General features: G+C 42.0%; 1 protein-coding gene across 1 annotated transcript; it reads right to left on the bottom strand.

The window, feature by feature from the left end:
• Positions 1 to 23,246: 23,246 nt before the first annotated feature.
• Positions 23,247 to 136,944, bottom strand: COL3A1 (collagen type III alpha 1 chain). Its single transcript, XM_086955350.1, has 51 exons — positions 136,733 to 136,944; positions 107,125 to 107,324; positions 104,771 to 104,833; positions 103,422 to 103,526; positions 98,704 to 98,778; positions 91,730 to 91,783; positions 89,826 to 89,879; positions 87,991 to 88,044; positions 84,823 to 84,876; positions 84,256 to 84,309; positions 83,150 to 83,203; positions 82,538 to 82,582; positions 82,038 to 82,091; positions 79,886 to 79,930; positions 78,084 to 78,137; positions 77,322 to 77,420; positions 77,183 to 77,227; positions 76,330 to 76,428; positions 72,067 to 72,120; positions 71,868 to 71,975; positions 70,880 to 70,933; positions 70,656 to 70,754; positions 67,318 to 67,371; positions 66,240 to 66,338; positions 65,837 to 65,890; positions 65,679 to 65,732; positions 61,637 to 61,690; positions 61,501 to 61,554; positions 60,550 to 60,594; positions 59,677 to 59,775; positions 59,381 to 59,488; positions 55,892 to 55,945; positions 49,076 to 49,129; positions 48,941 to 48,994; positions 47,220 to 47,273; positions 46,001 to 46,108; positions 45,782 to 45,835; positions 43,978 to 44,031; positions 39,504 to 39,665; positions 39,258 to 39,365; positions 37,564 to 37,671; positions 36,781 to 36,834; positions 36,565 to 36,672; positions 34,561 to 34,614; positions 34,368 to 34,475; positions 32,283 to 32,336; positions 30,833 to 30,940; positions 29,310 to 29,604; positions 28,808 to 28,995; positions 26,492 to 26,734; positions 23,247 to 24,358 (listed from the first exon to the last, which is right to left on the bottom strand). Exons 1-51 carry the CDS (start codon positions 136,809 to 136,811, stop codon positions 24,212 to 24,214), a joined length of 4,392 nt encoding a protein of 1,463 aa, XP_086811476.1. The 5' UTR covers positions 136,812 to 136,944; the 3' UTR covers positions 23,247 to 24,211.
• Between the last annotated feature and the right edge of the window lie 7,235 nt (positions 136,945 to 144,179).

Below are 144,179 nucleotides of genomic sequence, written 5' to 3'. Positions count from 1 at the left end.
CCATCGTGGAAAATAATTGCTACTGTTACAAATAATTGAGAAGCCACAACATTTTTAATTAAAGTTGTCAATCTAGTTCCATCAGGTCTACATCGTTGAAACATTAAAATTACGTACTGTCCATTACTTTGTATAAATAATGTTGATAGCATTGCACAGTTACATTGGGTACAAACCATGTTTTGATCAGCTGCTCTAACTAGATTATTAAAAGACACTGATTTGCAGTCTGGTAAAGTCAAATATATAAATCTTTCGGTATCTACTGTTGTACTACTTGAAAAGGAACAATTATCGCAGACATGTTGCCATTTATAAGAAAGGCCAAAAATATTTTCAACATCTATACCTTCCTCTTGCAATACAACAAACATGACAATTAGAAATTCCTGACAATCTTGCTGAATATCCTGAGAAAATTGAGTTATACCAGAAGATATGTCTAAATCATTTCGAATATCAGAAACACTTTGTATATTCTGCTACATTTCAACAAATCTTTCAACAAAAACTTTGATCCCGATTTTCAACAATCTATTCTTGCAAACTTTGGAGAAAAAAAACAACATTAACCACTACATTAGCATAGCAGTTGACACCAGAACTGTTCTCAAACTGAAATCCAACAATATCTTCAACAGAATCCTCTTTGTTTGTGCTTACAATTACTGGTTCATCTAGTTTTCTTCTTTTTTGCTACAGCCTTGCTACAATTTTTCTCATTTCTTCTTTTTTGGACTACTACACGCTTTTCAAACAGAGGATATTGAGGTAAATTTGGAGCATAGTCTCTTCTTAACCTATTATATTACTTTATACAATTTAGATCTGCACTAATCTTTGTCTCATCAAAATCAATCAAGTACAATCCAGATAAAGTTCTGACTCGAGATAAAGCAACATATGCCATACCTTCCTTGAAGACAGAACTTCCAATATTCATCAAAGCACTATCTACACTTAAACCTTGAGATTTATGAATAGTTACTGCATATGACAAAGAAACAGGAAACTGGAAACCCAGTTGGAGCAGTAACAACACAAGACAGTGATGACTCTGTTCTTTTCTGCAGATAAGTTGCAATTGATTTAATCTGAAAACTTTTCCCAGTTCCGGCTTCTCCACTCACATACAGTTGGACAGGTTCAAATGACATACATGAGCACTCTTTTTTATCATGACGAAAACCATGCTCAATCTGTTCTGTGACTTCATCATATATTTTTTTCTGCTCCACGTTTAGTTGATTTTCCAAATCTTCTAAATTAACTACATCCTCCCGAGCTTGTTCCATGGCTTTTTCCACCTCTTCCATGGCAGTGGCAGCTTCATTTTGGATAAATGGTTCTCCTAGTGGATCCTGACTCAACGAAGCAGAACTCTGACTGTCTTGAGAACTGTCTCCAGCAATCTCTGCTGCAATGATAGCTTCTTGCTGTATTTCATCATTCAAAAGGGGGTGGTGATGGACGGAGCATCTGAATCAATCAAACACTCACACCCAGTCAAAAGATCTGAGTTTAATCCATCACCGTTCTTTAGCCTACTCTGCCACCCCAGTTCAGACATGGCTATATGCAAATCAGTCTGACCCTGCGCCTCATGGGAACAGTCCAGCCCGAACTGTCAAGCCATGTCTTCCCTGGACCGGAAACAAGCTTCCGAGGACCGCTTTCTGGCATTCCAGCCGTCTTCAGCCCGGCTTGCTTGAATCCAGTGGCAAAGTGAGCAAGGGACTCACGTCTGAGCATACCCTGCCACACTTACGACGGCCAAAAGTGGTACAAAAGGGGGTGGTGATGGACGGAGCATCTGAATCAATCAAACACTCACACCCAGTCAAAAGATCTGGGTTTAATCCATCACCGTTCTTTAGCCCTCTCTGCCACCCCAGTTCAGACATGGCTATATGCAAATCAGTCTGACCCTGTGCCTCATGGGAACAGTCCAGCCCGAACAGCCAAGCCATGTCTTCCCTACCCTATTTAACATCTACATGACCCCACTTGCCAGGCTTATCAGATCTTATGGGATGGAGATAGTTTCCTATGCGGACGACACCCAGATCCTTGTCTCTCTCTCACAGGCTAGCGTTCCGACTGCCTCCAATTTTAGATCTTGTATGAAGGCAGTTGGTCAATGGATGATCCTAAACTCGCTTAAATTAAATGGAGAGAAGACGGAGGTGATGGTGTTCGGAGGGAAAGAGGACGTATGGTCATCCTGCTGGTGGCCAGACTCATTAGGAGCCTGTCCCAGCCCCACCTCCTCCGCAAAAAATTTGGGGGTTATGATTGACCCTGCCCTAGATATGGGTAAGCAGGTCAGCCGAACCATCTCCACCTGCTGGGGCATTATCCATGTCTTGAGGAGGATTAGGCATTACTTATCCTTACAGGCAAGGAAACAGCTTGCTGTTGCCCTTATCGGCTCCAGAATGGACTACTGTAATGCGCTGTATGCGGGCATGAATAAGAGCCTACTGCAGCGCCTACAGGTAGTTCAGAATGCCACTGCAAGGTTTGTTTTGGATCTTCCCAGGCGCACCTCAGCCACAGCGGCCAGAAAGCTGCTACATTGGCTTCCTGTCGAGGCTCGCATTCACTTTAAGGCCCTATGCATGACATACAGGGCTTTGGCCAAAAACAGTCCCACTGGTGTAGGATCTATCTTGTCCCGCTACACTCCCGATAGGGATCTGCGGTCCTCTGGCAGACTCCTGCTATCTGCCCCCCGTTTCAAGAGAGTGAAATGGGGTGGCAGGGCCTTCTCCACTCTGGCGCCCAAGTGGTGGAATGCTCTCTCTCTGGAAATAAGATCCCTACCTACTCTTCGGGCATTCAAAAGGGCTTTAAAAACACACCTTTTTGTGCAAGCGTATCTGCAGTGATGTTGCGATTTCTCTTTTGATCTGTTTTGTTAGGCGCCTTGATGCCTTCGGGTTATTGTTTGCGCGGTATAAATTTTATTCATTCATTCATTCCCTGGACCGGAAACAAGCTTCCGAGTTCCGGTTTCTGGCATTCCAGCCGTCTTCAGCCCGGCTTGCTTGAATCCAGTGGCAAAGTGAGCAAGGGACTCACGTCTGAGCATACCCTGCCACACTTATGACAGCCAACCGCCTGCCTTATTTGTCTATTTATTGTGCTATATTTCTAAATATTGTTCAGAATAGCATCTAGTCCAGGTATACAACATTGGGTTTTAAATGAACTACAGCTGATCCCCTGAATACGGTGCACCTCAAGGCACATGTGTATTTAGCGAGTATTTGTCTACTTCCGGGCGCTGCACCAGCATAGCATAAGAGAGCTCTTTTAGCTGCCATTTGTTAGACAACTGACTGTCACACGAGATGGCAGCACATCTAGACTGTCACCGGTGAACCGGACAACAGATACCCCCAGGGAATGTTTGTGAGGGGATGGATGTACGTTTACTGCGACACCAACTAAAGCAACTCCCTCTCCAGAAATCCAACATCAGTCAGAAACAGATACTCTGTTAACAGACAAAACAAGATTATTTTGATCAATGCACCATGAGAGACTTTAAGGGCAGTAAAAATAAACCCTACGCCATACATGAGCCGACTGCACTAGTGACAATGGAGAGGTGTACATTTGGGGTGATTACAAGACCTCTGAGCTTTACTAATAGCACCAGACAACCCTGGTGTTAGTTTGGCTATGCTGTGAAAAATGTAGAACAAAAACAGACTCTGAAAGTGCGTGCCCTTACAGTTTTTAAAGAGGTCTAACAAGCGAGGATCACTTGCGCCTTTTAATTCAGCACACACTTCAGCTGCAGTAAATGAGCATGGAAAGCAATGCGCCATGTTGCCAAGCTGCTTGAAGCAGGGTGCTTCTGCAAGGGGCTGTAGGTCACTCAGAAACTTAGAGCCACTGCTTTCTCCTAGACTGTGACCATAGTGGCGATAGAGCGCACACAGCACTCTAAAATGTAGGGGTGCATTATACTCATGGTTTAAACGCATTTATCTATATTTCTATTGTGTGCAGTGTATTACGTTTATCAAATCCATATATTCAACATCATGAATATATAATCATAATGTATATCTTAAAGTAGGGTTTGTATGTATTAGAGACACTATCATTTCTGTATTCATAATGTGCAGACTGACATTATATTCATAATAATGTAACAGCGTGTTTTTAAGTTGCCTGCTCAGTAAGCCCAGAGCTGCAGGTTGTTGATAGTTTCACTGCCCTCGGTAGCTAAAATAAATAATTAAATGAATTGTTTTTGTAAACAGGAACAGTATGCTCTCATCCCATTGCAGGTATAAAGAATTCAACATAATTGTTTTTTAGCCAGGAGATAACTGGAATGTCTTTGAAAAGTCTGAGAAGCGGGAAGGGAGGATATCTTCCGTGCCTGACCTATCTACAATCCAAGGTCACTGGAAGAAATTAAGAATTATTTAAAAGAAGCCATGGAAATTTACCACAACCTTTAGAAGTGAAAGGATTCGGCATGTATAGAAAAATCAGACTTCTAGATTTTCGGAGGAGAAGGAGCACCTTAAGAGCGAGCTCCATAGCTTTACAGTATTTTGACCCATTTGACATGAGTACTTCTAAGAACGTCTACACGTGCTGACACCTTTGAGAAATAAGATAGGGGAACTAGCCAGAAACACCATCAATGAAAGTAGTGTAGGGAAAGCTAATTTATGCTTTCCTTCCTAATGAGAAAGGACTTGGATACTGCCTCCATCTTGGGTTGTGTGCTAATCTTGGACTTTATTACTCTGTGTCTTCTATGACGAATCAATGATATGAATAGATTTGCCTCTGTATTAATTTTTCTGTATCTATATTCACTGATACTCCATTGTGTGTATAGTCAGCTATTTTTGACAATTTAATAAAACCCATACACTAGAATTCGGAGTCTTGGAAAGTCATCCTGTGCCCTGGGCCCCCCCAACTTTTTGCTGACTTGAACTGGTGGTACCTGACTCTGACTGACCCTGGGCTCTGTTTAGCCAGGCCCAGTGCCAGTGCCAAGCTAAAAGGAACACATTAGAATACAGTTAAGACACCCAACATACACTAGGGTACACTATGGTATGGTGGGGTACACCTGTAATTGGCATGACCTACCCCATAAGCCCCTAGTATGTAATAGGGCAGGGGCAGGGGATTGAAACTACCTAGAAGTCTCCAGTTTCCTGGGGCAGGGTTGTTTAGAGGCCAGCAGATTTTCTGCACTAGCATGTGTGCAGTGCTGAAGCCTGAGGTCACTTTAAAAGCATTCATGTTGGCCAGGACAGCTTTTAAACCTTAAATTGTGCCCAAACTAGACTTTGGGGGTAGGGCCCTTAAAAATGAAACACTTACCATGTTTTTGCATATTAGGGACCCCCAGGGTCACCCCTAGGTATCCCAGGGGTGGGGTGTCAGTTATCTATAAGGAGCACCCTTATAAGTGAGTTTTTATATGCCTGGGTAAAGTGAAATTTTACATGTCACTCCCAATATTGTGTTAAAGAGCCATTCGACTTTGATGCTAGAAGAATTGGGTAAGGATAATCTGAATGATTTCTGCAGATTCAGAACCCATGAAGTCTATCCTAGTTGCACAGGGGGTGGGGGTCCTGTAGAAATTAGGGAAATACTTATTAAGTATGGTTTTATAAGCCCTGGTTCCTGAAAAGTGGCCCAAGTCATTTTCCCCATTGCAAACCCCATGGCCCATAGGTTAACATGGTAGGAAGTGATTAATTAATAAATATTGATAGGAGAGGACTAGCTGGACCATATTTATATTGTTGAATTTCTCCTAAAGTGTACATGCAAGAAGTTATGAGACTTTCTTGTTTGTAAGCCCAAATTCAACCTTTCAGTGGTCTGCCCTGATTGGTCAGAGTTAAGTGGATTAACCAGGCTGCTGGGAGGGCAGTGTGCTGGTCTATAGGACTGCCAGGCCAGGAGGTGGCGTCGCAAACTATGCTCTTCAAAGGCAGTGGGGAGGCCTGGGTTACAGTCCACTCTGACAGTCTTGACCCAGAGTCAGGGCTAGGCTTAAGGGGTATTTTTTGCAAACTAACAGAAAAATTCATTAATAAGCAACTCACTGCATTCTTGGAGGCTAAACACATCTGGCACCCTAACCAAGCGGGTTTCAGGGATCAGCACTCGACGGAGTCAGCCCTAATCTTCACCTTCGAAACACTAAGAGCCGCAATGGACCAGAGAAAGAATGCAGTACTGGTACTCCTAGACCTGTCCGCGCGTTCGATACGGTCTCCCACGCAATCTTGGTGGACCGTCTAGCCGCGGCAGGAATAGCCGGAAATGTGCTGGGCTGGTTGAAAAGCTTTCTTGCAAATAGGCGACAAGTGGTCACCCTAGGTCATTTTAGGTCAGAAGAAAAGCGACTCAGCTCAGGAGTGCCGCAGGGCTCCTGGCTGAGCCCGACACTCTTCAATATATATATGGCCCCTCTGATTGCTCTCATATCATCCTTATAATACCATCTCGTACGCGGATGATACGCAGCTCATCCTGGTAATGGAGGATGATACCTGTGAGGCTGAAATGAAGCTTAAAAAATGCCTCAAAGCCACGTTCCAATGGATGAACATGAACCACCTCAAATGCAACTCTGGGAAAACTGAGATCTTACCATTTGGAAAAGGGAATATGTTCAACCCCACGTTATGGTGGCCAGAGGACGCCATCGACCCTCCAAACACTGCTCTTTCAGTCCGAAACTTAGGGATCAGATTTGATTCCTCTCTGAACTTTACACAACAAGCAGTGGCCATAGCAGGAACCTGCTTTGGCATCAGAAAGGGGCTCAGAAAATTCTTCGACCTTATACCATTCCAGGCACGAAAAATGGTTGCAGTAGCACTTATAACATCACGCCTCGACTACTGCAACAGCCTATATGCAGGGACAAATAGGACGGTCTGCCATAAACTGCAAATGGTGCAACATTCAGCGACAAGACTGGTGCTGGGATGGAACAGGAGGACGTCAGCCACAGCAGCAATGGAAATCTTACATTGGCTGCCAATCCACAAACGAGTTCTTTTTAAAATCCTCCTAATCACCTTTAGGGCCTTCCATGGAAACGGACCTAGCTACATTCAGAGTATGTTACTACACTACACTCCTTCACGTTGTCTGAGATCCCAAAAAGCCAACCTCCTCACCAGCCCCAAATTCAGACTGAAAACGAGAGGAGGAAAGGCCTTGGCAGTTTTGGGCTCCAAAGCTTGGAACATACTCCCGCCAACCCTCCGGCAAATTACTGCAGAAACAGCCTTCAGAAAGACCCTCAAAACTTGGATATACAGCCTATCCGATACCCACTGCAAAAGCCCAATCTGAATATGATGACCTCTATTTTAACATCAACAAGCCCCGCTGCCCACTGCCTTTTCCTCTCTAAAGCGCCAAGATGCTCCTTGGAGTGAAGCCCGCGCTATACAAGAGTCTCTTACATTACATTAAAGGCATGGGCCAGGTCAGCGGAGGAGAACCCAAGGGGGTGGGAAGATGTTCCCCCCAACCTCACCTGAGAGAGGGGTGAGGATGAGACCTTTCCCATTGTGACTCGTGTTAGCCAGGTCAAGGTGGTGGTAGGAGTGTGGAAGGGTCCCTTACTCAGGTAACACTTCTGTCCCTTGCAGAGAGACAGCTTCAGGCTCAATTAGAGTTGATAGCCTTGGAGAATGAGAAATTTGAATTGGTTAAGAGAAAATGGGATAGGGACAGTGGCGGTTTCTGGCTAAGGGCGTCGGGGCTCCGCCCCCTTTACTTTCACCCCCAGTCAGCCACAATCCATTCTCTTCGAATTTGGTTTAAAAATGTGCACACACTGCTTGCAGCTTGCCAGTCACTGAAAGCTTCCTGAATGTGCTGGCGCTGCCTGTGGGCAGGGCCACAACCTAATGTATTTGCCGGTCGGTGGATCCCACAGCCCTGAGGGTTGTGAGGTCATCGGCTCGGCAAATACATTGCCTAAACGACCAGTCTCCACCCCCTGAAGACGTGCGTGCAAAATTAGCCCCGGGCGTTTTATTCTTAAGCCCTGTAACTCTGGAGCTGCACGTCAGTCAGGGAGTGGAGGGAGGGTCACCCCACCCCTTCCCAACTCGTCACAGGGGACTGCCCTGTGACGAGTTGGGAAAGGGTTTGTCAGGCGGGAAGCAGAGACATCGAGTCTGCGCAGTCATCCGTACTTCTGAAGACCACTGCAGACTCGAGTTTTCTGCTTCCTGCGGGGCTGTTGTTGATGGCAGGAGTGTGAGGTAATGCCATTATTAGAGCTCCGGGTGGTCCCTGTGTTGAGCACTGGCCGGCAACTAGATCGCCCAGGCTGTGTGTGCAAACAGAGTTTTGAGCCTCCCCCACCCCCATTTTTCTATCACCTGCTGCCCTCGAGATAATTTGGGACGTGTCACGTAAATAATAATTTCCTGCACTTTAAAACTCAAGCCGGCAAATGACTGCAGTATTTTCACAGAGCCTGTCTGTTTTGTTTCTTTAGCACTCCCATGGGTCAAGGATGAGTGCCCTGTACTCCTGTCCCTCTGAAAATCATTTATTAAAAGTTCTGGAAAGTGATTTAAATAGACAAATAAATAAACGTTCAAAGGCACCCCACGCAGCCCATTTGAGAAGGAAATCACAGCATTTCACAGGAGTTAGTGCAAAATGAAAGGAACACTTGTGTTTCTGTTAGGTTTATCTGTCGCCCATGCAGACCTCAGACGTAAGACTCCAAATACACAAACAGTCATCATTTGTCTTTAAGTTCCACTTCATAATATGCAGTCCTTTAAATGGACAAAGAGAAGTGCCAGTACTCACCAAATTGATTGGGGTGAGCTTGGAAGAGGTGTGTCTGTGGATCGTGGCTTCAAGGCAGCCTTGAACACTGTCAGCATTTTCTTCTTCAATGTAAAGTGCCCCAGTGCCCTTGGCCATGTTTTTGTCATAGCTGCAAGGTGTAATTGGTGTTTGTTGTAATTAAAAACAGAGTGTACTTAGCCCGAGGGCATTAACATGAGAAGCAGAAGTTTCGCAAAAGCTGACTTTTTTTTATGGCACATGGAGATTTAAGTGATTTGCCCTGGATCACAGGATGTTGAGTCCACGCTGGGATTTCACCTGTGCCCAAAAAACAAAGTATGCGTTCATGTACAACTTGTGCTTCTCATGTAAAGCACTTTAATGCCCTCCTGCCAGGTTTGCGCTATATATAACTGCAAAAATAGACCAATGTGCCCTGCACACACAAGCCAAACTTGTCCGAAGGGCGTTAGGCGCTCTGACAGACAATGGCGAGTGTATTCCAACCTGCAACCTTTCCCTATAACTGAATAACTGAAAGCGTGACAGTTCCAAAGTGGAGAGCTCTAGCTGTCAAGCCACACGTGTCTTCCTGTCCTGTCGCACTGTCAGGGTGTGAGCAGGGCCGGTCTGTAGCGTGGGCGTGCTGGGCCCATGCCCATGGCGCCGGTATTCCAAGGGACGCACTGAGCTGTGCGCATTAAGGCAAACCAGCCGCAGAACTCCTGTCATCTTGCAACCGCCTTGTTCATGTCCCTGCCTCTGTCTGACTTGCCAGGTAAGAGTTGTTTTAATCCTTTATGATTAGACTTTTGGGCAATGTTTTAACACCCCATTGCCCCTTTCTTCGCGCTCCTTTCACCATCTCACCCCTGCTGACACACACACCAACAGACCCATCACCGTGAGGCAGTTAAGCTATCTGTGATTTAGGTGAGCTGGGGAGGTCCCGAGGCGTTTGGATCCCCTGCTGCCTGATTTCAGTCTCTATCAGCAAGGGCGCCAAATTTCTCTCCGCCTAAGGTGCTATCTTAACAAATGCCGGCTCTGAGTGTATGGCTGCAGTCGCAACCTAGGGCCGGGATACACCTCATTAACCGTCATTAACCTCGTAGAGCTCCCTCTAAACCTTCTCTGGATACCCTGCATTGGCTGCCTATCAACAAGAGGATAGTATTCAAGGCACTCCTCTGGTGCCACAGGATCATTCATCACAAAGCCCCTCTCTACATGTCTGATTTAGCCTCGCTCTATGAACCCAACAGATCCCTACGTTCCAAGGGAACAGGTCTGCTTAAAACAACGCTCCCAAAAAAGGCCAGATTGGGAGGCAGGTCCTTTCGTACTCTTGCAGCCAAGAAGTGGAATACCCTCCCCATGAACATCAGACAGGATTAAAATGAGGCATCCTTTAGAAGACTATTAAAAACTTATCTTTTTACTCTTTAACTGCTTTTTTTTGGCTCCACCTTTTTTAATACTCTCTCTCCACAGCGCGGGGACACGCCGGGAGGCGTCACCAGGCGCTTTACAAACCCCTATAATAATAATAATAATAATGCACCCATAACCCAGACACTGACCACAGCATGCCACTGGGAGTACCTGTACTCTCTTAACACAAGGAGAAGACCCGGTACTCAATGGGAGAACACTGAGAAGTGCTGGTACTCCGTACCTGTGAGTACCGTCCCATTTAAAGCACTGATAATATGGTTGTATGTACAGAGCACCCTTGGTGGAAATCCCAGCTGATAGAGGTTGCAGATTAGAGCTGCTTTGTAATGTCAATATTTGTCTAATTAGTTGATGTCTAAAGGTGCCTATTGGTTTCAGCTTTTTATTATTAACAAGTAGAATTTCCATACTGTTTTTTTACAATGGGCACATGCAGTGAACCGTTATTAAACCCATATGCCACAGGTGGGTCAGGAGAACCCATTTGTAACTTGTCAATTGGATTTTCCACAAGGGCTTTAACAGGAACTTTTTCAAAAGCATTAACATAGTTAGTTTTTTTCAGTATTTAGAAAAGGGACTGGGTTGTAATGGACCCGCTACAGTGGCATAGAATTGATTGTCACTCAGATTTTCTAATAGAAATCCTCTGACAAATGAAGGCATGTTTATTTATGTTTTTTTCATCGCTGGCTTCAAAATAGAAGTTTGCTCAAGACTGATTTGCCTTGTTTTATGATTAGAACATTTATGGCTGAACGAATAACATTGAAGTGGTGGCGCAGACACATCATCTGCATGGGCGAAGCAGCTCTGCTTAATAAAAGTATCAATGAATGAATACGATCCGCATCTATTTTTCGTTAGGCCATATTTTTGATTGCTGGTCCCTTCTTGCCATTATATTGAATCCTGTCAACACAGAGAGAGCAGTGGAGTGTAGTGTGTTTAGGAAATTAAAAGCGCCCCAGAGCCATCACTAAATTGCACATGTATAACACATTTTGTGCTATTTTGCAAGAAATTAAAAGTGTTTGGTTGTTATTAATCCACATTAAATTTGCAGTAACCCAGATTCACACCCCCTAAGAAAAGAGCAAATGTTTAAAATATTATCACGCTGCTTAAGTTTTAAACATGGATGAAAAATGGAACCCATAACGGCATAAAGTTGGTGCCTTCGCTGTGCATAAATTTGTTTTCAAAATCCAGGCACAGATCAAAAGTGACCTACTACTGAAAGCTCACTGCCTTCTTTGCTTGTCCCAGAATGCTCTAGTGCAGGTGCGTTTGCCAGGGGCTGTTACTGCCAGTGCAATCCACAGGTGAGACGTTCCATTACTTATTTCCCCATACACCTTTTCTCCTACAATTACAGTGGTCAGGCTCTTTGGCAGGTCATTATAGTCCTATTCAGTGGGAAACACCAGCTCTCTTGCCTTGGTACCATTAAGTTGCCCTTATATCTGCTCAGAGCTATGGAACAGCGCGGCATTGCTAAGTAAATAATTAGAAATGTGGTTTGTGCGCCTGTCACATCAAGGAAGCTGCATCGCATTATCAGCTCAATTGAACCCCCATGTTGTTCATTATGTGCCCACAACAAGGCTCTGAAAGTTTGTTTCCCTGACATGTGGTGTGAAGGTGTATAAAGTAATGAAGCATGTTGTTTGCTTCCGGCAGTCACTACACACTGCACGCATTGGAACTGATCTCCTTCGTGTGGGAAATTTCTGTAATCTCACTTTTGTTTTCTTACTGAGACCTAGAAGAGCAAAAAACAGTAATTCATTTGAAACACACATAGGTGTTGGTGCCCAAAATGGTACTAAGGAGGCCACCACCCACTTTTAAGCCCTGGTGTGGCCCACATTCAAATGGATTTGTTTCAAGTCTCAATCAAATGTGACAGCCTTATGAACGCAGTTTCATCAGCAATAACCTCTTAGTCCACAAAGGCATGTGGCCATCCATCAAGACATAAAATAAATCAGAAGAAAACCTGCCACCTGCAAGGCTATCTCTGCAGAACAAGAATCCAATGCAATATCAAACTATACATCAGGGTTATGTCAATGAGATTATGAGAAAGATTTCTGATGCTACTTTTCTGATTGATCCCATGTTGGGTTATTGCCTGAGGTGCTAGGGGGTTTGATGCCAAATGCTGCTGTCTCAGCTGGAGATTTCTGTTTTATCAGCCTGTCGTCTGCTTTCTCTGCCGAACTGATACAGGATAAAACTATGAAGGAAAATTGAATATGAATTGTATTAACGTGTTATGATTTCCTTCAACAATGTGTGTAAGAAAGGACTAGGAGGTAACAACTGAGAACTGCACACAATTAGTAAGGTTTTTTTTTTTTAACATAGAGCAGGGTATTCCCACCTTAATCGGCTATATTCAAGGGCACTGGAATTATGCAACGGGGAGGGCTAAATAATGCGGCTGAGTTGACTAAACTATCTGCCAAGAAAAGGCAAATTATGTGGCTTAATGTGGCACATTTTCTGATGGTATTACTTCATACTGTTGTCAGTTTTTTAACATGTTAACACTGGGCAGAGGTTTGACCACATTAGTACCTGATTACACATAAATAGAGCAATAATCAGCTGAAGGGTGACCAGCCAACCTTTGTGTGAATGGCTCTCAAGTGTGGCGAGCTGTTTTGCTACGTTTTTAGTAGTGTGGAAGCGTTCCAAGTATATACTTTTGTGCACTAAATAATAACGAATAATAATATTTTGATGTTACTATAGATTCTGAGTTTTGTTTTGCATTACCTCGACATGTTGATTTACTAGTGAGTTTTGTTGTACAGTACTTACTATGCTTGTGAATCTTATAGAAACATAATGGAGCCTGAAACAGTACATCCTGATACTGTGACCAGCTGCTCTGTGGTGGTGTGATGTGTCTTAGGATGTTACACGTCGCCTTGAGCTCTGATGTTGTGATGGGTTGCAGTGAGCTATGATGCGATGCAGTAGGGTGCCTTGAGTTGTGATATTGTATTGAGCTGTGATGTGTTCATATGCTTTGGTGAGTGCTATGTTCTGTCTTGTTGTGCTACATGGTGTCTAGTGATTATTTTTGTATAGATTTGAGAATTGCCAAACATTTCTTCTTGCAACCTCGAAATTTCTAGCAGAAAACTATAACTAGTGTGAAGCTTAAGAAGCTGTAAAGCTGAGCTTTCGCATGTAAATCAGGACTTTGTGACTATGTTGTGTATAAGTGTATGTCTGATATGTAAACTCACTGATCACAGATGTCACTGCCTTATTGATGGCCCTGCATTTGCCACCGGCCAGACACAGGATCCAGTTTAAGACCTGCTGTATTCGCACTAAGGTCTTGAATGGCATGGCTACTTGCTTTGTAGATAGGAAAGTCAAGAAATACATCCCTAATCAGATTGGTAAAGAAAAGTAAAGGAGGCTGTAACTTATCGGTACAAGTCTCTGTCCTATGGAACTCTCTCCCAGATCACTTATACCACATAGGTAATTTTATTCGGTTTAGGAAACACTTAAAAACAGTGCTCTTCAAACAAGGATTTCACTGTTTACCATCTTCTTTAGCTCCAAAATGCTATATTTGGATCCCCCTTTTTTCAACAATTTGCAGTAAATATGTGGTGTAAAATCCACCATTTTAATCCATTTTTTTCAAAATTTTCTTGCGGGGGGAGAACCCCCCCCGCACCCTCCTTTTGGGGTTCGGGCTCGCTCGCTTCGCTTGCTCGCTTATTGCATTAGTGCACACTATTTATCGCCCCACCACTTTAAAAATCCACCAGCCGCCACTGGATAGGGAGGAGGAGAAAAGGAATGGTGGCAGCAAAAGTGAAGCAGATCCCGAGATGTCCAGGGGTGGTAGATTTGAACCTAAACTTCCCAAAGGCATGGTATCCAAGTACACTGAGGGGGATGACATTGGCAAGTGGCTAGCAGCTTTTGAGAGGGCCCTTAAAATGAGTAGGGTCCACTGTAGATATTGGGTGCACTCCTGTGGGAGTTGATTCCAGTAGCTGGGAGGGATAGGCTCCTGACCCTGAAGGGAGAGGATGCAGAATCATACAAGCAGATGAAAGCATGCTTAGTCAAGAGATTTGGTCTAACTCCAGAACAGTACAGGGTGAAGTTTAGAGGCATGCAAAAATTGAGTTCATAGTCTTGGGTAGACTTTGTGGACGTTTCAGCAAAGGCACTGGAAGGCTGGATTGTTGGTAAGAAAGTTGACATATATGAGGGATTATATAATTTGTTTTTGAAAGAACACATTTTGACTCATTGTGCAGAAGAGAAGTCACGCCAATATCTAGTGGACTCTAAGCTGACAGACCCCAGAGAGCTGGGGGAATCAGCTGATGAGTGGGTGAGAACCCGGGTTTCCATTCAGCACCAGGGGGGGTGACCAGAAGAAAGGAGGACAGGCCCCTCCCCAGGGGAAAGCCCAGGGAAATTAAGGTCAAAAACCTAAGGAGTCCTCCAAAGACCCACAAAAACCTGCACAAGGAGGGGGGACCCGAGCCAACCTAAATTCAAAGGGGGGGGGGGCGTTCCAGGGAAAGCCTGGAAGGTTCTTTGATCCCTCAAATGTGGGTAAGTGCTTTGACTGTAACCAGCGGGGCATAAGCAGGGAGATGCTCTCTGCGCCAAGAAGCTCCCAGCCTAAGGGGCCATCCACAGGGATTGCGAGTGTCAGTGTAGGGGTGGAGGGAGGTGTGCAGAACAGGCAGGTGGTAGAAGCAACCTTAGTGTCCCTGGGTGGGGTGAGTATTGCCACCCTTGCTGCCTTACCTCCAAACGTGGACAAGTACAGGCAGAGGCCTAAAGTGAATGGGACTGAAGTCGAGGCTATCAGAGACACTGGGGCTAGTGTAACTATGGTCCTGGATGAATTGGTGCCTCCAGAGAGGTTGTTACCTGGTGAGTTTCATCCGGTGACATATGCAGACAGCACTACCAAACTCCATCCCATGGCTGTGGTGGATTTGGAATGGGGAGGTGTGACAGGCCCTATGAAGGTAGCTGTGTCAAAGGTGCTCCCAGTCCAGTGTTTACAGGGCAATGACCTTGAAGCCTCTGTGTGGTCAGAGGTGGCAAGAGGACTCCATATGAAAATATTGGAGCTCCCTGAGTGGGTATGTGCTGTGACTAGGTCACAGACTAGCTGGACACTTGGACCCTGGAACAAAGGGCCAAGCATTCCAGGACAAGAGCACTGGGCCTGGTGAGCCAGCACAGGGAACTCCAGAGGTGCAGGAAGAATATAACCCTGATGGGGAGGATCTGGCCTCTAAGGAAGGGGCTCCATCACTGCCAGAGCTGTCAGATTTGGCAGAACTGACAGGAGCAGGTGGACCCTCCAGAGAGGAGTTCAATCAGGGACATCGTGACCGTCCTACCCTTGAGAGCTTGAGGCGGATTGCTTCTAAGCAAGAGGGAGGGGATGACAGTTGGTTTCCCAAACTCTACTGGGAAGATGGACTACTTTATACTGAGGCCAGAAACTTCAAGGAGGGGGCCACCAGGAGATTGGTGGTACCCCAGAAGTACAGAGAGTTCATCCTGACTTTGGATCATGATATCCTCTTGCAAGACATTTTTGGATGGACAAAGACATGGAACCTATTGGTGAACCATTTCTACTGGCCCAATATGTATGAAAAACTAAAGGAGTTTTGCAGCTGCTGTGTCACCTGCCAGGTCAGTGGCAAGGCAGGGGGCAAGACAAAGGCTCCCCTAATACCACTGCCAGTGGTTGGGGTTCCTTTTAAAATGGTGGGGATGGACATTGTTGGTCCCCTGGACCCACCTACTGCATCAGGGAATAGGTATATCTTAGTGGTAGTTGGACATGCTACTAGATACCCTGAAGCCATACCTCCTAGAACCATTGATGCACCTGCAGTGGCTAGAGCACTGCTTGGTGTGTTCACCAGAGTGGGTTTTCCAAAAAAAGTGGTATAAGATGGGGGCCTGTCCAGCTATCTGACTGCTATGTGGGATGAGTGTGGTGTCAACTACAAGTTCACCACCCCCTATCACCCACAAGGAAATGGTATTGTTGAGAGATTCAACAAAAGCCTGAAGGGCATGATAAATGGGGTGTCAGAGAAACTCAGGAGGAGATGGGATGTTCTCCTCCCATGCTTACTGTTTGCCTACAGGAAGGTGCCACAGAAAGAGGTTGGTTTCAGTCCTTTTGAGTTGGTGTTTGGACACCCTGTGAGGGGGCCATTGAGCCTGCTAAGAGAGTCTTTAGAGAAGCCTCTTAAAGAAGCTAAGGACAATGTGCTTGATTATGTGCTAGGCCTGAGATCTAGAATGACAGAGTACATGTACAAGGCAAACGGGAAACTTGAGGCCAGCCAGGAGCTAATGAAGCACAGGTATGATCAAAAGGCTACTATGCCTAAGTATACTCTAGGACAGCTGGTGTGGGTGTTGGAGCCTGTGGCTCCCAGGGACCTCCATGACAAGTGGAGTGGACCCTATCCAATCTTAGAAAAGAAATGAGAGGTTACCTATTTGGTTGTCCTTGGCACCCCCCAGGAACTCTCACAGGGTCCTGCATGTGAATAGATTGAAACCCCACCATGACAGGGCAGACATGACCATGTTACTGGTCACTGATGAGGGTGTAGAAGAGGAAACTGAGCCTGTGCCCGACCTCCTCTCCACTAATGTGCAAGATGGGTCAGTGGAGGGAGTTGTACTCTCTCCCAAATTGAGAGACTAGCAGCACAGATACTGTAAGCAGGTGCGGGAGCAGTTTGCTGGCCTGTTCTCTTTGACCCCTGGCATCACTGAGTGGCGTGTGCACCACATTGACACTGGTGACAGCCTACCTGTCAAAAATAAACTGTTCAGGTTGTCTGACCATGTCAGAGCCAGCATTAACACTGAGGTTGCTAAGATGCTGGAGCTGGGGGTAATTAAACCTTCTGAAAGTCCATGGGCCAGTCCAGTGGTACTGGTACCAAAACCTAACCCTCAGGGGGGACCCAAGGAGTTAAGGTTCTGTGTGGACTACAGAGGTTTGAATGCAGTCACAAAGACGAACGCTCACCCTATACCTAGAGCTGATGAACTCATCGATAGGTTAGGGGCTGCTAAGTACCTGAGTACTTTTGACTTCGAGATACTGGTAGTTTGCCCTCAATGATGGAGCAAAGGAGAGGTCAGCATTCTCCACACCAAAGGGACATTATCAGTTCAAGGCAATGCCCTTTGGATGATTAAAGAATGCACCTGCCACCTTCCAAAGGTTGGTGAACAGGGTCTTGTCTGGGTTGGAACAGTTCAGTGCAGCTTACCTGGATGGTATAGCTGGATACAGTTGTACCTGGGGGGATCACTTAAACCACCTAAGGGAAGTGCTTCAGGCCATGCAGCAGGCAGGCCTGACTATTAAGGCAAGCAAGTGCCATATAGGACAGAGTTCGGTAGTGTACCTGGGCTACCTGGTAGGTGGGGGCCATGTACAGCCTCTCCAAGCTAAAATCCAAACTATTTTGGATTGGACAGCTCCTGTTACCAAAACTCAGGTCAGGGCATTCCTTGGACTGACAGGGTACCATAGAAGGTTTGTTCAAAATTATGGGACCATTGTGGGGCCCCTAACAGAACTGACTTCTAAAAAGAGGTCCAAAAAGGTGATTTGGACCCCAGAGTGTCAGAAGGCTTTTGACACTCTGAAAGCTGCTATGTGTTCAGCACCAGTGTTACTGGCCCCTGACTGCACAAAATAATGTGTAGTTCAGACTGATGCCTAAGAGCAAGGGATTGGGGTAGTTTTGTCACAGCTAAATGATGGGAGGCTTGACAAGCCAGTTGTATTTATTAGCAGGAGGCTTCTTCCCAGACAGCAGAGGGTGAGTGCCATTGAGAGAGAGGCTTTTGCTGTGGTGTGGTCACTAAAAGAGTTGAGACCATATTTGTTTGGGACTCATTTTCATGTTCAAACTGACCACAGGCCTCTCAGGTGGCTCATGCAGATGAGAGGGGAGAATCCCAAGCTGTTAAGGTGGTCCATTAACCTACAGGGAATGGACTTTACAGTGGAACACAGACCTGGGGTTGCCCATGCCAATGCAGATGGACTTTCCAGGTTTTTCCACTTAGCCGACGAGGACTACTAGGGTGTAGGCTAGTAACCCATCACCTTTCGTTTGGGGAGGGGCTATATTGGAAAGTCATCCTATGCCCTGGGCACCCCCAACTTTTTGCTGACTGGAACTGGTGGTAACTGACTATGACTGACCCTGGGCTCTGTTTAACCAGGCCCAGTGCCAGTGCCAAGCTAAAAGGAACACATTAGAATACAGTTAAGACACCCAACATACACTATGGTACACTATGGTATGGTGGGGTGCCCCTGTAATTGGCATGACCTACCCCTTAAGCTCCTAGTATGTAATAGGGCAGGGGATTGAAACGACCTAGAAGTCTCCAGTATCCTGGGGCAGGGCAGTTTAGAGGCCAGCAGATTTTCTGCACTAGCATGTGTGTAGTGCTGAAGCCTGAGGTCATTTTAAAAGCATCCCTGGTGGGCAGGACAGCTTTTAAACCTTAAATTGTGCCCAAACTCGACTTTGGGGGTAGGGGCCCTTAAAAATGAAAAACGTACCATGTTTTTGCATATTAGGGACCCCAAGGGTCACCCCTTGGTATCCCCGGGGGGGGGGGGGGGGGGGGGGGGGTCAGTTATCTATAAGGAGCGCCCTTAAAAATTACTTTTTATATGCCTGGGTGAAGTGAAATTTTACATGTTACTCCCAATATTGTGTTAAAGAGCTTCACAAATTCGACTTTGATGCTAGAATTGGGTAAGGATAATCTGCATGATTTCTGCAGATTCAGAACCCTGGAAGTCTCCCCTAGTTGCACAGGGGGTGGGGGTCCTGTAGAAATTAGGGAAATACTTATTAAATATGTTTTTTTAAGCCCTGGTTCTTGAAAAGTGACCCAAGTCATTTTCCCCATTGCAAACCCCATGGCCATAGGTTAACATGGTAGGAAGTGATTGATTAATAAATATTGATAGGAGAGGACTAGCCGGACCATTCAAAGACTTCCCAGAATGGTAGTAGTAAATCCAACAATATTATATTGTTGAATTTCTCCTAAAATGTACATACAGGGGGGTACTCTACAGGATGTGGTCATAACTATGAGGAGTTGCCCTGCTCTCATTGGTCAGCAGTGAACTTGTGCTTGACCCAGAGAATTTTGAATAAGTATCTGAGAGGGCCAGTGCCCTCCTGATCTGCTGCTTGAAACTGAAGGAAGCAAGAAGTGCCCTGCTGGAGATTTTGCTGTTCAAGGAACTCTAAGGCCTGACCTATGAAGACTGCACCATCTGAAACTACAGCCCTGTGGCTTGCCTTGCTGCCAAAAGACTCAAGAGTGGGACTCCCTGCAAGCTACAGGTTAACAGGGCTCAACTGGACAGCCCCACAAAGAATTCAAAGCCTGGAGTACCAATGGATTTGTAAGGGTTTTGTTCAAGTGGAATGCGGAATTGAAGTTTCACACTTTCAAGGACCCTCTTGGAGATTCCAGAACCTTGGATTGTGTGTTGGATACTTTGGGACCCGCAAGCAGAACGCCAGGAAGGTGTTCTAACTGGACCCCGCTTGCTGAAGAAGGCGGCCAACTACAGTGGTGGGAAAATTCTTCAGAACAATTTATAAAGGTGTGTCCCTAACAGAGAAAACGAAATGACTTAAAGGGGCACTGTTGGTTTCTAAGCACTAGAAAGTGACTAATCTTTTATAAATCATATCTCTAGTTCCCTACAGTAGATTATTTTTGTTTTGGTGTCATTTAAAGGATAACATTATTACCAATTTTTTTTAATTGGTGTTGGATTTTCTTTATTTTGTGTTGTGTCTTAATTATTAACTGCAATGGTGTTTTTGAATGCTTTACATACCTGTCTTTGAAGTTAAGCCTGGCTGTTCGCAGCCACGTTGCCAAGGGTTGAGCAATGGAATCATTTTCTAAGACCTATGCTGAGTCCTATCATGTGTTTGTGGCCTTATTGCCAGTGGCAGACCTACATGTGCTCCTACCAATAACCCACTTTCCAACACGGAGTCTGTGGTCTTTAAAGCATGACTAAATTGTAAGTATAATCTTTTTCTTCCCCTCAACAACTTTCAGCAGGCAAATAAAAGACCATCATTGCTAAATTTGGAAGGTAAGGCAAGGTCCATATTTGGCTTAAGCAGTGCTATCCAGCAGTGTGCTCGGCACAGGTTGCACAAGTGTCTCTGTCAAGCCTTAGGGGCACTCCTGCAGAGCGCACAGGATACATGGGAATAGAGCAGGGAAGTGGATGATTTTACTTCACCCAGCAAGCACTTCAGTCCTCGGCTGGAGGTGGCGCAGCCTTGACATGTTGATGCAAAATAAAAAGTGATGCTGTGAATATTTGTTATTTATCCAAGAAAGTTACTTTTCTCTTGTAATGGTCTGTTCCAAATTACTTGGATTGATGTGAATAAAAGTCTGATGTCATCACGGCAATTTATGACTATGCGGTCTGCTTCTTCAGAGAAGTGACTCTGCCCTGTTTTTAAATGTTATCCATGAATAAATAGAAAACTCAGGGGGGAGGTGGGGTGGTGAGAGGCCAGAGCTCTCTAATAAAAAGAAAGTTACATTTATTAAAAATAATGCAAAAAAATACTATGTGCAGAGGAAATGGAGAGGAGGAGGGACGAGGGAGGTGGTCAACCCAGCTAACAGGAGGGGGGCAAGGGTTGGGGAGCCAAGTCAACACAGACAGCATGTGGGGCTCAGAGCAGAGTTTCAAACCAAACAGGAGCAAAGCCACACCGCCCCAAGGTGGCATCCGAAAGCAAGGGTGCAGAGGGTGGGGAGGTTAACCCCTCCAATCAGCACAGAAAGCACTGGTAGCAAGCTCATTGCTAGGGAGAAGGTGAGTCTGTGAGAGGGCTGAGCATTTGAATACAAAAGTATTATTTATTACCCAAAAAAAAGACACCATATGTTTAGAAAAGGGAGAGGAGGAGGGTGGTGGTCAACAGACAACAGGAGGAGGCAGGAGCAAAGTCAACACGACAACGGACAGCACAGAGCTTGGAACACAAGACTGAAACTTAGACAAAAACCTGAGGCAAGAGAAATAGTAGTGCTCCAACACTATACATGGGCCATGGTGAAATATTCCATATAAGAGGACCAGTCTGAATGCTGTGCACAAAGCAGCGAAAAGGCACGGCAGAGTCAATCTTTTACCTACCAAACCAAAGAAATTTTGAAAGGCTGCCAAAGGAGCCAATGAAAGTGATGAGCATGATAAATGCACCCACAAGAAGTTACCACATGTTGAGAGACAGTACAGGCGCTGCCTAGGCTCGACCTAACAACAGCAGCATCAGTCCATAAAAAAATGAGGGTAACCTGGCAAGAAGAGGCACTTTCCTGCATCAAGAGAAATTAGAGTAGATGAAGGGAGAGTAAAAGGAAAGCAGTGAACTTACACAATTTTTTGATTCTTATGAGGAGTACACAGTGATAACAGGAGCTAAACCTCCACGAAGAACTGTTGCAAGGGTTCCTTTTCTTTACTAACAACAGGAACGGAGGGACAATTGTCTCCAACTCAGTTCCCAGAGGTAAATTAATAATCAGACTCAAATCTGAGAAAACCAAAATCCCTGATTAGTAAAATCTAGCATTAACCTTACAGAAGCTTCAACACCCTGCTGATATCCACTTTCAAAGAAATATATTTTTTAATGAAACATTATGGACATATTTACTGATCTTTCATGCAAAGTTGCTGCCCTGCATTATGTGAAAGGAAGAGAGCACAAAGGCTCCATACTTACAAAGAAATGAAGCATTTTTGCTCTTTCCACGTGCCGGTGCTCTGAGTGCTGCCTAGCGGCAATGGAGTCCCCCTTGCACTATAATGCCTAGTGCTAGGGTGCCTGCATTATGGGCAGGGTTGTTTTGTGCAGGAAGGCACTCCTTCCTACACAAAACAGCCTTCAGAGGCATTTACCTCTTTCTATGTGTCATGCAGAATGCATCACAGATAAAAAGAGGAAGAAGGAGAAAAATAAACTCTCCTTTTTTATCTCAATGGGGAATGCATAGCATTTTGACACATTGCCTAGTTTACTAGCTTTAGTAAATAAGTGAATGTGCCAAAAATCCATGGGTTGATACATGAGAACCCGCGTGCTCCACTCATAGAATGCCACAGAGCTTGAAATGTAATGTAACCCAGCACAAGCTGCTGCATTGTCTTATTTTGTTTTCAAAGTCACCCAAGGTGGCGTAAATTGCCCCTTGAGTGTCTTTGTAAATATTAAAGAAGCGTTTGCATTGCCCTTGTGCCACTTTGTTGATGCAAGGGCAAGGTTTGATAAATCTGAGCCTCTGCAACTGCTGATCACATATAAATCTGTATGAGAAATGAGGAGCACTCATAATGCATGATGGAAAGCTCATCAGAGCTTCAACATACTATGTTATCTTGTACACATTTCCATTTACATATACATAGCTTGTCACAATAGATGTACTGACTGAATGGACCTCTATATGGAGATGATGGAATAACTGCTATCCCTGTCCAATTGAATTGGAAGGCTAATGGGTGGACATCAAATTATTTTGAGAAGAAAATTCTTTCTCCTAAATAACTAGTAGTTGAAGAATAGTAGATTTGTGCAAAGTTCTTCGCTGATGTGCGTGAGCTATATTGCAATCTATATTAGAGGTCACTCCGAGAGTTTCAGGACTGAGTCAATTTCTTCTAAATATCTTAATGCGAGAGAAGATGGCTGCGAGCATGGAGACTACAAGCGACCAGCATAGTGGTGGCGGCCTATGCTCTGAACACATGCGCATGCATGCAACTGAACACCACCATTAAAGAACTGGACACTGCGTTTTTAATAAAAACATTTATTATGCTTTTCCGTCTGAAATGAATCAACAACCAGACAAGAAGCTTACACAGCTGGGTGCCTAGGATTGTGACAAAAGGCACCCCCAACTGCGCGTTACACTGACATCTGTGAAGTGAGTGGAGACAGACAGACCACAGACAGATGAAGCGTCAGAAACAACCTGACTAGAAACTTCTGGACAAGCGCTGGTAATCCTTTACTGTAGTACATGTCAATACCCCTGCATTGCAGTTTCAGAAAGTGGAAATACATCAGCAATTAGCACCATCGTTTTCTTTCTTTTACGCTTCCCTATTGTAGTGGTTTCAGCAACAGAGAAGTACGGAAGCACCAACAATTATGGAATTAAAATCCATGGATAAAAAAGGACATTTGGGTGTTCGGTTCCCACATTCTGCTGTATGTAGTTGAGATTTGGACGGACACATTTTGTACTTGTACGAATTTGTTGCATATTGCAATTTTCTCTTTCATAGCGTTTCGAGTAAGCCATCAAACTTAGCCCAGTTTCTGTCCACGATGAGGTAGATTCAACAACACCATTCTTGCTTGACTTGTGAGCTTCATCCTGGTTAGGAAAGATGGGCCAAGTTTGACGTTGGGGCTCATCAATGTTTTTATTTTAAAAAAAGGAGAACATTCAATGTGCTCTGTGTCGTTTCTAAGCGTTGACATTTATTTAGCACCACCGGGGCATTTTGTTGAAAAAAACTATTGGTAAAAAAATAGAGTAAAAGACTTTGTATTGTATTTTGTGTTGTATCAAAATACCTCAAAAAATAGCCTCAAACACCTAGTTATTTTTTGTTCCTGAAATTGTTGTGAAATAAATAACTGGCGTACAATTGATGAGTCGCACGATGACAATCACAAAAGAAAATACAGGGGGCATGGATGTGATGTGAAACATAGGCTATGGTTTAAGGTAAAGCAGTGTCTTTCATTTACAAGAAGCAAACTGGGCCAACGTCCACACCAAATTCTTGCTCGGGGCCGCCAATGTCCAAGGGTGCAATGTCCACAATGGGCAACCGCATTGTCTTACGCGTTCTGTACTCAAAGACTGTTTTACCCCATTCTCCGGTGTGCCTCTGTTGAATGAAAACAAAATCATGTGTCAGTAAAATACAGTTTATTGCCACGCAATAATTATAAAAGATTTGTAGACAACATAAAAATGGGGGGACTCATTTATGAAAAGTGACGCATCGCTGCGTGAAAACAGCGATGTGTCACTTTTCACTGCGCCCTCCTTGCGACACCAATGATGCGTCATATTTACAGTATGACGCATCATGGCGCAAGGAGTTACAGATACGTCAGTATTTCTGACGTATCTGTATGGCGCAGAAGTGACGCACTACTGGAGTGTGTCACAAAAGTGACGCAACTCCAGCAATGTGTCCTTTCACATGGGGCAAGCCCCATGTGAAAGGGCCTGCATCAGTCTTATGCCTGCTGTGAGGGAGGCGTAAAAAATTGACGCATTTGTGTCCTAGTAATGGTGCAGTGAAATCTTATAGATTTCACAGCGTCACTTCTATGACCCTTTCTTGCGTCAGAAGGCCCCCCGCATACATTATACCTGGCGTAGGAATAATGTAGCGCAGGGGTTTACAAAGTGGCGCATCTACCTAGATGCGTCACTTTCTAAATATGGTGCAACAAGACACATTTTTTACTCTGCTGGTGTGTCACAAAAAGTGACGCACCGGCGGCGTAAAAGTGACGCATTGCCTCATAAATGAGGCACTGGGTATTTACGCCGTGCCATATTTGCTCCACACAGCCCCCACACTCTTACAAAATTCTTTAAGCAAATGGGGTATAAAATGCCCATAGTTCTAGTCTTGAAATTCATGAAGGACCACCTATATCTTCCCATAGAACTGTTCAGCACTAAATATGAAAAGGCTAATCTAAGTGTGGCTTTTCGCTTCATCAGTGGCTGGACGTGTAACCCGAGAGGTCTAACTAAACTTACACAAAAGAAAGTCTCATTTTCATGGGACACGCAACTCTTTTCTGAGTTCTGGTGAGAAAGGCAGGATCTCAGAAATGTGCATCACTCTGGGATATTCATCACCAGCGGAGCATTCCATCTGTTACCACCTCCCATGTGAAATACCCTCTAGCGCATACTATAGGTCATAGAATTCTAGGTCAGTAGTCATCAATAAAAGGGATGATTTCCAGCCAGGGCCCAAGTGGCATCATAGTCAATAAGAGAAAAGCCTAAGTGTTCACAAAACAAGGTCATTCAGACAGTAATAGCAAAGGTTCAGTGTTCACGAAAATAAGGTCGTACAGACAGTAGGAGCAAAACTTCAGTGTCACTCACAAAAGGTTACTCCATAAAACAAGGTAGAACTCACTCTTTTGTTTACAACCCTGCAATTTTACACTGGGTGCGTTTACCTGTCATTCCTTCCTACTAATTGAGATTTAAAAATCTAGTGAGTTTAAAACCCAACCACATGTTTAAGCATCATGCAGATATCTGAATTTAAATCCTGAGCTGCTTGTTACTTTACTATCCACTTGTTACTTCTGAATATACTTATTAAATAGTTTTACAGAAAATCTTTGACACTGAGCAATTGTATGCTCATTCATGCTACATCCTAGAGTCAAATGTTACTTCACGTTCACTGCTGCATTGCACAGCAATTAGGAGGCCACTAACACTGCACAGGCTGACTAAAGACTACAATCCTGCGAGCGGGAGTCAGGGGTGGCATGGATACATGGATGGAAGGATAGGTGTCAAGCACCTGGAATCACTAATGGTAATAGTCGTGCATGATAAACTGCCACATCATCAGCAACATTATCATATGGCTGGTGTTCACACGCAGGCGCGGCAGGAATAGGTAAGAGTGGCGGGGGATGGGGTGGGATAGGGTGGGGGAAAGGACAACGGAGTACGTAAACATTTTTTTTTTTTAAGTACATAAAACCATTTAACCTGCATTCACAGAGTTAGCAATGCGGCGAGCATAAGGTAAATGATTTTATTGTTTGTTTTACTTAATTTTACTTATTCCGTCATCTGTCAACTCCCTCCCACCCCCTGCCACCACCCCACCCTACCCTGTCCCCGCACCACCCCACCGTACTTACCTGTGCCGACCATGCCTGATCACAAACTCAGTTGAATCTCAATGAAAGAAGAAACATGCTCTTTAAAGTGTAGACAATTCGAGTGATTGAGAGTAACTTACAGTGCAGCCATCTTCAAGAACGGAATATGCAAATTTGCTGTTGCCTTCAGCCTTCAGTTCACTTTCCATTGAAGTCATAAGTTTCACTGCTTTCTTTACATTTCCGTTCTCTTGGTCCATGTAAGCAATGCTATTCTTGCAATGGTAGGTGATATTTTGCGACGCACGACTTGAAAGGATTCGAAGGAATGCAATTTGGACTTCAGAGACATCTTCTGGAAGATCAGCATCTCCATAGCTGAACTGTAGAAGAAAGGAAAAAGAGAAACCTCAGTATTGTACAGAATACCCACTTTGTGACTTAAGGTTGTTCTTCTCTAAGACCAATCACATAGCAGTAAATAGTGAAATCGGTTCCCAAGGTCTAGCACAATCAGGATGGGTGTATTTGACATGTGTAGGAATTGTTTTGGTTGATTTCAGAAATGGCTACCATTTTATCAACACATTTTTCAGATGAGATAGTTTTCTTTTTAATAGGGTGTAAAGAAGAAATGATTCATTTGGAAATTTAGAATTATGCAATATTTCATGCTAAATACACTACATTGATACTTACAATTGATCATAATTATTTGGCAGCAAAACACTACTTAAGGTGCATGCAGACTAGAACAGCTTCTCTGCTACACATCAGTATGTGGTTTTTTTTTCTCCATTATCTAAGTATGTGCACTGTTATCAGTTTGACTTTAGACATGTGTAGCTGATGACTCATGAGGATATGTAATGTATTATTGGCAAAATTAATGAAGAATACTGAAGGCTCCAACACGAATATTGTGGGAACTCTGATGGGGTTGTCCTATCAGAATTACAAGGTCCCAGGACCCAGTAAGTTTTATCCAGGAAATCCATCTGGTGAAATAAGCCAGAATCTCTCAGTGAAACTCCAAGGATGAATGAGGACTTAGCAAGGGACCTAGGACATTATTCCATTCAACTGCTAAATTATCATTCTAATTATTAGAGGAACCACTAGGTTCACATTGTAATTCCCAGTAGCTGAGCCGCTTAAAGATGTCAGAATCAGTGGCTGTTGGGGTAGCAATACTTACCAAGGCCAAATCTCTGGCACTCCTGATGAGGGTTTCAGTTATAAAACTGAATCGGAGGATTACTTGAGTAAATCATGTGGAACTTGACTACAGAAAATTTTACACAACTGATAATAGATGTGTAAAAACAGCATTTTACAAACACCGAATCATAATATGAGGGGATTGTTGCATCACAAATTTGGGTTAAAAGACTGATTGTGGGTGTTCTTGGGGAGGGCACTTTGCAAATGCAGATGAACACATGGAAACCAGAGCTTTGGGTTATTCATACACCACTTGCGGGTAGTTTCCATACATGTAAATTTGGATTTGTCAAAACTAGGATTACGTGCCTTACCTAAATGGGATTGTGGAGGGAATAGCCTAAAAAATCACATAACACAGTGGATGTGTTTTATCAACAGGAAAAATGTTTTTCACTTGGATAAATAATACATTATTTTATGTGCTACTGCTGGCAGAAATGCTCCATTTATCAATGTTATGACTTGTACAGCCCCAGGATACTTAGGACTGATGTAGATTTCATGGAGTTCTTCTAGGATCCTTAATAAATCACTATAAAGTCAGACAGCTACTCCAAATCTAGGAGTAGATAAGGTATCCGATTCTTAAGAAAAGCCTGTTATGAGTTTGATCTACACAGTATAAAGTGTGTTTTATAAATGCGATTCATATGATAAGTAAAGGATACGTTAGGTAACTATTAAATAGATGCACAGGTCTTCGAGAGTTAGACTTCTAGGACATAGGGATGCCATGGCCTACACCATCTGTGAAATTAGAATTGGGTCAGCTGGAGCATTAACTGTGCGATGGGGTACTGGAACCATATCAGATCAATTTTATATATTTGCATGTGGGTGGAGTGCAAAACTGGAGCAGGCAGAGCACGTCTTGTCTGCAGTCATCACAATTGTATGCTCTTTTGTAGCCACACATATAAAAAATTGAAGGTTATATGGGCAAAATAGCAGATCATGTGGGGCTTGTCCTAGAAAATCAATCAGAATCTTGCCTTTTTCTGACATAGAAGGTCATGAATAAATGGACTTTTGGCTGAAATACATTGCCAGCAGCTAAACCCTAAAGTAGCATGTCTTGATTGGGAAATACTTCAACACCTGTATTCAGAACTTTTTTTAATAAATAAACATATTTAAATAGTACTGTACATTGTCATTTGGAAGAATCTTTGGTCTACTCTTTGAATTACACATATCACAACCTCAAAATCTGGATTTTTAATCCATACCTGGAAGCCACCATCCATAGACTCTCCAAACCAAATATGTTTCTTGTCATTTGTTGTGCTAGTCCACCACCTCTTCTTATGAACAGTGCTTGGGTTAGCATTTACACAGGTCTCTCCAGTTTCCATGTTGCAAAATACTTTGATGGCATCCATTTTGCATCCTTGGTTCGGATCAATCCAGTAATGACCTAAGGACATAGAAATTAGCATAATACCCTCTTAATTCAAAAGGAAGCAAAGCAAACCTCAGTTTTTGTTCTATGGCCTGGAATATGGGAAGTGTCGGTTCCCTAAGTAGAGACATCAACTATGGAAAATGTTTTTACCTTTCATGAAAATAATGGTGTTACTTCTCATTGGGTCAGTGTTTCATTGAATTCATAACAATAATACAATTTCCCTAGATTAGCATGGTTTGTTCTATAGCAACATTACGATTTTGTAGCTAATTTACCAAAATCACGTGTGAATTATACAAGTATGGTACTATGCAATACTTTACCACTTTCTAATTGAGGATGGCAGAACTTCAGGTCTCTGCAGTTGCGAGCTGGGTTCTTGCGTGATCCATCAGGGCTGATTATGTTTTCGATCTGGCTGTTAATGGTTTTCAGGGAGGACATGATTTCATCAGCGCTGACTCTCTGATCTGCTGGCTGGTCACCGTACCAGGGAGCTTGGCCGGGCCCCTTTTCACCACCAAATGCTCCCAACTGCCCAGCACCACCTTCACAACAAGGACCAGGTGCGCCTGGAGGACCAGGTTGTCCTGGGGGACCAGCAGGTCCAGAAGAACCCTAAAATGTAAGCATCCACAAGTGATTCATCTTGATTTCATCTTGTATTTAAACCAACAGACTCAGATAGGATGGTTTCCAGCACAAGTTGATCAATGGATTTGGACCATAGGTTCTTTAAGATAACTTGAAAAGCAGTCACATCTTATGTAAAGCTGTGATGGAGGAGGTAGGATATGGAGCTAACATCTGAAGAGTGATTGTCAGCATACACAGACTTCTTGCTGAATCATTTAATGCAACATATGTCATATCTGATGCAAGTGGTGGTCTCCTAGTGTGACCCATGTGAGTCTTGACATACTTTGAATCACACTTTTGCAGTAAGAAGTTATGAGTGGTCCAAGTTATGTCCTCCTTCTAATGTGATGTGGCAGGCCAGACAAGCACCGGTAGCCATACATTAAAGCATGCACTTGCAACACTACTGTGTATGAAGCAAATCACCGGAAAATGTTTTGTTACATGTATGCTGTAAAGAGTATACATAAAACCAACACATTTTCAAGAAAAGAGAGTACACAGAACCACTATTGTGGAGGCCTTTGAAAAAATTCAAGGCATCATTAAGCCAGTAAGACCACTATATTTCCCCACAGAGGACACATTGGGGGAAATATTCATCACAGAACGCTGGGAAGTGTGAAGTAATAGTTATTCCATTATCTACTGCTCTAATTTAGTTTTTTTTAACAGCAATTGCTCATCATCTATGGCATTTCAAAGGATTACCTTTATATATAAACTCTGAATTTAAGAGAAAGAAGCCTGAAATTATAGTTAATTCTGAAATTGCCATTTCCCTTTACCTTGATGAATCACAATATTTAATCCCAACCTAGGTGTCACTCCCATCTGCATTAAATTATCCTTGAATGCACATTATCGTCCTAGAGTGATTGTTTATGTATGACATTGTGAGCATTTGCTAGGATTAGGGTTTCCATATCCCCAAGATAGTGGTGGGCATGGTGCCACAGTACAGAGTCAATCATCTCTATCAAAGAGTATTTTTTATAGGGAATAGGGCTTAATATGCTCAGCCTAGTAGACAATACAACCCTCTCAAATGGGAGTGTAAGCAAGTAGGACACATTTAAAGAAAAACAAGGTTCATATATTTTAAAGGCACATATTACCCCCCTGAGCCTTATAAACTTACAATAATTGCATGTTTGGCCACAAATGTTTTATCGTAAGCGCTTGCAAAGCATTTTTTTCGACTAACCTCTGAGCCAGTTTCCCCTCTGCTGCCACGAGGACCTGGAGGACCAATTGGGCCTGGGTAACCGCCATGACCATCTTTGCCTGGGGGACCAGCAGTTCCAGGAGGGCCCTATCACAATAAAAGTTGTAATGTAAGCGCAATGTAAGGAGTCACTTGATCAACATTGAACGGAATATTCATGCTCCTACAGACATTTTTGCTTAGGTCAATAAATACCTTAAAACCTATTCATAATTTGTACGAAATTTCACAGACATTGAAAATCAATCAAACGTAACAAACAAAGAGGCTCATCATTTATAAAAATTAATTGAATATTTTCGAACATATAATTCACTGAAATATAATATTTCTCAAAATACTGTAATAACAACGGAGAAATCATATGAAAATGTCAAGTTTTTCAGATGCTATCTAAAGGCAATAAAACCCTTAAATCAAACAGAACGTGAATAAATATCGCACTGTCAGTGCTACAAGATTGACACATTTTTACATGTTTTTTTCCAATTGTTGATTTTCTGCAAGCTCGAGGTTTGGTTAGTTCTGAGAGGCATGTGCATCCTCATTTTATGATAATCAAATAAATCATCATGTAGACTTAACAGATGGAACTTTGATATAAATCACACAAAGATCAAGTTCTATTATTTTCAGTGCAGATTCACAAATCAGCATAGGAAAGAAATCAGCATCGTAAGACAATTGTGTAACAGACATCCTGAGGCCACATTTTGGATTCACGTCTCTGACCCATTCTACAATGTGTTTGACACTTAAGTTTTTACATTGGCCACAGTCTGGGCCAGTGTGTCGTATCACAACAAATGCACAGTTTCAAGTGGAGGCTCAAAATGTGCTCCGACATTGAGAACAGCACATTAATAAAAAATGTGTTTTAAGCCGACGGCCTGCCTTGCAATGTGGATGTGGCAACGAGGGCTACATGTAAAGGGGGGAGGCGCAGAGATTCCTTTGCTAGCAGGTACAGTGAGACGCTCCATTCATCGACAGGGAGGTCTCAGGGCTGTCCATGGGACCTCTATTCTCCCTTTCATTGTGCAGCTACTGAGGACACACTGAGTGTGCTCTCCTTCAATGGGGAACATTCAGTGATACCCCACCACCACAACAGATCCTTTGCCTCTGCGCCTGTGTCTGTAATACAATGAAGACGCAGAGGCAAAGTGTTTCCTCATTTGCATGATACCACGTCCTCATGCAAATTAAGGAATGTCTCCTTGAAATAGTGCTGGCACATATGCAGAGCCAGGGGTAATGTGGTACAAAGTGCAAGTGTATGTGGCCCCCTTCTTTAACACCAAACTCCCCCAATGGTCTTGAGTTCTTAAAAACATAGCTTGTGCAAAGTAAATATACTACTTTTTCCAGGTACAGCATACACTTTAAACTTTACCCAGTTACAATACATTGATGCTTCTGCACTTACCCTGGGACCAGCACTTCCTGGACTTCCATTGGCACCTTGATGGCCAGAAGGTCCCTGCAAAGGACAAGAATGCAAAATACATAAACAAATAGTTTATTGCATAAGGAAAAATGCTGCCAGGCCAACAAATATGTATCAAAGGCCTTTTTTAGATACATATGCAACTATATTTATAAAGCATATTTAACTTAAGTACAAATGAATCCTGATTCTTCTCCAACCTGCTGCATCTAAATGTTGTGAAGTGATGGCTGGTTTGTAAGCATGTGTGAAGAGCTTCCAAGCATTAGCTTTATAGTCTGATGTAACATGAACTTATCTGAATGAAGTTGGACTTATTTTACGAAAACAAGCCAATTCACATAGCATAATTCATAAAGAATTAATCTACATAAGCTTTAATATGGAACACTACTTTGCTAGCCAAGCATTCCTTTTAGAAAGGTAAGTTGTTAAGAGGATGTTGACTTTCATAGTAGCCTAAACAGACATTGTGTGTGTCATGGAACATGCAAGGCAATGTTTTGAAATAAAGCAACAATGTTTTAACAATAGGTTTGTAATGTAAAGATGAATAAAATCAACAAAACAACGTAAACACTTCATATTCTTGAAGTGGAATCTAAAATCTGAAAGTCCAAATACAGATTATAGAGAAGTATCTGCATTTATAGGTCCCTTGCCAACTATTACTTCTCATAAATTGTATTTTATTTTATTTTTATGATTTTGATTGTTCAACAATAAAAAAATTAACCGAACCTAAAAGTTAGGGTTGCCAGCAATTGGGCAGTAATACTCATAAGTACCCTACTCAAAAAGTAATATATGAACAAAATGTTTTGCTCATACTTGGATTTTATATTTCACCAGATAAAGATAGATATTTAGTTTGTACCCCAAATTGCCTCACAGCAGAAATTTCTTCTTTCAGACATTGACATATATCAGAGACAGTTTAAGTAGAGATAGTGGGCCAGATGTATGAATTTCTGATTTTGCATTCCATAATAGCGACACCATAGGAAACACTATTTAGGAAATGCAAAATGATATGCACAACATTTGCTATTCCCTAATAGCAATTCCTACAGAGTAAGAATCGCTATTAGGGAAGTGCAAATAGGAAATGCCACTGCATTCCCACCTATGGGCAAAATAGGAAATGGTTTGCATTTTCTAAGTTTTGATTTCCTAATAGGAAATCGCAATTTAAGATATGCAAAACCAAGGGTACCTCTGGGCTTAAGGCCTCCAAGGAGGCACCCCAAATTTTCAAGTGCATATATAAGTGCATATATGCCCAAGGGCATGTTACATGTTACATGTACAAAACGATTTTTAAAAATGTACACATGGTTACCATCGATCTTGCTTTATACATGTGCTTTGGGAATCACAAATAGGCAATCCCTATATGTGATTACCTACATTGCAATCACAATTTCCGTTTTCAAGTGGGAAGAAATCGTAAATTGCGACAGCGATTTGGCCTTTGTACATAGAAAAAGGCCATTCAGCAGTTCTTATTGGGCCGAAATAGTGATTCAGCCAGTTAGAAATGCAAAATGGCTTTATACATCTGGCCCCAGTGTACACAATAGGTTAAAGTGTAAAAATGTGATTTATTCGGGGTTAAATATCTTCTTAAATTATATATATATGTATATATATATATATATTCCTGACCGCCAGATACGTGACGGGTGAAATACAGGTGCAGACCTCTTTCGAACTCCTTAGAATCACGGACCACCACACAGGATCAAGGTGCAAGCAGTGTGGTTAGTTCATTTAGCATAAGGAGACAAGTGTCTTTCCATGATGCGTTTCGCTCCAGGAAGGAGCTTGGTCACATATATATATATCCATGATTATAGCTATAGATATATATTTATCTATAGTAATAAATATCTTGAATATCTTCTTTTACTAATATTCAAAATTGACATTATTTTAGCTATTAACTATAAGTACCCAAAATTATAACAAACGATAATCGAGCTTCAAGTCTATTTTTCTTAAAATCCTTAGTTTTAGTCAGTCTATGATAATAATAATTCAATAAAGCTTGCCATTACTTACGGGAGAACCCGGGGAACCTGGGGTACCGGGCATTCCGCGATGGCCTTTGATACCATTTGTGCCACGTTCTCCAGCTTCACCTTTATCACCACGAGGACCTTGCACACCCTGCCAAAAGCAAACACAATTTAAAATGGCAGAACCAATGTACTGTAATACAATATGTGGCTCAGACCTTGATGGTGATACTTACGGGAGCACCACGAGCACCAGCAGGACCAGCAGGGCCAGATGGACCACCAGGTCCCTGTGGATATAAAGTAACAAGCGTAATTAAGAATGAGAATCTTCTGTTGTATATCTCATGTTTATATTGACTTGCCAAACATAGATTATAGTCATTGCCTTAGGTATATGGGAGAATGTCGCCAAAGTGAAAATCATCATAAAAATGATACTCTATGGATATAATTGCCAGGAAATGGATAGTGGAAGAAAGTATTTCCTTTATTACAGAGGTGTACATAAAAATCTTAAGAGTAACTTGATATGGTAGAATTGTGTTAGGTCTGTCGGAAGACTTCTCTGGAAGACAATAACATAAATTCTGTTCCATCAGCTGTCTCTATTTCCTGTTTTTGGGAACCTCTGTTAAAATACACTGATTTGTGAATGTTCAGATGCCAGTCTATAATAATGGGTACATGCCTTGCCTCCATACCCAAATCCTTTTTATTACATAAAATGGTAATACTATAGCTGTTTATGATTTTCAGTGAAAATGCTCAAGATGTCTATTTGCAATGGTTGGTAGAGTGCACACATTTGTTTAGCAAAATGGTTAAATGAAAATTACATGAAAAGTGGGTCCTGAAAACTGGTTTGTTCCATGTTCGCTTCATTTGTTCCCCGTGCACAGCAGATGATTAGTGCTGCACTTGTTCTGTACTTCTTGGGACAGCATACCACTGGCTCCCACAAGCATATATAATTAAGATTCCCTAAATCCACATTTTTATTACATTTTCTCTGTGTTAAGGAGATTTTGTCACCCATAGCAAATTATGTAAGATTTATTTGAAAAATCCAAAAGAGTGGCAATACGTTGCTGACCTTGCAGTGAAATTATGTCACATTCTCTGACAAAAAAGGACAGGGACATCTGAATCCACCAATGCATGATGATGTTTTATTATATCTTCGGCTACCAACTTTAGAGGACTTCCTCTGCACAACTGATGCTTTATTGCTTCTTAAAACTCATCCTGACACTGAATCTTCACATATTTCTGCATCAATTTCCTTAACTTTGGGTCAAGAGTAACACTCTTAATATCAATCTCTTAGTGAAGAATTTAGATATTTACTGGAATGTTTACTTTCACATTTTGACTACTGTCCATGCTTTGGTTCTTTCCTGATTTGGCTGCCAGAAATTGTATTATTTTCGATTTGCAGCCATCTTCTCTAGCACCCCAAAAGAGCACACTTGTTGCCAGTTGACCAGCCCATAAATGGTTGATCACCTCATACTAGTTTTGATTTATATTGGCTTCCTTTACACCACAATATTCTTCTATCTGCTAACTGTGTTCACCCATCTTTTAGTATATGTACTGTTGTAGATATATAGTGGGTCGGAAAGTATATTTTATCAAATGTTTTGTAGAAATATTAGAGGATAAGCCTTTTCAATATCTTGTATTGTAGAAAAAAAGAATAGACCTAGATATTAGAACTATCTGCTTGCATAACTTGTACAAAATATCTTTAGTGCATCATCATTCATCCTCTATTAAAAAGGAAGAATATGCTTTGATGTTTTATATTACAGGCAAAATACCAACAGTTACATTCTCTTATACAAAGCTATGAATTTGTTAATACATGATATATATGGAGAATTAATCAATTTTCCGAAGAAGCAGCATTTGGTCACAAAACATGTGCTAACTCTCTGCTTTTATGTCTACACAGTTCAAATGGATATAACAAGAGCATTTTCAGAAACCTGGTTAATTTGTTTTAAAAAGAAGAATAGTTCAATCATTGATTTTCAGACAATTAGTGGCTCTTGCTTTCAAAAATACAAATAATGTGAAATTCACTAATTTGAGGATTTCTGAATAGTCTGAGAATGCATATTCTAGTTTTGGGTCTCATCTCAGTTCCTTGGAAGAATTTAGCAGCTCTGAAATCCAATTTCTAAAGAACATAATTAAGTCTAACGAAATTACTTCATATTTTCTAGACTTACACTCTCTCCTCTCTCGCCTGACTTTCCAGCTGGGCCAACAGGACCAGGAGCTCCAGGATGTCCAGGAGAACCAGGTGCACCTGGAGAACCATTTTCACCACGATCACCCTGAGAACACAAAAATGTATTAGAAACAATGTTTACTTTGATTTAGTAATCTTTCAAACAAAACAAGTGACAAAGATTATATTGTAAAAGAGCTTTCTTTCTGCATACCTTGGGACCAGAAGACCCATCACGTCCAGGTACACCATCCGATCCAGGGTTACCCTAATTAAGATGAAAGTGTACATTTTAAAATCTATAGGCATGCCATTATACCTGGTTTACTTATAAATCACTTTGAAAGTATTCCTGCATTGAGCATAAAGTTATAGAGCGCTGGACATGATTTAACTCATTTGATGAAACCCTTAAACTACCATGATCTGGCATATAATAAAACAAGAATTTAACACAATTTGGAAGGTTAGAAATAGAGTAATAATTCAGTATAAGTATGCCAAATGAATTACTGATAATGTACATTGATGCAGTCTGTAAGAGATGAACTTCAAATTGGTGGAGAAGCAGGGAAAGGGGATGTATGGGTTGAATTATCAAATTCCTTTTTATCTCAAATAAGGACACTAGATAAACCTAACAGCTTTAGTGTTTAGACACCAAACTGCTATTGTTATGATAAAAGGCAAAAGCTTACTAAAATTAGGCATACTAAAATTAAATGTAAGTGAATATGTTACCTCAATAACTTGTACTGTACTTTTTACCAAACCCCACCATTTACTGTTTAAAGAATACGTTTTCAATGTAAAGTGAAGAAAAACAATAAACAAAAATGCTCTAAAATGTAAAGTTAAATTTGTAAAACTAAGTATATCTTCAGTTGAACACATAAGAATGCACGCTGATTGAAAATCTATTTGAAGCAATGCTGATGGAATTCGAAAGATTAAATAAATATATATCATAAAGATTATGTGTGAAACAATCACTTACATCTCTGCCAGGTTCTCCTGGGGCACCATTTATACCAGCAGGTCCTGGTGATCCAGGATTTCCACGGTCACCAGGGGAGCCATTGGTGCCAGCTTTACCATCTTCACCCTACAAAAATAAAACAGGCTCAATACTATATGATATATTAATGTAAAAGTCAGGAGGAGAGCAAGCAGTAATATGCCTACTACAAACTGAATTAATTAGCAGTGGCAAGTCTGATTAAGAATAAAATGATTTACTGATTGGGTTAAGATTGTATATGACATGTTATTCTGTGAACATCCTTCTTATTATATATATATATATATATATATATATATATATATATATATATATATATATATATATATATATATATATATATATATATATATATATATATATATATATATATATATATATATATATATATATATATATATATATATATATATTAAAAATGTTATCCTAAATGCATTATTGTCAACATCCTGTTTTATCTACTTTTGTTGTCATTATTGTTTGTTTTAAGAGTTTTCTGTTTGTTTAATCTAGTGTTTTGTCCAATGCAATGCAGACATTTAAGTAGGCTCAGCTAGTCAGTGTTGTCTCTTTTAGTGCTTACTTAAACATAATTTAAAAATAACATAGCATTTGATGTCTAATAGAGGCAGCAATAATTAGAAATTAGACATTTAAGACATTTCTACATCTAGGCATGTAGTCCTCAATTATATGGTGTCATTTTGCATTACCATAATGATACACGGTTCGTGGAGTAGTTTGAGACACAATCCAACACAAAGGGCAACACATTCAGATTTTTGCCTGAAATATATTTGATCACCATGCTGTTGTCATTTGTTTTCTGGTACTGCAAATAAATTCCACAACAGCATCCCAATGATATGTTTAAGGAAGTCAGGTTATACCACCGGAGGCTGGAAATGGGATCTTCACTTTTTGAGAAAAATATTACCCTGAAACTTATTTTATTTTTAATGCATTTTACCCTTGCTCTGTGCTGGTGCCATATGTGTGTGTTTTAGAATTCCAGATGAAAAGGAAAAGCACATTGTTGAGTGGGGTAAAAATAAAGTAGGAAAATAAAGAATATCAAAAGCAGATAGTCTCAGCAGGTAGCGCCCCATGATTTGTCCATGCTGTGTGACTACTGCTCAATCACCATAGCTCTTATATGTTGATGAAGAGACACTGGATGGCTGATATAGGTGTTGGCTAATACCCACAAGATTAATTACCAGTATCCATTAAATGCAAACATTTACCACAACCATAACCTAGAAAAGGACAAATGTTCCACCATCAAACGCATATCTTTTAACTGGAGGGGACTGGGGTGTAGTAACACAATTTACTTTGGTTATAGAGGCATGGTTATAGTTATAAAGTCTTCGGAAATAGTGAGATTCCCACTGTAGAATTCTGTGAACAATCAGTGGTGTTATTTATCGCCCCACTCTACGTCTCATTCATAGACTGCTAATGTCACTTTCAATTAATTTTTCACACATTTGTACATATGTTGTACACCCATATTGTCACCCATATTGTGTGCCTAAAACCACTGTGAAGTTTTCACTTGCACCTCATTTCAGCTCCATGTAATTTGTGTTAACTATACAATTTTATTGTTTCTGTTGCATTCTGTGAATGGTCAGTGAATCTGTGTAGAATTTCCATGAATTTACCTTCGGGCCAGGAATGCCAGGAGCACCTGCCCTGCCTTGAAGACCTGGAAGTCCAACAATGCCACGTGAACCGACTGGGCCTGAAATTCCAGAAGGACCTGGGGCACCCTGTAAAAAACATAAATGGATTTTTTTTCATCTATGTGGCATATAGCCTGTGATCATTTAATTATTTTGGTTCTATTAATACTGATAAATCTGCCAGTGTGGAAAGTAAAATAACATGTTTGCCTCCTGCCTACTCACCGATTCTCCCCTTGAACCTGGAGCTCCTCTTTCGCCTTGTGTACCTGGTTCACCCTTTGGACCACTGCCACCTGGACTGCCTGGTGGACCTGTACTGCCAGCTGGACCAGGGGGCCCATCCTTTCCTGGAGCTCCAGAAGAACCAGGTGGACCTTGATTACCCTAAATTCAAATACAAACAAAAAATGGTCCTTAGAACTAATGTGTATTCCCTTCATTACTTTTTAAAAAGTCTTGGTATCTGTTATAATTTTCTAAGAAAGGTTAACACTTTTAGTCTGCGTGATGTATCTAGGTGATGGAATGTGGTTAGGAATTATAATTTGTTTTATACAACTAACAATGATGACGGATGGAAGTCTCCTTTGGTGGGAGTTCACCCTCATCCTCTCCAGAGAACATGGCCTTGTTCAGCTGTAGGCATCACTAGGCAATAAGGCCTCTATCACAAACATTCAATTTGCCCCCATACAAACACTTAAAAGCCTATTATCTGATATGCATGTCTAACACAGTGATGCAATTCAAATCACTGACCCCACATCGGAATCCATCTTCCTCCAATCTGCATAATTAATCTCCTGCCAACCCTCAAAAAAATGTATTTAGCTTTCTGTCAGTTTTTCTTAGTCACATTCACAATCACCTTGCACAACCCTTGAGCTTCTCTACTTCTCATCTATTTGAAAACTGCAGTCTACATTTATCTCTCACTACCATGTCTGTACCATTACCTAAGCTTTCTCTCACAGAAGGAGATGGGACTCTCCTATCAACTGCTCCCTTAATATAATGATAGAATCACAACACTTACAAATCGGCCATCTGTGAACCCACATAATCTCTAAAACCTAAACACTTACCATGGTTCTAAGATTTTATGTCCTCTCTGAAATCACACACAATCATGCTTGTCTGCACTGTTAAATATTTACGGCCCCATACTACTCAGCTGTTAATCTCTCTGGTACTTGTCATTGAGTTTTATTCCTACTTTCCTATAACGCATAACAACTAATAACGTCAATATAAGGCCAATTACCTCCAACTCACCCTGTTGTACAGCTCTCTACGCTTTTCTGTTCCATTTCAACCCGGTACATCTCATTCTTTCACACCCCTGTAATCAAGCTAATTTGTTGAAAACAGTCCATAGCCATCATGCACTGTCTTTTCCTAAAAATTGAAGCCTCTAGCATTCATTTCATCAGTTATGTCCTGCTTGACATTGCTACTTAATCACTTACTTAGCTGTGTCACCTTCTCAAACTGCTTTAAATCAGCAAATAAAAAATATTTTTATGACTAAATCAAGACCAAAACAACAAGAATCCAATAAGTAGAACTTGAGATATACATTTTTAAAGAATAAACTATTTTGTAGTGCTTAAAGCACCAAACAGGGTTATCTGGTCGCACTTGATCAGGGCAAATCTAAAGGTTCTGTTCGACCATGATGGAGTGCAAGCTGGATACAGGACCCATGCAGGGCCTCTGAACAGTCCCTTGGATGGGTTGACGTTGAGGGTGATGTGTGAAGAAAGGGAAGCAAAGCATTGCTGTTGATTCCGCAGATCTGGGCGAGGCATCTGTTCTGACCTGGGCCAAGTCGAAGATGCGCTGAGAGTTAAGGTGTGATGAACATTGGGGTGATGCAGTGCCCTTGAACCACTGGGCTGTAGGCTATGCGTGCAGCCAAGAGCTATGCATTGGCACCCAGTCGCGCATAGTCATAGATGCATCAGAAACAGGGAACAATGCGTCACACAGTCAGCGATTCAGTGTCCGCGGTTTGGGCAGCAGTGGCGATGCATTGGTTTTGAAGAAAAAGCGCCAGTCCTGATCGGTTCAAGATCGTCGATGCATTGATTTTCTGGGCCACAGAACTTACTCACAAGGGCCCAGGACTGCATTGGCACCACTTGGCAGAGCAGGACTCACAGCAGCCAGAGTCAAGGTGCTGGTTGTAGTTTGAGAGTGAAGTGTTTGATGTCCCCGAGACTTCAGAAACAGGAGGTAAGCCAACAAGCCCTTGGAGATACATTAGTTCTGGGATGTAGAGATGCAAGTTCAGACCTTCTCACTCCCAAGTGAGAAACAGTAGGGAGCAGGCCAACACGCCAAAGCAGTTCGGTAAAGTGGAAAGTTCCTCCTGGTAGCATAGCAGTCCTTCTTCATCGTAGAATGTCCTCAGTTCCGGAAGTGTTCTGAGTTGGTGGTGTCAGATGTCTAGTATTTTTACCCAGTTTTGCCTTTAAAGAGGGGGAGACTTCAGAGAGAGGCTTTTGAAGTGCACAAGGTTCCTGGCCTTTCTGTCCTGGTTCCAGACTCACTACAGTGGGGTGTGCAGCTCTTTGTATGGGAACCGGCACAGCCCATTCAGGTGCAAGTGTCAGCTCCTCCCTCCCATCCTGCCCAGGATGACCCATCCGGATGTAGATTGCCCATCAGGCACACCAAAGCTCTCTTTCTGTGTGGCTGTCTAGAGCTAATGCATAAAGCCCAGCTGTCGCCCACCCCAGATTTGCCTGACCAGAGATAGGCACAGACATGAAAAGGTTAAAGTAAGAAAATGCCAAATTTCTAAAAGTGGAATTTTTAGACTTAAAATCCAACTTTACCATAAGTTGTGATTTTAAATTGTGAGTACTGAGACACGAAACTCTAAATATCTAACTTTTTCCCAACTGGAAATTACACTTATACAATGTAATAAGGCAATCCCAATAATAAACTATGGGAGAGATAAGCCTTGCAGTAGTTAAAAACGAATTTAAGAGTTTTTCACTATCTGGACATGTAAAACTTAAAAGAACATGTCCAACTTTTTAAATACACTGCATGCTGCCCTGGGGGATGTCCAGGGCCTACTTTTAAGGTGACCTATATGTATTAAAAACGGTTTGGGCCTGGCTAGGTGTTAACTTGCCAGATTGACATGGCTGTTTAAAACCACACACAAAGGCTCTGCAATGACAGGCCTGTGACAGGTTTAAAGTGCTACCTAAGTGGGCGGCACAATCAATGTTGTTCAAAACTGTACACATAGGGGCAGATTTACAAGCCCCATGCACCACATTTACGCAGCCGTTGTGTCACCTCTGTGACGCATTGGTCACCTCGTAAAATCGCAGGAACGCCTCTTAAAAGTGACGCAGTGAAATCTTGTCACTTTTACACCCATGCTACGTCAAAACCTTGCGCCTGCTTGAAGCAGGCAAGGGAGTGACGCATCATGTTAGGCATAGGGCGCCCCTGAGCATTGCTGAGCTGCACCGTGCTTGCGACATGACTCCAGCAATGCGTCGCCCTTACGCCGCAGGATGTGACACGCATCACCCTATCCTTGCGCCGCGGTGCGCTGCCTTGTAAATGTAACGCATTTGTGATGGTGCAGGGAGGGAATTGCGTGTCGCATATTTTCTGCCGCACCCCTGCTGTTTGCAGAGATACGCCAGAACTCGTAAATCTGCCCCATAGTCTCTGCAATGGATGGCCAGAGACATGTTTACGGGGCACAATCAGTGCTGCAGGCCCACTAGTTGCATTTCTGGACCTGTGCACATATAGTGCATCTTACTAGGGCCTTAAATGTAAATTAAATATGCCAATTGTGGATAAGCCAATGTTACCATGTTTTAGGGAAAGAGCACATGCACTTTACTACTGGTTATCAGTGCCCAGTAAAGTGCCCAGAGTCCTACAGGCAGCAAAAACAAAGTCAGCAAAACAGGAAGTCAGAAGCCAAAATATCAGGGGAAATCACGCTCCATCCACCAAGCCTTTTAATCAGATTGCTAAACATATACATCCAAACAGATAGTGTGGCTACATACTACGGCTGGCTTTGAGCAGCTTGACTTGTGGAAATGTTAGTGCTGTTCAATGAATGTAAATACAAAATGCAAGGCCCAACTCCTTACAAAACTGCAATTGAACACCAATTTGGTGGTTTTATTGCAGTGTTCTCTAGGCAAATATCACCCTCATGTAGACCAGAAAAGTACTAGTTTGAATGTGAGCTGTGTTTGCATAGGGTGTCAATGTGTCTCCATGAGACTCACCCACTTGTTAAGATATTCCAGGACCCTATTCACCCGCCAGGAGAGGCCAGGTAGGCCCACCACCCATTAGGGGCACGCAGAGTGTACCTCCAACTCACAGTTACATTGCTGTTCAATAATCTAACTGAATATAAAATAAGCAGGCAGTCAGAAAAATTATTACTTAGCCCTACTTCTCCTCCACCTGGTTGGAGAGAGTTTATTTACATAACCTCATAGTGCCTGAGCTCACTAACCAACCAGGTATGAGGTTCATTTTATGTAATAAGGGCCTTCATATTGTTTTTCATTTCAAAATCTGAGTTATGTACCTTTAATACAGTTGTCAGCCCCTTTCAGAAGTAGATACACTTCAACTACCCAACAAAAACATTTTTAAAGAATAATAGCAACATTTTAGATAAGCTTACATTACTTCCAGGGGGCCCAGGTAGACCACGACCACCAGGAAAACCAGCTGCACCCTGAAATAGTAAACAACCATTTATAAGTAGTGTAATAAATATCTGAAAAATACATCATGCTGTGAAAGAAGATTCAGATATTTCAAATTATTATTACATGTTTTTATCATTTGAAAAGCATGTTGTAATACCATTAGCATTATTGCTTGTTTTGTTCCCCCCTCAACAGGGCAAGTATAAATAGACTAAGTAAAAACAACTAAACTCATACTAACTCTAAAAATGTGAACACTATTACGGTGAATTGATAAATCAGCCATATTCAGTAGAGTATTAATCAACCAGATTAAAGAAGTAGGTATATCACCTGGCATTCAATTATTTGATATTGTTAGGCATCTTTTATTTAATTTGTAGTGACTCTCTATAGTAGTGCACACAAAGTATTGAATCAGGAAAATCCATTTCAAAATATGGGGAAACAGGCCCATACTAAATTCTGCTGAAGATCTGATTATGCTTGGATGAAAAAGCATTTCGGAACTCTTGCAAGGTTGAGATGGTTTGCTATTGCTCATATATAACCTTTCTGCAAATTGCTTTATAATGTATTTCAATTCTCAAAGATAATCAATTGCAGAACAGTCAGAACCTTGCTGTGTACTACCTGAACCTCAAAAGGCACTATATTGCTGCTATGGCATAGGATTGTAAATCTTTACATTTAAGGCAAATCAATAAAAATTCAATATCACTTTAAACTGCTAACTTATTTATTGTGAAATGGCACTCTTCACCGTCATCTTTTCCTTTGCTAATATTTTCTAGCAACAGAAAATAACCAGGACAACTGTAGTAAAGTTCTAGTATTTTACGTAGGTTAACTCCTGCAGATATGTGTGCTTTCTATGTATTTCAGTGGTCTAAAGTAGCACTGAGACTGAGTTTTTGTTGTCTACAATTTATACCATATTTCTCTTAACATATATTTTTAAAAATCTGTTAAAGACACCCTAAACACACACAAACATTTTAGTTGTTGAAAAATGCATACATGCCTAACTCGAACAACTAGAACATACAATGTATCAATCTAGAGAACCTATATTGCAAATCATAAAGTACCATGAAAAATGCCCTCACTTCACAATTGTGATTAGAGGCATGAACATATATAAGTATATTCAATCATTCATGAAGGGATTCCTAGTTTGAATTTTGCGATGGATAGCAAATTGCAAATGCTGTCATTAAATCAATCACATTTCAATGAACTCTATATTTTATCAATGGTCACTGAGATGTCTAAAAGGAAAGTTAGAGTCTGCAACTGATTCAATCTGTATCAATACATTCCTTTGATTCACACTCAATTGAAAAATCAATCCCTGTCATGTATTCAGTTGGAAAAATATCTATGGTCTTTTTTCAATCCAAAACCACACACAGCTGTTCTATCAATATCTTTTCCATAAATTTAGTCACTATTCTAAGACCACCTATTAGCTGCACCTTTGCCAAGGGAACATTATAATTGGATGTGAAAGGAACTACCGGAATTTTCAGTTACTGAACCTCGAAGTTAACAAATGAGTCGTTAAACACAATAAAATAAAAGGTGAGCCTGTACCACTTGAGTCTACGTAACAAGTCAGAATCTGTAATTAACATAAATTGATGGGTTCAGTGACCATGGTTTGCAGCCATTTCAATTAAGATGTTCTATATCAAACAATGCAACTATTGGGTAGCAAGCTGACACATGTAACATACTTAATCAACATGTATACTAACATATATTAATACTCACTGGTGAACCAGGGGAACCACGATCTCCCTTTGATCCTGCAGGGCCTGGTGGTCCCTATTTTGTGAATAATGACATTATGTTTTTATCAGTACATGTTCTCTGGCATGAGCAACAATAGCAATAAGAAAAGTTGTCTAAATGTACAATAATCAGACTTTGTTTTGGTAGTGCAATGCTCAATACAAGTAATGCTGGTATATGTGATCATTAGATACTTACATTTGCTCCAGGGCCACCTTGAGGACCAGCCAATCCTGGGGGACCGGGCTCACCTCGTTCGCCTCCAGGGCCTTTTTCTCCTTTGGGTCCGGATTCTCCATTTTGTCCCTATTTTTGAAGAATTACATTTTAATTTATATCTTGTTATGGCACTGTTACATTTCAAAAGTGCAGTCTTGTTAATATGTGGTTGCCTGATGCAAAATGCACTTAGGCTATTGTTGCTTGATATTTCTAAGCATTTTAAACATATGAAAAAGGAGTTGCCATATCTAGCACAGTGATTTAGATTTTATCATGTCATTTTAAATAATATTTCTGGAATGAACAGACACTTCTTAGATTATACCAAAAAATAAGTTTGGTAAGGGGATTTTTTGTACAGTGAAGAGGGCTAGGATGGCGGAAATGGCTTAGGTTTAAACTTGTTGGTCACTTTCTGCATTATAGAGAATTAGAACCTTGGAATACTTAGAACAATCAGTCGGAAGAATTTTCTAAAAGAATATATGGCACTTCTACCTAAGACGATACAAGATGTTAAGTGCCCTCTCCCTTGTTGGTTGCCCAGACTTATAACTTGGATACAGTACCTTTTACAACTGTGGCAACCCTCATAAGTAGGCACAAGTACTACTCTTCAAAACTATAAACAGAACTCCTTACTTCTCATGTAATTAGCCAAATGCATCACTCTCACCAAGGTCAATTCCTTATTTGCCTCTGCACCCCCTTTTTGTACTACAAACTTAAAATGTTCTGCTTCATTTTGTGACTTACAATGTTTATATACATTATATACTCTCACTATGTTAATCAAATTCATCTCATATGATCACCCCTTTTCCACTTTTTACTTAGCTGGGTGAGCCAGGCCTTCCTCCACCACTTTGATTTACTAAACCCATTGTTATGGATAGCACTTACTGGTTCCTGCAATGGTGAACGGTGTCCTGTTCTTTTCAGCCCTGTTTGCAAATGCTATTCTAAGTGTAGTCCATTGATATCACTGTTTACTATTGCTTCTATATTTCTTGCAAATATATAAATTCTGTCTACTTTTAGCTTTCACAGTTTGGATAAATGTATGAACAATAATGATGAAAACCACATTGAAAATAATGAATCTACTACAGTGGCTATATGGTCATAGATGTTTACTAATTATTTAGCTTGCTATTAACTAATATGCCTTCCAATACATTTAAGTTATACTTACTGGAGCTCCAGGGAAGCCTGCAGGGCCAGGAGGACCAGATTCGCCACGCTCTCCCTGCACAGGGACACAGTGTAGGAATTAGTATAAATGATTTTTGTAACCACCATGTAATACAAGGAATTTTCTGAAGATTTGAATAGTTGTTAAATATTCATACTGTTACACGGTACAAAAAGATTAACATAACTCATACTGCACTGCAAATAATCACACTGCAAAGTTTCAAATCAAATTTCTACCATAGAAAACGGTTTTGCTTATTTTTTTCCTCAACAATTTTACATTAACTCCTTTTAAATGGACAGCTTTCATTATTGTCTCCAGACACACACGAGGATACTTATACAAGTCAATGCTGCTGACTGTACATCACAGCTTGCTACATAGGGTCAAAAATATAATCATTTAAGAGGGGGAAATGGAAGGACATGATTATTAATGAAAGACTAGTCAGTATTGTGTGAAAAACAGAACATTATTCGATTCTGATTTAGTCATTTGATGTGTTACATACAATCGGACATTAATTCTGCAAAGGAAAAAGGAACATAGACCAAGATGAAGGACTTAATGGCATCAGTTTTAAGGATGTTTATTGAGTATGATGTAGTTGGAAAAGTTGCATCTTCGGAATCTTACAGACAGTGAGCTGATTGACAAAGTCTTTGAGGTCAGTAGGGAAATAATTCCAGTGTTAACTTCCTTGTTGAGGTTGGAAGACATGGTATCATTGAGGCTAGTTGGACTTATGTGAAGCACAGCAGGCATCTCACATTTCAATAATATTACAGAATGCCCCTGTGCTAATTTCCTGCTAAATGCCTCACAAAACTAGAAGTGGGTGGTGTCCTCTTGCCACTTCAAAACAGGTCCTATGTAAAATAGGATATTTTTGTTTGCTTACAAGTGTGTTAAGGTAGAGACAACCAGCAACAAATCTAGTGTTTTCTTTAACTTTTTGGTGATCCAGGTCAGTGAAACTCTCATTCAGGTGAAGTTAAGTGTGACACCAACACATGACATCATTCTTACGAAAAACAAGATACTCTTAGGTAAGCAGTGATGTGGTCTAAGTACGTATGTCAAATTTCACTGAATAAGTAAACATTCCTTTGATTCTGCTGAAGGGGCACTAATGAAATATTCCAAGACTTTCATGGAGAGTTCAGATTTAGCTATTCCAAAGGATACCCTGGAAATATGGTGGCAAACCAATTCCATCTGTGAGCAGGATCCCCGTAAAAATGGCTGAGGGGTATTGCAGGCAGATTATACTATCTGGGTATGCAATTTCGAATGGCCTATTTTTTTTAATGTACCTTACATATCTATATGCACTCTTTTTACTTTCATTGTTTTATATATTTCGCCCTTTTGACACAGATTACCTGTGTTCTATGACTGAGAATCTACTTGGAAGGGGTAAATTCTGTAGAGTACAAAGAATCTGCATAAGAACGTTTCGAAGTTTATGCTAAAATGATTGGGAAACGGTTTGAAGTAACATGCCCACAGTCTACGATGCTGTTTTATTGTTAGAAATGTTGCGTTTGGGCAAATTATAATCCAATTATAATTCAAGAGTTATGTTTTGCATCTATACATGATTAAAATGCTAAAAATATTGACTGACATTTTATTCACTTTGGTAACATTGACAATTGCTTATATTTCCACAACCTTGTCACTCACTGCTATTATGATAGGTAACAAATACTTACAGGACCCCCACGTGCGCCAAGAGGCCCAGGAGGGCCAGCGGGACCAGCATCACCCTGAAAAAAATGCATATTTTGTATTATTTTGTGCCTACAAAATATAATTAAAAGTCTTTTAAAATATCAAAAGGTGCAAACCTTATCTCCAGATGGACCACCTGGACCTGGGGGCCCAATGGCACCTGCTGGACCCTGAGATAAATAAAAAAAACAAGTTATGAGTACATCACTGCTTCAAATATATTTATGACACACCAATGTAAACAAATGCGGGTCAATAATGTGTTATCTGCAATAACTTTGTAAAAAACACAAGTTCCCACTCACACATTTTTCACTGCATTGCAAAGGTCAAATATCATTTTTGCACCACAATACAGCTTACCTTTTGTGTCTATGACTCACAAATTGCATTTCAGAAACACTACATGAGAAAACAACACTTCTCATACTTCTAAGGCATTGAGCATGTGATTTTATGTCACTGCACAGATTTAAACCTGTATTCTCAGGTTATGGTAACATACACTTTTATAGTGACTACACCATGTGATTTTATCTAACTGTACAGATTTAACTCTTCATTCCCTGGTTATGGTAACATCAGTTTTATAGACACTGCACCAGTAGCGTCTCACGTAGGACATGCTGCGGGCGATGGGGAGGGAGAGGGAAATGGTGGGGGGTAGTAAACTCAGATATACGACAGAATAGAGGAAAGTAACCTCCTCCGTTCTGTCGTATGTCCGAGTTTACTACCCACCCCACTCTGCCCCTCCCTGGCCCCGCCACCCCGCAGCCCACCCTACGCGAGCCACTGCACTGCACAAGAAGAAAGAAATGGCATAAACATACATGCTGAAGCACAAAGCGTATTTGCATGATAGGGGGATTGACAGTGACGTAGATAGATAGATAGATAGATAGATAGATAGATAGATAGATAGATAGATAGATAGATAGATAGATAGATAGATAGATAGATAGATAGATAGATTTAAATTATCAAATTACCCACTTCAGTAACAAAACAACTTAATACAACACGTTTAATTCATGACAGTGTGTAATAACATCCCATCCTCGTCGCCAAAATTGTAATAACTTGATGTCCATAAATCCAGTATATGTAACAATTTAGGTTTATTGTAGAATAAAATCAGGTCAGGTAGATAAATAGAATAAGATTGTATAATGATAGAAATAACCCCACCAGGAGCAGATGGACTTCAGCTCAGCCTCCAGATGTAACTGTTCCTGCTTTCAAGCAAATACAATTGGAACACAGATGACATCATAGAGACATGCAGAGATAGAAATGAGAAACACTAAGGAAGGACAAAGAAGAAATGAAAGCAGGATGTAACACAGTGTTTTGTGTTTAGGGGTTTAATTTACTATTTTATTAGAGGTAGCATAGAAATACACACTCCGTATCTGATATTTGTATACCAAGTCTTAAATTCACAATTATCCATTTTGTATATAACTATTTATGTATTTGCTTTCTCACTCACCTACCTGCAAAAACAACTAAGTGAAATAGTTCTGGACGAGCGCTGCCTCGAGGGGTGATTTTGCGCTAGCTGCTGGACTATTAGAGCCGCTTTTAATTGCAGACAGACGATCTAGGTCTGTCAGCTATTTTAAATTACGCTGTGTTGTGCACGAATATTTATAAAATGTACTTTGCCTACCTCTCCTATTCCCCCTACCCCGTTCCACCACAGGTGCTGCCTGATTGATGTGGAGGGTAGCGGGGGCGTTCTTGTGTGATTTCCCTCACTTCCGGGTTCGTGGGAGGAGTCTGGAGTCAGGGGTTGGCGGGATAGGCTTCTTAAGCCCATGGTATTCACGTCGCACAGTGGACGCGCGCTGCCTCGAGGGGTGATTGTGCGCTAGCTGCTGGACTATTAGAGCCGCTTTTAAGTGCAGACAGACGATCTAGGTCTGTCAGCTATTTTAAATTATGCTGTGTTGTGCACAAATATTTTAAAATTGTACTTTGCCTACCTGTCCTATTCCCCCTACCCCGTTCCACCGCAGGCGCTGCCTGATTGATGTGGAGGGTAGCAGGGGCGTTCTTGTGTGATTTTCCTCACTTCTGGGTTTGTGGGAGGAGTCTGGAGTCAGGGGTTGGCGGGCAAGGCTTCATAAGCCCATGGTATTCACGTCGCGCATTGGACGCGCGCTGCCTCGAGGGGTGATTGTGCGCTAGCTGCTGGACTATTAGAGCCGCTTTTAAGTGCAGACAGACGATCTAGGTCTGTAAGCTATTTTAAATTACGCTGTGTTGTGCACGAATATTTTAAAATTGTACTTTGCCTACCTGTCCTATTCCCCCTACCCCGTTCCACCGCAGGCGCTGCCTGATTGATGTGGAGGGTAGCGGGGGCGTTCTTGTGTGATTTCCCTCACTTCCGGGTTTGTGGGAGGAGTCTGGAGTCAGGGGTTGGCGGGCTAAGCTTCTTAAGCCCATGGTATTAACGACGCGCAGCGGGCGCGCCAAAGGCAAGCCCGTCTGCGCCCGTCCGCGCCAGTACCGCGCCTAGGGCCAAGCACGCTGCCAGTTGCCACTCAACTCAGAGGCGACCCTGGTCCAGATCTCAGCTTATGGCGATGAACAAGGGGGCCTGTACTCCTCAGGTACGGTGCAATCTTGCGGCACGTTGTGTCCCCCATTTCAAATGTAATAACTGTACCTTTTCCTTTACCGCCATAAAAAATTGCCCAGGTTTACTAGAAAATGTCCCTACTCCTTCCATACCTATTAGAACCTACACGGCTGGCCTATTGAACTGTCGCTCCTTGCCGTGTCACTCTAGTGATATATGGCTGCTGCTCTCGTCGAAGGCCTGGGATCTACTCTTTCTTACAGAAACGTGGATTAAGGATTTTTCTAATCCAGACATCAACCTGGCTATTCCCCCAGGCTATCGACTAACAGGCATAAACCGTGAAGGCTCGAAGGCTGGTGGTGGGATTGCTGTTATTCTCCTATCTCACTTGACGATCACTACCAGGAAAATTCCAAATGTAGTTTCCATTGAGGCCCTATACTTCTCCATCTTAGACGCCTCCTCTGCCATATTTTTGGGTGTCCTTGTATATAACCCTCCCGGAACCCCCCCATCCGCCATGGCCTCTCTGTTAGCGGCGATTGCAGATCTGTCACTTACACTCCCATTTCACAGTATTAGGTGATTTTAACCTTCATGTTGATGTAAGCAGCTGTTTACGTGCTAAGAATCTTTTGGACTCTCTGCTAGGCCTGAATCTGACCCAGTGGGTCAGGGGTCCTACACATTCAGCAGGCCACACTCTTGACCTGATCTTTTCCAACTGGGCTGAACTCAAGGTGCTTCCCTCTCTGCCTCTCACGTGGTCTGACCACTTCTTGATCCCGTTTGAAGTATCCTCATCTCGCCTGCCTATCAGGCATCCAAGATCAGAGAACAGGGCAGAAAATGGCATAATATCACTTGTAAGGCCTTGGAACATACATATATGAGCAATACAGGCCCACTGTCAGGTGACCTTAATGCGGAGGCATCCAAATTGAACAATGATCTTTCTGCCGCTATTGAGCAAATTGCCCCAATGCAGTATCTTACCTCCCTAAGGTCCAAGCCTTCGGCTCCCTGGTTCACAGAGGAATTACGGGAGGACAGAAGCAGATGCAAAAAACTGGAGCGTGCCTGGCACCGGTCATATGACCCGGCGGCCAAAACCCTCTACAGATCAGCTCTTAAAGAGTTTCATAAACTCAAGCGCAGCATTATGAGAGATCATTTTGCAGAAAAAATTAAAACAGCGCAAAACTCAACTAAGACCCTTTTTAACATTGTTAAAGAATTTTCTAACCCCCCTGCCTTGGCCTGCTCTGCTGCCTCAAGTCAATTGCTTTGTGATGGCTTGTCAGATTCTTTCTATGAGAAGATCGCTAACATTTCGGCAGCAATCAATCAGAGTCATTCAGCGGCGATTGTAGACAATGACACTTCTCATGATGAAGTGCTTACCTCATTTAAACCCTTGACCAAAGAATATGCTCTGTCTCTGTTCCTAAAATGTAAATCAGGTTCCCCGCTTGACCCGGCCCCGGCTCAGATTCTGAGTGACTTGGCCCCTCTACTGATGAACCCTTTGTTAGAAATTTGGAATACCTCCCTGCCATCTAGCCTTTTCCCCTCTCTGTGGAAACTTGCGATGCTGCTACCGATCTTAAAAAAAGCAGATGCCGATCCACTATGCTTCAGTAACTACCGGCTGATCTCACTTCTACCCAAGTCATCAAAAGTTCTGGAGAAGGCGGTACAGGAGCAACTGTCCGAATATTTAGAATCTAACCAGATTCTACATGACTCCCAGTCAGGCTTTAGGCCAGACTTCAGTACAGAGTCGGCCCTACTGGTGTCTGAGTCAATTCACGAGTGTGTGGATAGGGGAGAGGAGGCCATGCTGGTCCTCCTCGACCTATCTGCAGAATTCGATACAATATCGCATGACACTTTGTTGGATCGCCTTAGTGAGGTGGGCATAGGAGGGACCCCGCTTGCTTGGGTGAAATCCTTCCTGATGGACAGAACTCAACAGGTCTTCCTCAGGCCGTTTGTCTCCACAGAGAAACCATTGACATGGGGGGGTCCCGCAAGGGTCTGCACTCAGCCCTCTTTTATTTAACGTATATCTGACTCCGTTAGCAAAAATGATCAAATCCTGGCGCGTCAGAGTGATCTTCTATGCTGATGATACTCAGCTTGTGTTTTTTTTTAAAGACCACTCTGACAGCTCCATGGTTAATTTCCGACACTGCCTGGTGAACATCGCCTCCTGGATGTCCTCCAATAATCTCAAACTGAATACAGATAAAACGGAGGTCTTATTTTTTAATCAGAAATCCCCAATTCCAGCCAATGTTTGGTGGCCGCCTGAGCTTAACCCCCCTCCGGAACCAGTTCAAGCTGCCTGTAATTTGGGTTTCCAATTTGATATAGCTTTATCCTGTAAAACCCAAATCAATAAAGTTTCGGCATCTTGCTTTGGAAAGCTTCGAATGAATAAAGAAATCATTCTCTTTCTCCCAATGGATTCACGGAGGACGGTGGTTCATGCTCTAATTACGTCCCACTTGGATTACGCTAATAGTCTGTATGTAGGAGCTTCAGCGTATCTCATTAACCGTCTTCAGACAGTGCAGAATTCCGTGGCCAGGTTAATCTGTAATATTCCTTATCGCCACTACATTACACCTTATTTGGCTAAACTGCACTGGCTACCAGTGAGGTTCCGCATACACTTTAAGGCCCTGGTCCTTGCCTTTAGGGCTCTCAACGGACGAGGCCCTGCATACTTGAGGCATAGACTTAAGATGACACAATCTGTACGTGACCTCAGATCAAATCATCTTCGCCTGTTGCATACCCCACGTTTTTCGTCTTGCACGCACTGGGGGCCCGGCCTTTGCTGTGGTCACATCCAAACTCTGGAATCCGTTACCGAAGGAACTTAGATTCACTACATCTGAGCCTCTGTTTCGGAGGAAACTCAAGACTTGGTTCTTCTCCATGATCTAGCCCTCTTTGAATCCCTCTGGTTGCCGTTCGTCTGCAGCGCCGGGACACCCCCGATGGGGGTAGCCGCGAGCTTTACAAGCTTCAAAATAATAATAATAATAATTCTGGTGATGGCGTATATTATACCTTCGGTGAAATCTAGATGCATACATTTAGACACATAGACTTCACTTTTCTCAATTCAAAACTTGGAGGCCTGCATACAATGTTTTAAGCCTTCAAAATACACACAATTTTGTTTGCGATTTTGCAGGTAAAAAATATCACAGACTTTTTGCCCTGTAGTCTGTTTTTGACCAGAAAATGTGTGGACATTTTCTCCTCTAACCAGTCTCAGTTCTTGTTTAACTTTTGAACTCTAGCGCGCTTATTCACAAAGGTATATTCTCTCTAAAAAAATGTATTTATGACCAGATTTTCATTTTCATTCCACCAGTAATTCCTAGAGAGATTCATGAAAGACATAATTGGTTTTATGAGAGTGGAGAGTCGTAGATGTTCTTACTAATAAATCTTACTCAATTGGTAGGAAGAGATCACTCTAATTTGTGGTTTTCCTTGCAAGTTTTTGAGCACCCACAAAGATGTATGTTTGTGGGCATTCCTAAACTCCTTGTTGACCCCAGAGTAAAAGACACATATGCTTCCCACTAGTATGACTGGAATCTTGCTCCCAGTGCTGCTTTCTACCCGGAATGGTAGTGAATAGAGAATATGTGTAAACGTATGTTGTGGTAAAGGTGGAACTGACTACCCATGCTTTTCTGTTTAGCTTCATGAGTAGACTTCTAGGAATGCGATTATGTTCAATTTTTACATGACATTGTGAGAAGGGAGGTTTTGATATACACTTAGGGGCATATTAGCAAGAACCTCGTTAAAATTATTGCTGTTTTAGCGGCAGGAAACTGCCGCTAAAATGGCATTAATGGACTTGCTAATATGTGTTATAGAATTCCAATAGAAGCCCATGTTAGATGTCCTGCACATCTAACCTGGGCTTCTATTGGAATTTTATAACGCATATTACCAAGCTCATTATCGCCGTTTTAACTGCAGTTTCCTGCCGCTAAAATGGCGATAATTTTAACGAGTTTCTTGCTAATATGCCCCTTAATTAGTTATTCGTCAAAACCTTTTTGTTTATTTTACAATCCAATCATGATGATTCTTTTATTTTGTTGCACATTAAATACCCTGGTTGCGCAAAGGGCTCATAACTTGCCAATATAGCCATTCCATTGATAATTGTTTCAACTACAGCGATTTTTTGGTTTGTAGACAAATATTATATGCTTTGGGTCATACCAATCAATTTGTGCAAGTTTAGAAATGTTAGCAATAAATTAAAGAACATTTTTGTAAAAAACACACTTACTCTCCCTCCGTCTTTACCAGGGATCCCATCACCACCTCTGGATCCAACTTCACCCTGCAAGAAAGAAATTAAACAATGTTATGGAATAAAGATTAGGAAGTGCAGCATGGTATTTATTTCATGTAATGAACCTGCTAAAAATGGCTACTCAAGTAAATGCAATCTGTTGGTTTAAAACATAAACAATTTGTAGTTGGTATTAGTGATTCTTTTTGTTTGACTCATGCTGAAAATATTAACCCTAACTTGTTTTATTGATACATGGTTTTGCCAATGGCTTTTGTACTTTTGCAGGCAGATCTTATGTCCCTTTACCACACAAAAACAATGAGAAGTAAAGACCAACCACAGAAATGTTTTTGTGGTGTAGAGCCTCCATGAAATCCCCAGACAACACCCTGTCCACAGTCACCTTTGGGTAAGAAACAGAGGCTCGAACGTCCCTTTTTTTTCATTAAAAACACTGGTGTTCCATGTGCATGCCTCACAATACTTACAAAAAAACTTACAATACTTCTTTTGGGAGTGACTAGTCACATTTTTCCTTAATATATCTATTATATCAGATCTTTAATGGAAACGTTCCTGAAAATCCCTCTTAATAAATGGGCATGCCACTATTATCTTTTAAAATGCAGTTACTCTATTTAATAAGAAATTTAGTATCCTAATGCAAATGTGAACTTACAATTATTTCAGCGTGTATTTATATTGTCTGGAGAGTAAGACCTGATTGGGTATGGTTTAGTTGAATGTTAGCTTATGCCCTGTAGCAGTTGGGAATGATTGCACATTGGTGAGAAGTTCCTAGAGAATGACGGAGTGATCTTATTGAAGTATTCTAGAACAGGTTGATTGTCTAGGTGGCCATTTTACCAATAAGTCTTTAATTTGTTCAAGACATCAGACCTAGATCAGACTGAGTTTGCACACCACCTTCTACTGAAAGAATCTGTATTTTGTAAACCAACCTTTGTATTAATAGGTTGGTTCACAAAATACAGATACATATAATATGCTTGAGGTAGGTCACAAATTGAGACCCACACTGATTGATTAGAGTCACAGGCATGGTGGCCTAAAAGGAAAATGGGGTGCATTCAAAATAGAAAGTGAATCATTTTACCAAAAACATTTTAGGAGCAGGTAGTGGCCCCGGGTTCCCCTACAATGAACTAACTATTGGTAAGGAGCAAAGACAGTCAGGGGTCCCCATTCTCCCATTGCAGGGCATGCTCTGAACTGCATGAGATGTTGTGTATCAACTTGTCATCACGCTGATAGCATTTGTGCCAATTACCTTAAAGGCCTGATACTGCCACCACAGGAGCCACTATATCAAACTGTATGCCGCAATCTCAAAAGTCGACCAGCCGATTGCTTTGGGTCTGGGAGCTGCAACTACCGTAGTTGATTATCTGCCTACATTGGTCCTCTGAGGCTTCATTTGCTGAAGACAAACACTAACCTGTGTCAGCCCGGAGACCAGAACTGCTGACAAACCAGCCAAGCATGCTTTCAACCTCAGTCATCAAGGGATGCACAAGACTGCCATCAGGATCCTTTGCTACTGAGGCTGAGGCCCAGAAGTGCGAAGTCGCTGGCTGAACTAGAACTAACCTGCCCCTCTGAATCATCATGAAGTTTGAGTGAATAATATGGGAAAACATAAGAACAGACTGAGAAACTTCACCTAATATGAGCAAAGAGGATGTTTGCTGTCAGAAAGTTAACTTTTTGTCAATATGGACTTTTTGGAGCTAAAAGAACTGATTGCCTAGTTAACATTTTAGGGTATTAATAGTGATCTGCACCAGTCCATAGTCTACAAAATACCTAAATCTTTCCCTGAGTTGCCCAGATGTAGGGTAACTCACTGGAGAAAGAAATGGAAGGAAGGAAAATTGTAATGGAGAGAAGTCTTTCGGCCATAAAATCCTTCACCCAAAAACTCGGTGCAAGACCATAACTACTGATAAAAAACATCTATCTGGCCAAAGCAAAGGTGGCAGTAATGTATGGGGCTGGAGTGTGGGGTATGGTAGCGACAGACTCACTTCAAACTATTAAAAATAACTTTTTTAAATCCATAGTGGGCCTCCCTCTTCTTCTAATTAAAACTTACATATGGAACTGGGCCTGCCCTACATTACAGAATCAATACATTTAGCCTCAATTCTTCTGTGGGACTCAATCTGGCGGAGGGACACAGTGTCCCAGACACAAACTATAATAAGGAAATAAGGAATTGCTTAAGCATGGACAACCACAGAAGATCTAGGTGACTTGGCTATGTAGAGTCAGTCCTGAAGGATATTGGCCTTCCTGAATTATTTAAGGACCCAATGGCATGCCCAAAGGTTTCAAAACAAAAGGTTATTGATGTGTTTTTATCGATGGCAGAATATAAGAGGAAGGAATATAACCGAGAGAAACAGGCAGTCAATGCCTGTCGCCAGAACCCCCCACTGATAGAGGGAGGGTACTTCGATTTAGTAAATGTTATTAGTCCAGAACATAAATTCATACTATTGAGGTTTCGCATGAATAGGATACCGTTGATGTTAGGTTATCCAGAAAAAACGCATAACCACTCAGATTTGAGTGTGTGCTCGTGTGATAACCTCTCAACACAAACTGAATTGTACCTAGTCCTATTTTGCAGGCTCTATGTGATAGAAAGGAACGACTACCTCAAACCTCATTTTAAAGCGAGGATATTTTAAATAATATCGGGTGGCGTTATATATTTTTTTATTGTTATCTCATCCCCTGGTCTGCTTTTCGGTAGCCATGTTCTTAAGGGCCTGAATGAGAAAGAGGAAGGTGGGGCTGCCAAAAGTATTGGGCTTGCTATGTGATAATTTTACACTACATTATGGGGCTGCTTATGAAATAAGAGTCTTTAGTATGTGTGTTTGAATCTGTTGCTGTAGATTTTTAGCTCAGATGAAATACAAATCATTTACTGTTCATATCATGTATTTACTTATGCTTTTATGATAATTTTTAACTGTATCGAATAAAGAATCAAATTTAATTGAATTGAAATTTGGAAGGGGAGGCCAGTGCCTTAGAGTATAACAGTATTGTGCTAAACATCATGGACAGATTGCAAAATTCCACCTGAGACACATTTGGAGTGTGAAGTATTTTCTTTTTCTGTAAAATGATAGTACTTTTTTTAACAAAAAGTTAAACACTGTGCTGGACAATATACAATTCTGTCCATTGTCAGACCATTGATTTCTGAGATCTTGCCTCCCCACTACCTTCCTCAGAACCCTTTCACTGCTCACCTGTTGCCACCCTGAGAGTCAAGTGCAGAAAGGTTGTACTCGACGGACTTTGCAGTATCATAATAGAAAGAACCCCAAGACATCAGTGGCATATCACCTGTACCATCAGAGTTGTGACCCAGTAGCCAATGTCCACCTTATGGCATTGAATGGAGTATAATAATATATTGTAGCAAAAAAGAATGGTTACCTTTTCACCTTTGGGACCAGGATTTCCAAAGCCTCCTCTTTCACCTGGCATTCCTTGTAGACCAGGTGGACCCATTGCTCCCCCAGGACCGGGTGGACCTGCAGGACCCTAAAAGCAATATCGAAAAATAACATGTATAAAAATGAATGCCTAACATTTTATGAGATTAAGCTCATGGTTCATAAACAGTAGTATTTTGTTGTAGTTTTACTACGTGCAAGAATTGTTGGTTTAAATATTACCTGGGGTTCATAATAAATAAGGAGAAAAAACACAATCAACAGCTCTATATTTACCTTGCCTCCTTCTGGACCTGGGGGGCCAGAAACACCTCTTGCTCCTGTATTGCCAGCGGGACCTTGTGCTCCACGTTCACCTGGGATTCCATTTTCACCCTAAAATAGCAATGACACTACTTAAGCAAATCGTATGTGTACTCCATATATTGTATCTGTTTTGTCTTTGTTTTATCAAGGATTGATAATTTATATATTTGTATCGAAGCTTGATAATATTATTATTGTTTGTGAGAAATGTCTACCGCTTGAACAATTACTGGTGAATGTATGTCTTCAATCCTTAAGAATTCATTAAAACCTTGTTTTGGAAATGTATGCTGAGGGTATACCAAGTGAATATTGGACTGGTTATTTTTTTTAAATGAGACTGTTGGCTATACCTCCAGTGAATATCAGTTTGAAGCATGGGGTGATGTATTAACTTATGCAATGCCACTTTGACGTAAAGTGCTCAGAGTACTATATGGGTTGAGAAAAGGGTATCTCTCCAGCAGAAAATTTCTTAAATACTGGAAAGTAAATACCCTTTCAAGACTTAGGGCCGCCTCAGATAATTTTGAGAGAGTTTTCATTGATGGAAAGTCCTGGTAAATATTTCCATTAATATCTAAAATGCAGGTGTTGAACAGAGTGACTCATTGGTCCTGTAATAGGTGAAGGGTCTCATTTTTACTCTGCATCTCTTTTCTGTTTGTACAGGGATAGGAATTCAATCCACAGCTTGTAAACATGGCCTTGTCTGAGTATACTGTTACCACAAATGTAATGCTTAATATTCAAGTGCTGCTTATAACTAAAGTGATACTCGATTTGCTTGTCACAAGACGATGTACTTTATGTAAATAAGATGATTCTTAGTATTACGCTTACTTTACTACCAGTGACACCAGGACTACCATTTTCTCCTCTTGGGCCCTGTTGTAAAATAGAAAAACATTGCCAAGTGTTAAATCATGAAGCCAGTTTCAATCACATTAACATTTCACTAACATTTCAATAAGCATCCAATTTCAATAAACATCCCAGACTCATCAAATTGCTAGTATTACATTACAATAGTAGAACATAACACATTTGAAACTAAGTGCCCAATTACGAGTCTGGCTATCCGAGGACCGCCAGACTCATGTTGGGGTGTGGGTGGCAGCCCTGCCACTGCCACACCAGCGGTCCGACTGCCCATCTGGAGCCCTGTCAGCAGTCTGAGGGCTGCAACATGCTCAGTGGTACCCTAAGGCTCCACCAAGCATATTACGACTTTCCTCACTGCCACCGGTGTCATGGAGGTTCTTCCTTCATAAAATAACATAACATGCGTATTTGTAAAGCGCAGGTCTCTTGGCACTGAATAAAAGATTCTCATTGTTACCCAACTCACTGGTACTCATTTTATCAGCCTCCACCGGGATTTGAACCTGTGACCATGAAGTCGAACACAGGCATAATGGATGCATTAGTCCACTGAGCCACCAGACTCGGCTTTATATAACTGCTGGCAGTGAGCAAAGAAAGGGGGGAATACAGGGCCCTCTCTTGCCCTGTGTACAGGGGTGAACCATTGAGGTTCTAATGGAACATGACAACATAAATTGCTCTGCCTTAGTACCCTGACAGCTCAGTTCTAAAATGTGTACTTGGTTCCTTCCAACTTTGGGGGGTCACCATAAGGGTCCCAGGACTCCCGAAGTGAAAGATCTCAGTTGTTTCCTTGGACCCTTCAACGGTATTTCTTAAATATGCAGCAAGTGAAATGAGGAGTTAGTGAGTCAGAGGTTATTACCATTTTACTTATTGTTAAAGTGTGTCTATTTTAAAACTTACCGCTTCGCCAGGTTTGCCATTTTCTCCTGATGGTCCAGGGGATCCTGGTAAGCCCTGCAAGTATAATGGACAATTATATATCTATACTTTTATATTGCACAGCAAAAAGATAGCGCTTACGAAATGTGTCCATTACCTGAAAGCCAGGGGGACCAGAAGCTCCAGGCTCACCTCTCTCGCCAGGAGGACCCTAAAGGAGGGGGCAGCCAGGACAATGTTGAATACAGAATTTGGTTTATTCAATAGAAATGTAAAGAATACAATAATCTTCCAGGACAACAATGTGCGATCATCCGGACCCAACACTAGGCGGCGATCTAATGCTAAGATATGAATTTAGCAGCCCACATGCCTCGAACACAATAATTTTTTTCAACCTGTGATGTTACCTGAATCCTAAATACAATAATGGATTGTCAAGAACACAAATTTAGCAAAATATGTAATGATATATAAAAATTCTGTGCTATTTAATTCAGAGTTGGCTCATATTGGAGTCCTAATGTGATATTTTTAATTCACAAATGTGTATAGGAACAGAAATGAAAAAATCCTAATTATAAACTGCAGTCAAGTAAATGTTTAGCATGTGTCTGGATGGATGATGTAATAAAGTATGTCTCTAACTTCTCCCGCGAGACGGATAATTTTCATAAATTTTTTCAAGTAAATTGGCCCACCCTATTCCACTTTTCTGAATAAATACCCTCTGCGCGGCATTACTAACAATGGAACCCTAGTGCCTCCTACTGAACAGATCACCACAGGGCCACTAAATGAGGTCACATGTGTTTACCTTTAGTTTAGTCGGACATAAACCCAAACCCTCACCTTCCTTTCAACTTAACTTTTGTAAGTTAACAATTCTTGTTATAGTTAAAGTTGCATCAACAATGTCACACTCTAATAAACCGTCCACATTCTTTGTAAAGTGGGCTGACCTGTAGGTCTACATACAATATTTTACATGTGTCGTTGTATTTTGCTGTGCTTAATATTCTGATATGTGCCATTTAAGGCAATCACATCAAGTCTTTAGCTGTTGAGTAAGAAAATGGAATTTGGGGTGCTATGTTGAACTGGGGACTTCGAAATGTTGAATTCAAAAAAAGAATGCCTATGTTTTGCTGGTTAAATGAAATAGGGATGTGTAGGTTTAGATGTTAAACTATGTTAAATTGGCAAATGCAATAGGTCTCTTACATGAACAGTAGGCATCTCGGATTGCATTTGTTATATTCTATTAAATCACATTTGAAAAAGACCATTTTGCATGTGTGTGCATTCATAATGGCCGTCTTTGAAAGGGATTTGTTAAAAGGTCATTCGAAGATGTTTGCATGTGTCCATGTGACCAGTCAACTTGAAATGGAAATGGTTAAAAATTAAATAGGGCATGAGGAAAGCAGCCTCTGTGTTGGAATGACAGAAGTAGGCTTAAAGAACATGATGCAAGGGAAAATGGATAGCTGACAGCAAGGAAGAGGAAATACTCCCTCATTTGCACCATAATGCAAGCTCAAACATCAGCAGTGGAAGAACACATCATCTAATGAAGACACTGTGTGACAGAAATATTCCTTGGTGGCACAATCAGAAGAATCGGGAGAAAAACACAGAAGTAGGAGAATTGAAGGGAGATATTCCATAAAGACAACCAATCATGAGCAGCGGCCCAAAGAACACTGCAAGTTTATGAAATGCATTGGAAACAACAGGTCTCCATCAGTCAGCGAATACTGTTTGGAATCTAGAGCTACTTATGAAATTGATCAAATATTCACTTTTGGGGTGACGCATTTGCTGTAGTATGGGTGGTGCATCTTACCATGTTACTTAGGTAAAGAAAGGGCCACCTTTAGAGGTTGGGGATGTGGAGTAGCTACCAAAAATATGGTGGCTGCACTGAATGCCAATCTTATGGTGCCCCACCCCATTCACAATTGTGTAACAATATAGTTTTCAGACTTCAGTGCCCCATCAGGTTCCTGAATGGAAACCCTTGAAATGACAACCCATATGCCTCTGGGCCACCACGACACAGTGGCGCTTCCACTGCCCTCTTTAAGATAAGCCACCGTCTGTGGTTTTCCCTGCACAGGACTGCCAGTTCCTATCACAGAAAACAAACAATGCAACTGATATGCATTGATTAAACCCTATGTGTGTCAGGGCCATTGATATTTTGTATTGCTGAAATAAGCAATCAATTTGGGAGTTTTTTCAGTGGGTGAAACTAGCATGGCTCTCACTCAAAATTCATCTGGGACTTCTGTTAGATGAACTGGAGATCCCCACTAGCTAACCGTGTATTTATGGTGGGGTGGTCCTCTACCAGGAGAGCGGAGGACATACCCTTGTTTGACCTAGCAAACTGGCAGACTGACAGCAAAGGTATAAAGGACCCCTAAAGTTACTCATCTCAAAGTGGATGAGGAGGTTTTAAGTCCCTCAGGTCACAGTGAAATTACTTCTCTAATGTGAGAATTATGTCTATGATTTCTAAACACATGGTATTCAAAATGACAAACAAGTTTAATGCAAGAATTTGTACCACAGAGAGAGTTAGCTTTTTCATAAATACTCTTGCCACATGCCTCAATAAGAAGCATAGTTCATGCCTTTGACAGGTAGAAACACAACTAAATGAAACTGACAGCATCATAACCTAAATATATATAGCTTTTGTAGAAAATTAAAACTAGTAATGTTAACAAAAACTGCAATTTACAAAGTATTTACTTGCAAAAGTTTGGGTACAGTTTCAAACCCCACAGGTCCTAATTTATGAGTAAGGCCATACTGCAGGAGGGTCTGGCCGGTAGCATATATGCTGTTCTCACAACTTAAGCCCATTCCTCACAACTTCCAACTGCTCTTTTATTCATTTAGTCTATGCTTCTTGTGGTTATTGTTTCTTCCCCACTTACAGACAAAAGCTTAACATCTAATATAACTGGTGCTTGGTAAGGGCCCGATTACGAGTCTGTTAGTTCACAGACTGCCAGACTTGTGGGGGCACGTCTGTGGGAGTCTCCTGACCGCCATATTTCAATTTGGTCGGGCAGACTGACACAACTGCCAGGGAATCGCCATTTCTTGTTGGTGTTGCAGTGGTCAGGAGGCTGCAATATGCTTGGAGGGACTGTAATAGTAATCCCAAGCATATTACGCGTTTCCTCTTCACCGGCAGTATCATGGAGGCTCTTACTCCATGAACACTATGGCTGAGAAGAAACAAAGGGGGGCCTGCAGGGCCCCCTGTGCCTCCTTCGCATCTGGATGCATACAGGTAGGCACAACATGTGCCCATGTGTGCATGCCCACTAGTTCCTGCAAGTCATGGACTTTTTAGGTCATGCCTTGCAGGAACTGTCTTTGGCGTCACCATTGCAGAGCCCATTTTCAGGGCACCACCGTGGGAATGCCAAAAACAAAGCACCCCAAATAGGAGGAAATGCCTAATCTGGCCAGTGGTCTGACCATGGCTTTGGCGGTGCAACAGCAGGGCGGATCCGGCGCTGCACCGCTAAAGTCGTAATCAGGCCACAAGTGTCGTTCCAGAATATTTGATAAATGAGTTTATACTTAGGGTAGATATTCTGATGATCATGTTTTTGAAGCTGTGACTTTAAGCCATTTTACATTTTTGCTCTCAAACTCTGCAGAGTGCCTAAGGATTGAGTCTGTCTACCATTAATTATGCATTATTTTGCTCTCTATCCTTGTATCACTTTCTCAGTCCACATATCCCTTTGCTCCTTCATTTGTCCATACTTCCATTCATGTATTTATGTACACATGCATTGTCTGTGACTGTGTGTCTGTAAGTGTTTTATTTGTGACTGTTTGTGTGAGTGAATGTGTGGCCCTGTTTGTTGTCTGTATGGGTATGGTGACATGCAGATATATTGGCATGGGCGACCATGCATCTGGTAGTGTGCATGGCTGTATTGAGGTCTGTTGGCATGTATACTTGCTTGGTGATAGGCACTTTTGTCTGCTTGTGTTTCTATGTGATCTACACAGAATGTGTGCATGTGTGCTGCTGTCACACTATTACACTGTTCAAAAACTAAACCTCATTGTGCCTAATGCCCATCTAACATCTGGGTGCACAATATTTTCTTTTTAAATGCAAAACAGGTCTGGGTATTTTAGCTGATATTTATACTCACAGCAGCTCCAGAAGGACCTTGTGCACCGGGGTCTCCGCTTTTGCCAGGAAGTCCCTATTAAATAAATCAGTACAGTAAGGGGGATGTGACCTTAGAGGACAGCTCAAATAAATTTAAAAAAGGGAAATTGTTTAATTGGAACGGATTGTGATACATGCCTGTGTGCCAGGAGATCCAGGACCGCCTTTTTCGCCATTCTTGCCAGGGGCACCCTAAAAACAAAGATGTAATTTACATTTAGAGAAGAAAGATTTCACTTCTCAAATATTCATGATTAGCCGCATTCTAAATTAAACGTTTGATGATGTTAGTCCTGCGTATGGTGCATGTGGGCAGGCTATACTTTCAGCAAGAACAATAAGGGATCAAGGAAAGACAACTAACAATTCATTTAAAAAAATAGGGACACACTGGGAAGTGTCTTTCATAAAAAGCTTTCATAATAAAGAAATAAAGCTTTAATCAGCCTCAATTTGTTGGCATAACTGAGAAAGAAATAAAAATTGGGCAATGTTTGCCATCTGTAGACTGAGCAACATGAAGTCAAAGAATGACACCAACCTCATTACCCTTTGGACCAGGAAAACCCATAACACCTGGAGATCCTCTTGGGCCAGTTGAGCCAGGGGGTCCGGTACGACCAGATTCACCAGGAGGTCCCTGAAGACAACACAGGTGAAAATAAGAATGAGTGAAACATACAAAACTGCCATTGAAACACAGTGGTCATTTCCTTTCCGAAACATACCCAGTCCAGAGTTGCAAAAATAAGGAAACACTTTCATTATAAGATTACATTTTTATCTAAATAATGCGAAAATCCAAGACTATTGCTTATCCAAATTATGCTGTGACTGTGTATGCAGTATTCTAATGTACGTTTGAAATTCAATCAGTTTGCCCCATGGGGCTTTATCCTAATTTGACACTGTTTTATAAGTGTAGTTCTTCGGGTGATTGATTCCCTCAAAACCTTGTCTTACAAAGGAGACACACAATTGTGCCTTCCAAAACACTAAAGTGTTATTACTCATGGAACATATCATGCCGATGTTGACCACCTGTACGTGCCTATCTGCCATAACAGCAGATTGAGAAAGAGCCTGGAAAAGAGGCAAATTGAGATATTTTAACATTCCACCTTAGTTCTGATGGTACTTACATTTTAAGGACTGATCTCTGATGGGTACTACCACACCACTGCTATATATGTTTACAGCTATGGTTCAATATATACCAGAGCAAGATATTGTTCAATAAGATGTGATAAGGACCAATCGGTGATTGCACATACATGGCAAACAATTGTCAAGCATTAATGCAATGCCTCTCTTTATCAGTTTGTAAGAGGTTATTGTAAGAAATCACTTGTTTTGGGCATTACAGCTAGGCCTGGGAAAGATGTAAATTAAGATGGGGTAATTTACGTAATTTCAGGAATTTCATGTTACATTTGTTAAGTGAAATTCACAAAATTATGCCTTTACACCATGTCATGTAATTACTCCACAGTTCGAGGCAAAATATAGGTGCTGAAGAATGGGAACAATACAAGCATACAGAATTTGATCAGCTTTTTCTGGCAGTAACTGTTTTTGCACATTTTATGCGCTAACTAAAATATAATAAACAAACATACCTGTGGGCCAGGTTTGCCATCAGAGCCAGGACCACCCGGACTTCCTGTCAAGCCCTATTTTTGAAAGAGGGGCATAGATTTTAATCACAGTTAAATACACAGCTTAATACTACTGTTATTTGTGTTATACATGCCTAACCATGCAGATGAATAGGTAATTATGTGCGATGCTATTAGGATATAGTCCTGCCTTCCACAACTGTTCAGCATCACATTTCATCCTGAAACCATACACTTCTCAGTGATAACGCATACATTTCTAGGCTAGGAGGTAACCTCCTGAGGGTTATATGTAGATGGGCATTCAAAAACACTCTTCAAGAATGATACATGTAACTATTATGCTTGCAATATTTTACTTGGTAAGACCTGTTAGTACAATTTGTTTTGATAATATCAGGAAATATTTAATGATCCTCATTAAGAAAATGTCCAACAAATAAAGTGAGTAATACTCAGGACTAGGTTATCAGCAAGCTCTATCTTCTCTGCAGCTCATATATTGGTGGCACAGCCTGGACAATGCCAGTATCAGCATCTTATGAATGGCTTGTCCTTTTTTGAAATCTGAAGTTTTCTAAGAATCAAATTTTAAAAAATAGAACTGATGTTCATCACCTACAGACACAACAACAACCCTTTCAAGATGTTCTATTTAGTGTCTACTAGAGCAATGTAGCACACCAGTATCTAACAACAAAATCTGTAGGACATTCTTCACTCAACTGAGATTCTTGGTTCAAGAATCGGTTGCTTACTGAAGGCTTGTCACCGCTGCTGGTGTCTCAATTGATAGTATCCAGAATACCATTAAAGCTTAACTAGGGTGTTCTAGTTGTTTCTACCTTAACGTGACAAAATGTCAATGTTCCTGTCTTTATGATATCCAAAGACCCACATTCTGCTTAGGATATTAAAGATGGGTACTTTCCAGCAAAAAGTACTCTATGGGCTTTTTGACTCCTACTATATAATCATTCAGTGCCCTACAATGCCAAAGTAGCCATCTACATTGTTCAGTCACAACATATTTGTATCCAAAAAGTTTGTAAACTGGGAGCTATTTGATGAAGTTACAATTCAAAGTCCAGATCTGGGAGCTGTTAAAATGTTTTTATATTTTGTTTTGGACCAGATGAAAGGCCAGTGGAACTAAGTATAAAGTGGGCATAAAGGAGCTCATCATTGCTTAGATAGATTATACAAATGCACTTTACTTGCAACTGCCAACATATATACTGAAGCTGCAGTGCATTACTGTGGCTAAAAGTGGTCTTCAAAATCCACAGTTCAGACTTGAATTATCTTTTTTTTTCTTATGTAATCTTATTTTACAGACAATATAGACCTATTGATCCAGTATGTGACTTCATATCTGGTTGCGAGTGTGGCTTATGGTAGTTATGTCTAACTTTAATTGCAGCAGAGACTAGAAATTTGCAACCTAGGCATTGATTTTCTTCCACTCCATATTTCCATGAGCCCATACCTCCTAGCCTTTTGTAAAAAGGTAAAGGCCCTCTTGTTCAATTAAGTATTATGTCTCATCTGTTTCTTTCACAAGAGTTCACAGTATGACACTTGGGTTACATAAGCATCTTACTGGTATGCCTGCGCTAGTTACACTTAGAGGAAACCTAATCTACAACTGCGCCATATAAATTTTAAAAAAACATTTAGACCCTAAAAGTGTACTTGAAAGGATTCTGAATTATCTGCTTCTGGTGCTGAGGTCTATAATTCCCCCTCCTCCATTCTCCTTCATTCAGCAGTTTCTGTTATATCAACACCTGTTCAATACTCCTCTTTCACCTCTGCCATTAGGTTTGAGAATAAATCACTCCAACCACTGATTGGTTGTTGATGAACATACTCAATGGTGAAGGAAGGTAGTTAGCAATAGAGAGAGTAACCATTATTCTAATCTAGTTACATTTATAAACGACTGGTCAAAGCCATTTCATAAAATCTGTGATGGTCTTGCACCGTTTGGTCTCTCTCTCCTCGAAGAAAAAAATCCATGTCTTGAAATCACCACAACTCTATTAACACCCTTAGAGTTTTTCTTTTGCACACATTTCAAGGGCCCCTTAACATCACTTCTCACCAACTTTGAAGGCAACATTAAAGGGTCAGGGTTCCTGGGTTAACAGAGTTGTGCCTGACATATACACAATAGTGCTGTTTCCTTCCATGCCCTCTGAAGGATCGTTTTGAGCTAAAATTTCCAAAGTCTGGATATATTACTTTTTTCTTGCAATCATCGTGCTGTGCCCTATTGGCGGAATCTCATTAGTGGTTAGTTCATGATGCATTTGAAAGCTCATAATCCATCACACTGTGGTTTTTGCAGAGGCTTATTGAACTAAATGTTACATTTGTGATGCAATGTCAGATCAATGAAGGTGAAAGCCATTTTAGCAATAATGTGATTTACTTTCAAAATTAACACTGATCTATACAAAGAAGTTGTGACATTTTAACAGTACTGGTCACTCTACTTGTCATGTGAGTACACACTGTAAAATACCGAAAGCAAGAGGTATTTGTGTTGGCACTTCTCAATCTTCTCAAAGAAGACATTTTCAATTACTTTGCAGAAACCTACTTTAAATGCAAGTTACACTGTATGATAATGCAGCATGATTATCCAAACAAGTGTGCCTGGTGCTTTCTGACTTACTTATGACCCGGGTTGTATTTTGTATTATAGTATTAATAATAATATCATTCATGGAGGCGATACAACCATTTAAAGCAGGTAGTACTTTTTGCACTTAGAGCATCCATATACCTCTGAAATAGCTAATGCATTAATTGTATACTCATTTATTAAAATGACCAAAGCACACTCATTGTTTTCTATCTAGAGTAACCTGTTTAAGCTCCTTCTATGAAATCCTTTGTAAGATGAGTGCTTATCCAATCTATATTTAGAGACATCAACTGTTTTTTTAATTATGTTCAGAGCCATTGCGATTTGAGAAATTTAATTTTATTCACTATTCACTCTTGTCATTTATGTATGTGGTTGTGCAAATTGATATTATAAAGACCACGTTCAAATTGTATTCAGCAATCAATAATTCTTGATAGTGGTGCCATTTGAATTGTAGTGAATATTGGCTAGTTGGACTCTTCAAGACACTTCACACTCTTCAAATGAATGCACCATAGTCTACTAATGTTGCCTTTTCATATATATTGCAGTTTCATGGAAATCTGACTACCGGTCTTCAAATCCAGAAATACTCACATTACATTTCATAAGTATTTGTGTCTTCCTGTCTGACATTTCAAAAGGCTGTTAACACTACTAAAACAAGTAGTTCTCTTACTCTCATTCCTGGAAGACCGGGACTGCCATCTCGCCCAGCATCACCAGCTTGACCTCTTGGACCAGGAGAACCAGGGCCACCACGTTCTCCAGCAAGGCCCTAGGTGTATGACAGAAAAATTGAAGGGCAAACCATCAATATTATACAATACATGGCAACTACAATTAAGTAATTAAACATGCAAATACACACATTTAAAGATTGAGAATTTGTAAACAATTTACCTTTTCACCTGGAATGCCATTGCTTCCAGGAGGTCCACGGAAACCAGGGGTACCCTAACAGAAAAAGGGCATATTAGTACACTGAAGTAGCATATAAGATAGCTGTAGACTTAAATCAAATGTAGCATTTATAAAAATGAACTTCTTTAGCTTCACCATGAGATCTAACTTGGAGGTGGTAGAAATGTAGGGCTGTTTTAGCTTATTTTCAGCCAAATTTCATATAGCTGGTGCAGTAATGGTTAAGCCCTCCTTCTTTCTCTGAGGGCTCTGTAAAGTTAAATAACCTGAAGGAAGATACTGTAAAGCCACCTCTCACAGCTCCACCTTAATAGACTGCATTTCATCCCATCCATGTTTACATTTCTTCTTTGCAGGTTTCCGGTTTCTCTTCCCTTTTAATTGCTGCATTCTGGGCTGGCTTTAGCGCTGTGCAACCGGTGCAGCCGCACTTGGTGCTGACCTTGAGGGGCACTAACTTACGATATCAAAGCAATTACGATTTAAAAACACCTGCTGCAGAGTTCCTTGTATGCCCAGCTTTCAGGCGGCAGTAAAGATAACTTTTGTGATTAATGTTCTTGCCAGAGAGAGAGATCTAATGGCAGCTCTGACTCACCATAAAGTAACGTAGAGGATTAGTATGCCTGCTGCAAAGAACAAATCTGTATTTTATGTAGATAGCTGGGTGAATTAGTAAATCCATCCTTTGAAAGTGCTTTAAAACAAATATAATGTTTGGGATAGAAGGGCCATTGAGAGATGAGGGGCACTTTTGGACGGTGGTAGTGAGGGATTTGATGGGTGCCAAAAAAGTCTGTCGCACTGGCTGCCACCAGCACTAAAGCCAGCCCTGGCTACATTGCATCATATTTGGTTATATGTAAAGCATGCTTATGCCTCCAAGGTATAGCTGCAGCTCGAAAAAAATTTGGGCAAGTGCATTCAGAAGATAGGTCATTTCTCAAACTTGCTTATTATTGCTCACCCTCTCTCCTGGTGTCCCAGGAATTCCATTTGTGCCTGGTTCACCATTCGCTCCTCTTTTTCCTTCTTCACCAGCAGGGCCCTGACCACCAGGGGGGCCAACTTCACCCTAATAGAGGAGTGATAAACAAATACATTATGATCCATAAATGGGTATTGCTCAGAGATAGCATCAGTTGAATAGGTCAGAAAATACTTACACGCTCTCCTCTTGCGCCAGGATCTCCTTTCCCACCATTCTTACCAGGTTCACCCTAAGGAAAACATATTTTGAGAAAAAAATACTTGTAAGTATTATTAATCTTTTGATAGCAGGTGTAGATCCTCCTCGGGATCAATACTTGAGATGGGATTAATCTGTATAAAACAGCATAAAACTAATGCAGTGCAATTCTATAACTATTCAAAAAGTCAGACGGTTTTCATTGTCTTTTCAAGGGAGTATTCTATGGCTGCCTAGATCTAACAAAGAACAATTAAAAGTGAGGTTTGTTCCGGATCACTACTGAAACAGCTTACTGTTTACCTTTCCAACATGGACAACTATATGAAATAATAAGGGCTTGTCAAGCATTTGCTTTTATAACAAATATAACATTTAGCTTGTAAACATAGGCACATATATGTATGATTTGAATAGCAGTGTTTTGTGTAATCGTTTTTTTCTGTCAGGTTTGAAGTAGCCACTTGTCAAAGGTCCACATGTATCAAATAAGCATTTTATAATTGCGAAATAGTGAATTTTACCGAATTGCTATTTTGTAATCACAAAATGATATGTATGTGAGGAATTGGCAAAGATTTGCCGATCCCTTAATATTACCTAATAGAGATTCGGTAAAGAGCAAATCGCTACTAGGTAATATTACTTCATATGCTTTAGAAGTCTGTCTTGTGGCCAGAACTTCAACGTATATCTGGACACACCCTGGAGGTCTCTTTACATAGCAGGATTAATGCATCCAGAATAGAAAGCAAAGCTCTTGTGTGTGTTGGAGCAGTGGTTTAATTCATCTTTAGCATGATGAATGGTCAGGTGGGGCAGTTTAGGGAGGACGAGTACAATGCAGAGAGCAGAGAACCCAGCTTCTCTTGCATGGGGTAGATGAAGTGTCCCTGGAAGAAGTCCAGAGCCAACTGGCATCACTGGGGGTAATATGTTGGCTAAAGAAAAACAAAAGAGAACTGTAAATGAAAAATTCATTGGGACATGGGAGAGATGAAAATCTTCTTACTACTCATTTGACTGAATTTCTACTAATATGATGGATTCCATGCAACCTCACCACAAGCCCAAGGGCAAGTATGATTACAAGGAAGTATTAATTCATATCAATGAGGTTCTCGGATTTCCCGCAGAGAACCAGAGGTGTGGGACCAGAAATAACATATTCCCTTATTTGTATCTTCTTCTCTCTGTGTTTCCTGTAGACATCCAGTCAGGGACCTAATCTTGTAATGAAATAACTTAGGGGCATATTATCAAGGGGATTTATCTCCGCTTTTTTGGCTTTAAAAGCCAAGAAAGCGGAGATAAAATTATCTCCCTATTACCAAGCTGTCGCTAACACCAGTTAGTGACAGCTAAAAGGAGATAGCGACCATCTTGGGCCCCGCTTTGCATGTCAGTGATATTTATCACTAATGACATGCAAAGTGGGCGTGCGAAGATGTTGAAACAGTCGCTAACATCTCTATCTCCTATTACCAACTTTTGGAGATATTCGCGCTAAGCCCGAATATCTCCAAAAGCTAACACCTGCCCTGAGCAGTTCTTAGCCATGTTATCCAATGGGAGGTGGATAACATGGCTAAGAGCATTTGCTCGATAATGCATGAATATCGCTGACTTTTCAGCGATATTCATGCATTGCGGCCGTATTTTATCGCCTTTGCGATAAACCTTGCTAATAGCAAGGTTTATCTGCGATAAAAATCGCTGATGTGCGGCGATAATTTTTGTCTCTAAACAAGTTAGAGACAATAATTATCGCTAGTTGTTGGTAATATGCCCCTTAGATTTTAGTTTTATGCATCACTTGTATACTTGGAAAAATTGAGAGGCTGGACTTTTTAACATTGTAAAATTCAAATCAAGGTTGTCTATTCCAGCAGGCAGCACCTTACTGGCAATAGATGATGCTTCTTTCCAAATGTTTCTAACTAACATGTCCATCAATGCAGGTGCATATGCACCATACACAACATAATCACCTTTGGAGACACGTCAGCCATTGTTGCCGCATGGAAATGATTGTTTAGATGTTGTCAAGGCTTTGAGGCGAAAATGGGGATGCGGCCCAATTTCCTCTAAAATGCTTCATTTGATGACAATACATAACTTGTGTATTTGCAAAACATACATTGACCCCTCAGACATCTTGGCACTGAATAAGAGAAGTTGTTATTATTACTTGCCAACAGTAGTCATTTTATCAACCTTGGAAGTATGAAAAGCTGGGCAGAGCTGTATTTCCTCACACCTGTGACTAAGCATCCTCGACTGGATGCATTAATGTGCTGAGCTAGCTATCAAACCTAGTGCTGGAGCATCAATTTGTAAAGAGGAATTAAAAAGTCAATGTGGTTTAGAAAACACCTCTCATAACGATATCTTTCATATGTGTAACACAATCCCTTAGTTTTAGGTTTCTCATTAGGAACTGTCACATTCATCCTCAACATTGGGAAAGTGTCAGTTTTATTTCAAAAGGAACCAGAAACAGTTTTCTTTCCTGGTCTGTTCATGTAAAGCAGCAAAATGGCCTACACTTTATTATGTGTCAGTTGGGGATCAGGGAGGTCCAGTGATTCTTGTACTTTGGAGGAGAAGTTTGCGTTCCATCACTTCACTGTGCAGATCTGGTGCATTTGACTAGGGTGGCATAGTTCTGGTGATCTGTGACCTGTGAATGATTTTCAGTGTTCCTAAGAAAGGGCTTGGCCTGTCTTACAGTGGCAATGCATTTCTAAGTTAGTGGCAATTTTAAGGATTCATACAGATGCATAGCTGCTCTTACTTATTGAGATGGGTTCCAGGATATTCTAACAGCGACAGACAACTTTCTGTTTTGAAGTCCTGGGAACCTTTCAGATGGAGGTTTCTAGGACGCAATGGTGGGTTGCTCCATCATTATAACGCTAAAAGTTGCAAATCATGGTACACAAGGCAAATGATTTTTGAGCTGGTGTTCTAAAGTTATATGCAATTGATTGTGTTGCACTTTTTAAATCAAACTGATGACTATGTTTTAGTTATTGGGTAATCTGATACGTTCTGAACATTGAGAATCATCAGGCCATTAGTGACTGCAGTAAAGATGATGGGTGATGACGTAATACAACAACAACTATTAGTAAATTCTACTAGTCTGAGTGGTTTCTTCTAAACTCATTTCACTGTTCAAGCCAACAGGAGTGGTGTGGTGACATAACAGAATGCCCTCTGGTCAAGTCGTACTTTGTAGCTCCTCCTTTGATGAAAGAACAGCTTTTTTGTTGTTGAAAAGGTGAAACAAAAAGGCTTCAACTGTTGGATGATGGGGTCTCACCTCAAAATGCTAGTGATGAGTAATCACTGAATGAGAGAGAGAGCACTCTGAATAGTGGAGAGTATTGTTATTAAACCAAATATTCTTTTTTATACAGCTGGCATGCGTGAAATTGGCATTCCAGCCATGAAAATGGCATTGGTGTCCTGGAAAATCTGATTGTTCTTTTATCAAGTGTCAGATTTTGATGCTTCTTAAACCTAGAATTTATTTGCCAAAATGAAAACTTTAAATTTGGTATATTGAATTAAAATAAATGTCTGTGACTATTTTGCTGCATTATGCTATCAATATCCACTCCTTTCATAACAGTAGATCTCAGAGACACTAAGTGCCATGGAAATGTTCACTGAGGAATGTCATTCGTGAAACATATTTCAATTCAATGCAAAATACCAGAAGTTAGTCTTATGAGCACAATTTGTGCAGATCTGCCCTTCTTACCAATACTGCAAATTTACTTCTACCAGTATTGCAAATTTACAATACCAATTCAAAATTTTGAGCAATCAAATTGGAAATTTGCACCTGGAATAAGCCAAAAATTAGGCTGTCAGTTATGTTGACCTTTGTTTATGTATATACATTTTCAAAACTGTGCACCTTATTTGGAGTTTAGCAAAGTGAAGTATTGCCAAACTGCGGTGGAGGTCCCTACATTCAGAGTGCCATTGAAATCAATGTGCTCATGTTATGGTTTGTAAGACATCTGTAATGCTCAAACTCATTGTGTATGTTGTTTTCAAAGTAGTGAATAGATGTAGCTGGTTGGTTATATTCTTCCTAAAGATAGATCCTTTAATTAATTCCATGTGCTAGAAGTACTATATTTTTAAGTCCATTTTTGACTAAGGAAAGGTTTCCATCATTCTAAAACTTGGGTTTTAGCATACAGATACAGATATTACTCACCGATGCACCTCTTTGCCCAGGAACTCCATTGGTGCCAGCGGGACCAGGAGGTCCTCGAGCCCCACTTAATCCAGGAGCACCGGGAAGACCAGCTGGACCCTGAAGGAAAGAATCAAACGTTATTTGCAAGCATATTTTGACAACTCTAATTTAATATCTGACCTCCATAAATTGTATGAATGTAAGACTGCTGTCTAAATAGTGCTCTGACTGCCTGCAGTATCTAATCATTGTGATATATATTATAAATGTTGGTGTCCTATGTCCGATTATTTATGTATTAACTATTTAACTTAAGAGGTGTTAAAGTAACCATATGATTATGGTTTAGAAAGGAGAATTAATTAATGATGTCTGGAGAAGTCACTGATGTTCATCTTCTCTTCCTAACCTTCAGAAATTAATTAAGAGCAATTATTTGCCTGGGGTTGTGTTTTTTTTTTAATCCTTAGCCCTTGGCCACTGGATACCTCCAAGTTTTATGCATCTTATAAATGGTATGATGATGTGAGGCAAAGGCATCCATATTTTAAGACATTTAGTTGCAAGTTTCCAGAGGACCATAGCTTCCATGGGACCACTGGTAACAATCTGGTCCCAATTCCCTAGAAGCCCTTATATAGATATTACATGCATCATACAATAAGAAACAAAGAGGCATTCTTGAAGATATTTTTGATTGCCGTTGTTTGAAAGGTCTGCTTGGTGTCATAATGTTTTAAGAAGGAACAGATTGCAGGTTTTTTGTTTCTGTGGAATCGCCTCTTTAAAATGCAGATTCCATATAACCTAATACTATAATCAAATGTCTACCTATGGCATGAGAGAATATGTTTCTGAATGTAATACTTACCACTTCACCTTTTCCACCTGGTGCCCCATCTCTGCCAGCAGGACCCTGAGAATGGGCAAATAAGAACAATGATTGTAGTACACTGTTTCCAATTGAAAACTCTTTCAATATGTTAACCAATGTACTTCTTGAGACTTACAATAGGACCAGTAGCGCCAACGTGACCTTGGGGACCTGGTTCTCCTCTTCCACCTGGAGACCCATCAGATCCACGGGAACCTGGTGCACCAGCTTCACCCTGCAGATATAAATAGAAAAAGGATAATTCCATTGTTTGGACTATACTTTGTTAGCTTATTTATGCATAGTGTAGCCAGGTGAGGTGACTGCAAGTGTTGGCTACAGACTCTGCTGATCAGAAATCCATGTTGTGTTTACTTAAAAGTCTTCATTGTTGATACAGGAGTCTATGATAGATACAATATCTAGTAAAACAACATGTTACATTATATGCACAGTTTATTTCCCCATGGGGAGCTTAAGAACTATGAAATAGTCCTATACCTCTGAAAAAAGATGAGACAGAATCATTCAGATGCCATGAAACATTTGACCAATTCTTCCCTAACAATGCTAATCTTTCGGAGACACTGGTACAGTCAAAAGGTTTCCTGAACTCTATGAAGGGCATTTTGCAATCTAATTCTTCATGTGTATCGCATAGTGAGAAAACATGTTAGTTAGGTTTTAATTGAAACACCCTTTGATTCTTTGTATTTTTGTCTTCTATGTATATTCCTTTGATTCTCCATCTGCAGATATGGTTGCTGCTTTCTCTGGTATAGTTTTCTTCATATTTTACTTTCTTCAGAATGTGCTCTTTGCTCATCCTATTTCTATCTCCTTTTCATATCTTCAAAGCCATAAACTACATCTTGTGTGGGCTTTAGTTGTCAAATACCTTAAGACCTGGGCCTCCAGGGAATCCAGCTGTACCAGGTGGACCGGGAGGACCCTGAAATAAAAAAAAAGGAAAAGCTTAATTGAGGTTCCCAAATTAACATAAACTGCTAACAGAAAAATGGGGCTAAATAGATATCTGTGGCAAATATAATTAAAATGCATCAATTTCAATCCGTTATTCCACTGTTCCCTGGCCATACATGCTACAATCATGTACCACTTACCTTTTGGTAATTCTTTTTCCATAGCCTTAGTACATTTGTATCTCAGATCTGTCTATGGTTTGGTTGTGGTAGATAGTAGGTTTTTATATTGTGCCAAAACTACTTTGCTACCATAGTCCTCTAATTTCAGTAGCCCTTGTAATAATTGTTTTTAAATGTTTGTGATGGGCCCCCATAATTAAACAAATTGGAGAAGCACTGCTCTATAATATAGCTAAAGTCTGGGGTTTCCAGATACAGCAGCAGCAATCACAGCTTGTTGGATACACTTCTGAGTCGTCCTTGATTCCATACTAATTCTTCAAGATGGTGTTTGGCTCTTTGAAAAGGTTGTGTGGTAAAATCATGGAATATTAATAAGCATATTAAGTCACTACTGATGAAAACTGCTCCCCGTCTGTTGCCTCATGCCATGATATTGAATAATCATTTCAAATAAGGGGTGGTGTACAGGTGACCAAAATCTGTTTTGGTCCAGATGACCAAGGTGGTGTAGCACCAGCAGTACTGTACCAGCTATTACTTTCACAAATGTTTTGCAATCCAGTGGCCTGGTGCACTAAGGGTTTTTTCCATATGTGTCTATGGGAACATGTATTAGCATATAGGACCCTGAGTTCAGTAGTAAATGTTTTCAATATGACACTACTATAAGAGGGCTTTAGTGGATTTGGGATCATAACTGTCGCTGCCTCTCTAGTAGTATGTGCAACTGTGCTGCTAGCCTTTCCTTTATTATATAGCATCAATAATCTGAGGAATAACTGTGACCCAAAAACGGTTAAAAAATTTTAAGAGTAATCATTTCAAACTGGCATTTTGCCTTTTCTCTTGATGCTAATGGCTTCTATGATCTTTTGTAAGGTAAGTGGTATGTCTTGGGTCTCAGTCAGGTATAGCAGTATTCTTAGCACCCTTGAGGCAGCTAAATGTTCATCGAGCTCAGGAAGAGGTGGGGACGGTTGCATGTATAGTTGAATGTAATAGTATTTCAACATATAATTAATCTCAGCCTCTGAATTTGGGATCTTATCATATAGATTTCTCAGGGCAGTTGCTTCTGGCCTTCTCTGCTGCCTTCAGCATGAAAGTTAGTAGAAGCTCACTGTTTCGCTGCTAAGTCTGACTCCCCCTTGGACTCGGATAGTGCTGGATTAAAGGAATTTAAGATTGTTCTTTTATGAGGGAAAATTCACCTTTTGTGGATACCTTGCATTTCTAAATGAATATATATCCTCCTGCAAGTAAGACTTACACGAGGAAAGGCTATGTGAGTCAGGCATAATTAGTCTTACAGTGATGACTACATTGGGGTATCCTTCAGTACTGCACACGTTTTAACCTATTCAAGACAAGGAATAATGTCTTTAGGTTTATTGTGCTGTGTTTGCTTTGTTACCCCGTAGCCCATCTTAACACCTATATTTATGGTCTATCTCGGACCTAAAGAATACTTGGAAATGGATACAGCTTTCCTGGGTGGAACATACTGAATTATTCATTATTATAGATTATCATTAATGATCATGCACATCAGTTTCTAATAGTATAAAATATGTTAAAAAGAGGAGCTTACAGATGGTCCAGCAGATCCAGGAGCACCATCATTTCCACGGGCACCCTAAAAGGAACACAAAAGCACAATTATCAAACCATGGCGTACATGACACTTTCAAATCCGGTACGAAATGGCTGGTTGACGTCTGGGTATCATGCCACTCATGGCAGTCATGGAAACATCTTATGAGACAGCCTGACATATGCAGATCATCCTGTCACCACACAACCACACAGGTATGGCACTCTGTACAACTTCTGACTTTTGATACTGATGAAGGGAAATATAGTTCAGATTTAGTCTGCATGAATTCAATATCTGCAGCAGGCACAATATTGCATTGCATTGTTGTTTCTAAGGATCTGACGTGTTGAGCAAGTAAAGAATGACAAATAAAGAACATGAGTATTTACTGCTCTCATGGGTGGAGTCCAGTGCCTCACTATACCTAATGACATGTGGCTATTTGTGCAAGCTAAACCACCTCTACCAGATACATCAGTTTTAGAACTGGAGACCACAGAGGGGTTCCTAGAAGTAGAGATTATTCCTTTAAGAATGATTTGTGCAAAAACAAATAAAGAGCCAGACTATCATCCTGTTACTCTAAGGTTTCTGATTTTAATCATATTGCTAAAGGGACTGGAGCATTTATTGTTGGAGAACAAGGTAGGAATCATCTCTGGCTACGTTAGCACTTGATACCCTTGTAGCATTTTCATACTGTGTTCCAAATATAATTGATTAATTATTTTAAAAAAATGCAATTACTGGTGTTTTAAATGATATGAAACAAATACAGTGTAGAACTGATGCAATTGGGCAAGACATTCAAAATATATGTTTTATGTTAAACATTTTAAATATATAAATATGGTTTTTCTAGACACAGGGGCGTTATTAAACTCAGTGTAATTTATGTACACTAGCTAATATTTATGAAGTGACACATGGGGAGCTTCCCCAATACAGAGCTCCAGTATACTTCACAAAAACAGATAGCAAACGCTTCTGAAGCACAAAAACAAAACAACTATTAACCGACAACTATCCACTAGAGTTATGTCTGGGTTCTTAAAAAGGAGTCATAAAGTAGTAAATTGTCAGGTGTATATAAGTTGGAAATTCCAAATTCTAGGAGAGGCCACTAAATATCCACGGTGATAGCAGCACCGGCAAGATACGTGAAAAAGGTAGCACCACAGGGGTGTAAAGATTTTATCACAGAATCATGCAGAGTTTTGAAATAAGTGTTTTTGAGAACCCTTAAGAAATAAGGGGCAGATTTATGAGGTCCTTGCGCATCGTTTACGCCGCTGTTGCGTCACGCAAGGCGGCGTAAACGTGGCGCATCCCTACGAACGATTTACAACGTGACGCATCTAGGCAGATGCGTCACGTTGTAAAGCCCTGCGCCGCTTGTGGGCGTTCCGGCGCAGGGTGGGCGTTCCGGGGCAGGTGCGCCTCGCAAAAGTGGCTGAGTGAAATCTATGAGATTTCACTCAGTCACTTTTAAGCCAAGCAGGCGTAGGTCTTGACGCAGCATTGTTAAAATGGGGCACCCCGAGCCTTGCTGGAGCTGCGTCGCGCTTGCGACGCAACTCCAGCAATGCGCCACATTTCCGGCACAGATGCGTCACGCATCTGTGCTGTTTTTGCACCATGGTGCGCCGCATTATAAATGCGGCGCACCATGGCTGGCGGAGCTGTGGCGCACTGTGGCGCATGTTAACTGGCGCATCCCTGAGGATGCGCCAGTTAACATAAATCTGCCCCTGTGTGCTTCAGTAGTGCCCATGGCAATGCCTATATATCAATATGTTCATCGAGTAAATCATGGTTTAGTCAATTTAAATATATAAATGTATGTTTGTGTCTGTAGAATTGTGTTAAGTACAGGAGTCAGAACATTCTATATTTTACTTGAGGGAGCAGCTATATGGTCGTTTATCAATGTACCAGTTCAATAAATTAACTTCATACAATATGCCATAACATTTGGGATTTGCACTTGGGTTAATGTGTAGTAATTTCCAAATCCTCTACATCTTTAATTGAGCCCAATGCTATTCAGCAATTAACAAAACATGAGGCTGAAGTGACTTATGTATTAAAGTATTTTATTGTACGTAGGTGATTTGTCGGGGAAACGTTCAGTTTATTGACTTACTGCAGGGCCAGGACCACCGGCACGTCCTCTTTCACCAGCTGGACCTCTTGGACCCTATAAAGCAGAGCAAAATTCAATTGTTAAAGATTGATATAGTACACTGTATCAATTCATGCACATTGACAGGCACACAAAATTAAATCTTTGTATTTAAAAGTAGGAACTAGGCAAGCAGACTTCATTTACCAGCGTCCAACTCAGCAAGAAGACATTTATGAATTTACTAGTATATATCTCGAAAGGAAGTGACATCACTGTACTTCTCAAGACCCATGGGTACACAGTTAACATCTGTTGATTCCCGCCAAAATCATCTTTAAAAAAGCCAGGCACGCAGACTTATTTTACCAGCAGCCAACAAGAAGACATCTACAGATCTCACAGCATCCATATTGACAGGAACTGGCATCACAGCTTTTCCTAGCCTCCATTTGTACAGCAAGTGACATCACTACGTTTTCCATTCTTTGCATTTCTGACAGGAAACATGCAGTAATTACCGCTGAGCCTGGTAGGCCATTGTCTCCTGGATTGCCAGCTTCTCCCTGTGAAGGAAGGACACCATGTTAGACAAAAATTAATAAAGAACATTGTACAATAGCCTAAAAATACAGCAATGCTACCTTCAACACAAGTAAAATGTTCAGTGCAGGAGAAAAGGTAAAGAAAATGCTAGATGATGCATAGTACATAAATATATTTTTATTTAAAATATTTCAAGAATATGGCATGGTTACGCTGCAGGTCACAAATGTGCATTTCGTTTAACAACAACATTACTTCAGATAACATTTTGAGAAGTAGCGATATTTTGTATTGCGGAATTCAATAACATTGACTGATAATAGTTAACAATTGTTCTACCAATAACAGTATACTAACCAATTGCCAGAAAAACTGCGTACAGAACCCTCTGAGCCACAGTTCAGAAAAGACCTGAAAACAATCCTCTTCTCCAAAGACTAAGACCGGAAATAAGCATGAACTATTGGAAACATCTTTTAGCATTTTCAGCGCAGGGACACACTTGCTAGTGTAACCATGCGCTTTACAAAATACTAATAAATAAATAAATATGGCTGATTTTCCATAGAGCTACAAGAAGGTCTAACCTTAACGCCAGGAGAACCAGCGTCACCTTTGGCACCATCTCGCCCATCGAAGCCCTATGGGAACAAGCAGAGAGAATGAAAAGTATGGTGAGTGATATTAACACATGTGTTTGTAAAAATCATACGTAGCAGTCTGAAACATAAATTATGCATATCGGACTTATTAAAAACTTTTAACAAGTTTCCACTTTAAATAATTCTAAAATAGATTACTTGACTCAAATATCGACTAGACTCAATGTAGAATCTGCAATATGCAGCTGGCTTCAAAATCACAGGCTCACAGGAATTCGATGTGTATTTGTCACATTATCAGAAGGTGGCAATACTTGCTCATACAGTACAGTATAATTTTAAAGTATTCTTATTGCCCAGAAAGTGAAAAACAGAAAGTCCCAACTATTTCGGTGCAAAATGTGCACTTTATACCTCCAGTACATAAAAGGTTGGGTGAACAAATGCCGGGCAAAATGTTTCACGTTCTTGTGTCGCACAATGTGGAAATTACAATGCAATAGATAAGCACAGCTCTGAAATACTAGGCAGCATCAAACGTCTTAATAATAGGAGTATACACCATCTCTTGACCCTAGGTTAAGGAGAAGAATACACCTAGGATGCTGACAAACACTCAAAGGTTCGTTTATGGAAGCAAGTGAATGGTCTATGGGTTTGTGTGCTTGCTTCATGTCAATGAGGAGAACGCTATGAAGCTCAGAGGTTTGTTACATTCAGTATAGAGTGTTGCAAATAATACATTTTCATGCTAGTAGAGTATTTTGTCTCCACAGAGGTGAGTATATAAAGTTACAAATGTATATATTAGATTATGAGACCAATGTCCTGCAAGGAATGAAAACGCATGCATAAATATGTCGTTTTGAGCAAATGCTTCTGTTTATCTGATCAGTAGCATCATGGCCCTAGGGTCTCTAATTTTTTCTTAGGACAACAGAGTGATAATGTTTTTCCTTAATATATTGAGATTACCTAAGTTATTGCCCTTCTTCCCTTCACCTTACAGTGCCATGTGTATTTTGCAGGTTTTAAATAGGCGACAGTCAAAATTGGTAGTGCGTAAATGATTCTTAAACATGGATACTTACTCGGTGACCTTTCATTCCAGGGAAACCGGCCATGCCAGGAGCACCTCTTGCACCCTAAAAGTCAAGCAAATAAATGAAATGAAAGTATGGTTTGAAAAATGTTGCAGCATGTTTATAAGTTTTGTTCTCTATGATCTGAATATGTCTCTCTTCAGTTTGATGCCCAATAGGGCACTTTTAAAACGTTTTCTCACCAAGGCATGCATGGAGAATGTCTCTCCTCCAGTATTGGACAGCAATGAGCAGTTCTACCTCAACAAAGGCCAACAGGGCTACAATAAGATACTAGAAAGACAACATGCAATATATCGAGGAAGCGTCGAAGGAGTGGTTGAATCTGGGCAGTCAGTCCATAATAAATAAAGCTAGTCCTAAAATCTTTAATGATATGTGGGATAATTAGCTTCAGTAAATGAAGGCATGCAAATGCATATGATGAATAACTATATTGTACTGACAATTGACTTCCAAGAAATTACTGCTACTACTATTCCATATAATGAAAAAATAATAATAGTGAATGGATAAATGATCTATAGTTAAAGCAATATTGGCCATAAGCCTTACCGCTGCACCAGGTAATCCACGCTCACCAGGTCTTCCAGATCTTCCATTTTCACCCTTTTTAAAGAAGAAGGCATGTATAACTTTTTTGAGACTTAGATAGGGGCAAATGCATATTTCCATAGGAACACTGAGTTACATGTTATTGCATTACCAGAGAAATATAGAAGAATGTGTTTCACCTTAAAATAGGGCAAAAGGATAGATGTATAACTTTAATTTCAACAAATATGAAAATGCTTCTAATATAGTATTGAGACTTTAAAGATCACATGTGTGGAATTTTTTCAATTCTAAAGGATTTGTATCTTAAATTTTATGGAGAAAGAGAAGGTTTTCATATCATTTGCAGATACTGTATAGGAAAATTGTTACATTGTGATACAAGGATCGATTGCCCTGATGTATGAAGGGAAAAGTTTATTTCTTTATGTGAGAGAAAGGAAATGGTGAATTGCTACCAATCTAGTTAGTATCTATATATATATCACATTTCTTTGCATCCTGAAGGTCCTTTTATTGGGGCCCCTCATTTGCCTGGGAAACCACCCCTGCTCCCTTGGACCTGACCAGTAAAGGTGCCTATTCTGAAACTCTCCTCAGATGGGGTAAAGATATATGTTCTCTTTTTGCTTCACTCTCATTTACTTCTTGCTTCCCTCCCCACTGACCATCCTGCACCCTCTTCATAGTAGATTTGTACTTTACTCACCCTCCATAAATCCACAGCTCCCTATCCCTTCACAAATTTTGACTCACCACCTAGCCCATGATTGTGCGTCTTCCTGCCCAAACCTGTCATTGGTCCCATGATCACTATCAATCTCTTTGGAGTACTTCTCTCATCTTCATCATTTTCTGCCTCCTCTATTCACACCCCTTTTCTATTGCGTTCTCTTCCCCAGTCTCCCTCCAACAAGCTGAACTGGTAAATCCAAAACTATTACTAATAACAAACAAAAGGAAGTCATTGTTTTTGCACAAGTCCACCACCAAGGCCTATCTATACATATCCATTGAGATTTCTAAGCATAGGCCTATGTATTTCACTGATCAACAAAATAGATTTATGATGAACAGACTGTTCTTTACTTATGGCTTCCTGAAGTGGTTTAACATGTATATGTTAGAAAAAAGGGTCTAAGGCTGCCCATTCTGTCCACTAATTCCTTTTCATTTACTTTATGGAATCCACGCGGTTTGGAAACAATACAGCATTTTAGCCCGCTGTAGTGGGCTATACCGGCCTTAAAACGCCCTCTCCAGCGTTAAAGGCCAGCGCCGAAGGCGAGGGTCTTTAACAAGGGAGTTGGCCGTTAATGGCCGGTATAACCCAGAATAGGCCGGCTATCGGGCTATTAGAACATTCCGCCACTAGAGGGCAGAATGTTCTAACAAATAAATCAAAAAGCATCAGTGAGACCAAGGGTATTCAAATCCCCTCATCTCCATGAGGCCTTTGTTCACAGCAACAGCAGTGAATCACAAACATTGGAATGTTGTAGCTCCAGGCTTTTATCAGCCATTAGAAGCCTGGAGCACTCCATTGTGTTCAATTGAGCTTCCAACAATCACATTTTCTAAAGTCTGTTAATAATCTGCAGCACACATTAAGTAATGCTCGATATTTATAAGGATGAATTAAGTTTATGGTCAAACAAGCAACATGTGCAGGAGTTGGGCAAACACAATAACATTGATCTACAATAGTGAAACAAGTTGAGTGTAAATACAATAGATGAAAGATAAAAGAAAAGGCAAGAGGAATACTTACTACTAGAATCCATGAGTACCCCAACAAGTTTCAACATAAATCAATAACAGCAGAAGCAAGAACAGAAACAAGAGCAATCCTTGCTACTTAAAGGAAAATGCTACTTACCAGTATGCATCTGTTCTTGGCATGTAGGGCTGCAGAACCACACACTATAGCCTTAGATCACCATCTGGTGGTGGGCCCGGATGATTACACTTTGTTGTTGTCTTGGAAGAGTCTTTGTCTGTTGGATGACTCCTCCCTTATATTGTAGTGCACATGGGCATCGACTCCATCCTTAGATTGTTTTCACCACTGGGCAACTGATGGAGTTGTATGAGTAAAGATAAAGATGACCATGTGTTGTGTATCTAAATAAGATAATACTGGAACAGATACAGGTAGCCGGGTAGGCGGGTGGGCGTGTGTGGTTCTGCACCCCTTCATGCCGTTGCGATTTTTGTTGCCTCTGCTTCTGCCTTTATTGTTGTTTCCTCTATACCCTCCTCTATAATATCCCTTACTGGGTGAGGTTTGGTTGGGCGCTTTGTAAGAAGAGGAGGTGTTATTCGTTTGGAAACCTTTAGAGGCACCCCTATATGAGGAGCGATGAAAGGAAGGTCTATGAGCTTGCGTTTGTAAAGCTCCCATTGATTTTGCCGTATATGTATCTTTCTTCATCTTTTCCAGTGCACTGTCCACTGCTGGACCGAAAAGATGTTGTTGGTCGAATGGTTGGTTTAATATACTAGCTTGTACTTCTGCTTTGAACCCAGAGATGCATAACCATGCATGTCTGTGCAACAGTACCCCTTACTGCTCTAGATGCTGTGTCTGCAGTGTCTAGTGCACATCCTTTGGAGGTATTTGTTATAACCTTGCCTTCTTGTATTAGGTCAGGTGTTATATTGTTCTGGCAAGTGTTGCATGAGTGACTCAAACTCATCATAATGAGCTCAGTCATATCTCGCTAACAGTGCTTTGTTGTGAGATGGTACGTTTTCCTGGCGCATCCATCTAAAAGCTTAGACTCTTTGTCGGGGGTGGAGCATCCCCTGTTGTCTGCGAGTTGGCTCTCTTTCTCACATTTGACACTACCAGAGAGTCTAGTGGCAACTGTCCTTTAATATATGCTGAATCAGTTGGAGCCGCTTTGTACTTCTTTTCTAGTCTGGGGTTAATTACCCTGGCCTCTGACTGGGTCTTTAAATATTTCTGGTGCGTGTCTTACCACTCCATTAAGTATTGGCAGTATGGTTGTGGTTTTATGTGCCGTTAACAGCGTGTCCATTAGAAAGTCTTCTTCTACTGGATCTGTATGTAAGTCTACTCCATGAAAAGTGGCTGCTCTATCAATGAGCTGCGTGAACCCAATGGTGTCATCCAAATCAACACTATCCCCATCAATCACTTACGTCTTTTCCAGCTTGACCAGGGGGGCCTGCATGTCCAGCTGGACCAGGAGGACCCTGAAACAATAAAAATTGAGTTACACATTTTGTTTGTCACCTAAATAGGTTTTAAGAACGTTGCAGTTATCACACAAAAATACATATATTGTAATTTCTAAGCTTCACCGTCCACACAGTTACTCGTGTATGTATGTGTAATATTTACTGAGTATATATCAATAGGTTCAACTGGTGATAGGAGTACACACAGCTAGGCAAGGGCACAAGAACCCTTTAGACAGCTTCCAACTAGAATTAAACTATACCTTTTTATCAAACAATTCTAAATCAGTTTGGTATAGTATGAGTAATAAGATGTTACAAGGACATTGGGATAGCGATGAAAATGGGCTGTCATCAAATCATTTTTATTAGGAAATACACAATTTAAGAGTTCACATTAAGTGATAGACTTCAAAGACTATGTTGGTGGGTATGTGGCAGAGGTCTACAAAGGTAAGGTGGGAAGGTGCCATTAACACTGTAATTGATAGGTCACGAACGCAGATATCAACTCCAATCATGGATCCAGTTATTTAACAACTCATGCTGTCTCTCAGTCCATAACTAACTCCCAATGTCCAAACAAACGTACAATGGCCAATCATTCTCTCTCTTATAACATAATTAATCCACCCTCTAACTGCCATGAGCTGTACAAAACAAAATTGTATTTAAAATATATAATGGCTTCAAGATCACATGATGTACAAACTAGGTACATATCTCTTTGTAATGGGGAGAATGCAGCAACTCTCTCCTTTGTAAATCTTCTGTCACATTGACTACTCAGTAGACCCCAGTCTGATTCTGAATTTTGTGATAGGTGTCCATTTAGGTAGACATTGTTTATGGTGTGAGGTAAAAAGTGTGGGAAGCTGGGGGCACAAGTGTGCCATAGAAAATCTTTAACATGTTATACTACTGGCACTGTTTTTTTCAAACCCTTTTGTAAAACCATGGGGAAGGCTGTCTGCACACAATTCTAGAGGTATGGTTGGCATTAAGCTGACAAGAAACACATTTGTTTAGATTTCTCGGTTGACAGGCTTTAGAGCTCTCAGCTCTAAAGCCTGCTCAGATGTGTTGGAGAAGTTAGGATTGTGATGGGATAAAATGGTCTAAAGAGCACTACTTGAAAATGGAACAAATGTTGGACTTCTAATGAAACGCAACACTCTTTTATGTCTATTATAATAACTGTAGGCAAGTTCTCTGTTCCAAACAATTGGGTATTCGCTGTTTGCATGCATCATAATGCCTTGTTTACAATATCTGATGTAGCTTCATTCTGCCTCTAAAGTACAAGCAAGCATCAGTCTGAAATATATTGCAAAATAAAGAATCAGCCATTCAAATTATGGTTGCAACCTGTTAGTAGAAACCCCATATCATCATTGACCTCGTTTGTAGGCCATCTGTCTACGCAAACAATCCACATCCTTGATGGGTGGAAGTTCCCTGTAGAGCTCTAGAGCAGGTAATGGGGTTGCTTAATCCTTTACTATTTAAATGATATTACCCCTCCCCCTCTAAAAACTGACAGCTTGGCTGCTTGACTAGAGCTTTTCATTCGTACATATTAACCTGTACATTTTACTACTATTAAACTAAATGAGTATAACAATGCTTTGAATCTGGGTAAACACACCTCATGATCCCCAAGCTATTACTTGGTATAGTAATAAAACAGGTATTCACATTTTTTTTAATAAAAGTAAAAAAAACACTCCTGTTAAAAAGTGTGCTTATTCTACTGATTAGCAGTACATGTTAGTCATTAGTAGATATAAACTTACCGCAGGTCCGGCTTGTCCAGGCTCACCAGGGGGACCTTGGTAACCATGAGGGCCCTAATTTGAAACAGAAAAGTACATTAGGTTCCTGCAGAAATAAAACTTTTTCTAGTGGCAGTCTGCAACGTACAAAATAATCAAAGTGACTTACAAATCAGTAGAAGTCTATTTCTCCTGTTACTGGGGCCTACAAATATTTCTTAGCCTCTCATATGTATCACACCAATTTTCTTGATAAGGCATGTTTCGCGTTATTAACACTAATGGACATAAATGACTGCTGAAAGGTCAGTAACATTGTAATTAATTTATAAAAAATAAGATCAAGATATTTTGATGAACCTTTAGGATGCCAATCATCAAACATCATCACTGGGAAACTATAAATATTCCTATTAAATGGCTAACTACCGGTATTTAGATTCCTGTCTGACAAACATTTCCCTTGGGTTGCACTATGGGGCGGGGGGGGGGGTCTATGGTCTATTGGTAATTCCTACTGTGAAGAATATTAATGACCAATAGAGATTTCTCTCATATATATTATGAATATAACAATTTTGTTTCTGTTTATAGACGCCCATATTAGCTCCCCGCACTGAACATTTAGCAAAGCGTGGCTTTGAAGATGAGGCATTGGTCTTCAATAAATTAACAACATTGAGCTAAATCAGTACATGCCTGTCCTTTAAACGTTTTTTCTTTTTTACCATGTGACCCCTAGAGCTATGAAGGCATGTCTTAATCCCTATCTGCTAACAAAAAGGTTGATGGGTGTTTTTGTGGGGTTTGTTTAGGATCTGTAAAAAAACGGAATTTTGGAAGTTGAACAAGACTGATGCTATTATTATATTACAATTTAAAAAGCAATTCAGACTGGTGTTTTGATTGTAATTGAACTTAATAATTGTATATTTGACTACAGAAGGGTGCGTAGTGATGGCTATTTGGGACTGAGTTCGCGGCACATAGCTGGATTATCCTGGCAGTCTCCTGAATACGGCTGTGCAAAGGATGCTCATGAAATTCTGGTTTGGACATGTTGAATATAAGCCATGCTGCAACAAAGACATATTTGGAAGATGGTATGTAAAGATGAGTTTCTACTTTGAACATGACACACTGTCAACTTATGTGCCCAGAATATCCGATTGAGCTTCTTTCATTGCGGTAAACTAGTTAGAGTAAAATAATTGAACAGGTTAATTTAGGTGTTGCGTAATTAGCATGCTTGTAGAAAGAGCTGTTGGAAAGTGGTTAATTCCGTAAAGTAATTGACATTTTCTCATGGCATAAAGCTTTAATAATTGGGCCAGCGGATTATAAAAATATACCTACATTTGTTAAAATGGGTACTATTCAATGTGCACTAAAGGCAATGTAGAACTTGAATATGAAACTCTAGAATGCAATTAATTTTTGTTACAAATGACTGTAATGTGCACAGTGCTTACTATTTTCAGAATTTTTGTTCGAAATGATTCTAAAGTAGAAAGTATGGAAAGTCTCCGCAGAATCATGCAACATAGTTATGTTTAAACCATAGAATTCTTAAAAGTGGCAATATAGGTTTTGCATTCAGCTTGTTACAAGATTGTCTTTGTTAGAAAGTCTACTTGGAAAACAGCGGGTATATTTTCGCTCATGAATAGACAACATATAAGATCCTGACTGTTCAACCTCATTAAGCACTTTCCTGGTGTTTCACATGAATACACGCCCTGCTACAAAACTGTAAATACTATTGGGGTGCTATGTTTAACCTAACACAAAATAAAATGATATGATCAGTGAATAAGTGAAATCGTTACTCTAATGAATTAGATGCAAATAAAACCCAAAACAAGAGTAGTAAACGCATGAAAGTAATGGTAAAATTAATATTCGTTTTCAAAACATTGACTTACTGGTTGACCAACTTGACCAGATGGACCAGGAGGTCCGGGGGGTCCTGGAGCACCCTAAAATACAAATGCAGGATATAAATTATCAAATGAATATAAGAATATATTCTTGTGGAGTTCTCAAAATATACATATGAACAAATATTGAGAAAGCCAAATGTCTGGGATTGAATGTCAGTCTTTTGGCTTTGCGAATGCTACTTTGTTTCATTATTGTTTTTGTTTTTGTAAAACTATTGTCGGATGAGCTGTTGACCATCACCATTATAAGCAAATTGCCTAAAAGATCAAAGCTGATAGTAAGGATACAGTGAAAACTGAAAAATTACCCCCGCGCCATAGGAGACAACTCACATGGTGTTTAGGTCATTATTTTTTGTATTTTCAAAAGAACATACCACTTTGGGATTTTGTTTTCGAAAATACAAAGGCATTTTAAAAGTTTGATAGATGGTAACATCACTTTGATAGAAGCACCCGGTAAAGTTTTAACACATTGAGAAAAACCACCATGGTGGCTGTTCCTGATATTGTTAATAGATGTCCTCAGGCCGGCGAACATCTCTAAATTTGGAGTATGGTTACTCTGTCAGGGCGATAGAGGCATGACAGAGTAATTACCTTACTCCGATCTCTAAATCAAGCTCTAAGTCTGACCCAGGAGAGCAATCCAAAGCCTTGGTGCACCGTGGAAGCTCATTTCAAGGAATACAAATGTATAATGCACACTACATGACATAAAACAAATTAAACCATGGGTGAACTGTTAACATTCACAGGTAGAGAGGTCATGATATTGTGGTTGAAATATCAACTAGAAGCAATATTTCACTATTACTATAATATTTTATAATTCACTTTTTCTATATTGTCAAGTTAAGTAAATGTGGAGTTAAGAATAGTAAGTGTGCAATTAAAACAAATAAAGTAGTAAACCTGCACCCTTTGAGTTACTACCATGACAAAGTTCAGATTTGCTACGTTTTAGAAACCACAAACATTTCAAGTGGTCATATCATTTCTGGCACACTACCTGGAATGGCATCTATAAGTTGCTATATTTGCAAAATAGATGTGTACGTGGCGTAAAACGTTGCATTAGTCAAATGCACATGTATGTTTCTTTTCTTTTTTTGTCTTCACAAGCAAAACATTGTTCCCCACAGAGAAACCCCATCCCTGGCACATCCTCCAAGATGGTGGTGATAAATGACCCCTCCCAACCTTTAAGGGATGCTCCTTCAGCTCTTTGTTGGAGTCGATTTACAACCAGGGAGTGGAGGGTTAGGGTAGAAGCTTGTGAATACCAGCAAACTAGGCATTTTACAAACTTAGGTGCATAGAAGGCGTATTTTTATAAGATATATTTAGAAACCTTTCATACAAACTGACTGATCTTCTGTTACATACACACTTTGTCACTGGAGAGTGAGCTGACATTATTTAAGTATCTTGTTAAAGAGATATGATATAAAAGCCACGGTACCTTGATCAACTTAATTTTAATTGTGCCTTATCATTTATAATAGCAAACTGAATGCATGCCTTCATATTAACGTACATTGGCAGCAATTTGCACTGCTGTAACATCACTTTTTTCATGATGCGGTGGCACAATGTGCCGCATCATATTTATAAGGCTGTGTAAAGCCACTTTAAGTGACTTTTCAAGGCCTTTAAATATGTGCCCATTTTCACGTAGTGGTGTTGCTGTGGGTGTTCCCAAACAATACCAATGGAACCTAAAGCATTCCCAGATTTAGGAGGCATAGTAAACCTGGGAATGTGTCAGGATATGACACCACCCTAAGGGTGGTGTTAGGGAGGCGCAACGAGGATAAATGTTTTTATTTCTCCTCGTTTAGAAATCGCCAGAAGTGACTAATTTTGTGCAGCAATGTGTCCCTTCCAACACAAAGTCAATCAGCCCTGCAACACAGGCACCCTTACACCATTGTGAAAGAGTGCCTGTGTTGGTGCATGGCATCCCATTGTGCACCAGCACAGGGGAAAAGGACAGGAATGTGCCACACCTTATAGAATTGGCACATTCCTACCCTTTTGTTTCGACACAGGGCATCGCTGCAAGATTCCTTGTGGCGCTGCCTGTGCCAAAACCTCATAAATGAGTCCCTGAATTCAACGTTTTGTGAGGTCATCTCTCAGTTCTCTTTCCAGTGCTCACAATGTAGATTGCAGTTGTATATTGACTGCAACAAAGCAGACACTAACCCCAGAATACTACACAGAACAATGGCGATTTTAGGTAGGGAAAGATTCAATAACAAATCAGTAGATAATTAATTGTCTTAGGAACTAAATGTGTCAAAAAGACTTCTGTGATTGTGCACTATTTCATAATGTTAGTATTTTTGTGTGGGTAAATATGAGGCTAGAAAAACCCCAGTTGATACAGTTTTGTTTCGCTGTGATGGGCTTAAGATATTCACAATTAAAATGACGGAATGTTTTAATGACTTCTGCCTTTCCCTTTATCCACCATCTACAAAATACATAGATTGGGCAGGGGAAAATGAATAGGCGGAGGCCATGCAGGAGTAGACACAAAATCTTCACCCTTCTCTCCTCCTGTAACTCAATGTCACTGGGGCTTCAGAAGAAGGGAGGGAAAGATGCTGGACAGCTGCTGGGTCTCCATGGCTTGGCTGGACTATGAAAAAGCAGTGCATGCAAGCTGGGGAGAACCAGGGGCTGATTTCTCACAGCTTGGTTTCACAGCTCTTGCTGTGAATCATCATCAGTTAGCAGCTGTGCTCTCAGTTGAACATTCACTGCAAGAGCTGTGAAAGAAGGGCTTTGGAGCCACAAGGTATTTTAACCTCCTCGGTCTCTGTTGCTTTTTTTTCTCAATTAGGACCTGTCGCCCTTCTGGAGAAGAATTTTTTTTACCCTGCTGTAGCTGGACTATACTGGTCATTAAAGGCCCGTTCACTTGTTAAAGTCCCTCACCTTCGGCTCGGGCCTTTAATGCTGCAGAGGGCCTTTAATGGCTCGTGAAGCACCCAATAAGATATATTACATTACCCTTATATTTTATCTGTTAAGTAATGGATTGCTAAACCTTTCTTGAACAAATATAGTGCTGTGAAAATGCATGTAAACAGAAGCTCTAGCTACACTATTTCTTTTATTAGCGGAATTTTCTAATATGTGTTAGATTTCATTACATAAGAGTAGTTTGATTAATACAGTAAAACTATTGCATTTGAAGAATTCTTCAGACTGTGGAAAAATATTTTAGTTAGGTAGCATTGCTCGGTTGCACATTTCCATCACACTACTTTGAAAGAGTAAAGAAATGTGTTATATATGTTATTAACACATAATGTTCAATGTTAGAATTGCATGCATTGAACAGTTAAGGCCCTAAATAACCCATAGCAATGAAATGCTAAATTCGAACATATCTGCTGTGTTTACAACTGGTTCTGCAGAGCATCATTCCACCACAGTAAATAGTGTCTTGACATGTCATCAATTAATTATCGGCAACCAGTGTTATCAATATGATTTTCATTAAGAAGGTGTCACTTAAGTTTAAAATACACCTTTTAGCTCTTTAATGGTTTCACTGGTTTTTTTTTTAAATTGAGAAATGTTTGTTGAGTTTGAAGGTGTGCGATTTACAACCCTGGCTAAGCATGTAGGGGCGGATTTACTATGATTTTGCGTCAGGTGCGTTACTTTTGTGAAGCAGCCCGAGGCAAAATTGTGTTGGTATTTCCTAAGACACGCAAAGCCACTTTTCGTGGCTTTGCACAGTTTAGTAAAGGCAAAGTAACTAAATGCAGCACTGCCTTGTGTTACCTTGCATTAAAAAAGGAATTTCACCAGTGGAGCTTGGGCCCTCCTATGCATCCACCCATGGATTTTTGCACATTTCCAGATTTACTATTGCTTGTAAACCTAGGAATGCTACAAAATCCTATGTCTTCCCCAGTGAGGCATAATGAGGAGAAATGTTTATTCCTCCTCCTTGCTTCCTCTTTCTATGTGTGCTGCATTCTGCAGCATGCATAGAGAGAGGAATATGCCTGAAAGGATTGTTTTTATCAAAGAAGGTATCTCTTCCTGAACAAAACCAATCCTGGCCATAAGGCAGGCACCCTTGTACGATGGTGCAAGGGTGCCTGTGTTTGCACTAGTCAGCCTCAAATGCAAGGAGAGAGCTGAAGAGTATTTTAGTAGATATGGTGCTTTTCTGCTCTCTCCCATTCACGCAATGCCATGCAGCAACTAACCTTGCTGCACCTGATTGAGTAAATTCTACGTAAATCTACCCTGTAGCATTGTGTACTTTCACCATCTTTTATGAAGAGAAATCAATCCAGCATGAATTTCTGCCAGAGGAATGTTAGACCTTTCACATTTAAATGGTAGACATTATGTGACGATATGTTAAGTAAAAATTCACAAAACCAAAGCTTATTGGTGTAGTTTGAAAGAAGAGGCACAGGTCCACCTGATCACAAAATTGATCGACAGAAAAAAATATCAGATGGGCTGATTCTGCATTATCTCAGGTGCAGTTAGTTGAGGATGTGCGAGTGAATGTGAGACTGTTAGACATCTTACAAACTCTCGAAGCAAGGGGGGATCAGACCACAGAGAGAAATCAGGTATATGGGATGGGAGAACCTACGCGAAACCAGAAGGCTCATTAGAGATGGATGGCCTTGAAGACCAGAGGAAACACAAGGTAATCTCTCTTTGGGAGCTAGATATTTTTAAAAGTGTATGGCCAGTCAATATGGTCATCTTGACAACTCAGCAGCAGTTCTTTTTTGCATCTCAGTGCGTGAAGCGGACATCTTGCATGGGGTGAAGCCACCATGGAAGATGTTATCAATGTATCTCTGCCGAAGATGGATGATTTAATTGTCTCATTTAGAAGCACCAGGATTGAGTATTGAGATGATAGTATCAATATGTACATGCTTTTAATTAGCTGTAAAGAAGAAATTATTAACAGGCTGAAAATGAAAGTATTCATTCCAGTTAAAGAGAAGGTTGAGGTGTGAGATGCCTTCAGTTAAAAGAAGCAAGCACATAAAATAAGTTAAAAAACAATTTATTTTCAAAATAGCTTAAGACACATATAAGCATTCAGAACTCGAGCTCCTGCATTTTGGAACGATCCTGTTAGTATTCAGAAAACATATCCTTTCAAAATGACAGTGATGCCAATAGACAACACATACAATGTCAACTAAATCGTGTGTGTGCCTCCAGTTGTGTTCCACTGTTGTAGAAGTAATAAGAACCATGGTAAATGGACTAACATACACCAAGATAACCTGGAGATAAACGTTCACTTGTGTCTGTAAATACATGAGATGCAGTGTGACACTTTTCGGATTTAAAGCTGCTCACGATTGTAATATATGCATCTAGAACAGCTGTTTCAATCTGGCTCATTATGGCCATGGTGAACACATTCTTGGGTGACAATACCTATATCAAAAGTGACCACTGGTGTTGGGATAACTGGTGTTGGGCTCCAATAAGAACATCCATTATGCTGTAGACAGGTGAGCAGGATGGCTGCATAGCACAATACTGTGCAGCTCTTTTCCCTGAGAAGAATTTGCATTGACGATTTTACTAAAGGCATTAGGAACTGGTTTCTAACTCTATATTTGTAAGCTGACTTCAACCTTTATATAGGGAAAAGGTGAAGGAAAGACATATTATCATTGACACAGTATTCCAAGAGCTATCACAACTGTTTTCATTTTGACTTGATAATTGATTGGGTCACATATGTATCTCGGATCTATCAACAGAGAACTAGTAGTCAGGAATCACTGAGTGCACAAAACCGCTGGCAGCTTCTCTATATGCTGAATAATGGACCAAGGCCAAGTGCTTGTAGATATAGCACAGAGCATGGCTTATTTTCTGCATCCTTATCTTGTTTTCAACCCTACCAGAATTGTCAATTGTGGCTTACATTAAACCTTTGTGTATTTTACCTTTGAATTTTACTGCAATATGTCTATTTAATTCGTTACTCTCACATTTTTCTGCAAGTAATATCTATAAGTCCAGATTCGTGAAAGGATCAAGAGGTCAAGGGTTTCCTTGCGTCAAGCTTCTTTGTGTTTCCAATGTAGTGACCCACTTGTCCAAGCAGCTCCTTATGGAAATGCCTGGGAGCATAAATCCATCCCCAACACTTCCATAGGGAGTTGCCTGGACCTGTGGGTCACTATACTATGGACATCTAGCCCCCTGACCCGGGTTGGCTTTATGCTCCGAGGCACCCAAGAGTTTAAAATGATTGATTATTAGCAATATTTGTCTAAAACCAACGAGAATGAAGGGCTTCCCTGGCCTGCCTTTACTGGGCTGAGGCCAGGAGAGCCCTCCAAAAGCAATTGTTGGTACAGGCTTATCTTTTGTTCTTGTGATTTTTGAGAATATAGTTAAACTTTATCTAAAGAAACATGGTATTTAATAAATTCCCCGAATTATTTTCAAGAATGTGTTATTTTATTGTTGAATTTTCTCTAGAGCCACAACATAACATCTCTTCCTTTCCATGCAATTGTTTAATAGTCTAAAGTACATAAAATCCACGACTTCTTCATTGACCTACCTCTTCCTGAAAGCAAGTCATGTTTGATATCTAGATGCCTGTAGTTTTAGCCTAGTAAAGGGTACGGTTTCACAGCAGTATAGTATCCTAGTATCTAGCATTAAAATTGGGTCATTGATGCGCTGCTGTTGGCATAAGGCAGTGAAGACTGAACAAACTATAGAGCGGGCTTTAGAATGCATGGGTGTCATGAGATGATTTCTGTAGAGAGCCTGAGAATGAACTGGGAACAAAGATGGAATATTGGCTGTGGATGGTATAGTCATAGGTTGAACTGTAACAATGAAAAATGGTTATTCGTCACTGTATAGATAAAAAAGGTTAGTTCTCAAAAAAAGAAAGAGTGAGTGCTTACAGGCATGAGACCCATTTGTCCACCTCCACCTCCACCAGCCTTGACATCATAGGACTCGTACTGAGGGGAGAAGTTCTGTAAAAAAGAAAATCACATCAACAGTGATCGTCAGCAAAGGTGCACACCAATGAATGAGCAGTCTTGGTAGAGAGATCCGCACCATGGATACGTGGCCCTGTAGTTCTGAGGAACCTTGGCAAAGTTAAGCCTCTTTGACAGAACTGAGATGTTATTGACATTTAGAAGTTCTACTTGCAGAAGACCGAACCCCTGACTCGTTTACACACCACTCTTTATTCTTACACAGTTATGGCACGTGCACTAGTTGTGTGCACACAATTTGTTCAATGAGAACTCCAGCAAAAGCAGTATGGTGTACATCGCAGGGAATGATTCTGCTGTAATAAACTCCAGTGATGCGAGTCTGGATGTCTGTGCCAGTGTGAGTGTTTTTTTTTAAGTGTTTTATGTAGCCCAAACTTAACCTGAAGGCATTAGAGCGCTTTACATGAGCACCAGTTGCCTTACACAAGGACAAATTCATTGTGTTAGGCACTGGGAGATTAGGGGATTTGCCCAGAATCACAGGATGTAGAGTGTATGTTTTCCAAATGACACTGATAACTAATTGTGATAATGTATGATAATGATTTATGATCCCGGCCCGAGAAGGTGTCCAGGGGAGTTGTACAAATATGACTTATGTAATGAGTAATAAAACTGCGGCCACCACAATAAAACAATGACTGTTGGCTGTGTGGAGTAACACAGATACACAGGTATAGTAAGGTTCCTGGAATGGACACAGTGCGACTGTTATGAGGTCGACCGCCCTAGCCCTTAGACCACATCCTCTCTGTGTGCGTGTGTGTTGGCGCGTGCATGTGTGCATGCATGCGTGCATTTGTGTGTGTGTGAGAGTCCGCACATGCGTGCATGCATGTGTGTGCGTGTGTACATTCATGCATGAGCGCGTGCGTGTGTGTGTGTGAGCGCTTCTACCTAACTTTATTCATAGCATCATTACTTGTGTTTGTTAACTTCCATCAGGCTTCACTTTTCTCAGAGTCTGGCATACGCATCACACCAATGAGTTCCAAAGGGGGCAGCACAAGTGTGTGATTGTTAAACGACTTTTAGTGAAGCAAAGTTGTTAGGATGTAAATACACTTTTAATGTGCCATTGCCACATATTGTGGGAATGCTTGTGATCTGTTTGGAGCTAGTGGAGTATAGGATTGGACGCTCTTATATCAATATCTGTACTCTTACAACAGTTGTTGGCGATTCGATAAAAATAGAACCATCCTAATAAATGACATTTATAGTGCAATTTGAATTATCTCGCCGAGGGTGAACTTAGTCGTCCAATTAATATAAACGTAGAACCGAACAACCTTTGCCCGTGTATAAGAAGCACGTTGGTCACAATGTTTTTTTAGAGTGCAATATGTTTAGATTGTGGTTGATCACAAAAATAATAGCACCAGTGCTAACCTTCAACTACCATTATATATTTCTTTTAGCGTGATTTCACATTTGTATCAGAGTTAACACATATTGGTCAGGTGCTAAAACATTTTGTGCAATCTAAACACCAGACACTCCTGAAAAAATTGCCCGGACCGTGGGATGCTGCGGATTTTTATGCAGTGAAAAATATTCACTAAGAGATGCATAAAGGTTTCTTGTACACGTATAGCTTTGGGGCTAAATGGATTTGCAGTCGCAAAATCAGCGATTTGCAAGAGGTTTTCCGACTGCGAAACAAGTCACAATGCATTGAAGGCACATTGTTTCAATGTGCATTTGTGATTCAGAAGGAAGAGAGGGCATGATTGGGTCAGCCTCCTTCTTATGAATTGCAGTGACATGTATCGATTCTTTGCAACCACATCTTCTGCCTTCTCAAAGGAGGTGGCATGGGATTCACAAAGTGGAACATGTCTATGAAGAGCAGCATCCACTTAGTGAATGTAGGCTTGGCCATTGGGGAGGAAGAGGAGTATGCAGCAGCCCAGGAAATTGTTGCTCCCCAATGACATTCGCAGATTGTCTTCTCAATTTTCTGATTGCTGTCCTTGGCTTTTAAGAGACAAGGATTGTAATCAAAGTAGGCATTCTGTGATTCCAAATGGAGGGATGTAGGTCTGCTGTCCCATGCAGGCCTCCAGTCCAGCATTCACAGCAGATTGCAAGAAGTCACAATCCTAAACCTACTCCATTGATATTAATGAGGCTGCAGATTCTCAATCGTTTGCGACCTGCGTCTTTGCACTACAAGGGCTTTGGATATCCCTCACACTGCAAAGGGAAAGGTTAGATCCAGTGTAAGGCAAACATTCAACCACGAGTAGCGTTTTTCCTCATTGTGCCCTATGTGCACACAGCCATTCACGTTTTCAAGATATGGGTCTTTGTATCAAAGAAAGAGGTTCTTTGCTGGTCAAGGCACTGGATTCTAGGTTGTTATTGCTTCTACAACACATTTTAGAAACCCTCAAATGCCTCAAATGCCACTTGATCTTGGCTTTAAGAAGCTCTTCAACTTAGCAACTTGGAACTGATGTTACTCAACATGTTTCATGTCAGTACCAATAACAGCTTAGACAGTGCAAAGCTCTGCAAAGGGGCGCATGTTACTTCTATTCAGCGCAAAAAGGTGTTTTGTGCTGTAGAGGTGCCCTGGTCCCAATACAAAACTGTTTTGTGCTGCTTTGCTTCACTTTTCATCAAAGCACATTACTCAGCACAAACACTCACAGGTTTTGTTGTACAATCCCTTCTACTAAGAGAGCCAAATCAGACTTTTCATTGAAAACTATTCCCTACTTGAAGCAGGCGTAAACAAGGGAGAATGTGATCATTTATCCCCCCCCCAAAAAAACACTGCGTATTGCATCTGAAAAGGTTGTGTGGGATTCCTCTGATTTTGTCTAGGCATTTGAATGTATACTGGAAGGGTATACGCCCAGTACAAATCCTACAGTCCACACTTACCCGTGTTTCATGGAGTGAGGCTGTGAGTAACAAAAGGGAGCCTTGTTAGGGAACCAGTGCAGGTGTTGACAGCAGCAGCAGGACATTCTGAATAGCTATAGCTTTGCGATGTGTTTTACTCTTGCGCAATTCAGTACATCAATGGTTGTTGCTGTGCAGTATTGCGTGAAAACTTAGTAAATATCTTTCCTACCTAACGTCCCTTGGTGCTGATGGAATATATACAGGTTCTGACCGAGACTGGCTTTTTTCTCCATGAGCTCAGTAGCAGAGATTCACTGTCTGCTCAGCTTCCATGTGGAGGCCAACTAGCGAGATGGGCCAGTTGACTTTACCATTCATGGTCGGTACGTTGACTATGTAGTTCTCGTAGACACCCTACACAATACACATCTTCTTCTGCATGCATTAAGAGCGTTATAAATCAGTGCTTCTTTGCTTAAAAGCATTCGCTGGTGATGTCCGTTGAGTTCTTATAAATGCATATCACAATTGGGTTGCATTTGAGTAATTTGAGGATCATCCTCAAAAGGTAATGTGTCTTTGTCAGCGCCATTTTTACTAGACCCGTTGGTTCTGAGGGAAGTAAGAATATTTCTCAGTTGAATGCAATAGCTCTTGATGTCGTTGTCAGTATCCGCTCCCTGCTCCATCTACCTGCAAACATCTGGAAGTCTTGGATGATGTTATTTAGCTTTTCATTTATTTATTTAAAGGTTTTAGTGTGAGTAAGATCCGGGATGGATCGTGGAGCACTTTACAGAGAAGACATTGAAGACAATTGCTGTTGTGAATTGCTAGTCTTTCTGGACCAATGGTCAATCATAATGAGGGCCACTTACAGACATCTACATTTACCCACACCCAGGTATACAATTTTCTACTATCACATTGAATTTACAGCAAAATAACTTGGGTACCTTACAATGTAGCCATATGTCTGTATAATGTTGGTGAAATGGACTTACATGCATTACAAATGATGCTGTGGGCTCATTCAACAAACATGTCTTTTTCAGCGAGGTGAAGTAAACGAGGCATTTTCAGAATTTCTGGTACACGTAGTTTCGTGATTTTACTTTACTTTATAAACTATTACTTATAAGCATTGAGAAAAGAGAAACATAAGTTTCAAGAACATGAATTTAAGAGTACAAACCATGACAGTCCAAGCTCCAGAAAGGTTAGGCAATATAATGAAGCGAAGACAAGGATATGTCTACCTCTCCTCACTGGTGACACACACTTTTAAAAGAATTGGGCTGGTTTGCTTGAGTGCAGTCACCGGTGCTTGCACTAGTAGGATGTTGTACTATTGTTTGTGAATTGTGTACATTTGGGTTTCCTGTGCCAGAGGGTGTTTCACTCTTGCAAAGATTTGCTGGCACTAGTGTTTAATTGAAAGTGCACAGAAACTGGAGCCACGTTCTGGTAACATGACAAAAAGTGGCGGTGAATGATTAGTGTATTTGTTCCTCAGAGGTATTTACAAATAAACTTATTTTTGTATGCAGGAGTTTTGAAAGACGACATTTATTAATCAGGAATAAACGTCTATCTTCTATAGTGTAAGAAGGTGCATGGTCAAGATAATGGTATAGTAACATGAAATAGATCATTCAAACTTTACAACACGGCTACGTGTCGCACTATTTCCTAAATAAACCCAACATACTGAAATTAAGATATCAAAGCCTACTCAACACAACATAACTCACCCCTTCCATTGAAGGACAATTCTGACATACGCCGGGAGCTCCTGGGGAGCCGGGTGTTCCAGGAAGACCGGGCTCACCATTTCTTCCAGGAATTCCAGGGGAGCCCTATTGAGAAATATAGAGTTTGACACATTGTTAAAGGGTTAACTGTAAAATGTTAATGTATGACAAAGCTAATTGTTAATTGAAAAATGACAAACATTTAGTACACAGGGCCACAGAAATCATTGATCCTGTCCATCAACTGTGATACTCCAGACCAGGCACTGGCTGCATTCTTTCCTTATTCTCTCCATGCTAAAGTTCATCTTTATCTGTCACAAACCTATCTTCAATAATGTCTCAGAGCCCATGCCCTCTCCCTTGATTCCTGCTGGTATGCACCACTCTTTCAAAATTCTTTTGAAATTAAACAAAATTATTTCACCATTGAGTTAATGTGACATTTCTTCTTCATTGTTCAACCCACATAAGAGGCGTAGGATTCTGACTAATTCCCAGCTTTAAAAAACTTTTAAATCTGGGCATGTGCCAGGTTCCATGGATGTTGCATAGGAAAACCCACAACAACATCCATCGAACGCCCCTTTCACGCAGAGTAATGTGGGAAAGGAGGCCATATTTACAAGGCCATGAAAAGTTATGCAGGGTGATTTTACCTGGCCTTGTAAATATGGTTAGGCATACTGCACCCCGTGTGACAAAGAAAGTGACGCACCGGTGGCGCAATGGCCTTGTAAATGAGTCCCAAAGTGTTTCAGATTTACTCATCTCTTCTCGTGGCACTTAGCAGCTGTGATATTCGAACTGACTAACTTTCCAAGGGACTCGGAAAAGCAACAATCACGTGCACCATTAAGATCGTATTTTTACTAGCGCCCAATTTTACTACAAATGAAAGACATTTTTTATTACCATAAATATGTGAACCTTGTCCCTTCCTGGGCCAGTCCTCTTGAAACAAATTTAACCGAATCCTGTGCCTATCAATGTCATGTAGATTTGTGTGGGCATCTCTATCTACCTTTACCTACTGCCCCATTGACCTTGAACCACTTATGCAAATCTGACTTGACCGAGTAGGGTGCCTAACTTTCGGGTACACTAGGTAACCCATCGGGAAAATATTTAGGCCAAGAGCTCCTCTCCTTTTGAGAAGTACTAATACAGAAGATGCATTCAAAGGTGAATTGTAATAAAGCAAAATAAAGACTTAAACACACAATTTAGATTAAAAAAGCTAACTTTTTTAACATGATATTTTGAAAAGACCTTTTCATTAATTTTATGAGGTAATGCATTTCGTTTTTTTAATGTATTTTCTGATTTATGTAGTGCAGAAAACTTACAGGATCACCCTTGGGACCTCGGTCGCCCTTGGAGACAGTTCCGCCACCTTTCGAAGGTTCCTCCTAAACAATGCAAAAGGAGAAACAGTCAGGCAAAGATTGTATTTATATACAGCGCTTACTACCCATGACGAGACGTTGAACATGCCATTTAGAATGATACATACTAGGGGGCAAATTTACAAGCCCTTTGCGCCACTTTTGCGTCACTTTGAACATGGGAAAGGTGACGCAAAAGTGGCGCAAGCGGCTTGTAAATCTGACCCTAGGTCTCACTATGGGGCATATTAGCAAGAACCTTGTTAAAATTGTCGCCGTTTTTGCAGCAGGAAAATGCCACTAAAGCGGCGATAATGGGCTTGTTAAAATGCTTTATAGAATTCCAATAGAAGCCCAGGTTCGATGTCCTGTACACCTAACCTGGCCTTCTATTAGAATTTTATAACACATATTAACAAGCCCTTTATCGCCGTTTTAGCGACAGTTTCCTGCTGCTAAAACAGCGATAATTTTAACGAGGTTATTGCTTATATGCCCCTTTGTCTGTGCTATAGCTTATTCTTGAGTACAGGAAATTAAATAGAAACTGTAAATGGAACTTCTGTATAATTTGATAGGGCATAGTTGTTTATGGTGCGTTTTAGAAAATCATAGAACAGGGTAAAAGAAACGTGTTAATTTTTGCAACCAGAAGACATACACAAAGCAGTGAAATTATGCATCTTTCATTCAAGATAACTGGTAGAAATTTACACTGATCAATATGTCGTTTCTGCAAAGCATGTTTCTAATGTCAGTAGAGAAAAACAATTAAAGCTAAACATGTCTCCATTTTGTGAATTACCAGCAAAATAGTATCTTAGAGCGCCCCCCAGCGGAGTTATAACATTTTTACAGTTTGTTTATTTCATGTTGAACCAGCAGAATTCATAGATTTGCTGATACTAGTCCAGCACTATTTAAATCAGTTGCGCTTTTCGGGGCACTGATTGCTCAGTAAACAGGCATGTGTTCATAATTGGTGGTCCTGGACAAAGCGCAGTTGATTCAAGGTAAGCCTGTTTGGTTGGGCTTATCTTATCTTGACTCTGAAACGGAGTAATTAACTATGTTTGCATGATGAAATACTAACACTCAGTTAAACAGGGTAGTAACCTGACAATTATTGGTGAGTACCCAAAATTGTGGACGTTTGTGATCCTCAACCAACTTATGCATGTAGATCCACCATGGAACACCCTCAATCTTGACTATGCCTCCAAACCTGTTAAGAACATTTGGAATGTTGAGAGTTCCATTGAAGGCAAAGTAGTAGCTCCAGGCTTATGATGGCTAATATAAGCCTTCTGCTCCAACATTCCAGTGTTTGTCTTGCTGTTTCTCCTTTTTTGATTTAGAACAATCTACCCTCAGTGGGTGGAATGTTCTAAACAAAGGCCTCTCGGAGCCCCAGGGGGTTATAAATACCCTCGAGCTCTGAGAGGGCGTTGTTCACAGCAGTAGCTGTGAAAGAAAAACAACATTAGAATGTTGCTCTCCGGGCTTCTCCTGGCCAGGAGAAGCCCGGAGCACTCCATTGTCAACATTCCAATGTTCTAATAGCCCTTTAGCCCTTGACGCTCGAGCTTTACCGGTTGCTAAAGGCCCTGTCCTTCATTAAAAGCCCTTGCCTGCATCAGGGCCTTTAACAACCAGTATAGCCCTCGGCAGTGGGCTATAAAGCTATATTAGAATATTGGAATGTTGAGCACTCCATTGTGGAAAATGCAGTGCTCCGTGTGTCTACTGGCCAGTAGATGCCCGGAGAGCAACATTCCAATGTTGTTTTGCTTTCACAGCTACTGATGGGAACAAAAGCTATTCAGAGCCCGAGGGGATTCATACATCCCTGGGGCACCGAGAGGCCTTTGTTTTTACTAATTAAAACATTCTGCCCTAGACCCTCTAGGGGCGGAATGTTCTAATAGCCATAGAACCCTCGTAGTGGGCTCTACTGGCCATTAAAGGCCCACTACCTTTTTAAAGGCAACACTGGAGCGGGCCATTAATGGCCGGTAGAGCCCGCTAGTTTGGGCTCTAATGCTATAGTATAGTGTGATTCTACTATACCCGGATGTGTACTGTATATTCCTGTATCCTATTTTCGAGGCAAACAACTGACATTCTTTATTCTGTGAATGACGAATTCGATTTCCCCATCGAATTAAATTTCTTATGCTAGTAATCTGAATTTAGGTGTGCAAAGAATGTAAAAATTAACCAGTATGTGTATTTACTAAGCATGGCTGTAGCGAGGGTCCGGATTAAGGGAAGCTAATGACACCACATTTTCATTCTCCAGCACAGGGACTTACCGACGGTCCCTGTGGACACACTGGACAGCATTCCCCGAAGGGAATCTCAGGGTTCGTACATTCTAATTCCACTTCGTCGCAGATGATGTCGTCACACAAAACTGCCCCAGAATCGCACACACAGATTTGACATGGCTCGGGCTTCCAAACATCCCGGTCAGCATACACTTGGCCAAGATGCGCACATGTTCCTAAAACAACTAAACAAAAAGAAAAAAGAACAACGCAATCAGATTTGAACATATAATCCAGTATGAAAAACACATCTCATTGTAATCATGTTCATATGCATTTAAGCAGGCCTTATTGTTCCCACGGCAAATTACGTTGTGTTGCTATGGTAACACTCAATTGCTGCAGCAGGGCCGGCTCTAGGCATGTGCAAGCTGTGCACGTGCACAGGGCCACCAAACCCCAGGGGCCACCACGCCAACATATATCCTTAATATATTAATCCTCTGAGTATGGATACATAATTGCGTGATGGCCCCTGGCAGGGATTTGGCGGCCTCCGTCTCTGTTCCACTTCTAAACTCCCTGACCCCCTCCCCTCTTTACTGGCCTACGCGCTCCACCCCGCCCGGACCCCCTCTTCCGGGCCCCCGACCTACGCTCCCTGCCCAGGGCCACCATGAGCCTAGAGCCGGCCCTGGCTGCAGGCCCGTTTAGGAGCACATTTCCTAAAAAAAATTGTAAGCACGAATTTTCCCCTTTTATTTTATTGATAGCTGGCCTCTGGCTCTGCCCACACTCCAGATCCTTCTTAAGTTAATGAAAGCAACGTCCAGAACTTTCCAGCTCTGTTAAGCCTAAGTGCGTGATCCGAACCTAATTAGAAATGTTTCCAGACGCATGCGTGCTTGTTACATCGCACGAGGAACACCCTCCCTATCCCAGCCTGATAGACAGACATCAAAGTAAACGTCTGCCTCTTGGCCTGGTCTTTCGTTTACAGCAGATAGTTGGCGAGGGGCGGTTTATGCGTGAGGGCGTGGGGGCTCCTCCCCCTTTACTTTTACCCCCTGGGTCGGCTACTACAAAAGTAAAACCAAATTATGTTCATCATCAGGAAAAAAAAATGACACACAGCTCTTCTTGCTTGGGGGCTGGATCCTCATACACTAACTCTCAAGACCAATTGGAACCAGTTGAGGAATTAGCTGAATTTGTGAAATAGTTTGTGGGGACGGCCATTCTTTCCTGTTTAAATTCACAAGTTATATGTGGGTATTTCTTCAAGTTAAGAGGATCAAAGAGAATGTTGCAGACCGCTGGAGTTGCACTATTCCACATAAGAGCATGCACAATGTGGGGAACCAACACGCACTAATCAAATTGTTAAATCTCAAAGTTAAAATATGCTTGCGTGCAACACAACCGTAATGCTACTGAATGTAACTGGTCACTGCCTTAGATGCACTATATGCCTATTTGACCCACAGAAATACACAGAACTGTCCATGAGTGGTCTGCCCTCCAAATTCTACCCTTTGTGGAGGAGGAACAACAAACTGCAGGATTCCCAGACCCTTCCTTGCAGGGACAGTGAATACTAAGCAGCCCACCGTCTGCATATGCAGCACGTTCAGATCTATATAGTCGCGTACCCCTTGTGTACCAGTGGACATATGCCATTGTTGAGAAGTGCACCATTTCAGCATCTGCACATTTCTGTGCCCTCTGTGGGACTGAAGACAGATGGGGTGCATTGCATGGGAGCGAGCAGAACAGCACAATATCTAATAAGATACAGCACTGCTTTCCTCTCTTCCTGCACTGGTGCACTTTAGGCTGCAATGCACCAAAACTCGGACCCTTGCACCATAGTGCAAGGGCATGCACGTGATGTAAAACGTGTTCTTTTTACTGGAAGGTTACCCTTCCAGTACAAAACAGTCTACCTAGACATAGTAAAACACTTTTCCCACTTTATAGATGTACAATTTAGAATAAAACACGTGAAAAACTAAAAACATTTCTCCAAGTTAATGCCAGCCTCAAAGAGGCATTTTTTTGGCAAAAAGCCCTGCCACCAATTATTAGTACATAGGGATTTGCATCAAAAACCATGGATGACATCAGTGGGAAACCCAATGCCTACCTATAGAACCACCTGCCCCCACCACTTTAATGCAAAGCAATGGAAAGCACAGCCAGCGCTACTGTGCTTTACTTTAGGACTACATTTTAGCACAAATAAAGCTTTGCCTCAGAAAGCAAATCCCGTCATCTACAGTTAGTGTCACTTTTGTCATGTAAACCTGTCTAAAATCCTTAGTAATTCTGTGGCTGTCCAACCTCACAACCTCAGCGGGCAGAGCCCTCATTTCTCCATCCAACAACCCACTGCTGCCAAAAGACGCATGACACAGCGTTTGTGGGGCTGTCAGTTCTGCGCGCGCCAGGTCTCGGCTGGGCGAGCACGCGCTTTTTCACGTTGTCTGCAGCAGAATTTATTGCAATGTTATTCCTACTGTAAAGCTCCCCTGGGTTGTGAAGCCGGAGGTACACGACACATGCATAAACAGAGACCCCCGTCAACGTGCGCGCAGAATAACATAAGGAGAAAACATGCACTTAAGATGGATCGAATTAGTCTCGGTTTCCTGTGAAGGAAATGGTTATTCGCATTGTTGGTGGGCGCCCAGTTGGTGACTTCCAATCCCTTCTGGCTGCGAACCTTCCCATTACCCTCCATTTTATAAAGCAACTCCATTTCGTCTCTTTTATGTTTGTTTGTGTCTTTTTATATTTGTCGTACTCTGAATTTGGTCGAAAAAGTGTCGTAGTTTTGGATGTGTGTGTATTTAAAAATAATCCTGTGCCAGAGCACCTAGCATAAAAGCAATGCAAATATTGTTGACATGGCCGGTGTATTTTTTGCATCATGGCAGATGACAGACAACATGCAGAGCATTTAATTGATGTATTCTTTTTTTTGTGTTGAAACTAGTCATAGTTACTGTGCGTCTGGGTGCCAAGGCCAGCAGAAATATAACTTCTTATAAGCCGAGACCAAAAAATCAACTTCATACGTTATGCCTGAAAAAAGTAAATTTTGAAACATCTTGCATCCAGGGAATGTATAATGTCATTGTTGCAATCCACGCTGTAGCCACTAGATGGCAACAACTTGCAAGGAAAATACTTGGTTAAAGCGCATCTGGAATCAATGAATTCCATGTTTTGCTCTCAGCCGCTGATTCATGCAGATTTTCGGTGAAATAAAGCGAGCGAAGTGCGGCAGACATCTTCTGTTTCTTTTGGCAGCGTGCTAGCGGCTCTTTCTCGCTGGGAGTACCCACATCTGGATCAAATTAGCCCACGCAAAACACTCCCCCTTTCCTCGGCATGAATTGCAGATGTCTGCAAGGGCCAACAGGCTATGATGTATTGCCCTGCACATGGAGATTAAAGGAAGGACAAGGTGCCTCCCTGAAGAGGCTAATCTCTGGGAAAACATGAGCAGGAGGATTACCCATGGGGGTATGCGGTGAAGGGCAAACAGGAAAACGTGCACGACAGCTGACTGTCAGTTTTAGCAGGGAGAGAAGCAGAAGACATAACGAGGGGGGTTCACGAAAGCAATAAGGAGTTTGGGAAATAGTACTAAAGGAGTACTTTGCATGTTACTTGACTTAAGGGCCCGATTAATGAAAGCAATTATGAGTGTGGGAAGTAGTACTACAGGAGTACTTTGCAGGTTACTTGACTTAAGGGCCCGATTCATGAAAGCAATTATGAGGGTGGGAAGTAGTACTACAGGAGTACTTTGCATGTTACTTGACTTAAGGGCCCGATTCATGAAAGCAATTATGAGGGTGGGAAGTAGTACTACAGGAGTACTTTGCATGTTACTTGACTTAAGGGCCCGATTCATGAAAGCAATTATGAGTGTGGGAAGTTGTACTACAGGAGTACTTTGCATGCTGCTCGTCAGTTTTACCGACAGGAAGAGAGGAAGAAGCCACTAGGGTCTGATTCAGGAAAGCAAGTGTGAGTATAGGAAGTGGTACTACAGGAGTACTTTGCATTCTGCTTGCCAGTCTTAATTACAGGAAGAGACGCAGAAGATATAAAGGGGCAGATTCAAGAAAGCGTTTGTGACTTGGACCCAAAGCATCAAAAATGGGAACAAAATAGGAATGTTAATTTGCAATTGTTACAAATAGTAAGGACTATACCCGGTTTGCAGTTTTCCTAATAGAGACCCTGATGATTTGTGGGTGAAAGAGTACTCATAAATGTGTATGCGAATAGGCCACAATATATTTGTCATATTATTCTGGTGTAAGTGTCATGTTATACTATTGTAATGTCTCCTGGGACACACACTGTGTGCTGGTGCTCTGAATTAATGCATGATTGTGTTAGATTTTTGCATAAGTAAATGACTTGAATTTCGCACCCCCCAACCTGTAACCCTTTAGGAAAGGACAGCCTGAACCCGCTCTTCTCCAATTTAATAGACTTTTGTCATGTTGATCAAATATGTGGTATTAAATAGAAAACCATTTCAGAACATTACTGCTGTTGTAATTCTTCTTAGGACATTTTATTGGGATCCTTCTGTGTCATAAAGTAGGAGGACAATCATTAGGTGGATGCACGAAAAACATGCAAACCAGAGGTGGTGGAGTTTGGGAGTGGCCCTCTCCTTTGGAATAACTCCTGGTGGCCTGCTGAGGCAGGTCTACGTCTTGACTCGGTTAAAAAAAACTAGAAATCTGGGAGTACCGTTTGATGATCTGCTCTGTTTTGTGGAACAGAATAACCATGTTGCATCCTCTTGTTTTCATCTTTTACATTTTTTGAGGAAGATCTTTCTATTCATCCCACAAGAGTTGCAAAAAACCATGATAGTTGCTTCGATCCTTTCTAAAATAGACTATTGCAATAATAATAATAATAATAAAACATTTATAGAGCGCCTGGCTACACATAGAACAGTGTGTCCCCGCGCTAATCACTGATAAAATTCAACAAAGGACCTGAGAGAACGGGATTATGAAGTGGGGAAGAGGAGTGTTTTTAATTTCCTCCGGAATCCTGTTTCAGATGGCTCCATCCTCAAATTCAGTGGTAGAGCATTCCAGTATTTGGGGGCCAAGCTTCTAAATGAGCGTCCGCCCATTCTGGCCCTACGAATACGAGGAGTTTTAAACAACATCGCACCAGAAGATCTTAAATTACGAGTGGGGCGATGTATGGTCAGGAGGTTATTGAGATAGTCCGGACCTTTGTTCTGGGCTATGCGGTGTGCATAGCAAAGGGCTTTAAATTTAATACGCTCCCTGACGGGGAGCCAGTGGAGTTTGGCCAATGCAGACTTTCCTGATGCTCTGCGCGGGAGACCAAGCACTAAACGTGCAGCGGCATTTTGCACGCATTGAAGTTGATGAAGTGCTTTTTGGCTTAGCCCTAACAGCATGGCGTTGCCGTAGTCAAGGTGAGGAGTCACTAAGGCGTGAACAATGGTTTTTCTGGCTACTGCAGGTAGGAGGTCTAAGACCTTACGCAGAACCTTGAGTAGACCAAAACATCTCCCTGTGACTTTATTAACATGGGTCTTATATGAGAGGTCGGTGTCTAACATAACACCAAGGTTACGTACCGACTCCCTCGGAGTGGGGGGGTCCCCAAGTTCACTGGGCCACCAAAGCCTTGACCATGAAGATTTTGCTCTCCCGACCACCAACAGCTCTGTCTTTTCGCCATTAAGGCGCAGGCAGTTGTCGTTCATCCATACTGCCACTGCTGACATACAGTTCGAGAAGTTGATGGCATCTTGACTACAGTCGGGTGTCAGTTTAAACACCAACTGGGTGTCATCGGCGTAGCTAACAATGTCCACCCCAAACGCCTCCACCACGCGAGCCAGGGGTTCCATGTAGATGTTAAACAAGGTGGGGCTCAAACCTGAGCCCTGAGGAACCCCATGGCTTACCTTGCGTGGGGATGATCTGAAGGGAGGACAATGTAGCTGAAAGCTTCTATCAGCTAGATAGGACTTCAGCCATGCCAGCGCTGACCCCGTCACCCCCATCTCCATCAGGCGAGACAGCAGCGTGGAGTGCAGCACGGTATCAAACGCTGCACTCAGATCTAATAAAACTAATGCTGCTGTCTCGCCTTCATCCACTATCTGCCTAATGCGCTCAGTGGAGTATAGGACGGCTGACTCCGTCGAGTAGCCGGTTCTAAAACCAGATTGAGATGAGTGGAGATGGGTTTCTTCTTCTAGATGTTTCATGAGCTGTCTATTAGCAATTTTCTCCACAATCTTTGCACAGAAGGGAAGAAGGGAGATGGGGCGAAGGTTTTGCAGTTGTGAAATGGGGATGTTAGGTTTTTTCTTAAGGGGGATGACCAGGGCCGTCTTCCATGCTTCCAGTACATGACACTCTTGAAAAGATAGAGTGATCATGTGGCTAATATGATCGATTAGCATGCTTTCCATAACACCTTTACACCGCGCCACAGGGCATGAGTCAGATGGAGATCCGGATTGTATGCTTTTAACAATACCTAGAAGTTCGTTTCTTTCTGGCGTTGTAAAGCATGATAGCCGCGGTTTTTGTGTGGAGATAGCTACATTAGTCCCAAAACTGGTTGGCAGATTGTTACTTGCTGTGAAGGTATCATGAATTTTGTCCACTTTGTCCACAAAATAATCGGCTACAAGATCGCATAATTCATTAGAGTAAACGTCTTGAGCCTCAAGCCTGGATGGGGTCGTGAGTTCTCTGTAGATACCAAAAAGTTCTTTGGTGGGGTTATCTGCTGATTCGATTCTATTTTTAAAGTAGATGCCCTTTTCTGACCTTAGTAGCTTGTGGTATTTCTTTATCTCTATTTTATATTCTGCTTTGAGTTCAGGGGCATAATTCAGTCTCCACGTCCGCTCTAACGTTTTGCATTTGGCTTTCGCCAATCTAAGTTTTTCAGAGAACCATGAAGCTGTTTTGGAATGCCTAGTCGGGGGTTTAGACACCCATGGAGCTACTTCATCCAGAGCCATGGCCATCCAATTTTCATAACTGTTCCATGTTTCCTGAAGTGTGTTACATTGGGGCATGGGATGGTTAAGTAAGGCGCGTTCGAATAGTTCATCAGAGAATTTCTTCCAGACCCTGCGCTTGATAGGTAAAGCTTTATTGGATTTAATAGGCGGGGGGGTAGAATCTATTTCGAACGGGACAATATAGTGGTCTGACCAGACTATCTGGATAGGGAGTAAGACCACAGCACCTTCCCAGTTAGAGAAAATGGGGTCCAATGTATGGCCCATCTGATGAGTGGAAGCAGTGGATAGTAGCCTAAACCCGACAGAGTTAAGTGCTGTTATCACAGTTTGTGCCTCGTTACACTCTTTATCTTCACAATGCCCTTTTTTTGGCAATTGATAAACGTTTACAACTAAAACTAAAGTCTTTGCAAAATGCTGCCAGGGCCGGCTCTAGGCTCATGGTGGCCCTGGGCAGGGAGCGTAGGTAGGGGGCCCCTGGAAGAATGCAGGTGCGGAGGCCAGTGAAGAGGGGGGGTGTCAGGGTGTTTGGAAGAGGAACAGAGCCGGAGGCCGCCAAATCCCTGCCAGTAGCTGCCACGCAAATATGTATCCATCCTCAGAGGATTATTATATTAAGGATATTTATTGGCGTGGTGGCCCCTGGGGTTTGGTGGCCCTGTGCAGGTGCACAGCTTGCACATGCCTAAGGCCGGCCCTGATGCTGCTGCACGGGTGCTGTGGACTATTCCCAAATTTTATCCCATATCCAACAGCATTAGGGACCTCCCTTGGTTACCTGTCCAGGAAATGATTAGGCTTTAAGCACTGTGTTTGGTGCACAAAGCATTGAATGAGGGGGCCCTCCTGACCTGCAAAAACATTTTGCCTGGTATGTTCCGTGGCGGAACCTAAGGTGCTGGATTGGTCCTTGTTCCTAGGATTAAAAGGGCTAGGCGGGCAGTGAGGGGGGCAGAAGACTATCCTACCGGGCAGCAAAACATTGGAATGCACAGCCTGTTCTATGCCTCCTTTTCACGCTTGCCTTCACTCAGCATGCAATTACAACGCAGTTGTTACAACGACCATGTTGTAACAACGAATACCATTACCCCACAATTCGGAACAACGACTTGCGGAGGGGGGTACTGGATGTTGTAATAGTATAATTTACTATTCCAACTCCAGTCTGTGCGGACAGTAGGGAAGGTGTTGGATTTTTAATCTAACACCTTCTCCCTCCTCAGCAAGTCGTAGTACTGACTTGCGGGGTAATGGTACGCGTTGTTACAACAGGGACGTTGTGACGACCACGTTGTAATTGCATGCATGGATATGGCTTTGTTGTGACAGCTTTTAACCCACTGCCTGCATTAATCAGATTACAATCTAATAGATCCTCTTTCACGAAGCTGCTCAAAACTGGGCTCCCCCCCAAGGGATGTATGACGGTACAACACGTGCTTTTACAACGCGTACCGTTACGACGTAGGTTTTACAACGCATGTCGTTACAATGACATGCGTTGGGGGGCCCTTGATAGTGAATAGTTTAATTTACTATTCCAACTCCAGTTCCTGTGGAAAGTAGGGAAGGTGTTGGATAGTAAATTAAACTATTACCTATCGTAGAGCGCCCTCCAGCGAAAGTCGTTGTAATGACTTTCGTTGTTAAACCTGCGTCGTAACGGTACTTCGTTGTAAAAGTTCCGTTGTAAAGGACGTCCCCCGCCCAAGTAAAAGTAAATATTTCCCTATATCTTAGATAAAGTACATGTAACCTTTAGCACCAAGATGCTTTAGAAAAGTTGCACTTACTTACAACAAGGTATAAGGGCAATAATGAAGAGGTCTACTGTCAGAGACAAGGGAAAAAAGGGCTCAACACTCCCTAAACATCAATAGAGAATCAAAAAAAAGTTATGCTCACCCCAAGAACCTTTAAACTTTCAGTGAACAAAAAATAGCACAAAATGTGCCCCCTATACGATTTCCATCTAAATTCACAGTTTAACTTATTAAGGGTATTATTTATAGGGGTTTTTGTTAATGGGCTTGATTTAAAGTTTAGAATATGGATTTTACTCCAGAAGGTCGATGGAGTAAAATACTCTGTTACCCAGATGGAGCAGCTGTAGTCCGAATTTAGAGATCGTACATTGACAGCAACCCCATCAATTCATTGAAAGTGTACCATCCGGCTTCATCAACTTGATGATGCCATACAGCACACCTTTGGTACCTTATTTTCTTTTCAAAAACAAAATACCAAAGTGAAAATAAAAAAAGCAACAACCCCTTCACCTTCTTTAACCCCTTCGCTGCGGCGGCTATTCCGCTGCAGCGCTAAGGGGGTAGGGCGGCATTTGCTCTGTCGGTCCAGTAGAGGAGTATGTCAGCGGTGGGGAAATAACAGTCGACCATTTCTGACGGACTTAGGGACATATTAGCAAGAACCTTGTTAAAATTATCGCCGTTTTAGCAGCAGGAAACTGCTGCTAAAACGGTGATAATGGGCTTAGCTCAAGTTAGATGTGCAGGACATCTAACCTGGGCTTCTATTTGAATTCTATAATGTATATTAGCAAGCCCATTATCGCAGTTTTAGCTGCAGTTTCCTGCCTCTAAAACAGCGATAATTTTAACGAGGTTCTTGCTAATATGCTCCTAAGTTCTGCCCAATTGTAAATGAGGCGGGTGGAACTTCAGTTTGGTGAAGAGGGTACTCCGTTGTCATTGCCTCTATAGTAGAGCCAATGACAACCACTGTATTGTTTCTGTCAAATAATTTGTCAATAACACTTTCTGTAATTTTGATCATTAAAAAAATATATACAATTAAATGACATAATTTCATAATTTTAGATAGCAGCTTGTATTGAGAACCGATCTTATTATTAAAAACTATTGGAAAGGTATGCTATGAATTTCCTTAAATGGCCAAGATGGTGCTCAGAGGTCTGCACCAGGAGGCCTCTTTCACTGAAATGTCATAGACGAGCTCAGAACCTAGACAAATGCACTTCGAAAGCAAGTCTTCAACTTTACGAAGGCTAAATGTATACTGTAAAGGTCAATGGTGATGTTGATTGGCTGATCAGTTTCCATAGTAATGCATATGCTGGAAAGAGTGCCTTAAACAACCCCCCTTTGATAATGTTTCCCAATTGTGTTAAAGGCAGTCATTGATTGACAGGCAACGTTCACATGGATGTGCATGACCTTTGCATGACCTACTCTCGGATTACCTCCACGCGATGGACGGCTGCACACTGAAAAGCTAGAGTACAAGTTGCAGCTTGTCTATTGGTCACTGCTGTAGTTGTCGCCCATCTACCACTGCCGGGAAATAATGGTCTCACTGTGCGGGACAATGGCACCCTGTGCTCTGGTATGTGCTGATGAGTACTATGTAGCGATGGTGAGAGAAGGGCCTTGAAGCTACATTGAGTCCACGACTTTCTGGATGAGAAGTACGAGTACTTATCACAAAGTAACAAAAAGTACTCGAACTCCCCCCTCCCAAAAAAGAGTTCTTCTCAAAGAGCCACGTGACCGTTACCAAGGCGCGTACCAGCAAGCAAAGCGCCGCACTGCTTCCCATCATCGCTGTGGTGGACATATTTACTTTCCACTTTCATGGTTGGATGATGTTTGCATTGAACATCACCCAACCCTGAAGGTGGAAAGCAAATATGTTGTTCTTCGAAACAAATTAATGATGTTTTGCGCTAGAAAAGGCATTTGATGCCAGATTATATGAGCATGTGCTGAACTATTGTTTCTGACAAAAGAGGCTTCTGGTGAGGAGGGTGTAAAAAGGGAATAGGGAAGAGGCTACGGGTGTGATCATATGGCAGGGCATAGATGTCTTTATTTATGTTGAGAGTGCGCTGCCCACCACAATGCAGGTTAGTGCCAGGAAACAGCCGGTGCACCCAGCACAGAAGAAACACAGCACAAACAGCCGGTACACCCAGCACAGAAGAAACACAGCACAAACAGCAGGTAGCAGAACACTTAGGTCTTCATTGGCTTCTGGAATTTAACATGGTGGGATGAGGATGATGCAGTGGGGGGGGGGGAAGCTAAGAGCCTAAGTATCTCAATGCTCTTCCCACAATGGGCACACTCCAAGCCTGGGTATCAATTGGTGCATGGCTCTGGATCTCAGGAGAGACACCCTGACACAAGGAACCCCATCATTGGAGAGGGAAAGAGAGCCGGGTATGTGACATGCGCTTTGACCAAAGCACAAGACCTAGTTTCACCAATAGTGAAGAGGCTGATGCACCACAGAAACATAGACACAGACACAAGTTTAAAGACCATGTTCTGCAACCTATGAAGCTTATAGGCCAGTACGGCACATACACCATGGTATAGGGCATGCCTGTTGTGTCCAGGCACACAAAAACACAAGCGCTGACAACCATGACCTGCATTGAGGCTGAAAATACCATAGAATCTAAAGCGACAGGCATAGCTGCAAGAGCACTGGCCAGGCCACATCTTTTAAAATTGGGCCTCAAAGTATAGTTTTTGTAGAAGTGGAAACCAAGGTAGCTATGAGTGTGGGCCACAGCTGTGTCCAGCTGTGTCCAGCAGTTCTGCCAGCCTCCGTTCATCCAGCATGATGGATCATGATCCCTCTTATCACCAGGATCTACCTTTCATTGGCATTGGTATTAAGACAGTTGGCAACCATCCCGCGTGGAATTGTACTAAGAAAGTTTCCATGATGACCACTGGAGTCTGGTGACCAATAGGAAGTCCCGGAAAGGAGACGGTTTTACGGGCAAAAGAGAAAGCATTGATATTGAAGGAGCAGGTCAACTTTCCCATTGACTGCACATAACGGTTAAACACCATGTCTGAATCAACATGTGTACTGAGCTTGACAGTTATTTGATCTGGCAAATGCTGCTGCTCCACCAAGTCTGTGTAGAGTCGCCATTCTGATTTATGTGATGTGGGGTACCTTCAAACTTCACGTCTTGAAGTGGGATCCAGGATTGAGCCCCTTGGAATCCGTGAATATGGCGGCCGACTGAGGCTACCGGATCCATCACGTTTGCCTTTATTTAAACTATAATCAAATGAACCATATTTGGTCTTTTTATGAATGTATGACCCTAACACCACTGCTTCTAAGATATTACTCTACACATTTTTTCATCATCATAAACAGTATTAGTATTAAACCCATTGCACCTACCAGGGTTCCTGCAAATTTACACTACTTAAGTCTTTCACCTCTGAAAAGAGGCGCTTCTCTTTACAGGAGCAGACTCTGTGAGCCAATGGAACCCTTTGAGTGAAAGTGGCATTAATTACCAATAGCTCACAGTATTTTATTAGGCGGACTATTATTCTTGGTGCATAAAATGCGAAATAAACATTCACATTAACGGGTACTGCAGAAGATAAGGTGTCCATGATTAACGGTAATGCCATCTGCTGGTAACTGCATCACATTTGGAGATAAAATATAGAATATTTAGCCAGCATTCCAATTACATTTTAAGAGGTTGTGCTGAATTTGTGTGAGTTAAAATCAGGGTTTCTATAATATCACTAAAATGTAGCGCCTTGATGCCGGAGGCTGTTGGTTATGTTCATAGACAGGGCTTTGAGTCATTCGAGGAGCTGTCTCATTCGTTGAACAGACAGGAAATGTGGTTCTTGGGCAACTAGAAATTGTGGGATGCCCACAAATGTTCTGGAACCAAGGTAATCACCGTAGTTTTATTTTATTCCCACACATTTCTTTCTGTTGGTGTACCATGTGCATATTATCATGAACACTACCATTACTGAGGTCAGCCTCAAAGAAGAAACTTATGGGCTCTAGCCACAAGTGAGGTCGCAAAAGGAGATAGGTGATCATAAGCACGGCGTTTAACTTGTTTCAAGGGCCATGTTGCTGTTAGCACATCAATAAAAGGCATGGGATTTTCACCTTAAAAATAGGCACACAAGGTACCATAACCATTCAATGCACAGGAGAATTCAGAGATGAGGATTTTGAAATAGCGTATGGATGGGAAGGAAATCCCACACCAGGGTATGCATTGGCAGGCATCTAGATAGATTCCTCTACCACTTCTTAACCCATTGCAGATCGTGCATAGTCAGGCATCTAGATGAAGTCCTCTACCACTTCTTAACCTTCTTTAGACCCTGATTAGGAAGGCACCTAGAATGAGCCCCCTACTACTTCTTAATCCACTTCCGAGTGTGCATAGGAATGCACCTAGATTGAGTCCTCTAATACTTCATTTCGTAAATCTGGGAATGTGGGAATCATACGCCTCCCCGGGGAGGTGTAAGGAGGCACAACTAGGAAAAATGATTTTATTTCTCCTCGTTTTTCCTCTTTCTATGCATGGTGCATTCTGCAGTACACATAAACAGAGGGAAACGCCATCATTGATTCATTTGGTGAAGGAAGGTCTTCCTTCCCGCACAAAAGCAAACATCCCAGCAACGTAGGCCCCCATGCACCATGGTGTAAGGGTGCCAGCATTGGCGCATGGGAGCCAATTGTGCGCGAGCGCAGGGGAAAGCACAGGGATGTATCACATTGCTGTAAATATGATGCATCCCTGTGCTTTTCAAACGGCGCAGCTCGCACAGCAAAATCAGTTGCGGCGCTGCACTGCATAATTTTGTTGTAAATGAGGCCCTGGGTGCAAAAGGAATATGGCTCCTTACTCTTCAAGAGACAAGAAATAAATGGTGCTGCAGTTGTACCTCTGTTGGAGAACATGGGCCTGGGCAGGTCTGACCCTGAAGGAGGAACTGGTGTGCTGTGACTTCATCTTATGCCCATTGTGCTGAGTAGCAGAGCGGGATTGGTTGTAGGCCTGATTGGCACTAGCTTTTTTTACATGAGTCTGTCTCTCTTTGCTGTAGCTCCGCATGCCCCAGTGCTCCCTTTGTTCTTAAGGAGTGGTGTGGCTCACTGGTTAGAGGCGGCAGACCCGAGAGCAGAGAACGGCCTGGGACCAGAGCTCGATTCCCGACGCGGCAGGGTCGTGGACCAGGGTCAGCGGACTCGATAATTCTCGCCTCGGTGCCTACTCTAATCAGGGATCACACTCGGCAACTCTGGGCATTAAGCTTGCCTCATCTCCACAACGGCCCCTCACAAACGCCGGGGATGCCTGGTTTCACCTTGGAGACTCCCAGGAGGGACTATCTCACAGGGAAAGCCAGGACGGGTTCCCCAGCGGTCTATAGCGCTACGAGGCCTGCGGTGCGGGTAGCAGTGCGCTTTACAAGACACACACAATTACAATTAATGCTGAAGTTGGAAAAGTTTTCACGGAATTAGGGGCATATTACCAAGGGCCATTATCGCCGCTTTAGCTGGACTTTTTCCCCGCTAAAGCGGCGATAATTTTATCGCCCTATTGCCAAGCTGCTGCTACCACCAGTTAGCGACAGCTTGTAGGCGATAGCAGGCATTTTGGGGCCCGCTTTGTATGTCAGCGATAATTATCGCTAATGACATGCAAAGTGGGCGTGCCAAAATGTCAGCGACTGAAAACAGTTGCTGCAATCGCTATCGCCTATGATCAACACAGGCGTAGTTTTGGAAATATTTGCGGTAAGAAGCGCGAATATCTCCAAAAGCTAACGCCTGCCCTGACCAGTTCTTAGCCATGTGATCCAATGAGAGGTGGATAACATGGCTAAGAGCATTGTCACGGTAATGCCTGAATATCACTGTATTGACAGCCATATTCACGCATTTCGCCTGTTTTTTATCGCTTCTGAGATAAACCTTGCTAATAGCAAGGTATCTCAGCGATCAAAACAGGTGAAGGGCGGCGATAGAAATATTCCAGCCAAGCCAACATAGCGATAATTATCGCTAGTTGTTGGTAATATGCCCCTCAGTTTTTAAAAAGTGATTCATTTCAATTGTGAAATATTGTTTCTGAACTTTATCACTTATTTCAATCTGATTCTTATGTGAAAGGAATCTTCTCATCGATGTATTCTCCCTGGCAGTGGTTTTCGACCTGTCCTGGAATTCATCATCCCTCCACTCTCAGCATTCATCAATATGAGGGCATCCGGTGCTGACTGGGGCAGGTTTATACATGGCTGGTCGTAATGGTTTCCTCATGAGTTGGAGCTTCGCCGAAAAGGACTACACGCGGCATGTGAGGCTGGGGTTTGGTTTCCAGGAAGGGTCTGCCGCTATAGACCTTGGCGCACCATCACCCTGACCACAAAACCTCTAACAACCCTTAACATCACACCCGCGCGGTGTACCAGAACCGAGCAGCGGATGGAGGTAGAGTTTCCATGGAAAATGTCTGGTAGTCACATTTCTCTGTCATCAAATGTAATTGGAGGATACAGGCGGCCCCAAAAACCTTAAGAGACAGACAAGTAAGTGAAGAGCTTTCAGACCACCTAAGTTATAAAAAAGAGCATAGTGTGTTATATTTTTCTACAGTATTTCCTCCCTCTTGACTGTCACCTCTTTTTATAACTTCCTTCCCCACCCCCTTTAGCTACTTATTCTTTTCTTTCACCGAGACCTTGTATTCTCTTCAGAATGATGTGTTTTCCATTGTGTGGGCCTTAGCATGTACCCACGCCTGCCTCGCATTTCGGATTAAACGAAAACCCCTCGTTAGCAACATAGGCAGGGCCTGAACAAGCCTGTAAAGCGGCCTGCACACAGGATCATGTGAAAGCAAGCATTGTTACCTAGCGCTGCGGCTGTGATTTACATCAAAGCCCCCATTGGCCACCCGCCAAGCTTGTATTCTCTGCCAACCTTTATTCTTTTCAAGTTAGTGTGGCCACACTGCCCTCGGCGGGTGTCTGCATTGCAAGATGTCTGAGGTGGCTGCCTTTGTACAGCTCTTCAAAGAAGATCAACATTTTGAAGCAATTGAAAAATGGCATTATTCAACCCCCATCAGAATGACTAATACATCTCGCTCAGAACCAGCCATAATCTGCGCGATCCTAGAAAGCTTTTTTAAAAATGAAGTATAACATCCTTTAAGCGTCCATTAAAAGCTTTCCCTGGCCTATCTTCACTCTGCAGTACCCTTCAGCCACGCATATTTTGTGTAAAGCAAGGTTTAGAGGGCCCGTCACAGCCCATTCACGCATCACTCTCCTTTCCTTCCATCGAACTGAAATCAAACAAAGGCTCCGCAGAACATGACTTGTGAACATGGCAGCGGGGTTACCTCATCCGACAGGAATCCACTTTGCTGCACTTCCAATAAACACAGCTAGTTTCCCTTGCCCAGACTTCTATTCTCTAACAAGAGCTAACACATGTCTGCTGTGGGGCCGGTTATCTCATCTTTTTCCATTGTCAGCCTGACACGAAGCAGGCTGTGTCTCCAAGCAGAAAACTCCCAGCAGCAGAATCGAGTCTGCTCTAGAGTCCCCTGCCTAACCCCTCACAGTCAAGAGTGATGAAATGTACAAGAGACAGACAGGGTGCTGAGGCAGACCCCATTGTGCTTAAAACACAATCTGTGTATACAGGCGCATGAGGGGGGCCTATCCACTACTAGTGTGCAAACAACCGTGCGGATCCAGCTGGGATATCATGGAGAAAGTATAGGTCTTTGATACCATCATACCCGAAGGAAGCACAATGAAGGAGGAATTGCGGTCCAGTGGCTGCTTTGTGGACTGTAGACATACTTGGGTTAGTATTAAGTGCAGTGAGCTGGGGAGAGCCAGGGATTCCATGGCCCCTTCTGTACAATGGAATAAAAAGTCGCCAAACCAGGCACTGGCAAATTTCCGGACGGAAAGTTTTTCATTTAGAAAGGGTGCTCTCCAGGAAAATGAAGAACCCCCCATGTACGTCACATAAAAGAGGCTACCCAGAAGGCGAGGCAACACAACTGGGACTACACAATGTGGCATATCATGAGAATCCGGGTATTGGACTGCGCCCCTCCTTCATAGTAAGGAGCCTGGAGAGCTTTACATGCCTGGAGCAGTCATAAATAACAAACACCCGCAGGGGACCCATATGATGCCTTGCATGCTGGGGGACACACCAATAATGGTGGTCTACTGCACAGGTGCATAGAAAATACAGTATGTGTCTGTGCAGTACACAGGAGAGCAGAGAATATATTATGGTCCCTGCCTAAATGTGTGAACAAAAGGAAAAGTAATTTGTATGCACCCGCTCAACAATTGTGAGAAGTGCAATAAATCCGGAAATTGGGCTGGTATTCACATCACAAGTGTGGTAATTCTGAATATTGGTGTTACTCGACCAGATTAATCATGCAACCTTCCTCGGCTAGTTTTGCGATAGTATGCCAAGTTAAAAAAAAAACAAATCATCTTCACCTCCTACATAATCCTTGGGGCAAATATACATATAGAGAAGCCAGAGGAAGTTCTGTGGCACCGTCCTCAGGAAGGGGCGCTTGGCTATACTCTGCTGCCTCCATGGTGGGGCAGCGAGGTTTCACAGTCCGCCTCTACCTGTGATAAGGGATTTGGTGGATTCAAGAGCGTTAGCAGCAAAGCAAGCAAGCCATGGTGTGGCCAATGCAGATGAAATGACCATAAAATCCTTCTCAACCAGACCCTACCATCACAACAATGGACTACATCATTCCGCCAAAGATTTTGAATGATCAACAGCTATTTTAACTTTTGAAATCCTAAACCTCTTGCAAAATTTAATTGCAACTAATTTTCTCTCAGACCTCAGTTCTGGAGTCCATTATTCCAAACCCTGGGTGCTCCATTGACAAGGTTATATGTTTGTTGTATAGGTGACTGCACTCTGCCAGGGATCTAATACCCAATATGCATCACCATCAATTACTTCTCTTCCACCTGTGTCTGTGTAACATTTCAAAGGCTTAAAGACCAGTCCGTGCGATTGCTAGTCATATTTTTGTGTAAGTGTGAAGCTGCATGTTAGGTGGAAGCATGCTGGGTGATTGCTCGTTGTGTCCTCTGAATTGTTTCAGATCTTTGCATGGATTAGGAACTTCACTTTTCTTTCTTCCATAGAGCGACTCAACATGAGGCTTTTGGACTTTCCTTTCTCATTTTCCGGCATTCGTTATTTACTATACAGAACGATCTTCTGTACAATTTTCACTTCACCATAACCCACAGTACACAAAAGTTACAATGTACTGCTTCAGAATGGAAACCATGCAGCTGGGAGGCGACACCACGGGGACATTTGAGTGCATCAGGTGTGGTTACATCCTTTATGTATTCATTGCTCACTTTAATGTTCTTTGTGGAAAATACAAACAGACCTTGGGAACAGACACCAGGAAGCACCGCGTGCAAGAGGGTGGCATTAACCCCGGCTTGCCGTAAGGTAACAGCAAGCAAAGGAGAACAATTCAGCTAAAGAAAAGCACCGAAAAATGAAAACCCAAGTCTGAAATAAAGTCGGTTACTAAGACTTTCTTAGAAGAAATTGTCTTGGGTGGGGGCACATCTCTCAGCCACAGCGTACCTTAGAGAGCACAGGTTAAGTCTAGGCCTTGAAACAGAGAGAACATAGGGGCGCAGCTGGGCGCCAAAAGGTGCTTAGTGGAAAGTAGGGCCAGGGAAGTAGATGGAGCCCTAGGCTGGGCGGTGGTTGCTGTAAGTATGGTTTGTGCTGTAACCCCCAGGCATCCTGTATGTTTGTGGTCGCATTTGTGTCCGGTGTGACTGCAGGAATGAATTATGCCATAGTAACTCACATCCCTTGACTACCAGCCGTCTTGCAAGAGCGTCACATGCAGGGAAAAGGGACAGCGAGGGCTGGACTCCGCGCTGACTCCGGCAACGAACAAAGCTCGCTCCATCCCATCCCTGGATCTGACACTAGTCAGCTGCTTCTCTCCATGCCAAACACTAAAAGAAGACTATTTATTTAAAACATGGAAAAAACGAAGACATCACAGGTCAGCATCAAGTGCCAGGTGACTGCAGTGGACCTTTGAACATCTCCTTAGCTAACGATGCCAGGAAACAAAGAGTCATATGTGGACTTGGCCAGCATGTTGCACACGTACTGCTGATGCTCTCACATCTGGCGGCTCTGTCCTCTGTACTGAATGACCAGACTGTAGCTTGAGATGGTGTGGAATGTAATCACAGGGCAACTCCTGGGAAGGATCTATGATGCATTTATGGCATAGGTTGATCTAACACTCTTGGAAAAGCCACTAAACGATATTTTGTATCTCTTACTCTTGAGTTAAATTGTTCTGTGCCACACCCTCCATGACCACATCACTACCAAGTCTGCCTTTGCCCTTTGCATTGCCACAACTTCCACAACGTGCCATAAATCCTATGTCCTTCATCCTGGTTTTCCTCATTTGTGCACACCTGACACCACTTCTAAAATCTACAATGTCTCTCGATGATGTACCTAATATGTGCTTCACCCTACTTCTTCTCATGTGTGCACACCTGGCACCACTTGCAAGGTGTCCGCCACCTCACCATACTGTAACTCATATGTGCTCCATGCTGCTTCTTCTCACGTGTACACGGGTAGCATCACCTCCATGGTCTCCACTGTCTGCTCGTGCTCTGACTCCTACACGCTTCATGCTGGTCCCTCTCATTTATGCACACCTGGCACCACTTCTTTGCCATACCTGATGTCCTGAACATTCTGACACCACCTCCGTCAACACACTCAGGTACTGTTTCGTCTACATATGAAGTGACCAAGACTACCATGCACCATGCTAGAAACTTGACATTTTAATAGGATTGCAATTCCTGGCATGTTGAGGATTTCCCTGTTTGATAAACTGAAACTTGCTAAACTGACAATTCTTAGTCAGTCGAAGAGGAGAACTGGCAATAACAGTTCAGGGTCTTTCTTTATGAGGTAAGAACCATCCACAAGGTGAGGAACTGAGCTTGTGACACGAGTATAGTTCACGGCTCTTGAACCCTCAGAGTAATGTCTAAAGTAATGGGTTTTAAAAGCGTCCATTACAATGTCTATAACATATTGAATTCTACAGAAAGTGTATGGGTGCTTTTGGTACAATGCTAATGGAGTACACTGTCCATCTGTAGCTCTTCAGATTTCTACTCTATGAACTACTTTGCAATAATGTTACCATGCTATTCTAAAGCGCCATTTTCTGAAACCTACCACAAAACATTTCTACTATAAACCATGTAATGAGAACGCAAATGAAAGTACAGAAAGTGATGCTTATTCTGAATGACTCATAGCGCCCTCCAATGAAAAACGAGTCAATTTTTAGTGTAAATCATCCAATCCAATGATCAGCGGTATCTTATCTCTCGCACTCTGTCTCAACCTACCATTTCTTCTCACTCTTCTCCCATATGGTCCTCATGTTGTTTGATTTCTCTCTCTAATTTTACTTCCCTTTCTTCCTGATATGAAACTGGCATCTTACTTCAAGGATGCCTCCATACTACTTGGCACTTTTTGCAATCTCTACTTCATAATCCCACTGAAGCACAAGGTCAGTTTCCAACAGACCTATAGCCAGGCTGAGTCAGACTGATTCTTAAATGTCCTATCTTTACATTTTTGATCTATACATGTATAACCCCCCTTTCTGAGCTCTCCTCGCTTGACAAATTCAATGAACAATTCAACCATTCAAACATTTAAAAATACTTTGATGCTTCCCTCCAAATCTCAATCACTATGACTTTGGCGTTGCACTTTAAAAACAATAGTACACGTTTCTAACAAAGGAGTCAGAGTTCCCCATAGTAAGGATTTCTTCCTGACGCTTGACTTTGTAAACTTTACAATGACTTTCAGCATCTGTCTCCAGAGCCTGTTCCTGCAAGCATATCAATAAATTAATTCTGAATTAGATTTCAGCATTTCTAAAGGGTATCTCCCTGCTCATTTCGGTAAATCTTCAAGCTCTAAAGATTCACCCAATGTTCACCCCTATCAACATGACTTTCAAGTGTTAACATGAAATTTCGAAGAGACTCCTGATCAATGCTGAAATAATTATTCATCAATATATACACAACGCACGGATGTAGTAGAAGTCCACTTTTGCTCTTAAAAACCAGTTACCCCTACAATCACCTGTTGATCTTGTCTTCACCTTGGACCCTGTACCTGCTCTTCTACTAGGTTTGAGCTATATAAATATCACATGAACACATATCCCTCTAGGTGACTGTCAGGTGTAAATGGCATGCCCAACTGACCAACTGCCCAAATGATAGCCAGAACTAGATGTTTGCAAGTGCCACACCCATTCTATTTCACTGAAACCAAATCCATCCTCAGCACTCTTTCTCTTCCTTCATATTTGTGCAATCTAAACTCCATGTTTTTTTCTGATGACCAGCAACAAATGTATAGGTAACATCAAAGACTCATTCATCTCCCTCTGAAATCATGAATTTTTCAACTAAAAGTCCTTTTCATTATTCAACTTTTTATCCCCATCAATGGCTTCCTCTCTGTAATCCAAATCTACAATACTTCTTGCCTACACTACAGAAATGTCATGCTGGCTGCTTGCCTAATTGCTGCTTAAAGAATCCTGATATATCTCATAAAAAGGGTGCAGTTTTCAGTGGCTATCAATTAAGTTGCAGAGTGCTCCAACATGCCCATATCAGTCTTAAAACAATCAAACAAAAGATGTTTGTTCTCCTAGCTCTTCATCTTTGGTGGTCTCAAGACCTGAGAAGACCTATCGAAATTTACAATTTCCTACTGCAAAATAGTGAAAAACTGATCATAAGCATTTCCACTAGCTGTGGAACTAATGTTCTGGAAGTCTCTCACCCTTGACTAATGTAGACCCCTGATCTCCTCGAATTTGGCTGCTAATTAACTTCCCATATTTTCAGGCAATCCATCTTTCAATCCTAAGTGAAAGAGACTATTTGATGGACCCCTCCTTATCTATCTGTAGCCTGAAAACCTGTTGTACAGTCCAGTCGCGGTCGGTAGTGGGAGTACCTGCCAGGCAGTGACGTGGGGAGGGGCAGGGTGGGGTGTAGTAAACTGTGGATTACGGAGGTTTACAGGTAAGTAAACATATAAATACATAAAACAAAATTCGTTTTGCACACTACATCGCATTTGGGGATCCGGTGCACGCAAAGAAATTCTTTTTATTTATTTATATGTTTACTTACCTGTAAACCTCTGTAATCCATAGTTTACTACACCTCACCCTGCCGCTCCCGCTCCCCACGTCACCACCCGGCAGGTACTCCCACTACTGACCGCGGCTGGTACAGTCTCCTCTAAACTGTTCCTCTGTTTTCTGGGTTGTGTATGCCCTTAAGTCGCCCACCTCTCCTCTCTCAACTGCAGTACATGCTCCCACTCATGGCTTATCGTTCCTCAAAAGGTGCTCAGATAGTTTAGGGTCTATCAGCGCTATATAAAACAGGAAAATAAAATACTCAAAGATATGACCAACACAAGATATATTCTGTTGTCCTGTTCATGATGGAGAACGACCTTCACAACGTGGTTGTTACAACGGGGTATGTTTACATTGCGGGCATTACAGCGCAAGTCGTTACAACGACTTGCACTGGGTGGCGCCCTAAGCTAAAGAATAGTATGATTTACTATTCCAAAACCTTCCCTACTGTAATGTAGGCTGGAGTTGGAATAGTAAATCATACTATTCCTAAGTTCAGTGCCCTCCAGTGCAAGTCGTTGTAACGACTTGCGTTGTAAGGAATGCAATGTAAAATACTGTGTTGTGAATGTATTGGTAGTAACGTCATACATTCATTCACGATGCATACATACTTTTGAGGTTGTACAATTTTACTGTGTTACTTTCTGAAATAGTGCTCAGCATATTCAGTGAGTTGTGATGCCGGATTGCAAGGACATGATTCCAACATTACCATTAATTTGCATCTTAATTGATTCTTTTGTGGACTGAGACATCTTGTCATAGCTCTAAGCAGAAGAGCTATCCACATTAAAAATGGTTTACCTTAGCAGAATGGTGAACTGCATCAGACTCTGTCACTGGCACTCTTGTTTACCCTACAATACCTGATTCTACAAACCTCGAAATTGCTTCAGTCTAAAAGATACATTCACTGGTTTTGGGGGTTAGCATCCTTTACTATTTCTGTTTTCATGTGCTGTTTTGGTTGGGGAAGAGTTTTGAACACTGGAGCGTAGCCATCTGAATAGCGGTACCTTTTTCCTATAGCCGTGGCATGAAGCAAATTTCCCCATTACTCCCATGGCCCCTCACTTCGTCCCCCCTCCATCACTACTGATAACATAATTGGAGGGACTTCCTATGAGGTAGAAAGATGGGAGAAAGATGAATGCTTGGCTCTGCCAAGCCTAGTAAAATGTATTGAATATTGCAGTTAGCATGATAATGAGTGAGATTTATATAGTGCAACGAATACCCCAAGGTACATCGAGGGGCTGTGGAATTAAGCTGCAGAGTCCTACATATGAGCATTGAACTGGCAACATTTGTAGGTTTTTATAGCAAGTTTGAGGCCATCAGATGTTGCTTATAGATAGAGGAAGACAATTCCACGCCATGGCTTCCAATGACAAAAAAGACTGACCTCCAGCATGGCTACGTCTGAACCGAGGGATAGACAGTACCTGAGAGACTAAAATTGTAAATTGCACCATGATGCATGGCAACTACTGCAGTGAAGAGCCTTGGACATCTTGTTATCTCAAAGGATTCTGGGCTTCCGGGAGAAGTCAGACATGTCTAGAAGAAGAGTTGGGTCTCATTTCTGGACCCTTTTAAGACCTCTTTGGGTTACTAAATTGTGCAGAATACGTGTTTCTTTTGTAGCTCCTGAACCACATTGAATGGCAGGAGATTACAAATAGGTGTCATTCTCGCTGATCTCAGATGTAACTCTGAGTGAATCTGGTTTGGAATTTGTGAAGGTGTGAGTACAGGAAACATTAAAGCATGAATCAACTCAGAGTCCCCCCAACAGTAACTGGTCTGAAACACCAGCCACCACTCACCTGGCACTTTGAAAAATCACAGTCATGGTTGGGTTCTGGGCACTTTTCCACAGAGTTACTGGAATGCAATACACTTCCAATTCATGTTGAGTCACCATGTTCCGTCATCCACTTAACTTTTATTAGACATTTTGAAACACAAAGAACAGAGATTTTCTCAGCTCTCACTCTGCAGACTTCATGTAATAATTCGGCTGTGGGCATGAAGCACACTGGTGTCAGTGTTAATGTAGTACATCTGGGAAACTGGTAAGAGGAATGGTGCCTGTTCCATAACATGAAAAGGGGTCTGGTATTGGTTGGTTTACAACTAGCCATGTAAAAAAGGCAATCATTTGAGTTTGTCCCAAGATAGATGGTCGATCTGCCAGCATCAAAAGGTGCCCATTACCCTTGTACATGGTGGCTAAATCCACACACAAATAACTAACATGTTTCACTCTTGCTGACAAAATATGTCTGCCAATGAGAAAATGGTGAGAGCTTAATTTAGAGGTCATGAAATGTTTTGCTAATATATAAGATGGTGCTGTGTACGGCACAGTCAGCTGTGATGGGAACTTATAGAAAATGTACAATGCTGTGACTGAACGAGTGGAGCGAATGCAGCTATGAGTACTTACTCACAAACACAACAATGCAGTACAATGTACTACATTAGACAAATATGTCAAGAACAGCAAGCACATGGAGTTCTCTGGTAGTTACTTGCAGTGCTTTAAATGGACATGTAGAAGTGCAGGTACTCATTAAGGAGAGTACCTGTTTGCCCCTGAGAAGTGCTGTGCCCTGTCATGAAATGTATTGGAGCAATGCCTAGAAGTGCTGGCACCCTCCCTTTCAACGTAAAGAAGTTCAGGCACTCAGTACCGGACATCTACTAGCTATTTAAAGCAGTGTTCGCATGTGTCTGTTCAGTGAATCCACCAGATAGGATGTGATGAAAACCCAATTAAGTTACATTATTAGAATAGCATCTGGAAAAGCTTGAACCCTGGGATGCACAAACGAATCACCCTCCACTCTATCAACACATACTAATCACCCTCCACTCTGCCGACACATCTGCGGTCTCATTGCATAAAATACTACCCCGCCTGGCAGGGGTGCTCCAGCGTGGAAGGGCGGGGGAATCACCCAAACGGCCACCCTCTACTCTAGGGCTGCCCCGCCTGCTGGGTGGTATAGGGTGACGGGAGAGGTGGTGAAGGGGAGGGGGGCCATACACTAATCCTCCTCCACTCAATCAACAGATCTGTGGCTTCAGTAAAAAAAATGGCGGTCGGCCTGTCTGGGGTGGTATAGGCCGATAAGGGGGGATAGGGGGGGCACACAAACTAATTCTTGGCTACGACAAAGGCAGCCCTGCCTGTGTCACAGCTGTGACCCACAGAGCAAGACATCACGGGGCGTGGCACCGCCCTCATTTGCATATTTTATTTGCCTCCAGGAATCACTGGTGGAAACGATGTAATGGAAGAAAGATTTGCTGCCGGTAAACTACGTGCTGCAAATACCGCCCACTCCATCCCCGCCGTTATCACTCGAGTTGTCCTTTATGTAATGTGAAGGCCAGTACCATTATACGCATAAGAAGGGTTATTAAGTCGCTCTTTTGCTGTTTGTAAGGGGGATGACAAAGACGAATACCACCCAACCTAAACATTAGGGCAAATTTAAAAAGAGAAACCCTGCCCCGTTGGGTGGTCAGTAAACCATATATATCCCGTGGGACAATCGCCATATGGTTCAGTCCTCCCGGAGCCTGTACCTGGGGCCAGAGGGGGTTTAGCCCTGGAATCAAGGCTCCGGGGGCATGCATGCGCACTGATTCTGTACTGGGCAGACTTTCACAAATCACTCGCCATGAGTGAGTGGCTCAGTGCCTGAGTGAGTACATACATGGGAACTATTGCACAGAGCGTGGTGTTGAGTGGAATGCAGACGGCCTTCGAGCTATTGCTCCTCTGCACATTAGAGATTGCGTTTCACTTCATTTTGTTCAGCTTTATCCAAGGGGTCCTGCGATACACATCACTTCCGCGCGTGGGTTCATGCTGTGGTGAAATGTGTCTTGCAGACTAAAACACGTTTTCCAATCGCCTGTATCCCTTTAGCTGGAGCCACTGTGTGGCGCTATCTCACCGGGGCAATTTATACAGTCCTGGGCCTTCTTTCAACAACCCAAAGCATCCTGGGAGTTGTAGCTCTGTCTCGAGTGGCCTGTAGGAGAGCGCTGGGCTCTTTGGACATTGCCATGACAACCTGGGGTATTTACCAGCCTCCTGTTAACCTGTTTGCTTCCCAGACGATGCGCGGCCCTGGACCCTTTATACTTAGACTGTTAAAAGTGGTGTTTATTCCAGGGCGTTTGGTTAGGTGTCTAAAACAATCTCTTCTTGGCGCCTCCTGTGCCGTGTTGTGCTGGGTGGCGCGGTGCCACCGGCTGACATGTTCCAGAGTCTTGGCCGCAGCTCGGCCTTTTCCATGACTGCATGATCTCAAAGCTGCAGTGGGCTGCCAGAGGGCGTCGACATCGTACCATGTTTGACAGTGTCCCGCGGGATTTGGCTGACTTGCTTCCCTGCTAAGCCCTCTATTTCTTCTCCTCTGGCACTGAAACTTTGCAACGGCGGTGATGCAGGTCCGGCTGAGCGCAAAGCTGCCTGGCGGATCATGTCATCGAGATGCGGGCCAGAAACGCGCCGTACATCGATGCATGATCGTCTGAATTATCAGCAGGGCGTGGCTCTACGGAAAGGCACTTCTACGTCATTGTTTTTTTTTCAGTGATGGTGTGGCACTGCCGTCCCTTCACGTGCCCGTCTGTTTTATCGGAAAGCGCGACACACTGGCAGGCACCGCCGCCTCCGGAACACTGGGCTGCTTTATCAGGCCATAAAGGCACCGATGCAGCCTCACCATGGAGGGTGTCATACCCTCAGGCACTGCTGCCTTCTCAGCATCGGCGAGGGAGTCACCGCCCCCTCTCCTCCCCAGGCATTGCTACACTCTCGGCATGGAGGGTGTCACTCCCTCAAGCACTGCTGCAGTCTTGGCATCGGTGAGGGTGTCACTCCCCCACGCACAGCTGCATTGCTGCACTCTCGGCATGAAGGGTACCACTCCCTCAAGGGAAGCACTTCTGCACTCTTGGCATCGGTGAGGGTGTCCTACCTTCAGGCATTAAATGTTTTGGGGACCCTGTTAGGAACACATTCTATTTTTATTTCCCATGTTTTACTAATTGAAGCCCCAGGTTGCCTAACAATATTGAATTATACGTTAAAGGTTAAGACAAAAATATACAAAAGAGAGCTAGAGAGAAAGTTAATTTTCACAAGAAGGAAGCATTGGAAGGTGTGTATGTATGTATGTGTGTGTGTGTGTGTGGGGGGGGGGGGATTGGGGGGGCATTTCCTACTTTACCAATTCCTTAAAACGTCTGCGGCCCGTGGAACACACCTGTGTGCTAGACAGAGGCCTTTACATATATACATATATCATGGGCCTCGATATGGAACCACAAAGGAAGGCTTTCCGTTGCACGTCACGGTTGAAGATTTTCGGTATTCGTAAGTAGCCATCTCATTAGTCTCAAGCCGACCAACTTCTTAAACTAACTCGCCCCAAAACGGTTAAATAAAGACGTTTGTGTTTTTCAAAAGGAATTGCGCCCCGTACCCTTTGGAATGATAACGTAATGTTTTACTTTAACTGACCTGCTGACAAAATGCATTATTCTTATGTTTTTTACCTGCAAATCAATTCTGGGGCCACAGCTCTCAGTGGTATGTAACAATGAAATACAGGAACAGGGCTGCCATTTTCTTAGCTGCATCTTACACATTTTACATGCAGGAGAAGTTAAAGGTACTATCCGCTAAACAAAAAAAAAAAAATAACAACTGAAGATCACCGATGCATTAACTAGCGTTGCAATGTCTACTAAACTGACTTGTGACACAAGGGTTTTTGTGGAATACTCAAAATGTGCATAGCCGGCCACGCCCAAAATGGCGCATCCGCCTCAGGGAATAATAAAAAGGCTCTCACCCTGGGTGAACTAAATAAACAGAAGAGGGTCCCTGAGTATTCGAATGCCGGGAGAGGAGGCAGGGAAACAACAAGTACATGAACACAAGAGGTATTGTGTTCGTGTACTTGTCATCTTGGGTGAGCCAGGTTTTCGCACAGTTTAAGACCAATGGACTCCCCCGCTCCAGACTGCGGCTTCTAATGGGTGTATAAAATGTGACAAAATCATCTTACCCATTGTTGCCTGACATCAAATTTTAGAACATAAGAGCATATGAAAGGATTATCTACAGCTCCGGATGTTAATAATACCACCACAACAGCTATACGCTTATTTTTTCCATTTATGATTTTTTATCCATATCTAGAGGTGTTGGGATAATTATGATGGGATACTTTACTGGATCAAACTTTGTTGTCATCCTGAAGCAAGCGTCTCTGGATTGAGGGGTCCTGTCACGGAGTTGTACAAAGTTAATGCGCCCAGCAGGCGGCGATGCTGCGCTTTTTTCCAACACCGGAGGCTGCAGGCACAGTGAAGCACTTAGGCAAGGTGCGCACCGCCATCCTGGATGCTATTAACACCACCCTCTCCATCCTGTCATAATGTACCCCACGCACACGGCTAATCCTATGCTAAAAATTCATACCAAAAGTTTATGCTTTAAACATTGATATGGTGGAGTACTTGAAAGGAGCGAGTCTTCCATATGACCGCCCACCCTCCCAATCTTCCTTTGTGGGTTTGCGGTGCCAGGGAATGTTTTTTCGCTCCCCTGGGATGTGCAACATAAAGCTCCTCGAAGGAGCAGCCCGAAGGAGCAGCGCTCGAAGCAGCTCCATCACGCATGGGCTCGCGGAGGCTTCAGGTGACCTGTCTTCCATCAGCTGATTCTATCGCCGCAGGCAGTGGGTGGTGTGTGTCGGTGTGGGCGTTAACCTTGTTTTGTGAGGGCGTCTGCTGCTGGAAAGAGCTGAGGTGCATATGACGCACCCCGCGCCTCTCCGGCTGCACCAGGAGCTCGCCAAGACATAAACAGTCACAGCGGACAGCATTCACTCAAATATTTGCTTTTATGAACTAAAGCGCCCCACACTTCATTTGAAGTTATGTGAAGTAATGATTAAGCATGCGTAGGTGACTCTTGACCATCATTCGGGCACGGAGTCCGGGGTTATATGTGCGCAAGTTGTTCGATATACGAACGGGGACGGAGCAAAGAATCACACCCTAGAAGCGAGTTGGAGAAGCGCCTTGAAGCGCAGCATGCCCCATTAACAGCCCCGTCGGGAGAGCGTGCAGTAACCTCTCCCCAGCCTGCAGCAGACTGACAAGTTCCTCTCGAGGGTCGCTCGCGAACCTGTGAAAGCGCGCGCATGCTCCGTAGCAGCAGGTGAAACATACATACGCAGCGCACATGCATGTAACAGCAAAGCCTGGTTGACAGAGCCTGCTCGCTGGCAGGTTGTGGTAAACACATGAACGCGCCTTGTTACTGTGAAAGAAGAATGCAAAGACAGGGTTAGTACAAAGAACAATGCGCGAGACCTACTCACCGTCCTGCTGAGCCAAAATAACGGTAGGATGGAAAACTGCCAGGCTTATCAGGGCCACTAGTTGCACGAAGCTCGTCATGTCTAAATATTAGACATGAGACTCTAAGTGCAAACAAAAGGGGAAAATTACAAAGGGGGATTCAAATTAGCACCATCAATTGTTCCCTGCCCTTTCAGCACTGGGCCCTCCGGAGAACACAGCCACCGAGGCTTCTCTGCTCTGCCCTTAAATAGGGAGCACGCTGGCTCCCCTCGGCTCCCAGCCCCTTTTTGAAACTTGAGAGGGGCACCCATCCCCTCCATGGAGCGAGGGATGATTAATATTTCTTTTGGCCCTATGGAAGGAAGAGTCAGGCAGCAGCGCACGAACTCGAGCACATCTGGAGGGGGCTGTGCATGCCTGCTGTATCTGAGGACTGTGTGCACTGCTCTAGCGTGTGGGTGTCCCTGTGCACTCAAACTATGTCATGCAGATGTTCCAGCCGGCTTAAAGGCAGTGGCTCGGGGTTCACTATTCGGGAGCGATGCACCGGTATCCCCCACATTCCAGAGGCAAAGGTGGGGACATGTGTTCCCAGAATCTTCAGACTGGGCTGCTTTTTCAAAGTGATAGTGACTGGGTTCGACCTCTATGACAAGTCGTTCTCGTCTTTTCCTAACTCACGGCCCAACTACTCCCGTTTAAGGGAGCTGCACACCAAAGCATTATGTTTTCTTTTTTCTGTCTTCTTTTTTTGTCAGGATGCTTTGTGCATGGATGCTTTACAATGCATGTGCGTATATGGATCATGGTGTCAAGCAAAGGTTTCATTTGGCTGGCACTGGAGGTTTGTGTGTACTAGAAATCACCATGAAAGTGCAGCGAATCCCACTCTGCAATTTTACTTGCAAAATCTCAGATCTGTTCAGGGAGACATTTACTAAAGTGCAAACCGATGCCAATTGTGCTTGAAGTGGAGAAGTCTGAGAACAGCACACGTGGCGAACCAGCACTCGACTGAGACTATCAAACAGACAGCCCAAAGCCACGAAACAGTCATGTCATGACTAACTGGTCCAGATTCTGACTTAAAGATGAGACGTCTCCCAAGACATGAGTCACAGCTCTGTTGGCAAGAGAATGCAAGGGGGAAGGGAGTGCAAGATAAACCTCATGTACACTTCAACCACAAAATGATAAAGGAACTTATGCAGGAGACACGCCATCCCTACCCCTCCCTGTACCACACATCCCATGTTGTTTACCTGCACAGGAATTTTAGCTTTTAGCCTCACTAACACATGAACAAGGTGGAGGCGACGGAAGCCTCAAAGAACCAGGAGTTTAACAATGTAACAAAATCCACAGAGAGTGGAATGTGCAGGGTTAGCTAAACACCTTTATAAGTGCTATGGGTAAGACCCCCACAGCACAATTGGAAGGAAGGTTCCACAGCATCAAACTGGTGACCTCCCTAAAGAATCCTTGTTAAGCGGTTGATAATGTGGGTTGAATGTAACACAAATGATTAAGAGATAGGCAATTGTGAGCCCCAGCTGTGTTAGTCCACATCTTTGTTCCCCCACCCCATCATGAGGGTGGTATAGAATGGTCTACCTTGTGGCAGAACCATTGCTTCTTCATCTTTATGAACACTATCAGACTGTGGTGGTGTCACACAAAAAGGCATCGGACCAGCCACCAAATTCGAGCATGGAGCGGAGGCCAACCACCATGTTCAATGTTTCATGTTGATGGAGTGGAAAGTTGGGCAAAATATTTCTCCTTATACTTGCATCGTGTATATCATGTTTCAATCTATTCCCTCTCTGGGCCCATAACATAACACTAAACTGCCATTGGTCCTCCAATGGATCTTTTATGTGCGCTAACAGGGACAAGGAAAATTGAAGAACGTGAGGCAAATCCTTATGAGGACCTGGAATAAGAAAATTCCAAATTCACAACTGCTAACAACGTATAACCGTTTTTTTTCAGATCTTACTAGTGATAAGATTTGCAACAAAAGGTATGTTTATTCATATAAACAATTGATACAATTCTCAATTTTAATAGTCAAGAACATGTTCAAGACAGTCAAAGCCCAGAAAGGATCACTTGAGGCGGTTTTGAGATCTATATTTGAGGGGGAAGCAAACCCCTGGCAGAAGTACTGTCTGGAAGCTTTGGCAACGCTGGGCCTATCCACAGTGGCCTGGTTCCAAGAAGAACGAAATTACCCTGTAATAAAGAGGGCGCTAAACAATCACATCACTCAGATATCAAGGAATGCAGACATAGAAAAATTGAAGGCCATTAGAGGGTTGACTAGCCTAACTAAAGCATATGAGTCGCACAAATCTCATCCAATCATGAACAGAGACCTAGGAAAGAAGTGCTTGAAAGAAATCCAATGGGCACGCCTAGTCTCCCTGCCAATAAAAGAACTGAATCCGGGCTGAAAATCACTCAGCAACATAGTAAGATGCAGGCTGTGCAATTACAGAGCAGAAACATTGGTACACCTACTATGTTGCTGCACCACACTATTGCAACACTGATGTAGATGGTTAAAACCAATGTTCTTAAGGCATGGGATCAGAAACTGGGCGGGCGTAGTGGCCCTGCTGCAGTCCAGCACGGGGCCCTCGGACCTGGCCAAATTTGGCAAATTCATAAATATCACCAGAAGGGTCCTAAATGAAAATATCACAGAAGAAGATTGTCTGGTTGCAATTGGTGTGTCACCTGGAGTAAAAGGAGTAGACGAGCGGTGAAGAGTCCCTATCAGGAAAAGACCGTTCGGTCCTCACAAGATCCCCAATGGGCCAAGTGACTGTTTCAAGGAGAGATAGGGACAGAGACTTTTTCTAATATACCATTTTCATACCAATGATTCTTAGAATGTATCTCACATTTTAGAAATGGCTTGCTATTGTGGTTTAATTGACACTTTTAACTTTTATACACGATTAGATATCTTTATTAGAATGGCGTGAGACACATATTTTAACACAATTTTGATACTGTACCGCAACTTTGCAATGAATTTAAGTAATTACGTAAATAAAAAAAACATTGATTTATTCATTCATTCAAGTCTTTTAATGACTCAATCTTAACTTTCAATGTTTTAAACTTGTATTTAAAAGGACCTATGAAATGTGTATACTGGGACTTGATGGCATCGTCTCTGGTTGTAAAGGTTTAAGCCAATCATGCAATACAATCTTAACCCCTTCGTTGCTAGGCCTTTCACCCCTGTGCTAAGCCTTATTTTGGCTATTTGGGGTAGTTTGCGCTTAAGCCCCTGTAACTTTTTGACCACATAAGGTATCTGTGAGAAGCTGGCCTGGTATATTCTGACCACTAATTAAAGTGGGCACCTTGTACCATGACAAACAACCCTTATTGATGATTAGGTTAAAGACATACTTTATTGAAAGCTATCCTAGTGGTAGTAGTCTCAAAGGAATGTAAAACAGCTTGGTTTACCAGACTATAACCTCCTGAATGACCAAATGAAAGGAGAACCTTACAAGGTATATATAAAATATATGTATTTATTACTAAACACTCTCTACTAACCTCTTTATGAGATTAGAGAACAAAGTACACAATATTAAAACACTAGAACGACAGTAAATAGCACAATACACAGTGGGCCCCAGGGGAAGACCAAATCATATATTAAGAAAGTAGTATATCAACCCGGTTGACTAGGCACAGTGTCTAGAGTATGTAGAATCGCTGGGACCCCAAGGACCCACCCAAGGTAGTGACACAGGTGACCCACGGGGTGCGAGTGCAGTGTGAAAACACAGCCGTGAGCTCCGTACAATCCTATGGGAAAGTCGCAATTGAAATTTTAAAGTTTAAGGAATCTTAGGAGAGGACTTTGAGCAAACCCTGTCAAACTTAGAAGGTTCCAAGGCCAGCACCCATGTGAGCACCAGAGTACTTGTGTAACCTAACCCAGGGAAGCCGGGTGCATAGGTTTCAAATGGTGTCAGCAATCTTCGTCGTTTTCAATGTCGTGATGCTGAAAAGTGCTGCTGCCATGAAGGAGAAAAGTGTCCGGTGTGATCCAAGCCTGGATTGGAACTGAGAAGAACCTGAAAGCAGAGGGGACAGAGTTTGGGTCACTTGCCAGTGACCAGTGGCTCGATAGACGAATGCCCACCGATGTCGGGTGCTTCAGGTGTGAAGAGGTGAAGCTTGACTCTGCAGCCATGGGAACCAGGAGACGTCGACAATGACCAAAGTGCACAGGCAAGCTGTCCCACGAAGGATGTCGAGTGCTGGGGGTTCGGTGTCCGGATTGGATACCAACAAGCCTTGGCAACTGCAACCCACGCAGTCAGAGAAAAGATGCTTTAGAGAGAACCAGCAAGGTCCTGGGGACTCCCCAAGCTCTGGAGAGTCAGGGCATGTCAGAAGCTACCAGGAAAGCCCATGAAAAGCCCTTGGAAAGTTAAAGTTCCCTTCTCAGGGATCCACAGGTCGAAGGACCAGGGATCGCGAAGGGGCCCCGAGTGCAATCACAAAGCACCAGCCCACCAAACACTCATGGAGTGTAGGCTGGTAATCTTCAGTGGAAACACTGGTCGGGGCTTGGACTACAAGTAGCCCAAAGCACAGCTTCAGGGATCGCCAAAAAGCATATGCTGCTGCAAATCTGCAAGGTGTCCAAGGGTTTGGGTTGCCCAGTCTCCAAGAGGGCTGCGGGCCTGAGATTTGCTAAAAGCACTGGTCGGCCTTGGGGAAGCTTGGGAACCTACCTCCTGTGTTGCAAAATCTTCGGAATCCATCAGGAGCTGCATAGATGCAAACCAGTCAGATGCTTTGAGGTGCGTGCCTTGCAGGGGAGTAACTCCAAGGGAGATTCCTCAGTTGTCCAGCAGAGCGTAGATCGTTGAAGGATACTTGGTTTCTGTAGCAGAGTTTAGTCCGTTAAAATCTAAAGTCCTGTAGTCAGGGGTTCCGACTTCATACCCAAAGAACGGGTGGGACAAACTCTGGGGACCCAAGCTGACTGGACAGGGCAGTGGTTTGGTATAGGTTAATTGGCGCCTCTTAGAAGGTAACACAATATGATTAGTGCTAATTTATTAGACGGTGCTATAGGGTAAAAGGAACCACTATTCCTTTTAAACTTGGCTACTGCATCAAAGCTACAACACTCCCTAGCACACATCTGATTGTAATACAGTTCATGTATGTCAGTGTTTCCACCAATTATCACAGTAAAAATAGAGAAGAATTCTTGTTCTTGTTATTCAGTTCCAAGTTTTATTCTTGTTCACTGGAAAATTTCACACAGCCAACACGTGTTTCGCCGTAATTGGGAATGTAACCCACACATTTTTCAAGGCTATTTCCAGGTCTCTATTTTCTTTAGTGTAATGCGGTGATACTTCTAACCCGCATATGGGTTTTACGGGGGGCTTCGGTTGTGTTCCCGGTAGGGAATTCAATAATCTTTTGTGACTCCAATTCAGTTGTGATGGCTTTTGCCAGTAGTCCGCGCTTGGTGCGATCTCTATCGGTCCCCCGTTCATTCGTAGCGTGTCCGCTCGAGCGTTTTGGGCCATTTCCTGTCTTGAGCACTAGGCCTACCCTCACATGTGAGGTACCATTTCTCTCATAAGACTTTGGGGAATGCGGGGTGGGTGGAATTTTGTGGACCCACGCAGATTCCAGAACTTCCCATCACAGAAATGTGAGAAAAATGTGTTTTCTTTTACTAAGTTTGAGGTTTGCAATGGATTCTGGGTAACAGAACCTGGTGTGAGCCAGATAAGTCACCCATCATGGATTTCCCTGGGTGTCTAGTTTTCAAAATTGTATAGGTTTTCTAGTTTTCCCTAGGTGCTGGCAGAGCTAGGGTTCAAAATGTACAACTAGGCACTTTGCAAAAAAAGGGTCAGTTTTAACTGAATAAATGGGGTGGGTCTCTTTGCATTTTGGGGCGTTTCCTATTGCGGGCACTAAGCCTACCCACACAACTGAGGTACCATTTTTCATGGAAGACTTTGAGGAATGCGTGGTGGGTGAAATTTTGTGGATCTATGCAGATTCCAGAACTTTCCGTCACAGATATGTGAGGAAAATGTGTTTTTTTTAAACTAAGCTTGAGGTTTGCAAGGGATTCTGGATAACAGAACCTGGTGGAAGGTACACAAGTCACCCCATTCTGGATTTCCCTTGGTGTCTAATTTTCACAAATATACAGGTTTGCTAGGTTTTCTTAGGTTCCGCCTGAGCTAAGGCCCAAAATCCATAAGTAGGCCCATTACTAAACAAAAGTCCATGCCTAGTGGGCTTTCTGCCGCCCTGGAGAGGGGAGATTGGAGGGGGTTGCCTCGATATGTCCCAAAGGGGGGCAGAAAGATTGTGGCTAATTGTTTGGGGGGTTGGGGCCATTGGTATGCCCACTCAGCGCAGTCCCCACGACCACGTATAAAAAAAACCAGCGTAATTTCTGGCGTCTAGTGGCCTCTCTGCTGGCCCCATGTGGGGGCAGATCAGGAGCTTCTGCCCCATTTGTCTCCTGGGTTGGCAGAAAGACTGAACTTTTCTCTCTGCTGGCCCCATGGGGGGCAGATCAGGAGCTTCTGCCCCATCTGTCTCCTGGGGGGCAGAATGACAGAACTTTTTTTGGGGTTTGTGGGGGCTTTGGCATGCCCAGTCCGGGCAGCCCCCACCCCTGAATCAAAAAAAACTTCCTTGATGCCTATTGGGCTTTCTGCCCACCCCCCACCCCCCAACCGGGAGGCAAATAAGGGGCTATTACTCCTATCTGCTTCCTGGGGGAGCAAAAAGGCTGAGGCATTGTTTTTTGGGGTGGGGGCATTGGCATGCCCATTCTAGGCAGCCCCCACCCCTATGTATAAAAATGCCTAGTGGGCTTTCTGCCCCCCGGGGGCAGATCAGGGGCAACTGCCCCCATTGGCACCCTAGGGGGGGGGAAGAAATAATGCAGCATTTTTCTGGTTGGTTGGGGGTTTGGCATGCCCATCTTAAGCAGCCCCCACCCCTAAATCAAATTAAAAAAAATCCCTGGTGTCTAGTGGGGGATGCTGTCCCATCTGCCCCTCAGGGACGGCAGAAAGGCTGGAATTTTGCTGGTGGGTGGGGACATTGTCATGCCCATCTTGGGCAGCCCCTAACCCTATAGCAATAGAAAAACACTTTGATCTAGTGGATTTTCTGCCCCCACAAAGGGCATATTGGGGGCTGCTGCCCCCATCTGCCCCCCAGGGGATCAGAAAGACTGAAATGTCACTGGGGGAGGGGCATTGTCATGCCTGTCTTGTGCAGCCCCACCCCTACAGCAATGAAAAAAATCCCTGGATCTAGTGGCCATTCTGTCCCCGGGGGGGGGGGGGAGATTGAGGGTTGCTGCCCCCATCTGCCCCCAGGAGGGCCAGAAAGACTGATTTTGACAAAGAGTAATTGGGGGAG

Source organism: Lissotriton vulgaris, chromosome 2_1 (genome assembly GCF_964263255.1).
Source record: "Lissotriton vulgaris chromosome 2_1, aLisVul1.2, whole genome shotgun sequence".
NCBI lineage: Eukaryota > Metazoa > Chordata > Amphibia > Caudata > Salamandridae > Lissotriton > Lissotriton vulgaris.
Note: the sequence above shows the minus strand (reverse complement) of the source record. Positions and strands in the feature narration are given on the sequence as shown.

Bases quoted from the DNA above. Each gene is read 5' to 3' on its own strand.
- COL3A1 (XM_086955350.1), bottom strand. From the start codon at position 136,811: ATGACGAGCTTCGTGCAACTAGTGGCCCTGATAAGCCTGGCAGTTTTC. The intron at 89,880-91,729 runs GTAAGTCAATGT...GTTTCAAATTAG, and splicing joins CTGGTCAAGTTGGTCAACCA to GGCCCTCATGGTTACCAAGG. The intron at 55,946-59,380 runs GTAACCATTCTT...TCTTTCTTGCAG, and splicing joins CTGGTCCCAAAGGTGAAAAG to GGTGAAGTTGGATCCAGAGG.